The 136,421-nt window shown below is 55.2% G+C and overlaps 10 protein-coding genes and 1 long non-coding RNA gene across 23 annotated transcripts in view; 4 read left to right on the top strand and 7 right to left on the bottom strand.

Moving 5' to 3' along the window:
• The window catches only part of daxx (death domain associated protein), a 21,346-nt gene extending 7,785 nt beyond the window's left edge, over positions 1-13,561 (bottom strand). Inside the window, exons 1-6 of the mRNA XM_088908183.1 lie at positions 13,466-13,561; positions 11,804-12,022; positions 2,574-2,933; positions 1,976-2,107; positions 1,400-1,516; positions 1-201 (exon numbers count right to left, since the gene is read on the bottom strand). The exon at positions 1-201 is cut by the window's left edge and continues 31 nt beyond it. Of these exons, the coding sequence (XP_088764309.1) occupies positions 1-201; positions 1,400-1,516; positions 1,976-2,107; positions 2,574-2,933; positions 11,804-11,995 (1,002 nt within the window). The 5' untranslated portion in view covers positions 11,996-12,022; positions 13,466-13,561. The remainder of the gene's footprint in view (positions 202-1,399; positions 1,517-1,975; positions 2,108-2,573; positions 2,934-11,803; positions 12,023-13,465) is intronic.
• A 543-nt stretch (positions 13,562-14,104) lies between these two features.
• Positions 14,105-25,942, bottom strand: tapbp.1 (TAP binding protein (tapasin), tandem duplicate 1). 3 transcript variants are annotated; one of them, XR_016086230.1, is made up of 9 exons: positions 24,832-25,942; positions 23,002-23,190; positions 21,753-22,001; positions 20,940-21,296; positions 19,714-20,142; positions 17,653-17,754; positions 16,702-16,730; positions 16,364-16,403; positions 14,105-15,025 (listed from the first exon to the last, which is right to left on the bottom strand). XR_016086230.1 is itself a non-coding variant. In XM_088908292.1 (9 exons), exons 1-8 carry the CDS (start codon positions 24,890-24,892, stop codon positions 16,392-16,394), a joined length of 1,326 nt encoding a protein of 441 aa, XP_088764418.1. In that variant the 5' UTR covers positions 24,893-25,942; the 3' UTR covers positions 14,105-15,025; positions 16,364-16,391. The 3 variants fall into 3 exon arrangements, 2 of the variants coding, with proteins under 2 accessions (XP_088764418.1, XP_088764419.1); XM_088908292.1 differs by having other exon boundaries at positions 19,816-20,142; XM_088908293.1 differs by having other exon boundaries at positions 14,105-14,547; positions 19,816-20,142.
• Positions 25,943-31,698: 5,756 nt separating this feature from the next.
• On the bottom strand, positions 31,699-41,732 carry notchl (notch receptor, like). The gene is made up of 11 exons (XM_088908214.1): positions 41,659-41,732; positions 39,185-39,341; positions 38,307-38,636; positions 36,833-37,005; positions 36,451-36,727; positions 35,586-35,743; positions 35,151-35,194; positions 34,336-34,465; positions 33,568-33,665; positions 33,255-33,490; positions 31,699-32,320 (listed from the first exon to the last, which is right to left on the bottom strand). Exons 1-11 carry the CDS (start codon positions 41,714-41,716, stop codon positions 31,813-31,815), a joined length of 2,169 nt encoding a protein of 722 aa, XP_088764340.1. The 5' UTR covers positions 41,717-41,732; the 3' UTR covers positions 31,699-31,812.
• Positions 41,733-46,577: 4,845 nt separating this feature from the next.
• LOC148813644 (class I histocompatibility antigen, F10 alpha chain-like) lies at positions 46,578-117,698 on the top strand. Of its 5 annotated transcripts, XM_088908275.1 has the most exons (11): positions 46,590-46,756; positions 50,730-50,945; positions 52,046-52,294; positions 52,878-52,910; positions 58,081-58,341; positions 68,113-68,391; positions 69,700-69,978; positions 70,378-70,482; positions 70,846-70,863; positions 71,409-71,471; positions 72,214-75,098. In XM_088908275.1, the coding sequence occupies exons 1-10, from the start codon at positions 46,702-46,704 to the stop codon at positions 71,456-71,458; spliced, it is 1,545 nt and encodes a 514-aa protein (XP_088764401.1). In that variant the 5' UTR covers positions 46,590-46,701; the 3' UTR covers positions 71,459-71,471; positions 72,214-75,098. The 5 variants fall into 5 exon arrangements, with proteins under 5 accessions (XP_088764403.1, XP_088764399.1, XP_088764402.1 ...); XM_088908273.1 differs by lacking the exons at positions 68,113-68,391; positions 69,700-69,978; positions 70,378-70,482; ... (1 more) ...; positions 71,409-71,471; positions 72,214-75,098 and adding exons at positions 116,009-116,290; positions 116,537-116,647; positions 117,061-117,698 and having other exon boundaries at positions 46,586-46,756; XM_088908276.1 differs by lacking the exons at positions 68,113-68,391; positions 69,700-69,978; positions 70,378-70,482; ... (1 more) ...; positions 71,409-71,471; positions 72,214-75,098 and adding exons at positions 116,009-116,290; positions 116,542-116,647; positions 117,061-117,349 and having other exon boundaries at positions 46,587-46,756.
• On the bottom strand, positions 78,004-82,391 carry psmb8a (proteasome 20S subunit beta 8A). The gene is made up of 6 exons (XM_088908289.1): positions 81,865-82,391; positions 80,321-80,465; positions 79,975-80,086; positions 78,741-78,870; positions 78,458-78,662; positions 78,004-78,228 (listed from the first exon to the last, which is right to left on the bottom strand). Exons 1-6 carry the CDS (start codon positions 82,009-82,011, stop codon positions 78,140-78,142), a joined length of 828 nt encoding a protein of 275 aa, XP_088764415.1. The 5' UTR covers positions 82,012-82,391; the 3' UTR covers positions 78,004-78,139.
• On the bottom strand, positions 82,940-89,583 carry psmb13a (proteasome 20S subunit beta 13a). The gene is made up of 8 exons (XM_088908287.1): positions 89,457-89,583; positions 86,828-86,921; positions 86,654-86,751; positions 86,417-86,557; positions 85,210-85,325; positions 84,948-85,006; positions 84,287-84,438; positions 82,940-83,320 (listed from the first exon to the last, which is right to left on the bottom strand). Exons 1-8 carry the CDS (start codon positions 89,516-89,518, stop codon positions 83,209-83,211), a joined length of 834 nt encoding a protein of 277 aa, XP_088764413.1. The 5' UTR covers positions 89,519-89,583; the 3' UTR covers positions 82,940-83,208.
• psmb12 (proteasome 20S subunit beta 12) lies at positions 89,590-95,205 on the top strand. Its single transcript, XM_088908291.1, has 6 exons — positions 89,590-89,995; positions 90,726-90,796; positions 91,567-91,698; positions 92,007-92,136; positions 94,691-94,835; positions 94,937-95,205. Exons 1-6 carry the CDS (start codon positions 89,963-89,965, stop codon positions 95,062-95,064), a joined length of 639 nt encoding a protein of 212 aa, XP_088764417.1. The 5' UTR covers positions 89,590-89,962; the 3' UTR covers positions 95,065-95,205.
• On the top strand, positions 96,462-104,338 carry psmb9a (proteasome 20S subunit beta 9a). Its single transcript, XM_088908290.1, has 6 exons — positions 96,462-96,725; positions 97,439-97,506; positions 97,617-97,748; positions 100,330-100,459; positions 101,685-101,826; positions 104,130-104,338. The coding sequence occupies exons 1-6, from the start codon at positions 96,678-96,680 to the stop codon at positions 104,255-104,257; spliced, it is 648 nt and encodes a 215-aa protein (XP_088764416.1). The 5' UTR covers positions 96,462-96,677; the 3' UTR covers positions 104,258-104,338.
• Positions 112,418-124,076, bottom strand: LOC148813642 (uncharacterized). The gene is made up of 3 exons (XR_016086229.1): positions 123,833-124,076; positions 116,526-120,164; positions 112,418-116,285 (listed from the first exon to the last, which is right to left on the bottom strand). It is a non-coding gene; the product is annotated as an uncharacterized LOC148813642 (long non-coding RNA).
• On the top strand, positions 118,094-123,052 carry LOC148813643 (class I histocompatibility antigen, Gogo-C*0101/C*0102 alpha chain-like). Of its 3 annotated transcripts, none has more exons than XM_088908284.1 (7): positions 118,094-118,308; positions 118,445-118,684; positions 119,521-119,802; positions 119,888-120,169; positions 121,037-121,147; positions 121,458-121,520; positions 121,902-123,052. In XM_088908284.1, the coding sequence occupies exons 1-7, from the start codon at positions 118,242-118,244 to the stop codon at positions 121,946-121,948; spliced, it is 1,092 nt and encodes a 363-aa protein (XP_088764410.1). In that variant the 5' UTR covers positions 118,094-118,241; the 3' UTR covers positions 121,949-123,052. The 3 variants fall into 3 exon arrangements, with proteins under 3 accessions (XP_088764410.1, XP_088764411.1, XP_088764412.1); XM_088908285.1 differs by having other exon boundaries at positions 118,121-118,308; positions 119,527-119,802; XM_088908286.1 differs by lacking the exon at positions 121,458-121,520 and having other exon boundaries at positions 118,150-118,308.
• Positions 124,077-124,938: 862 nt separating the features above from the next.
• LOC148813641 (class I histocompatibility antigen, F10 alpha chain-like) lies at positions 124,939-135,243 on the bottom strand. Of its 5 annotated transcripts, XM_088908279.1 has the most exons (11): positions 135,064-135,243; positions 134,618-134,878; positions 133,741-134,019; positions 130,105-130,386; positions 129,601-129,705; positions 129,443-129,475; positions 129,309-129,341; positions 129,184-129,216; positions 129,059-129,091; positions 128,454-128,532; positions 124,939-126,237 (listed from the first exon to the last, which is right to left on the bottom strand). In XM_088908279.1, the coding sequence occupies exons 1-11, from the start codon at positions 135,116-135,118 to the stop codon at positions 126,120-126,122; spliced, it is 1,311 nt and encodes a 436-aa protein (XP_088764405.1). In that variant the 5' UTR covers positions 135,119-135,243; the 3' UTR covers positions 124,939-126,119. The 5 variants fall into 5 exon arrangements, with proteins under 5 accessions (XP_088764405.1, XP_088764406.1, XP_088764407.1 ...); XM_088908280.1 differs by lacking the exon at positions 129,184-129,216; XM_088908281.1 differs by lacking the exon at positions 129,443-129,475.
• Between the last annotated feature and the right edge of the window lie 1,178 nt (positions 135,244-136,421).

The raw sequence follows: 136,421 nt of genomic DNA, 5'->3' as shown, positions 1-136,421 counted from the left end.
GAAGTTGTAGACCATGTCCAGGTGGCGGCGCTCCTGCAGGCTGTTGCCGGTGTCGCGGAAGGCGTCCTGCGCGATCTGGGTCAGCTGGCGCCGGCTCAGGCCCAGGCCGTGGCGCTCGTCCGCCCGCCTCACCACCCGCAGGATGTCGCTGTAGTCCGGGGGGCACAGCCGGGACTCCTGGGAGTTAATGAACTTGTCGATCTGAGCGGGAGGGAGAGGGGAGAGAGGAGTCTGTTACCATGGCATCGGTATGATGCGGTAGTCCCGTCGGTTACCATGGCGCCCATGTGATGAGGCAGTACAGTCGGTTACCATGGCGCCCATGTGATGTGGTAGTACAGTCGGTTACCATGGCGCCCATGTGATGAGGCAGTACAGTCGTTTATCATGGCGCCAGTGTGATACAGTAGTACAGTCGGTTACCATGGCGCTGGTGTGATGCGGTAGTATAGTCTGTTACCATGGCGCTGGTGTGATACAGTAGTACAGTCTGTTACCATGGCGCTGGTGTGATGCGGTAGTATAGTCTGTTACCATGGTGCTGGTGTGATGCGGTAGTACAGTCTGTTACCATGGCGCCAGTGTGCTACAGTAGTACAGTCTGTTACCATGGCGCCGGTGTGATACAGTAGTACAGTCAGTTACCACAGCGCCGGTGTGATACAGTAGTACAGTCAGTTACCACAGCGCTGCTGTGATGCGGTAGTACAGTCAGTTACCATGGCGTTGGTGTGATACAGTAGTACAGTCAGTTACCACGAGGGCTCTCTCTGTGATGCGGTAGTACAGTCAGTTACCACGAGGGCTCTCTCTGTGATACAGTAGTACAGTCAGTTACCACGAGGGCTCTCTCTGTGATGCGGTAGTACAGTCAGTTACCACGAGGGCTCTCTCTGTGATACAGTAGTACAGTCAGTTACCACGAGGGCTCTCTCTGCGATGCGGTAGTACAGTCAGTTACCACGAGGGCTCTCTCTGTGATACAGTAGTACAGTCAGTTACCACAGCGCCGGTGTGATACAGTAGTACAGTCAGTTACCACAGCGCCGGTGTGATACAGTAGTACAGTCAGTTACCACGAGGGCTCTCTCTGTGATACAGTAGTACAGTCAGTTACCACGAGGGCTCTCTCTGCGATGCGGTAGTACAGTCAGTTACCACAGCGCCGGTGTGATACAGTAGTACAGTCAGTTACCACGAGGGCTCTCTCTGTGATACAGTAGTACAGTCAGTTACCACGAGGGCTCTCTCTGCGATGCGGTAGTACAGTCAGTTACCACGAGGGCTCTCTCTGTGATACAGTAGTACAGTCAGTTACCACGAGGGCTCTCTCTGCGATGCGGTAGTACAGTAGTACTTCTTATTAAGGTGAGAGAACAGTGTTATTCTGGGGCGTCACCTTGCGGTTGATCTCAGGGTAGCGCGTGCCGTTGTAGGGGATTCTCTGCTCAATCACTCTGCCCGTCAGGTTGCTGCAGCCCTTAATGTCACAGAGCTTATCGTAGATCTTCATCATCTGAAACAGACAAGACCACTCTCCTCTTCATCCCCTCAACAACAACACTGCAGCGGAGAGCCGTAAAAGCACAGTAACGACAACCCAACTCGCCATCAAGATTGCTACTTAAAAATAAGTTACTGCCATAAAACCAACCTCTCTCTCAGTGCAGTGTTCATGTACTGGAGTGTCCAGTCAGTGTGTGTGTATGAACCCCTCTCTCTCTCAGTGCAGTGTTCATGTACTGGAGTGTCCAGTCAGTGTGTGTGTATGAACCCCTCTCTCTCTCAGTGCAGTGTTCATGTACTGGAGTGTCCAGTCAGTGTGTGTGTATGAACCCCTCTCTCTCTCAGTGCAGTGTTCATGTACTGGAGTGTCCAGTCAGTGTGTCTGTATGAACCCCTCTCTCTCTCAGTGCAGTGTTCATGTACTGGAGTGTCCAGTCAGTGTGTCTGTATGAACCCCTCTCTCTCTCACCTTGCGTTTCAGACGATGCTCCTGGATGTAGCTTGAGTCCTCATCCTCCAGCTCCTCCAGACTCAGGTCTTTCTCCTGCAGTCGTCGGATCTCCTCGTCATACACCTTCAACAGGTTCTCCAGATACCTGATCTGTAACACAGTCACACCTTGAGCAGGTTCTCTAGATACCCGTCTCTCTCTCGGAGCTCACCCCTCTCCCTCTCCCCTCTCTCTCTCTCGGAGCTCACCCCTCTCCCTCTCCCCTCTCTCTCTCTCGGAGCTCACCCCTCTCCCTCTCCCCTCTCTCTCGGCGCTCACCCGTCTCTCCCTCTCTCTGGGCTCACCCGTCTCCCTCTCCCCTGTCTCTCTCTCTGAGCTCACCTGTCTCTCTCTCTCAGAGCTCACCTGTCTCTCTCGCTCTCGGAGCTCACCTGTCTCTCTCGCTCTCGGAGCTCACCTGTCTCCCTCTCCCCTCTCTCTCTCTCGGCGCTCACCTGTCTCTCTCGCTCTCGGAGCTCACCTATCTCTCTCTCAGAGCTCACCCGTCTCCCTCTCTCTCTGCAATCACCTGTCTCCCTCTCTCTCTGCGCTCACCTGTCTCCCTCTCGGCGCTCACCTGTCTCCTGGAAGCCCTGGGCCGGGCCGGCTGCTCCGGGGGCTCTGGCTGCTCCAGCGGCGCTCCCTCTCCGCGCTCCTCGGCGGGCGTCTCCGCGGGCGTCTGTGCGGCTGGCGGCCGGGGCCGCAGCAGGGCCAGGCGCCTGCGGGAGGCGCTGTGCTGCTTCAGGACGGTGCACAGCTCGTTGATGTACACGTAGGTCTTGGCCCGCTTGCTCTGGACCCGGGTCAGGCAGCGGCCCAGCCGGTTCCGGAACTCGACCGAGCCCAGGAAGTCCGGGCTGGCCTTGGAGTGCTTGGACAACAGGTAGGGGATCACTTCCGGGTTGTCTCGGGTCAGACTGGAGCAGTACTCTACAAACTGAGAGAGAGAGAGGGGGGCTCATACAGACTCACTGACTGGACACTCCAGTACATGAACACTGCACTGAGAGAGAGAGGGGTTCATACAGACACACTGACTGGACACTCCAGTACATGAACACTGCACTGAGAGAGAGAGGGGTTCATACACACACTGACTGGACACTCCAGTACATTAACACTGCACTGAGAGAGAGGGGTTAATACAGACACACTGACTGGACACTCCAGTACATTAACACTGCACTGAGAGAGAGGGGTTAATACAGACACACTGACTGGACACTCCAGTACAGGAACACTGCACTGAGAGAGAGAGGGGTTCATACAGACACACTGACTGGACACTCCAGTACATGAACACTGCACTGAGAGAGAGGGGGGTTCATACAGACACACTGACTGGACACTCCAGTACATGAACACTGCACTGAGAGAGAGAGGGGCTCATACACACACACTGACTGGACACTCCAGTACATGAACACTGCACTGAGAGAGAGAGGGGTTCATACAGACACACTGACTGGACACTCCAGTACATGAACACTGCACTGAGAGAGAGAGGGGCTCATACACACACACTGACTGGACACTCCAGTACATGAACACTGCACTGAGAGAGAGAGGGGTTCATACAGACACACTGACTGGACACTCCAGTACATGAACACTGCACTGAGAGAGAGGGGGGTTCATACACACACTGACTGGACACTCCAGTACATGAACACTGCACTGAGAGAGAGAGGGGTTCATACACACACACTGACTGGACACTCCAGTACATGAACACTGCACTGAGAGAGAGAGGGGTTCATACAGACACACTGACTGGACACTCCAGTACATGAACACTGCACTGAGAGAGAGAGGGGTTCATACAGACACACTGACTGGACACTCCAGTACATGAACACTGCACTGAGAGAGAGGGGGGTTCATACACACACTGACTGGACACTCCAGTACATGAACACTGCACTGAGAGAGAGAGAGGGGTTCATACAGACACACTGACTGGACACTCCAGTACACGAACACTGCACTGAGAGAGAGAGGGGTTCATACAGACACACTGACTGGACACTCCAGTACATGAACACTGCACTGAGAGAGAGAGGGGTTCATACACACACACTGACTGGACACTCCAGGACACTAACACTGCACTGAGAGAGAGAGGGGCTCATACACACACACTGACTGGACACTCCAGTACATGAACACTGCACTGAGAGAGAGAGGGGCTCATACACACACACTGACTGGACACTCCAGTACATGAACACTGCACTGAGAGAGAGAGGGGTTCATACACACACAATGACTGGACACTCCAGTACATGAACACTGACCTGAGAGAGAGAGGGGTTCATACACACACTGACTGGACACTCCAGTACATGAACACTGCACTGAGAGAGAGAGGGGTTCATACACACACACTGACTGGACACTCCAGTACATGAACACTGCACTGAGAGAGAGAGGGGTTCATACACACACCCTGACTGGACACTCCAGTACATGAACACTGCACTGAGAGAGAGAGGGGTTCATACACACACACTGACTGGACACTCCAGTACATGAACACTGCACTGAGAGAGAGAGAGGGGTTCATACACACACACTGACTGGACACTCCAGTACATGAACACTTCACTGAGAGAGAGAGAGGGGTTCATACAGACACACTGACTGGACACTCCAGTACATGAACACTGCACTGAGAGAGAGAGGGGTTCATACACACACACTGACTGGACACTCCAGTACATGAACACTGCACTGAGAGAGAGAGGGGTTAATACACACACACTGACTGGACACTCCAGTACATGAACACTGCACTGAGAGAGAGAGGGGTTCATACACACACACTGACTGGACACTCCAGTACATGAACACTTCACTGAGAGAGAGAGGGGTTCATACAGACTCACTGACTGGACACTCCAGTACATGAACACTGCACTGAGAGAGAGAGGGGTTCATACAGACTCACTGACTGGACACTCCAGTACATGAACACTGCACTGAGAGAGAGAGGGGTTCATACACACACACTGACTGGACACTCCAGTACATGAACACTGACCTGAGAGAGAGAGGGGTTCATACAGACACACTGACTGGACACTCCAGTACATGAACACTGCACTGAGAGAGAGAGGGGTTCATACACACACACTGACTGGACACTCCAGTACATGAACACTGCACTGAGAGAGAGAGGGGTTCATACACACACCCTGACTGGACACTCCAGTACATGAACACTGCACTGAGAGAGAGAGGGGTTCATACACACACACTGACTGGACACTCCAGTACATGAACACTGCACTGAGAGAGAGAGAGGGGTTCATACACACACACTGACTGGACACTCCAGTACATGAACACTTCACTGAGAGAGAGAGAGGGGTTCATACAGACACACTGACTGGACACTCCAGTACATGAACACTGCACTGAGAGAGAGAGGGGTTCATACACACACACTGACTGGACACTCCAGTACATGAACACTGCACTGAGAGAGAGAGGGGTTCATACACACACACTGACTGGACACTCCAGTACATGAACACTGCACTGAGAGAGAGAGGGGTTCATACACACACACTGACTGGACACTCCAGTACATGAACACTGCACTGAGAGAGAGAGGGGTTCATACACACACACTGACTGGACACTCCAGTACATGAACACTGACCTGAGAGAGAGAGGGGTTCATACACACACACTGACTGGACACTCCAGTACATGAACACTGCACTGAGAGAGAGAGGGGTTCATACACACACACTGACTGGACACTCCAGTACATGAACACTGCACTGAGAGAGAGAGGGGTTCAGACACACACACTGACTGGACACTCCAGTACATGAACACTGCACTGAGAGAGAGAGGGGTTCATACAGACACACTGACTGGACACTCCAGTACATGAACACTGCACTGAGAGAGAGAGGGGTTCATACACACACTGACTGGACACTCCAGTACATGAACACTGCACTGAGAGAGAGGGGGGCTCATACACACACCCTGACTGGACACTCCAGTACATGAACACTGCACTGAGAGAGAGAGGGGCTCATACACACACCCTGACTGGACACTCCAGTACATGAACACTGCACTGAGAGAGAGAGAGGGGTTCATACAGACACACTGACTGGACACTCCAGTACATGAACACTGCACTGAGAGAGAGAGGGGTTCATACAGACACACTGACTGGACACTCCAGTACATGAACACTGCACTGAGAGAGAGAGGGGTTCATACAGACACACTGACTGGACACTCCAGTACATGAACACTGCACTGAGAGAGAGAGGGGTTCATACACACACACTGACTGGACACTCCAGTACATGAACACTGCACTGAGAGAGAGAGGGGTTCATACAGACACACTGACTGGACACTCCAGTACATGAACACTGCACTGAGAGAGAGAGGGGTTCATACAGACACACTGACTGGACACTCCAGTACATGAACACTGCACTGAGAGAGAGGGGGGTTCATACAGACACACTGACTGGACACTCCAGTACATGAACACTGCACTGAGAGAGAGAGGGGTTCATACAGACACACTGACTGGACACTTCAGTACATGAACACTGCACTGAGAGAGAGAGGGGTTCATACAGACACACTGACTGGACACTCCAGTACATGAACACTGCACTGAGAGAGAGAGGGGTTCATACAGACACACTGACTGGACACTCCAGTACATGAACACTGCACTGAGAGAGAGAGGGGTTCATACAGACACTGACTGGACACTCCAGTACATGAACACTGCACTGAGAGAGAGAGGGGTTCATACAGACACTGACTGGACACTCCAGTACATGAACACTGCACTGAGAGAGAGAGGGGTTCATACACACACACTGACTGGACACTCCAGTACATGAACACTGCACTGAGAGAGAGAGGGGTTAATACAGACACACTGACTGGACACTCCAGTACATGAACACTGCACTGAGAGAGAGAGGGGTTCATACACACACACTGACTGGACACTCCAGTACATGAACACTGCACTGAGAGAGAGAGGGGTTCATACAGACACACTGACTGGACACTCCAGTACATGAACACTGCACTGAGAGAGAGAGGGGTTCATACACACACACTGACTGGACACTCCAGTACATGAACACTGCACTGAGAGAGAGAGGGGTTCATACAGACACACTGACTGGACACTCCAGTACATGAACACTGCACTGAGAGAGAGAGGGGTTCGTACAGACACACTGACTGGACACTCCAGTACATGAACACTGCACTGAGAGAGAGAGGGGTTAATACAGACACACTGACTGGACACTCCAGTACATGAACACTGCACTGAGAGAGAGAGGGGTTCATACACACACACTGACTGGACACTCCAGTACATGAACACTGCACTGAGAGAGAGAGGGGTTCATACAGACACACTGACTGGACACTCCAGTACATGAACACTGCACTGAGAGAGAGAGGGGTTCATACACACACACTGACTGGACACTCCAGTACATGAACACTGCACTGAGAGAGAGAGGGGTTCATACAGACACACTGACTGGACACTCCAGTACATGAACACTGCACTGAGAGAGAGAGGGGTTCATACAGACACACTGACTGGACACTCCAGTACATGAACACTGCACTGAGAGAGAGAGGGGTTCACACAGACACACTGACTGGACACTCCAGTACATGAACACTGCACTGAGAGAGAGAGGGGTTCACACAGACACACTGACTGGACACTCCAGTACATGAACACTGCACTGGGAGAGAGAGGGGTTAATACACACACACTGACTGGACACTTCAGTACATGAACACTGCACTGAGAGAGAGAAGGGTTCATACAGACACACTGACTGGACACTCCAGTACATGAACACTGCACTGAGAGAGAGAGGGGTTCATACACACACACTGACTGGACACTCCACTACATGAACACTGCACTGAGAGAGAGAGGGGTTCATACACACACCCTGACTGGACACTCCAGTACATGAACACTGCACTGAGAGAGAGAGGGGTTCATACACACACACACTGACTGGACACTCCAGTACATGAACACTGCACTGAGAGAGAGAGGGGTTCATACACACACACTGACTGGACACTCCAGTACATGAACACTGCACTGAGAGAGAGAGGGGTTCATACAGACACACTGACTGGACACTCCAGTACATGAACACTGCACTGGGAGAGAGAGGGGTTCATACACACACACTGACTGGACACTCCACTACATGAACACTGCACTGAGAGAGAGAGGGGTTCATACAGACACACTGACTGGACACTCCAGTACATGAACACTGCACTGGGAGAGAGAGGGGTTCATACAGACACACTGACTGGACACTCCAGTACATGAACACTGCACTGAGAGAGAGAGGGGTTCATACAGACACACTGACTGGACACTCCAGTACATGAACACTGCACTGAGAGAGAGAGGGGTTCATACACACACACTGACTGGACACTCCACTACATGAACACTGCACTGAGAGAGAGAGGGGTTCATACAGACACACTGACTGGACACTCCAGTACATGAACACTGCACTGGGAGAGAGAGGGGTTCATACAGACACACTGACTGGACACTCCAGTACATGAACACTGCACTGAGAGAGAGAGGGGTTCATACACACACACTGACTGGACACTCCAGTACATGAACACTGCACTGAGAGAGAGAGGGGTTCATACAGACACACTGACTGGACACTCCAGGACATGAACACTGCACTGAGAGAGAGAGGGGTTCATACAGACACACTGACTGGACACTCCAGTACATGAACACTGCACTGAGAGAGAGAGAGGGGTTCATACAGACACACTGACTGGACACTCCAGTACATGAACACTGCACTGAGAGAGAGAGGGGTTCATACACACACACTGACTGGACACTCCAGTACATGAACACTGCACTGAGAGAGAGAGAGGGGTTCATACAGACACACTGACTGGACACTCCAGTACATGAACACTGCACTGAGAGAGAGAGGGGTTCATACACACACACTGACTGGACACTCCAGTACATGAACACTGCACTGGGAGAGAGAGGGGTTCATACAGACACACTGACTGGACACTCCAGTACATGAACACTGCACTGAGAGAGAGAGGGGTTCATACAGACACACTGACTGGACACTCCAGTACATGAACACTGCACTGAGAGAGAGAGGGGTTCATACACACACTGACTGGACACTCCAGTACATGAACACTGCACTGAGAGAGAGAGAGGGGTTCAGACACAGACACTGACTGGACACTCCAGTACATGAACACTGCACTGAGAGAGAGAGGGGTTCATACAGACACACTGACTGGACACTTCAGTACATGAACACTGCACTGAGAGAGAGAGGGGTTCATACAGACACACTGACTGGACACTCCAGTACATGAACACTGCACTGAGAGAGAGAGGGGTTCATACACACACTGACTGGACACTCCAGTACATGAACACTGCACTGAGAGAGAGAGAGGGGTTCAGACACACACACTGACTGGACACTCCAGTACATGAACACTGCACTGAGAGAGAGAGGGGTTCATACACAGACACTGACTGGACACTCCAGTACATGAACACTGCACTGAGAGAGAGAGGGGTTCATACACACACACTGACTGGACACTCCAGTACATGAACACTGCACTGAGAGAGAGAGGGGTTCATACACACACTGACTGGACACTCCAGTACATGAACACTGCACTGAGAGAGAGAGAGGGGTTCAGACACAGACACTGACTGGACACTCCAGTACATGAACACTGCACTGAGAGAGAGAGGGGTTCATACAGACACACTGACTGGACACTCCAGTACATGAACACTGCACTGAGAGAGAGAGGGGTTCATACAGACACACTGACTGGACACTCCAGTACATGAACACTGCACTGAGAGAGAGAGGGGTTCATACACACACTGACTGGACACTCCAGTACATGAACACTGCACTGAGAGAGAGAGAGGGGTTCAGACACACACACTGACTGGACACTCCAGTACATGAACACTGCACTGAGAGAGAGAGGGGTTCATACACAGACACTGACTGGACACTCCAGTACATGAACACTGCACTGAGAGAGAGAGGGGTTCATACACACACACTGACTGGACACTCCAGTACATGAACACTGCACTGAGAGAGAGAGGGGTTCATACAGACACACTGACTGGACACTCCAGTACATGAACACTGCACTGAGAGAGAGAGGGGTTCATACACACACTGACTGGACACTCCAGTACATGAACACTGCACTGAGAGAGAGAGAGGGGTTCAGACACACACACTGACTGGACACTCCAGTACATGAACACTGCACTGAGAGAGAGGGGTTAATACACACACACTGACTGGACACTCCAGTACATGAACACTGCACTGAGAGAGAGGGGTTCATACACACACACTGACTGGACACTCCAGTACATGAACACTGCACTGAGAGAGAGAGGGGTTCATACAGACTCACTGACTGGACACTCCAGTACATGAACACTGCACTGAGAGAGAGAGGGGTTCATACACACACACTGACTGGACACTCCAGTACATGAACACTGCACTGAGAGAGAGAGGGGTTCATACACACACACTGACTGGACACTCCAGTACATGAACACTGCACTGAGAGAGAGAGGGGTTCATACACACACACTGACTGGACACTCCAGTACATGAACACTGCACTGAGAGAGAGAGGGGTTCATACACACACTGACTGGACACTCCAGTACATGAACACTGCACTGAGAGAGAGGGGTTCATACACACACACTGACTGGACACTCCAGTACATGAACACTGCACTGAGAGAGAGAGGGGTTCATACAGACACACTGACTGGACACTCCAGTACATGAACACTGCACTGAGAGAGAGAGGGGTTCATACAGACACACTGACTGGACACTCCAGTACATGAACACTGCACTGAGAGAGAGAGGGGTTCATACACACACACTGACTGGACACTCCAGTACATGAACACTGCACTGAGAGAGAGAGGGGTTCATACACACACACTGACTGGACACTCCAGTACATGAACACTGCACTGAGAGAGAGAGGGGTTCATACACACACACTGACTGGACACTCCAGTACATGAACACTGCACTGAGAGAGAGAGGGGTTCATACACACACTGACTGGACACTCCAGTACATGAACACTGCACTGAGAGAGAGGGGTTCATACACACACACTGACTGGACACTCCAGTACATGAACACTGCACTGAGAGAGAGAGGGGTTCATACAGACACACTGACTGGACACTCCAGTACATGAACACTGCACTGAGAGAGAGAGGGGTTCATACAGACACACTGACTGGACACTCCAGTACATGAACACTGCACTGAGAGAGAGAGGGGTTCATACACACACACTGACTGGACACTCCAGTACATGAACACTGCACTGAGAGAGAGGGGTTCATACACACACACTGACTGGACACTCCAGTACATGAACACTGCACTGAGAGAGAGAGGGGTTCATACACACACTGACTGGACACTCCAGTACATGAACACTGCACTGAGAGAGAGGGGTTCATACACACACACTGACTGGACACTCCAGTACATGAACACTGCACTGAGAGAGAGAGGGGTTCATACAGACACACTGACTGGACACTCCAGTACATGAACACTGCACTGAGAGAGAGAGGGGTTCATACAGACACACTGACTGGACACTGCACTGAGAGAGGGAGGGGGGGTGGACAGTCTCTGACCTCAGAGAAGAGCTGGTTGTTCTCCAGGCGTGTGGTGTTGCTGCCTCTCTCTCGGGCGTCGAAGGGCGAGTGCGTGATGTGGGAGGGCCCGGGTTCGAGGGGCGCCGAGGGGGCGGGGCGCTGAGGCCGCTCCTGCTCTTCCTCCTCCTCCTCGTCGTCATCCAGGATCACGATGCTGTCCACCGTCGCCATGGCGATCTGGACCGGTCCGGACGGGGGCTGGAGAGAGGGAGGAGACAGGTCCTGGGTCAGAGCCCCATCTGGGAGAGATGAGTAACTGCTGAGATCAGAACCGGTCCTGACCCGCGGCTGACCACCCTCCTGGTACAGCCCGGCGCCGGACTGGGGGCGCTAACTGAGCCCCCCGCTCCCTGACACTGAGAACACACAGGGGACCCCAGAGACACCCCAGAATCACACCCTCTTCTCTCCCCCCGACACTGAGAACACACACAGGGAACCTCAGAGACACCCCGGAATCACACCCTCCTCTCTTCCCCCGACACTGAGAACACACACAGGGGACCCCAGAGACACCCCAGAATCACACCCTCCTCTCTCTCCCCCCGACACTGAGAACACACACAGGGGACCCCAGAGACACCCCAGAATCACACCCTCCTCTCTTCCCCCGACACTGAGAACACACACAGGGGACCCGAGACACCCCAGAATCACACCCTCCTCTCTCTCCCCCCGACACTGAGAACACACACAGGGGACCCCAGAGACACCCCAGAATCACACCCTCCTCTCTTCCCCCGACACTGAGAACACACACAGGGGACCCCAGAGACATCCCAGAATCACACCCTCCTCTCTCTCCCCCCGACACTGAGAACACACACAGGGGACCCCAGAGACACCCCAGAATCACACCCTCCTCTCTCTCCCCGACACTGAGAACACACACAGGGGATCCCAGAGACACCCCAGAATCACACCCTCCGATCTGCCCTCCTCTCTCCTGGACCAGGAGCAGCAGTCCGGTCCTGACAGTGTACCCCCAACAGGGAGAACACACACAGGGGACCCCAGAGACACCCCAGGACTCAGTCCGGTTCCGTCTGTCATCAGCACCCACGACCCGAACTCCCCTCCCTCCACCAGCCTGGAGCGCAGTGGAGCAGAACCGGGACCGGCAGAGGGCCCAGCTACTCCCGAGACAGGCGAGCGGGCAGGACCGGGCCGGGGACCGGGGGATGGATCAGCGCCTGGCGGGACCCCCGGGCCAGAACCGGGCTGGGACTGTCCCACCCGGGGTCACCGGACCGACGGCCGAGCTTCACTTTCTATCGCCACCTGGTTCCCCAACACACCTCTCAATTCAGTTCAATTCAGTTCGAGGGGCTTTATTAGCATGACCGATGGGTACAATCAGTGTTGCCAAAGCAAATGAAAGTAATGATATTTACATGAAACAAAACAAAAAACAGAAGTAAAATAAAATCTACAGACAAAATCTCTCTCTCTCTCGCTCACGGGTCTCAGTGTCAGTTTTATTATTTTATAAAAGCAGAAACCCAGAGCGGCCGCCCCCTGCGCCGCGGGCCGAGCCCGTCTCCTCTCCGAACCGAGCCGCGGCGAGACCCGGGGGGGCGGCAGAATAAAGAATGAAAAAATAAAAACAGAGCCACACGGACTCCCAGGAAAACTACTTACCCGCTTCGTCTCCGGCCTCTGAACTCCGCCGCCCCGCAGCACGGCGCGATGCCATTGGCCGCGCCGCAGTAACGCCGCCGCTGATTGGTGGGCAGGAAGGAGGAAGGGAGGGGGGGGAGGCGGAGGCTGGAGGCACAAAGGATGACGGCGCAGGAGCAACGTCGCCGGAGCGGGTCAGAGGTCACGCCGTGCCGTAACCGGACATGGCGGCTCCCCTTGCCGTACGGCCGCGCCGCCCTCCCCCGCCACCCTTGCCGTAGAGATTCGGGAGCTGTCTGATTTCAGGTCCGTGGTGGATCTTAAAATTAATTTTTTTAAAAAAAAATATGTTCCCGTTTTTCAGTCTTCCTGAATTCCAGGCACGCCCATCGTGCATCAGAGAGAGTTCGGAGACGCCAGGTTTACCCACTCAGCGTGTCCAGCGAATCAGGGACCCTTTCGAGGGGAACGCGCAGACTCCACGGGGGAGGTCTCCCGTTCCAGAATCGAGCCCGCCGGCCCAAACCAGGCAGGCCGCTTGACGCCTGTGGGCCCCTCAGGCCCGTGTGATTAATCTGGGCTCGGCCGGCGCCAGTACAGCAGGAACAGCCCCTGTGAATAGGACTCCAAACCGCACAGACAGAGGGCGCGGGACTCGGATCAAAGAACAAAACCTTTATTAGACCACTCGCTCGGCAAGCAACACTAAAATCCCGTGACATTCCGAAGCCAAGGACACAGCAGGAAGGGTTAATTACACTGGGCCTCTGATGAGAGAGAGAGAGCGCGCGCGTCGCCTCAGCCCTGTCCCCCCGACAACCGGCCGCCGGGAATTACGGTCCCCCCCTTGTGACGCACGGTCTCGATCGGAGGGGACAGCTGCAGGCCGGAGATCACCACCGACTCAGGCCGGAGCCGAGCCGAGCTGAGCTGAGCTGAGCTGAGCTGAGCTGAGCTGGGGCGCGCCGGCGGACCTGCCCACGACCGCCAGAGCAGGAGGGATGTTCACAGTCTAGTGCAGCACAGGAGCGGTGCGGGTGAGGGGCGTTTCTCAGCGTGAAACCGTGATCTTGCCTTGATTGTCTAGAGAGCATGTTGAGAGGCTGGAGAGATACAGCGATTGTTTTCATGAACATCCCTGCCTGCTGTCACAGTACAGCTCCCTCCCCCCACGCACACAAGAAATGGAAGAGTCCGTTCTGCGTATACTGTCATACCGAAACAAAACGATTCACTCTCTCACACACTGTACACACTCTCACTCTCTCACACTGTACACACACTCACTCTCTCACACACTGTACACACTCTCACTCTCTCACACTGTACACACACTCACTCTCACACACTGTACACACACTCACTCTCTCACACACTGTACACACTCTCACTCTCTCACACTGTACACACACTCACTCTCTCACACACTGTACACACTCTCACTCTCACACACTGTACACACACTCACTCTCTCTCACACTGTACACACTCTCACTCTCTCACACTGTACACACACTCCAGTCAGTGTGAGACACACTCTCCCGGAGAGTGAGACGAGCCTGGCGTTCTCCTCTGGAAGGTCTGGAAGGAGAGAGACCGAGAGAGACGGGGCAGGTGAGGGGACACCGGGCCAGCTGTGTGGTGACGATGACGATGGTGACGACGGCTGTGCTCGTGTGATCAGGTGGTGTGTGAGGAGTGTGTGTGTGTGTGTGTGTGAGGAGTGTGTGTGTGAGTGTGAGGAGTGTGTGTGTGAGGAGTGTGAGTGTGAGGAGTGTGTGTGTTTTAAGGCAGTGTGTGTGTGTGTGAGGAGTGTGTGTGTTTTAAAGCAGTGTGTGTGTGTGTGTAAGGAGTGTGTGTGTTTTAAGGCAGTGTGAGTGTGTGTGTGAGGAGTGTGTGTGTTTTAAAGCAGTGTGTATGTGTGAGGAGTGTGTGTGTTTTAAAGCAGTGTGTGTGTGTGAGGAGTGTGTGTGTGTGAGGAGTGTGTGTGTTTTATGGCAGTGTGAGTGCGAGGAGTGTGTGTGTTTTAAGGCAGTGTGTATGTGTGAGGAGTGTGTGTGTTTTAAGGCAGTGTGAGTGTGTGTGTGAGGAGTGTGTGTGTTTTAAGGCAGTGTGAGTGTGTGTGCGAGGAGTGTGTGTGTTTTAAGGCAGTGTGAGTGTGAGGAGTGTGTGTGTTTTAAGGCAGTGTGAGTGTGTGAGGAGTGTGTGTGTTTTAAAGCAGTGTGTATGTGTGAGGAGTGTGTGTGTGTGTTTTAAAGCAGTGTGTATGTGTGAGGAGTGTGTGTGTTTTAAGGCAGTGTATGTGTGAGGAGTGTGTGTGTTTTAAGGCAGTGTGAGTGTGTGTGTGAGGAGTGTGTGTGTTTTAAGGCAGTGTGAGTGTGTGTGCGAGGAGTGTGTGTGTTTTAAGGCAGTGTGAGTGTGAGGAGTGTGTGTGTTTTAAAGCAGTGTGTATGTGTGAGGAGTGTGTGTGTTTTAAGGCAGTGTGAGTGTGTGAGGAGTGTGTGTGTTTTAAAGCAGTGTGTATGTGTGAGGAGTGTGTGTGTGTGTTTTAAAGCAGTGTGTATGTGTGAGGAGTGTGTGTGTTTTAAGGCAGTGTGAGTGTGTGAGGAGTGTGTGTGTTTTAAAGCAGTGTGTATGTGTGAGGAGTGTGTGTGTGTGTTTTAAAGCAGTGTGTATGTGTGAGGAGTGTGTGTGTGTGTTTTAAAGCAGTGTGTATGTGTGAGGAGTGTGTGTGTTTTAAGGCAGTGTATGTGTGAGAAGTGTGTGTGTTTTAAGGCAGTGTGAGTGTGTGTGTGAGGAGTGTGTGTGTTTTAAGGCAGTATGAGTGTGAAGAGTGTGTGTGTTGTAAGGCAGTGTGAGTGTGTGTGTGAGGAGTGTGTGTGTTTTAAAGCAGTGTGAGTGTGTGTGTGACTCACTCACCTGGAGAGAGGAGTCTGTCCGCCTGCGATCACTCCTGCTTCTGAGAGAGAGTGAGACAGAGGTGAGGAGACACTGAGGCTTGACAGGAGTGAGAGGGTGAGAGAGGGGGTGAGAGGAGAGAGGAGAGTGAGAGAGAGGGGTGAGAGAGAGGGGGGAGAGGAGAGAGGAGAGTGAGAGAGAGGGGGAGTGAGAGAGAGGGGTGAGAGGAGAGAGGAGAGTGAGAGAGAGGGGTGAGAGGAGAGAGAAGAGTGAGAGAGAGGGGTGAGAGGAGAGTGAGAGAGAGGGGTGAAAGGAGAGGTGAGAGAGGGAGTGAGCGAGCGTGTGAGGGTCAGTCTTACCTTCTCCGGCTCCTCCGGGACACTGGAGTCTGTGGACAGACAGACACACAGTCAGCGCCAGCAGAGACACAGGGCAGCCCTGAGGCTCACCACTGCCCAGACACCTCTGACATCACACACACACTGGGACAGTATTAATGATGTCACACACACTCATACTGGGACAGTGTTAATGAGGTCACACACACTGGGACAGTATTAATGATGTCACACACACTCATACTGGGACAGTGTTAATGAGGTCACACACACTGGGACAGTATTAATGATGTCACACACACTCATACTGGGAGAGTGTTAATGATGTCACACACACTAATATTGGGACAGTGTTAATGAGGTCACACACACTGGGACAGTGTTAATGATGTCACACACACTAATACTGGGACAGTGTGAATGAGGTCACACACACTGGGACAGTGTTAATGATGTCACACACACTGGGACAGTGTGAATGAGGTCACACACACTCATACTGGGACAGTGTGAATGAGGTCACACACACACACACTGGGACAGTGTGAATGAGGTCACACACACACTGGGACAGTGTTAATGATGTCACACACACTCATACTGGGACAGTGCGAATGAGGTCACACACACTGGGACAGTGTGAATGAGGTCACACACACACACACACACACTGGGACAGTGCGAATGAGGTCACACACACACACTGGGACAGTGTGAATGAGGTTACACACACACACACTGGGACAGTGTGAATGAGGTCACACACACACTGGGACAGTGTGAATGAGGTTACACACACACACACTGGGACAGTGTGAATGAGGTCACACACACACACACTGGGACAGTGTTAATGATGTCACACACACTCATACTGGGACAGTGTGAATGAGGTCACACACACTGGGACAGTGTGAATGAGGTCACACACACTGGGAATGACAAGGCGATGGACAACGAGCCGATAAAGACCTGTGGTCTTCAGGGTCCAGCTGACGATCTTGATGAGGCCGTACAGCAGCAGGGCCACAGCGACCATGGCCATGGAGTCCTCCACTGTGGGGCCGCCGACGCCTGCGGAGACAGGCAGGGGGCGCTGTGAGGGCCGCTCGCACCCCAGCACTCACTCACTGACTCACACCGACAGGCAGGGGGCGCTGTGAGGGCCGCTCGCACCCCAGCACTCACTCACTGACTCACACCGACAGGCAGGGGGCGCTGTGAGGGCCGCTCGCACCCCAGCACTCACTCACTGACTCACACCGACAGGCAGGGGGCGCTGTGAGGGCCGATCGCACCCCAGCACTCACTCACTGACTCACACTGACAGGCAGGGGGCGCTGTGAGGGCCACTCGCACCCCAGCACTCACTCACTGACTCACACCGACAGGCAGGGAGCGCTGTGAGGACCGCTCGCACCCCAGCACTCACTCACTGACTCACACCGACAGGCAGGGGGCGCTGTGAGGGCCGCTCGCACCCCAGCACTCACTCACTGACTCACACCGACAGGCAGGGGGCGCTGTGAGGGCCGCTCGCACCCCAGCACTCACTCACTGACTCACACCGACAGGCAGGGGGCGCTGTGAGGGCCGCTCGCACCCCAGCACTCACTCACTGACTTACTGACTCACACCGACAGGCAGGGGGCGCTGTGAGGGCCGCTCGCACCCCAGCACTCACTCACTGACTCACTGACTCACACCGACAGGCAGGGGGCGCTGTGAGGGCCGCTTGCACCCCACCACTCACTCACTGACTCACACTGACAGGCAGGGGGCGCTGTGAGGGCTGCTCGCACCCCAACACTCACTCACTGACTCACACCGACAGGCAGGGGGCGCTGTGAGGGCCGCTCGCACCCCAGCACTCACTCACTGACTCACTGACTCACACTGACAGGCAGGGGGCGCTGTGAGGGCCGCTCGCACCCCAGCACTCACTCACTGACTCACACCGACAGGCAGGGGGCGCTGTGAGGGCCGCTCGCACCCCAGCACTCACTCACTGACTCACACCGACAGGCAGGGGGCGCTGTGAGGGCCGCTCGCACCCCAGCACTCACTCACTGACTTACTGACTCACACCGACAGGCAGGGGTCGCTGTGAGGGCCGCTCGCACCCCAGCACTCACTCACTGACTCACTGACTCACACCGACAGGCAGGGGGCGCTGTGAGGGCCGCTCGCACCCCAGCACTCACTCACTGACTCACACTGACAGGCAGGGGGCGCTGTGAGGGCTGCTCGCACCCCAACACTCACTCACTGACTCACACCGACAGGCAGGGGGCGCTGTGAGGGCCGCTCGCACCCCAGCACTCACTCACTGACTCACACCGACAGGCAGGGGGCGCTGTGAGGGCCGCTCGCACCCCAGCACTCACTCACTGACTCACTGACTCACACCGACAGGCAGGGGGCGCTGTGAGGGCCGCTCGCACCCCAGCACTCACTCACTGACTCACACCGACAGGCAGGGGGCGCTGTGAGGGCCGCTCGCACCCCAGCACTCACTCACTGACTCACTGACTCACACCGACAGGCAGGGGGCGCTGTGAGGGCCGCTCGCACCCCAGCACTCACTCACTGACTCACTGACTCACACCGACAGGCAGGGGGCGCTGTGAGGGTGTGACTTGCTCACAGAGTGGGCAGTTAACCACAGCAGGAACAAGGACATTCAGGGTCGCACTGGCTCGTTAAGGAGGTGTTAATCGGTACCTGCGATGTTCAGGGGCACACTGGCTCGTTAAGGAAGGGTGTTAATCAGTACCTGCGACGTTCAGGGTCGCACTGGCTCGTTAAGGAGGGTGTTAATCAGTACCTGCGATGTTCAGGGTCGCACTGACTCGTTAAGGAGGGTGTTAATCAGTACCTGCGATGTTCAGGGGGCACACTGGCTCATTAAGGAGGGTGTTAATCGGTACCTGCGACGTTCAGGGGCACACTGGCTCGTTAAGGAAGGGTGTTAATTGGTACCTGCGATGTTCAGGGTCATGCTGGCTCGTTAAGGAGGGTGTTAATTGGTACCTGCGATGTTCAGGGTCACGCTGGCTCGTTAAGGAGGCTGTTAATTGGGACCTGCGATGTTCAGGGTCACGCTGGCTCATTAAGGAGGGTGTTAATCGGTACCTGCGATGTTCAGGGTCACGCTGGCCCGGCGTGTGCCCCCCTCATGTTTGGCCACGCACACCAGCTGCCCGCCGTGCTCCAGGCCGAGTCTGCCCAGGTCGAGCTCCAGCCGGCTGGTCTGGGTGAAGGTGCCGGCCCGGCCCTGCCTGTGCCCCGACACCGTGGCCCCCGACAGCGCCAGCGCCTCTCTGGCGCCCCCCGCGGGCCGGAACTCCCACTGCAGCTCCAGCGACAGAGGGAAGAAGCCGCTGGCCTCACACTGGACCGGCGCCAAGTGGCCCGGGAGAGCCCAGAGAGGAGAGGGGGAGAGGAGCAGGGCGGGGGGCTCTGAGGGAGAGAGAGAGAGACGGGCAGGGGTGAGACAGGCTGTCTGAGAGACAGGGAGAGAGACAGAGAGACAGGGAGACAGACAGACACACAGAGAGAGAGACAAACAGGGAGACAGACAGACACACACACAAAGACACACAGTCAGACAGACACACACACACACAGTCAGTCAGTCAGACACACACACACAGACACACACAGACACACACACAGTCAGTCAGACACACAGACAGACACACACACAGTCAGTCAGACAGACACACACACACAGTCAGTCAGTCAGACACACACACAGACACACACACAGACACAACACACACACAGACACACACACAGTCAGACAGACACACACACACACAAACACAGACACACACACACAGTCAGTCAGACACACAGACAGACACACAGTCAGACAGACAGACACACAGTCAGTCAGACACACACACTCTCACACACACACAGACACACACACACAGTCAGACAGACACACACACAGTCAGTCAGACACACACACTCTCACACACACACAGACACACACACACAGTCAGACAGACACACAGACACACACACAGTCAGTCAGACAGACACACACACACAGTCAGTCAGACAGACACACACACACAGTCAGTCAGACACACACACACACACAGACACACACACAGTCAGTCAGACACACACACACACACACAGACACAGACACACATACAGTCAGTCAGACAGACAGACAGACACACACACAGTCAGTCAGACAGACAGACAGACACACACAGTCAGACAGTCAGACCGGCTCGTACCCAGGACCTCCAGCTCCATGGCCACCTGGGCCAGCAGGTAGGGCAGGTAGACGGTGCAGATGTAGGTGCCGGCGTGCCGGACCTCGGCGCCGCCCAGACGCAGGGACACGTTGCCGGTCCGGTGGGCCTCGGCCGCGTCCAGCTCGGCGCCGCGCTCCGCCTCCTCCAGCCGGTCGCCCCGCCCGTCGTACGCCAGCACCAGCCGGCCCTCGCCGCGGAACTGGTACCGCCACTCCACCGCGAAGCCCGCGCCCCACAGCGGCGAGCCGGGCCGCGCCCAGAACCCGCAGTCCAGCAGCGCCGGCGCGCCCAGCCGGGTCCGCACCACCGGGCTGCGGCTGTACACGCTGAGCACCACTGGGGGGGGAGAGAGGGCACTGAGCACCGAGAGGGGCGGGGGCAGGGAACAAGCTGACACCCCGGCTCCTCTCCAGACACAGTTAGGACAGGAGGCTCTACTGTACACAGAGGGGGGCGGGGGTGGGGAACAAGCTGCCCAGCCCTGTGGTTGAAGACGATACCCTGGCTTCTCTCCAGACACAGCTGGGAGAGCTCCTCCAGTCAGGACAGGAGGCTCTACTGTACACAGAGGGGGGTGGGGGTGGGGAACAGGCTGGATGAGCTCCTTCAGTCAGGACAGGAGCCTCTACTGTACACTGAGGGGGGCGGGGATGGGGAACAAGCTGGGTGAGCTCCTCCAGCCAGGACAGGAGGCAGTCCTGTACACAGAGAGTAGTGGGGGTGGGGAACAGGCCGCCCCGCTGTGCTGCGGAAGCCGGGGGCAGAGCAGGGGCTCACGGCGGCGGCTCTCACCGGAGGCCTGGTCGCTGGCGGAGGGGGCCCGCAGCAGGCTGGACAGCACCAGCTGGCCCTGGAGGCCCCGCAGGGCGGCGGACAGCCAGTCGGCCCGCAGGTGGGCGGGGCTGGAGCCCGCGGCCGTCAGGGGGGCCGCCCAGCGCACCAGGGCGGGCTGGGGCAGGAACGGGCTGACCTCACACTGCGGCTTCTCCACAGCGCCCTCCGCAGCCCGCAGAGAGGGGCTGCACAGAGAGGCGCTGGCGTCTGGAGACAGGAGAGAGGAGAGAGAGGAGAGAGAGGGGATAGAGGGGGGAGAGGGGAGAGAGAGGAGAGAGAGACAGGAGAAAGAGGAGAGAGGAGAGACAGGAGAGAGAGGGGAAAGAGAGGAGAGAGAGGGGAGAGAGAGGAGAGAGAGGGGAGAGACGAGAGAGACAGGAGAGAGAGGGGAGAGAGACAGGAGAGAGAGGGGAGAGAGAGGAGAGAGAGAGGGGGGAGAGGGGGGAGAGGGGATAGAGAGAGAGGAGAGAGAGGGAGAGAGGAGAGAGAGACAGGAGAAAGAGGAGAGAGAAGAGACAGGAGAGAGAGGGGAGAAAGAGGAGAGAGAGACAGGAGAAAGAGGAGAGAGACAGAGGAGAGAGAGGAGAGAGAGACAGGAGAGACAGGAGAGAGAGGAGAGAGAGACAGGAGAGAGAGGGGAGAGACAAGAGAGACAGGAGAGAGAGGAGAGAGAGGAGAGAGACAGGAGAGACGAGAGAGACAGGAGAGAGAGGGAAGAGAGAGGGGAGAGAGACAGGAGAGAGAGGAGAGAGACAGAGGAGAGAGAGGAGAGAGAGACAGGAGAGACAGGAGAGAGAGGAGAGAGAGACAGGAGAGAGAGGGGAGAGACAAGAGAGACAGGAGAGAGAGGAGAGAGACAGGAGAGAGAGGAGAGAGAGGGGATAGAGGGGATAGAGGGGGGAGAGGGGAGAAAGGGGAGAGGAGAGAGAGGGAGAGAGAGGAGAGAGGGGAGAGAGGAGAGAGAGACAGGAGAAAGAGGAGAGAGGAGAGACAGGAGAGAGAGGGGAGAGAGAGGAGAGAGAGGGGAGAGAGACAGGAGAGAGGAGACAGGAGACATGTCAGTCAGTCAGGGTTCACCAGCAGACTGGGACAGGGGCTCAGCAGCTGCTATTGATCGGCTGATCCGCAGGTCCAGCTGGGCCCGGTTCTGTCCCTGCAGACCCCTCTCAGCCCTCCCCCTCAGGCCCGGTTCTGCCTCGGTACTGACCTGTGACGTAGTAGATTCTCTTGGGGTCGATGTCAGAGGGGGGGTTCTGCTGTGGTCCGACCGGGTCGGGCTCGGTCCTGACGTACAGCAGAGATTTCTCCTGGGTCATGGCAGCAGGGAACCCCCCACCTCGACCCGCTTTCTCCTGGACATACCAGCACTCCAGAACCGGACATCTGGACCCACACACTGAGGGAGAGAGAGAGGGGTTAATACACACTGAGAGAGAGAGAGAGAGGGGTTAGTACACACTGAGAGAGAGAGAGAGGGGTTAATCCACACTGAGAGGGGTTAATCCACACTGAGAGAGAGAGGGGTTAATCCACACTGAGAGCGGTTAATCCACACTGAGAGAGAGAGGGGTTAATACACACTGAGAGGGGTTAATACACACTGAGAGAGAGAGGGGTTAATACACACTGAGAGGCGTTAATCCACACTGAGAGAGAAAGGGGTTAATACACACTGAGAGAGAAAGGGGTTAATCCACACTGAGAGAGAGAGGGGTTAATACACACTGAGAGGCGTTAATCCACACTGAGAGAGAGAGGGGTTTATACACACTGAGAGAGAGAGGGGTTAATACACACTGAGAGGGGTTAATCCACACTGAGAGAGAGAGGGGTTAATACACACTGAGAGGGGTTAATCCACACTGAGAGAGAGAGGGGTTAATACACACTGAGAGGGGTTTATACACACTGAGAGAGAGAGAGAGGGGTTAATACACACTGAGAGGGGTTAATACACACTGAGAGAGAGAGGGGTTAATACACACTGAGAGGCGTTAATCCACACTGAGAGAGAGAGGGGTTAATCCACACTGAGAGAGAGAGGGGTTAATACACACTGAGAGGCGTTAATCCACACTGAGAGAGAGAGGGGTTAATCCACACTGAGAGAGAGAGGGGTTAATATACACTGAGAGGCGTTAATCCACACTGAGAGAGAGAGGGGGGTTAATACACACTGAGAGAGAGAGAGGGGTTAATACACACTGAGAGGGGTTAATACACACTGAGAGAGAGAGGGGTTAATCCACACTGAGAGAGAGAGGGGTTAATACACACTGAGAGGCGTTAATCCACACTGAGAGAGAGAGGGGTTAATACACACTGAGAGGCGTTAATCCACACTGAGAGAGAGAGAGGGGTTAATACACACTGAGAGAGAGAGGGGGGTTAATACACACTGAGAGAGAGAGGGGTTAATACACACTGAGAGGGGTTTATACACACTGAGAGAGAGAGGGGTTAATACACACTGAGAGGCGTTAATCCACACTGAGAGAGAGAGGGGTGATGTTACTTTCGCTTTTCTGTTGTGCTGAAACACTGCCGGACAGCAGGGTACTTTCCCAGATCTCACACACACGCTACACAGAGCAAAACACCCTCTACACAAGCACACACACGCTACACAAAGCAAAACACACTCTACACAAGCACACACACGCTACACACAGCACAACACCCTCTACACAAGCACACACACGCTACACACAGCACAACACACACTACCCAATCGCGCACAGGACACAGTGCAATCACACTGCACACTTCCTGCAGTCACACTCACGATACAAGACACACACTGTACACAGTCGCTCGCAGGATACAGCACTCGCTACACACTTCCGGGAGTCGCACACGCAGTAAAACGAACACACACACTCGCTACACAATCGCACACCCTCGCTAACGAGCGGCGCGCCGGGCCCGGGAGCTGCCCCCCTGTCTCCTGCCCCTCTGCCCCCCTGTCTCCTGCCCCTCTGCCCCTCTGCCCCCCTGTCTCTCTGCCCCGGACGGGCGGGGTGACTCTCCAGCTCACCGGCGGCCAGGCCCCACAGCGCGAGCAGGGTCAGCCTGTAGATCGTGGCGGGGTCCGACATGGCCGGCGCGTCGCGAGCGGTTTCGGGGTGCGCTGCTCCGAGGAGAGAGATGGGGCTCCGTGCGTCTCTGCTCGCGGGCGTCCCCGTCGATACTGATCCGGGTCGCCTGCTCCGGCGCTGCGCGGGAGACTGGTTTCGCTTTCGGTTTGTCTGAGAACCTGTGTGTCTCTCAGAGAGAGAGAGAGCGGGGTAAAACCACAGTACAGCCCAGTGAGAGCGGGGTAAAAACACAGTACAGCCCAGTGAGAGCGGGGTAAAAACACAGTACAGCCCAGTGAGAGCAGGGTAAAAACACAGTACAGCCCACTGAGAGCGGGGTAAAAACACAGTACAGCCCAGTGAGAGCAGGGTAAAAACACAGCACAGCCCAGTGAGAGCAGGGTAAAAACACAGTACAGCCCAGTGAGAGCAGGGTAAAAACACAGTACAGCCCAGTGAGAGCAGGGTAAAAACACAGCACAGCCCAGTGAGAGCAGGGTAAAAACACAGTACAGCCCAGTGAGAGCGGGGTAAAAACACAATACAGCCCAGAGAGTCTAGGGTAAAAACACAGTACAGCCCAGAGAGAGCGGGGTAAAAACACAGTACAGCCCAGAGAGTCTAGGGTAAAAACACAGTACAGCCCAGAGAGTCTAGGGTAAAAACACAGTACAGCCCAGAGAGAGCGGGGTAAAAACACAGTACAGCCCAGTGAGATCAGGGTAAAAACACAGTACAGCGCAGTACAGTGCAGTGAGATCAGGGTAAAAACACAGTACAGCGCAGTACAGCCCAGTGAGATCAGGGTAAAAACACAGTAGAGCCCAGTGAGATCAGGGTAAAAACACAGTCCAGTGCAGTAGAGCCCAGTGAGATCAGGGTAAAAACACAGTACAGCCCAGTGAGATCAGAGTAAAAACACAGTAGAGCCCAGTGAGATGAGGGTAAAAACACAGTACAGCTCAGAGAGATCAGAGTAAAAACACAGTACAGCCCAGTGAGATCAGGGTAAAAATACAGCACCGCGATTCTCCCCCAGACCGCGGCTCTCGGCGCAGGCTGTCCTGACTCACAGTGTCCACAGGAGGGCGCTCCAGCACCGCGGCTCACGGCGCAGGCTGTCCTGACTCACAGTGTCCACAGGAGGGCGCTCCAGCACCGCGGCTCTCGGCGCAGGCTGTCCTGACTCACAGTGTCCACAGGAGGGCGCTCCAGCACCGCGGCTCACGGCGCAGGCTGTCCTGACTCACAGTGTCCACAGGAGGGCGCTCCAGCACCGCGGCTCTCGGCGCAGGCTGTCCTGACTCACAGTGTCCACAGGAGGGCGCTCCAGCACCGCGGCTCACGGCGCAGGCTGTCCTGACTCACAGTGTCCACAGGAGGGCGCTCCAGCACCGCGGCTCTCGGCGCAGGCTGTCCTGACTCACAGTGTCCACAGGAGGGCGCTCCAGCACCGCGGCTCTCGGCGCAGGCTGTCCTGACTCACAGTGTCCACAGGAGGGCGCTCCAGCACCGCGGCTCACGGCGCAGGCTGTCCTGACTCACAGTGTCCACAGGAGGGCGCTCCAGCACCGCGGCTCTCGGCGCAGGCTGTCCTGACTCACAGTGTCCACAGGAGGGCGCTCCAGCACCGCGGCTCTCGGCGCAGGCTGTCCTGACTCACAGTGTCCACAGGAGGGCGCTCCAGCACCGCGGCTCACGGCGCAGGCTGTCCTGACTCACAGTGTCCACAGGAGGGCGCTCCAGCACCGCCTGGCCGCAGAGAGGCTGCAGTTCTAGCGGATGGACAGCAGAGGGCAGCCTGAGTCCCCATAGTAACAGAAACCACCTGATTTCCCGGAGTCGGTCCAGAGGAGGGAGCGCGTCTGTTGAGAGAGCCGGTTACAGGAGGACAGGACGGCAGAGACATGTCCCCTTGATCCGAAAGCCTGCAGAGTCTCAGACTGCTGTGTCACGGTAAAAACACAGTACAGCGCAGTAGAGCCCAGTGAGATCAGAAAAAACACAGTACAGCCCAGTGAGATCAGGGTAAAAACACAGTACAGCGCAGTACAGTGCAGTGAGATCAGGGTAAAAACACAGTACAGCCCAGTGAGATCGGGGTAAAAACACAGTACAGCGCAGTACAGTGCAGTGAGATCAGGGTAAAAACACAGTACAGCCCAGTGAGATCAGGGTAAAGACACAGTACAGCGCAGTACAGCCCAGTGAGATCAGGGTAAAAACACAGTAGAGCCCAGTGAGATCAGGGTAAAAACACAGTCCAGTGCAGTAGAGCCCAGTGAGATCAGGGTAAAAACACAGTACAGCCCAGTGAGATCAGAGTAAAAACACAGTAGAGCCCAGTGAGATGAGGGTAAAAACACAGTACAGCTCAGAGAAATCAGAGTAAAAACACAGTACAGCCCAGTGAGAGCAGGGTAAAAACACAGTACAGTGCAATACAGCCCAGTGAGATCAGGGTAAAAATACAGCACCGCGATTCTCCCCCAGACCGCGGCTCCCGGCGCAGGCTGTCCTGACTCACAGTGTCCACAGGAGGGCGCTCCAGCACCGCGGCTCTCGGCGCAGGCTGTCCTGACTCACAGTGTCCACAGGAGGGCGCTCCAGCACCGCGCCTCTCGGCGCAGGCTGTCCTGACTCACAGTGTCCACAGGAGGGCGCTCCAGCACCGCCTGGCCGCAGAGAGGCTGCAGTTCCAGCGGATGGACAGCAGAGGGCAGCCTGAGTCCCCATAGTAACAGAAACCACCTGATTTCCCGGAGTCGGTCCAGAGGAGGGAGCGCGTCTGTCGAGAGAGCCGGTTACAGGAGGACAGGACGGCAGAGACATGTCCCCTTGATCCGAAAGCCTGCAGAGTCTCAGACTGCTGTGTCACGGTAAAAACACAGTACAGCGCAGTACAGCCCAGTGAGATCAGGGTAAAAACACAGTACAGCTCAGAGAGATCAGAGTAAAAACACAGTACAGCCCAGTGAGAGCAGGGTAAAAACACAGTACAGTGCAATACAGCCCAGCGAGATCAGGGTAAAAACACAGTACAGCCCAGTGAGATCAGGGTAAAAACACAGTACAGCGCAGTACATCCCAGTGAGATCAGGGTAAAAACACAGTACAGCGCAGTAGAGCCCAGTGAGATCAGGGTAAAAACACAGTACAGCCCAGTGAGATCAGGGTAAAAACACAGTACAGCGCAGTACAGCCCAGTGAGATCAGGGTAAAAACACAGTACAGCGCAGTAAAGCCCAGTGAGAGAGGGGTAAAAACACAGTACAGTGCAGTAGAGCCCAGTGAGAGCAGGGTAAAAACACAGTACAGCCCAGTGAGATCAGAGTAAAAACACAGTACAGTGCAGTACAGCCCAGTGAGATCAGAGTAAAAACACAGTATAGCGCAGAACAGCTCAGTGAGATCAGGGTAAAAACACAGTACAGTGCAGTAAAGCCCAGTGAGATCAGGGTAAAAACACAGTACAGTGCAGTAGAGCCCAGTGAGATCAGGGTAAAAACACAGTACAGTGCAGTAGAGCCCAGTGAGATCAGGGTAAAAACACAGTACAGTGCAGTAAAGCCCAGTGAGATCAGAGTAAAAACACAGTACAGTGCAGTAGAGCCCAGTGAGATCAGGGTAAAAACACAGTACAGTGCAGTACAGCCCAGTGAGATCAGGGTAAAAACACAGTACAGCACAGTACAGCTCAGTGAGATCAGGGTAAAAACACAGTACAGTGCAGTAGAGCCCAGTGAGATCAGGGTAAAAACACAGTACAGTGCAGTAGAGCCCAGTGAGATCAGGGTAAAAATACAGCACCGCGATTCTCCCCCAGACCGCGGCTCTCGGCGCAGGCTGTCCTGACTCACAGTGTCCACAGGAGGGCGCTCCAGCACCGCGGCTCACGGCGCAGGCTGTCCTGACTCACAGTGTCCACAGGAGGGCGCTCCAGCACCGCGGCTCTCGGCGCAGGCTGTCCTGACTCACAGTGTCCACAGCACCGCTCCAGGACCGCCTGGCCGCAGAGAGGCTGCAGTTCTAGCGGATGGACAGCAGAGGGCAGCCTGAGTCCCCATAGTACCAGAAACCACCTGATTTCCCGGAGTCGGTCCAGAGGAGGGAGCGCGTCTGTCGAGAGAGCCGGTTACAGGAGGACAGGACGGCAGAGACATGTCCCCTTGATCCGAAAGCCTGCAGTGTCGCAGGCTGCTCTGTCGGTGTCAGTGGAGTCTGATTATAATCCCAGTTAACCTTCTTGATGACTGTATGTCTTTGAAACTCTGAACAATTCAGAAATCAACCAGGGAACACAGAGATCGCTTTTAGAAGTGGTTTTTAATGATATTTTACTGATGAACAGATAATGGTAAAAAATAACAATAAATAAGCTATTTATACTGTGATTAATTAATTACCTTTTGTGTTCAATGCCTGTATGAACCACTAATTTAATATCTCTTTTAACACAGTCAGTGTGTCTGTATGAACCCCTCTCTCTCTCTCAGTGCAGTGTTCATGTACTGGAGTGTCCAGTCAGTGTGTGTGTATGAACCCCTCTCTCTCTCAGTGCAGTGTTCATGTACTGGAGTGTCCAGTCAGTGTGTCTGTATGAACCCCTCTCTCTCTCAGTGCAGTGTTCATGTACTGGAGTGTCCAGTCAGTGTGTCTGTATGAACCCCTCTCTCTCTCAGTGCAGTGTTCATGTACTGGAGTGTCCAGTCAGTGTGTGTGTATGAACCCCTCTCTCTCTCAGTGCAGTGTTCATGTACTGGAGTGTCCAGTCAGTGTGTGTGTATGAACCCCTCTCTCTCTCAGTGCAGTGTTCATGTACTGGAGTGTCCAGTCAGTGTGTGTGTATGAACCCCTCTCTCTCTCAGTGCAGTGTTCATGTACTGGAGTGTCCAGTCAGTGTGTGTGTATGAACCCCCCTCTCTCTCAGTGCAGTGTTCATGTACTGGAGTGTCCAGTCAGTGTGTGTGTATGAACCCCTCTCTCTCTCAGTGCAGTGTTCATGTACTGGAGTGTCCAGTCAGTGTGTCTGTATGAACCCCTCTCTCTCTCTCAGTGCAGTGTTCATGTACTGGAGTGTCCAGTCAGTGTGTCTGTATGAACCCCTCTCTCTCTCAGTGCAGTGTTCATGTACTGGAGTGTCCAGTCAGTGTGTGTGTATGAACCCCTCTCTCACTCAGTGCAGTGTTCATGTACTGGAGTGTCCAGTCAGTGTGTGTGTATGAACCCCTCTCTCTCTCAGTGCAGTGTTCATGTACTGGAGTGTCCAGTCAGTGTGTGTGTATGAACCCCTCTCTCTCTCAGTGCAGTGTTCATGTACTGGAGTGTCCAGTCAGTTTGTGTATGAACCCCTCTCTCTCTCAGTGCAGTGTTCATGTACTGGAGTGTCCAGTCAGTGTGTGTGTATGAACCCCTCTCTCTCTCAGTGCAGTGTTCATGTACTGGAGTGTCCAGTCAGTGTGTCTATATGAACCCCTCTCTCTCTCAGTGCAGTGTTCATGTACTGGAGTGTCCAGTCAGTGTGTGTGTATGAACCCCTCTCTCTCTCAGTGCAGTGTTCATGTACTGGAGTGTCCAGTCAGTGTGTGTGTATGAACCCCTCTCTCTCTCAGTGCAGTGTTCATGTACTGGAGTGTCCAGTCAGTGTGTCTGTATGAACCCCTCTCTCTCAGTGCAGTGTTCATGTACTGGAGTGTCCAGTCAGTGTGTGTGTATGAACCCCTCTCTCTCTCAGTGCAGTGTTCATGTACTGGAGTGTCCAGTCAGTGTGTCTGTATGAACCCCTCTCTCTCTCAGTGCAGTGTTCATGTACTGGAGTGTCCAGTCAGTGTGTGTATGAACCCCTCTCTCTCTCAGTGCAGTGTTCATGTACTGGAGTGTCCAGTCAGTGTGTCTGTATGAACCCCTCTCTTTCTCAGTGCAGTGTTCATGTACTGGAGTGTCCAGTCAGTGTGTGTGTATGAACCCCTCTCTCTCTCAGTGCAGTGTTCATGTACTGGAGTGTCCAGTCAGTGTGTCTGTATGAACCCCTCTCTCTCTCAGTGCAGTGTTCATGTACTGGAGTGTCCAGTCAGTGTGTCTGTATGAACCCCTCTCTCTCTCTCAGTGCAGTGTTCATGTACTGGAGTGTCCAGTCAGTGTGTGTGTATGAACCCCTCTCTCTCTCAGTGCAGTGTTCATGTACTGGAGTGTCCAGTCAGTGTGTCTGTATGAACCCCTCTCTCTCTCAGTGCAGTGTTCATGTACTGGAGTGTCCAGTCAGTGTGTGTATGAACCCCTCTCTCTCTCAGTGCAGTGTTCATGTACTGGAGTGTCCAGTCAGTGTGTCTGTATGAACCCCTCTCTTTCTCAGTGCAGTGTTCATGTACTGGAGTGTCCAGTCAGTGTGTGTGTATGAACCCCTCTCTCTCTCAGTGCAGTGTTCATGTACTGGAGTGTCCAGTCAGTGTGTCTGTATGAACCCCTCTCTCTCTCAGTGCAGTGTTCATGTACTGGAGTGTCCAGTCAGTGTGTCTGTATGAACCCCTCTCTCTCTCTCAGTGCAGTGTTCATGTACTGGAGTGTCCAGTCAGTGTGTGTGTATGAACCCCTCTCTCTCTCAGTGCAGTGTTCATGTACTGGAGTGTCCAGTCAGTGTGTGTATGAACCCCTCTCTCTCTCAGTGCAGTGTTCATGTACTGGAGTGTCCAGTCAGTGTGTGTATGAACCCCTCTCTCTCTCAGTGCAGTGTTCATGTACTGGAGTGTCCAGTCAGTGTGTCTGTATGAACCCCTCTCTCTCTCAGTGCAGTGTTCATGTACTGGAGTGTCCAGTCAGTGTGTGTGTATGAACCCCTCTCTCTCTCAGTGCAGTGTTCATGTACTGGAGTGTCCAGTCAGTGTGTGTGTGTGAACCCCTCTCTCTCTCAGTGCAGTGTTCATGTACTGGAGTCTCTCTCTCTATCACAGTGCTGTATTAGTTGCTCCCACAGACACACTGAGATCCTGTTTCATTTTCTCGCTCTGCGGTTTGGGTCTACAGCTCCTGTCCTTCTCTGTCCTGGAGTCTGATTGGCCCTTTCCTGGGCAGTCTGGAGCTGAGCCGAACTCTGATTGGCTGAGGTGCTGTGGGGCGGGGCCTGAGGCGGCTCTCCCCGCGGCCTCATTGGCTCCCTTCCCCGCGGGGGCGGGCTCCGCGGGGTCCGGAGGGGCGGCGCTGGGCCGGCGCAGTGCATGCTGGGTGCAGGAGAACGACCTCTGCCGGGGGGCGGGCTGGGGGGGGGGCCCGGCGTGAGGCTCCTCCTCCTCCGCCTCTGCCTCCGAGGTCACTTCCTGCAGCGTGCTGATTGGCCGGGAGGGGCGGCCGAGGATCCGGGGAGACACCAGGGCGGTGGTGGACTGGAAGGGCGGGGGGGGACCCCAGGGCTGCGGGGGGGACCACCCCCCTCGCGCGGCCGCCGCCGGCCAGTCGCTGGAGAGAGGAGGAAGAGGGAGAGGCTCTGTCAGAGAGGGAGGGAGACGCCTGTTCCCCACCCCCACCCCCCTCTGTGTACAGCAGAGCCTCCTGTCCTGACTGGAGGAGCTCACCCAGCTGTGTCTGGAGAGAAGCCAGGGTATCGGCTTCAACCACAGGGCTGGGCAGCTTGTTCCCCACCCCCACTCCCCTCTGTGTACAGTAGAGCCTCCTGTCCTGACTGGAGGAGCTCACCCAGCTGTGTCTGGAGAGAAGCCAGGGTATCGGCTTCAACCACAGGGCTGGGCAGCTTGTTCCCCACCCCCACCCCCCTCTGTGTACAGAAGAGCCTCCTGTCCTGACTGGAGGAGCTCACCCAGCTGTGTCTGGAGAGAAGCCAGGGTATCGGCTTGTTCCCCCCTCCCACCCCCCTCTGTGTACAGTAGAGCCTCCTGTCTTGACTGGAGGAGCTCACCCAGCTGTGTCTGGAGAGAAGCCAGGGTATCGGCTTCAACCACAGGGCTGGGCAGCTTGTTCCCCACCCCCACCCCCCTCTGTGTACAGTAGAGCCTCCTGTCCTGACTGGAGGAGCTCACCCAGCTGTGTCTGGAGAGAAGCCAGGGTATCGGCTTCAACCACAGGGCTGGGCAGCTTGTTCCCCACCCCCACCCCCCTCTGTGTACAGAAGAGCCTCCTGTCCTGACTGGAGGAGCTCACCCAGCTGTGTCTGGAGAGAAGCCAGGGTATCGGCTTCAACCACAGGGCTGGGCAGCTTGTTCCCCACCCCCGCCCCCCTCTGTGTACAGTAGAGCCTCCTGTCCTGACTGGAGGAGCTCACCCAGCTGTGTCTGGAGAGGAGCCAGGGTATCGGCTTCAACCACAGGGCTGGGCAGCCTGTTCCCCACCCCCACCCCCCTCTGCGTACAGAAGAGCCCCCTGTCCCTCACTGTACCTGGGGTGGAGGGGGGACCCCCGGTGACCTATGACCCCCGAGAAGGAGGCGCTCCTCCCCGGCAGGCCCTGTGGGAAGGCGTGGTCCTCGCGGGGCGCGGCGGGGTGCGCCAGCAGCAGGTCCAGGGCGCTCCGTCCGCGGCGGTCTGTCAGCTCCGGGTCGGCGCCGTGCAGGAGCAGCAGCCGGGCGGCGTCATGGCAGCCGAGCTGGGCGGAGAGCAGGAGGGGCGTCTCGCCCTGCGGGGGGACAGCGGGCCGGTCACACCCTGCCGGGGGGGGGGCGGGGGGGCGGGGGTCCGGGTCGGCGCAGTTACCTTGAAGTCCTGCAGGTCGATCGCAGCCCCGTAGCGGATCAGGGTCTGAGCCAGGGAGAGGTTGTTGACTGAGCATGCCCAGTGAAGAGCCGACCTGCCTGAGAGAGAGGGAGGGGTTAATACACTTAGAGGTCAGGGGTGAGGGTGAGGGGTGAGGGGTTAGAGGTCAGGGGTGAGGGTGAGGGGTGAGGGGTTAGAGGTTAGGGGTGAGGGGTTAGAGGTTAGAGGAGAGGGGTGAAGGGTGAGGTTGAGTTTTAGGGGTTAGCGGTTAGGGGTGAGGGGTGAGGGGTTAGAGGTTAGGGGTGAGGGGTGAGGGGTTAGAGGTTAGAGGAGAGGGGTGAAGGGTGAGGTTGAGTTTTAGGGGTTAGCGGTTAGGGGTGAGGGGTGAGGGGTTAGGGTGAGTTTTAGGGGTTAGAGGTTAGGAGTGAGTTTTAGGGGATAGATTTTAGGGGTTAGGGATTAGAGGTTAGGGGTGAGGGCTGAGGGGTTAGGGGATAGAGGTTAGGGGTGAGGGGTGAGGGCTGAGGGGTGAAGGTGAGTTTTAGGGGATAGAGGTTAGGGGTTAGAGGTGAGGGGTGAGGGGTGAGTGGTTAGGGTGAGTTTTAGGGGTTAGAGGTTAGGAGTGAGTTTTAGGGGATAGAGGTTAGGGGTTAGGGATTAGAGGTTAGGGGTGAGGGCTGAGGGGTTAGGGGATAGAGGTTAGGGGTGAGGGATGAGGGGCGAGGGTGGGGTGAAGGTTAGGGCAGGCAGGAGCTCAGGGTTCGGTACCAGTGTGGTCCGTGTTGTTGACTGGCACCCCTGCCCTGAGCAGCTCCAGTACCACTCGGTCCAGCCCACTCTTCACTGCCCGGATCAGAACCACGGTGCCATCCGGACCGCACCACTGCACCGGGGCTGACTGAAACACAAATAAGCACGCTCCCAGATCAGTGTGACAACAGAGCAGAGCTGGTCCGGTGGTTCAGGTCCAGTCCTGTTACACCAGGAGGACAGCCGGACCGGTGATCAGGGTATCGGCTTCAACCACAGGGCTGGGCAGCTTGTTCCCCACCCCCACCCCCCTCTGTGTACAGTAGAGCCTCCTGTCCTGACTGGAGGAGCTCACCCAGCTGTGTCTGGAGAGAAGCCAGGGTATCGGCTTCAACAACAGGGCTGGGCAGCCTGTTCCCCACCCCCGCCCCCCTCTGTGTACAGTAGAGCCTCCTGTCCTGACTGGAGGAGCTCACCCAGCTGTGTCTGGAGAGAAGCCAGGGTATCGGCTTCAACCACAGGGCTGGGCAGGTTGTTCCCCACTCCCGCCCCCCTCTGTGTACAGAAGAGCCTCCTGTCTTGACTGGAGGAGCTCATCCAGCCTGTTCCCCACCCCCACCCCCCTCTGTGTACAGAAGAGCCTCCTGTCCTGACTGGAGGAGCTCACCCAGCTGTGTCTGGAGAGAAGCCAGGGTATCGGCTTCAGCCGCAGGGCTGGGCTGTCTGACGCCAGTGACTGCGCCTCCTTGCGCTGAGCGGTCGGTCTGAGGTCCCAGTGTTCTAGCAGCAGACCTGTGAACGTGTGTGGGCAGCAGCTCGGCCTGCAGACTCACCTGCCCCAGAGTCCTGAGAGGAGAGCTGCAGTTCCCGTCCCAGCCTGTAGGGGGAGCAGGAGGTCAAAGGTCAGGGTCGGGCGGCAGCATGGCACTGCTCAGCTCAGGGGTCCCCAGGGGCCCACAGCTCAGCGGTTTCCAGAGCAACGGGGCTGGAGCAGAGCGAGTCTTCACTGGACCTGTTACCTAACCCCTCCAGTCTTTAATCGTTCATTAAGACTTAATTAGCTCATTTATCTCCCCCCCTCCAGCCTTTAATCGTTCATTAAGACTTAATTAGCTCATTTATCTCCCCTCCTGAGTCTTTAATCGTTCATTAAGAGATAACGGATCTAATGTAGTTCATTCAGTCTTGGCCCAGTGTCTCTCTCCCACCAGGCAGCCCGTCAGACGGGGCTCCGGGTTCGAGCGTGACGGAGAGCCGGGCTCTCGTACCCGAGGCCTGGAAGTGCGTGTGCTCCTGGGGTCGGTGGTCCCGGATCGACTCGTCTTCCTGCCTGCAGACCCACTTCCTGCCGGCCGGCCCCGCCTCCTGCAGGGAACTGTGGGAACCGTCGGCGTCGCCGCCGCAGTCCGCGTCCTGGGTCAGAGGCCTGCAAGCACGGGCACCCCTGAACTCACGCACCCCTGCGCACAGGGGCACCCCTGAACTCACGCACCCCTGCGCACAGGGGCACCCCTGAACTCACGCACCCCTGCACACAGGGGCACCCCTGCACACAGGGGCACCCCTGAACTCACGCACCTCTGCACACAGGGGCACCCCTGCACACAGGGGCACCCCTGAACTCACACACCCCTGAACACAGGGGCACCCCTGAACTCATGCACCCCTGAACTCACGCACCCCTGCACACAGGGGCACCCCTGAACTCATGCAACCCTGAACTCACGCACCCCTGCACACAGGGGAACCCCTGAACTCATGCACACCCCTGAACTCACGCACCCCTGAACACAGGGGCACCCCTGAACTCATGCACCCCTGAACTCACGCACCCCTGCACACACGGGCACCCCTGAACTCACGCACCCCTGAACACAGGGGCACCCCTGAACTCATGCACCCCTGAACTCACGCACCCCTGCACACACGGGCACCCCTGCACACACGGGCACCCCTGAACTCACGCACCCCACTGAGAGTCACCATGGTGAAGAGCACAAAGACAGGCAAAAGGCGGAAGATGAACATGAGGATGACGATGAAGATGAAGATGATGAATACAATGCGGATGGTGAAAGTGAAGGTGACGAAGACTAAGAGGATGACGATGAAGATGAGGAGGCTCTTCCTCACCGCAGACGGATGGCGTCTTCTCCCAGCGGCTCCCTCCTCCTCTTCCCGGCCTCCTGCCCCCTCTTCCTCCTCTCCCTCTCGGGGCGCAGGGGCTGGGCCTGGCAGCGGGGCGCCCAGGGCTCCCCCTGCTGCTCGCTGTCCGCCGCCGCCGCCGCGCCCCTCCGGAGCCCGCGCCGCGCCCTCGCCCTCATCGCCACGGCGACCGCCGCCACGCCGACCGCCACTGCCGCCACGCCGACCGCCGCCCACAGCCAGGGCGGGGAGGCGGGGGGGGGATCTGGGGAGACGGGGGGGGGACACTCGTAACCCAGCGTTCCCCAGCTCGGCCCAGGGGGTCGTGACGGACGCAGCCCCCCCACCCTCTCACCCGGGGCCAGGCTACCTCTCTCTCCCAGCTCCTCCGGCACGCCCCGCACTGCGACCACGCACCCCGGCAGCCGCGGCGCCACCCGCTGCGCGGCCCGCAGGAAGCTGGCGGCCAGCAGGGCCGAGGGCAGGCAGGACGAGGGGCGCACAGAGCACGGCCGGTTGTCCACCTGCAGGAGCAGGACCGACCTGAGGGCGAGAGGGACAGAGACACAGAGACGAGTCCAGACCCCAGAGGCACTCCTCACACAGAGAGAGGAGTCCAGACCCTCACACAGGCCCCAGAGGCACTCCTCACACAGAGAGAGGAGTCCAGACCCTCACACAGACCCCAGAGACACTCCTCACACAGAGAGAGGAGCCCAGACCCTCACACAGACCCCAGAGACACTCCTCACACAGAGAGAGGAGCCCAGACCCTCCCACAGACCCCAGAGACACTCCTCACACAGAGAGAGGAGTCCAGACCCTCACACAGACCCCAGAGACACTCCTCACACAGAGAGAGGAGTCCAGACCCTCACACAGACCCCAGAGACACTCCTCACACAGAGAGAGGAGTCCAGACCCTCACACAGACCCCAGAGACACTCCTCACACAGAGAGAGGAGTCCAGACCCTCACACAGACCCCAGAGACACTCCTCACACAGAGAGAGGAGTCCAGCCCCTCACACAGACCCCAGAGACACTCCTCACACAGAGAGAGGAGTCCAGACCCTCACACAGACCCCAGAGACACTCCTCACACAGAGAGAGGAGTCCAGACCCTCACACAGACCCCAGAGACACTCCTCACACAGATCGAGGCACACAGACCCTCACACAGACCCCAGAGACACTCCTTACACAGAGAGAGGAGTCCAGACCCTCACACAGACCCCAGAGGCACTCCTCACACAGAGAGAGGAGTCCAGACCCTCACACAGACCCCAGAGACACTCCTCACTCAGATCGAGGCACACAGACCCTCACACAGACCCCAGAGACACTCCTCACACAGATCGAGGCACACAGACCCTCACACAGACCCCAGAGACACTCCTCACACAGAGAGAGGAGTCCAGACCCTCACACAGAGAGAGGAGCACAGACCCTCACACAGACCCCAGAGACACTCCTCACACAGAGAGAGGAGTCCAGACCCTCACACAGACCCCAGAGACACTCCTCACACAGAGAGAGGAGCACAGACCCTCACACAGACCCCAGAGACACTCCTCACACAGAGAGAGGAGTCCAGACCCTCACACAGACCCCAGAGACACTCCTCACACAGAGAGAGGAGTCCAGACCCTCACACAGACCCCAGAGACACTCCTCACACAGAGAGAGGAGTCCAGACCCTCACACAGACCCCAGAGACACTCCCCACACAGGGTGATGAGTACAGACCCTAACAGAGAATTTACAGTCTGTTACAAGAATGGAATAACTCATCTACCCCACAGGCGATAAGATGTAACAGCGATGGCCATGTCAGAACGTTACCCTTGAACTGTGTTATCAGCGTGAGGAGAGAGATCAGCCAGCTCCTTGGACTTCACCAAGAAGAGGTCCTGCTCAGGGTCAAAGGGCACGACCCCTCGCAGTCTGAGGGGGGCTCTGAGGATGGTGCTGAGATTCCAGAGCAGGGTGGTGTTTTCCCATGGGATTTTCCAGGTGGGAATAGTGGTCTGCAGGAGTAAGGTTCCTTCCGCCCAGACTGGCTGCTGCCCCGAGACGCAGTCACTGCCATCCCAGCCACAGGGGGCGCTGTTACATCCCTGCTCACAGTGAGAGTTGCTGTAGTGATCCTGACAGTAATTCTTGTACTTAGGACTGGAGGAGGAAGAGAGAGCAGGAGCAAAAGATATGAACACAGAACCTCTTATTCACCTTAGATACCAGTCAAATGGAAACTATTGAACACCAAGACACTCCTCACACAGAGAGAGGAGTCCAGACCCTCACACAGACCCCAGAGACACTCCTCACACAGAGAGAGGAGTCCAGACCCTCACACAGACCCCAGAGACACTCCTCACACAGAGAGAGGAGTACAGACCCTCACACAGACCCCAGAGACACTCCTCACACAGAGAGACGAGTACAGACCCTCACACAGACCCCAGAGACACTCCTCACACAGAGAGAGGAGTACAGACCCTCACACAGACCCCAGAGACACTCCTCACACAGAGAGACGAGTACAGACCCTCACACAGACCCCAGAGACACTCCTCACACAGAGAGAGGAGTCCAGACCCTCACACAGACCCCAGAGACACTCCTCACACAGAGAGAGGAGTCCAGACCCTCACACAGACCCCAGAGGCACTCCTCACACAGAGAGATGAATAGAGACAGGAATGTATGGAGTGTCTTACTCGCAGGCTCCCCCTATGTCTGGCAAACAGTCAAAGCCGTCTCTCAGGCACTCTGGGTCTGTGCACTCTCTGTTACATGAGCCATCGGCGAACTTTGACTTGCAGTCCACAGAGCGGTGACAATACGCCCAGGGGTCAACCAGAGGGTGGCCATGGTCTGTACAGACAGAGGAAGACACAAGAACATCATTTGTGCTCCAGTACATGAACACTGCACTGAGAGAGAGAGGGGTTCATACAGACACACTGACTGGACACTCCAGTACATGAACACTGCACTGAGAGAGAGGGGTTCATACAGACACACTGACTGGACACTCCAGTACATGAACACTGCACTGAGAGAGAGAGGGGTTCATACAGACACACTGACTGGACACTCCAGTACATGAACACTGCACTGAGAGAGAGGGGGGTTCATACACACACACTGACTGGACACTCCAGTACATGAACACTGCACTGAGAGAGAGAGGGGTTCATACAGACACACTGACTGGACACTCCAGTACACTAACACTGCACTGAGAGAGAGAGGGGTTCATACACACACACTGACTGGACACTCCAGTACATGAACACTGCACTGAGAGAGAGAGGGGTTCATACAGACACACTGACTGGACACTCCAGTACATGAACACTGCACTGAGAGAGAGAGGGGCTCATACAGACACACTGATGGGATGATGTGTGTAGTGTATAATTTTTTGGATGAGTCTGAGAGTCTGCGATATGATTTATTTTTCTCTTCCTCTCTCTGGTTTGGGAGGGTGTGTCCCTGGCGCGAGCCGAGCAGGAAACAGGAAGTGAGCAGCCCCACACAAACAGGAAGTTTGCGGGACATTCAAACAGCGACAGGAAACAGGGGAAACAGGGAGGTTGAAGGTCGTTGCTGTGGCGACACGGCGAGCGAGACAATGGGTCTGAGCAGGTGTGCTCACACAAGGTTTAACTGCAGTAGAGCATGGTACATTGTGTGGTGCAGCAGCTGACCGGAGACATCTTTCTATACAATAAGTATACTGTAGCACAGAGCAGCACTGTGACAGCCCAGAGCGCTAGTTTCTGCAGTGTACTGTAGCACAGAGCAGCACTGTGAGAGCCCAGAGCCCTAGTTTCTGCAGTGTACTGCAGCACAGTGCAGCACTGTGACAGTGCAAGTGTGTTCAATCCTAGATCTGACACTGAAAACACACCAGTGTGATCAACCCCAGCTCTGACACACCAGTGTGATCAATCCCAGCTCTGACACTGAAACACACCAGTGTGATCAATCCCAGCTCTGACACTGAAACACACCAGAGTGATCAATCCCAGCTCTGACACTGAAACACCCCAGCGTGATCAACTCCAGCTCTGACACACCAGAGTGATCAATCCCAGCTCTGACACTGAAACACACCAGCGTGATCAATCCCAGCTCTGACACTGAAAACACACCAGTGTGATCAACCCCAGCACTGACACACCAGCGTGATCAATCCCAGCTCTGACACACCAGCATGATCAAATCTAGCTCTGACACACCAGCGTGATCAACTCCAGCTCTGACACACCAGAGTGATCAACTCCAGCTCTGACACACCAGAGTGATCAATCCCAGCTCTGACACTGAAAAACACACCAGCGTGATCAATCCCAGCTCTGACACACCAGCATGATCAACTCTAGCTCTGACACACCAGCGTGATCAACCCCAGCTCTGACACACCAGAGTGATCAATCCCAGCTCTGACACTGAAAAACACACCAGCGTGATCAATCCCAGCTCTGACACACCAGCGTGATCAACTCTAGCTCTGACACACCAGCGTGATCAATCCCAGCTCTGACACTGAAAACACACCAGGATGATCAATCCCAGCTCTGACACTGAAACACACCAGTGTGATCAATCCCAGCTCTGACACACCAGCATGATCAACTCCAGCTCTGACACACCAGCGTGATCAACTCTAGCTCTGACACACCAGCGTGATCAATCCCAGCTCTGACACTGAAAACACACCAGGATGATCAATCCCAGCTCTGACACTGAAACACACCAGAGTGATCAATCCCAGCTCTGACACTGAAAACACACCAGGATGATCAATCCCAGCTCTGACACTGAAACACACCAGCGTGATCAATCCCAGCTCTGACACACCAGTGTGATCAACTCCAGCTCTGACACACCAGAGTGATCAATCCCAGCTCTGACACTGAAAACACACCAGGATGATCAATCCCAGCTCTGACACTGAAACACACCAGCGTGATCAATCCCAGCTCTGACACACCAGCGTGATCAACTCCAGCTCTGACACACCAGAGTGATCAATCCCAGCTCTGACACTGAAAACAAACCAGCGTGATCAATCCCAGCTCTGACACTGAAAACACACCAGGATGATCAATCCCAGCTCTGACACACCAGGATGATCAACCCCAGCTCTGACGCTGAAACATGCTTCAATCCCAGCTCTTACCTCGACACAGAGCAAGAGGCCTCCACACCAGCACCAGCAGCCCCAGAGCCAGCAGCATGGCTTCTGTACTGGGAGAGAGACTCCGAGTACTGCCGTCACACTGCCCGTGGACCCCTCCCTCCCCCTCTCTCCCAGTCCCCCCTTCGGAAGCACTAGAGGATTTCTGGAGTTTCCTGCCACTGTGTGTGAAAGAATGGGACAGGGTGTGTGTGCGAGTGTGTGTGCGTCTCTGCTCGATGTGCGTGAAATCATGTGTCTCTCCGTGTGTGTACACAGGTGTGTCACAACATGAGGAAGAGTACGAGCGGTACTGCTGAATTATGACACTGTGCAGGTATCGGAGTTGATGTGAATTATCACACTGCGCAGGTATCAGAGTTGATGTGAATGATGACACTGCGCAGGTATCAGAGTTGATGTGAATGATGACACTGTGCAGGTATTGGAGTTGATGTGAATAATGACACTGCGCAGGTATCAGAGTTGATAAGAATGATGACACTGTGCAGGTATTGGAGTTGATGTGAATAATGACACTGCGCAGGTATCAGAGTTGATAAGAATGATGACACTGTGCAGGTATCAGAGTTGATGTGAATGATGACACTGTGCAGGTATTGGAGTTGATGTGAATGATGACACTGCACAGGTATCAGAGTTGATGTGAATGATGACACTGTGCAGGTATTGATGCAGAGTTGATGTGAATAAGGACACTGCAGGTATCAGAGTTGATGTGAATAAGGACACTGCAGGTATCAGAGTTGATGTGAATGATGACACTGTGCAGGTATCAGAGTTGATGTGAATGATAACACTGTGCAGGTATCAGAGTTGATGTGAATAAAGACACTGCGCAGGTATCAGAGTTGATGTGAATAATGACACTGCAGGTATCAGAGCTGGAATGAATAATGACACTGTGCAGGTATTGATGCAGAGTTGATGTGAATAAGGACACTGCAGGTATCAGAGTTGATGTGAATGATGACACTGTGCAGGCATCAGAGTTGATGTGAATGATAACACTGTGCAGGTATCAGAGTTGATGTGAATAAAGACACTGCGCAGGTATCAGAGTTGATGTGAATGATGACACTGTGTAGGTATCAGAGTTGCACAGTGTCAGTAACAGGAGTTTCTCTGACTCTGTGCTCCAGTCCTCTGAGTCTCTGCGCAGTGTCAGTAATAGGAGTCTCTCTGACTCTGCGCTCCAGTCCTCTGAGTCTCTGCGCAGTGTCAGTAACAGGAGTCTCTCTGACTCTGCGCTCCAGTCCTCTGAGTTTCTGCCCAGTGTCAGTACCAGGACTCTCTCTGACTCTGCGCTCCAGTCCTCTGAGTCTCTGCCCAGTGTCAGTACAAGGAGTCTCTCTGACTCTGCGCTCCAGTCCTCTGACTCTCTCTGAGTCCCTGTGCAGTGTCAGTAACAGGAGTCTCTCTGACTCTGTGCTCCATTCCTCTGACTCTCTCTGAGTCTCTGCGCAGTGTCAGTAACAGGAGTCTCTCTGACTCTGCGCTCCAGTCCTGAGTCTCTGCGCAGTGTCAGTAACAGGAGTCTCTCCGACTCTGCACTCCAGTCCTGAGTCCCTGCTCAGTGTCAGTAACAGGAGTCTCTCTGACCTTGCGCTCCAGTCCTCTGACTCTCTCTGAGTCCCTGCTCAGTGTCAGTAACAGGAGTCTCTCTGACTCTGCGCTTCAGTCCTCTGAGTCCCTGCGCAGTGTCAGTAACAGGAGTCTCTCTGACTCTGCGCTCCAGTCCTCTGATTCTCTCTGAGTCCCTGCTCAGTGTCAGTAACAGGAGTCTCTCTGACTCTGCGCTCCAGTCCTCTGAGTCTCTGTGCAGTGTCAGTAACAGGAGTCTCTCTGACTCTGCGCTCCACTCCTGAGTCTCTGTGCAGTGTCAGTAACAGGAGTCTCTCTGACTCTGCGCTCCAGTCCTCTGAGTCTCTGCGCAGTGTCAGTAACAGGAGTCTCTCTGACCCTGCGCTCCAGTCCTCTGAGTCTCTGCGCAGTGTCAGTAACAGGAGTCTCTCTGACCCTGCGCTCCAGTCCTCTGAGTCTCTGTGCAGTGTCAGTAACAGGAGTCTCTCTGACTCTGCGCTCCAGTCCTCTGAGTCTCTGCGCAGTGTCAGTAACAGGAGTCTCTCTGACCCTGCGCTCCAGTCCTCTGAGTCTCTGCGCAGTGTCAGTAACAGGAGTCTCTCTGACCCTGCGCTCCAGTCCTCTGAGTCTCTGCGCAGTGTCAGTAACAGGAGTCTCTCTGACCCTGCGCTCCAGTCCTCTGAGTTCCTGCAGCGTCCTGCTTGTTTCTGCAGACACACAGAGGCAGCGTGACTCAGCTCAGACTCGCTGCTCCGGCTGCAGCTGGGCACGGCGCCCAGAGTCTGGAAGAGGCGTGATTTCCCCGAAACGGGGAGAGGGGAGAGGGGCGCCGGGCTGCCTGCAGAGGGCAGTGTGGCGCCGGAGAACAGCTCAGCTCTTCCTCCTCCTGAGCCTGTCTCTGCTCCGCCTGCTGCACAGGGGCTTTCCAGCGAGTCCCTCCTCACCATCACCCCCCCCAACACACACACACACCCCACCCCACCCCGGACACGTAACGGGCCACGCGCTGCCTGGGAGCTCCGGAAAATTCCACCGCGCCGCCGAGTGCGGTTTAGGGTTCGAGCGGGTGACGCTTGGGCTGCCCCGGGCTTTACTGTCCTGTGTGTGTGTCTGTGTGTGTATCGGAGTCCAGGTGTGTGTGTAGCAGTGTGTGTTTCTGTCTGTGTGTGTCCACGTGTGTATCGGTGTGTTTGTGTGTGTGATCTTCTGAACTGGACAGTCTGAGCAGAGAGCAGTGAGTGACCACAGAGAAGCACTGCCGGGCTGTGTCAAACGCACTGACCACCGAGACGTGCCGCTGGACTGTGTCAAACGCACTGACCACCGAGACGTGCTGCTGGACTGTGTCAAACGCACTGACCACCGAGACGTGCCGCTGGACTGTGTCAAACGCACTGACCGCAGCCCGAGGACTGTCCAGTAAAGTCCAGTAACGACACAGGGGCCAGTAAGATGCCAGACCGTGTGAAGGGTGATAAAGTGAAGCACAGTCCACAGTCAGAGTGGGGCTCCTAGCGAGAGTGCGATTAGGTGTGTGTGTGTGTCCGCCATCTTAGAGCTCCTGCCCTCGCAACATGGCGGCTCTGTGTGTGTCTGTCCGCCATCTTAGAGGAGTCTCGCTGCTGCCCTGACAACATGGCGGCTCTGTGTGTGTCTGTCCGCCATCTTAGAGGAGTCTCGCTTCTGCCCTGACAACATGGCGGCCCTCCAAGCGCCGCGGGGGAGCTGGGAGGCTGAGCTCTGGCGCCCTGCCTCTCTCCTCCCTGTCCTCTCTCTCCTCTCTCTCGTCTCTCCTCTCCCCTCTCTGCTCCGGGACTTTCCTGAGCTGCAGGCCCTGCGCTTTCGGTCTCGTGTGTCATCAGTGACTTTTCACCACGGTGTGTGTCCGTGTCAGTGTGAGAGTGTGTCAGTGTGTGCGAGTGTGAGTTAGTGTGTCAATGTGTGTGTGTGAGTTAGTGTGTTAGTGCGAGAGTGTGTCAACGTGTGCGAGTGTGAGTTAGTGTGTCAGTGTGAAAGTGTCAATGTGTGCGAGTGTGAGTTAGTGTGTCAGTGTGAAAGTGTCAATGTGTGCGAGTGTGAGTTAGTGTGTCAGTGTGAGAGTGTGAGTTAGTGTGTCAGTGTGAAAGTGTCAATGTGTGCGAGTGTGAGTTAGTGTGTCAGTGTGTGTGAGTGTGAGTTAGTTTGTCAGTGCGAGAGTGTGAGAGTGTGTCAATGTGTGTTAGTGTTTCAGTGTGTTTGAGTGTGAGTTATTGTGAGTGGGTGTTAGTGTGAGTGTGTGTGTTAGTGTTTCAATTGAGTGTGTTGTCAAATCAGTCTGTATTGTGTAATAATGACCGGTCAGTGCTGTTGGTCTCGTGAACTGTCTGAGGACCTGTCGCAGTGTCAGTGTCCAGCACACAGAGACTGACCACCCTGTCTGAGTACATCAGTGTCCAGCACAGAGACTGACCACCCTGTCTGAGTACATCAGTGTTCAGCACAGAGAGACTGACCACCCTGTCTGAGTACATCAGTGCCCAGCACAGAGACTGACCACAGTCTGAGGACCTGTCTCAGTGTCAGAGCCCAGCACACAGAGACTGGCCACCCTGTCTGAGCACATCAGTGTCCAGCACAGAGACTGACCACAGTCTGAGGACCTGTCTCAGTGTCAGAGCCCAGCACACAGAGACTGGCCACCCTGTCTGAGCACATCAGTGTCCAGCACAGAGACTGACCACAGTCTGAGGACCTGTCTCAGTGTCAGAGCCCAGCACAGAGATTGACCACCCTGTCTGAGTACATCAGAGTCCAGCACAGGGACTGACCACAGTCTGAGGACCTGTCTCAGTGTCAGAGCCCAGCACAGAGATTGACCACCCTGTCTGAGTACATCAGTGTTCAGCACAGAGAGACTGACCACCCTGTCTGAGTACATCAGTGTCCAGCACACAGAGACCGACCACTATACTTGACCAGTAGTGACCACCCCTATGTAGCGATATGTGTAACGATATGATAATATAACACATGTATATGATATATATATATAATCTGTATGAAGAATGTGAGATATGAGAGTCGCTGACGCAGCGTGGCGCGCTAGTCCAGCACGGCTGTTGTTCCCTCACAGGAGGCGTGTGGATTAGTCATTAATCCAGCCCAGGACAGCAACAGCGCGCCCCTCCAACCGGTCCACACCCCGGGCCGTTTCGGTTTCGGTTTCGGTTCGCAAGCTGCGGCTCCGTCGTCTGCCCGGAGTCTGCTGACGGAGCCGGCCGCCATTGGCCGGGCGGGCCCGGGAGCCAATCCGATAATTGAGGGATTATTATAGGGGAGGACAAGCAGCTCCCAGCCGGGCAGGACCGCGGCTCAGTTCGGCACCGCACAGCGTCGAGGTCGGTCGTGTTGGCAGGCAGCTGAGACTGAATTCTGACACAAAGTTGGGTCTTTTTTGGCGGAATGATGTTGCGAGTCCTGGTTCTGATTATCTGTGGGGTCCAGGCTGCGTCTGCAGGTGAGTTTGGATCGGATTTTTAAATTATCCAGATTCTAGAAAATACGGGCGACGCGTCAATCCAGACGGAGTGGGGTCCAGGGTGGGACAGACGGGCGTGAAAGTGTCCGTTTCTGGGTCGTTGTTGAAAGTTGTTGAAAGTGATTATAATTGCGATCCCTGGAGATCTGTAGCCGCCGAGTCAGGAGGCGTGAGAAAGTCGTGTTTTTCTGTGTCGCGGTACGGTGTGAAGTGAATATCCGCAGCCCGGCCGGGTGGAGCGCGGGTGTTTTATCGGGGAAAGTGCGGGTGTCGTCGGTGAATGAAGTGTTTTACTGTAGAAACGCGTGGAAATGTCGAGGGGTTTCTAACTGGCAGGCGGTGACGCAGCTGCTAACGGCAGAGATTTACTGACTGCGCGCTCGGGCGCGGTGAGTGTGTGTGTGTGTTCATCTCTGTGTGAGAGTCTGTTTGTGTGTGTGTGTGTTCATCTCTGTGTGTGTGTGTTCATCTCTGTGTGAGAGTGTGTTTGTGTGTGTGTGTGTTCATCTCTGTGTGTGTGTGTTCATCTCTGTGTGTGTGTGTTCATCTCTGTGTGAGAGTCTGTTTGTGTGTGTGTGTGTTCATCTCTGTGTGTGTGTGTTCATCTCTGTGTGAGAGTGTGTTTGTGTGTGAGAGTGTGTGTGTGTGTTCATCTCTGTGTGTGTGAGAGTGTGTTTGTGTGTGAGAGTGTGTGTGTGTGTGTTCATCTCTGAGTGTGTGTGAGAGTGTGTGTGTGTTCATCTCTGTGTGTGTGTGTGAGAGTGTGTGTTTGTGAGAGTGTGTGTGTGTGTTCATCTCTGTGTGTGTGAGAGTGCGTGTTTGTGTTCATCTCTGTGTGTGTGAGAGTGCGTGTTTGTATGTGTTTATCTCTGTGTTTAGTTGTAAGAGTGCGTGTTTGTATGTGTTTATCTCTGTGTTTAGTTGTAAGAGTGCGTGTTTGTATGTGTTTATCTCTGTGTTTAGTTGTAAGAGTGTGTGTTTGTATGTGTTTATCTCTGTGTTTGTCTGAGAGTGTGTGTTTGTGAGTGTTTACGTGTGAGAGTGTGTGTTTGTGTGTGAGAGTGTGTTTGTGTTCATCTCTGTGTTTGTGAGTGTGTTTGTGTGTGAGAGTGCGTGTTTGTGTTCACCTCTGTGTTTGTGTGTGAGAGTGCGTGTTTTTGTTCACCTCTGTGTTTGTGAGAGTGTGTGTTTGTATGTGTTTATCTCTTGTGTTTGTGTGAGAGTGTGTTTGTGTTCATCTCTGTGTTTGTGAGAGTGTGTTTGTGTGTGTTCATTTGTATCCGCGTGTGTTTGTGTGCTTTAGTGGGCTGGTGTGTGTGATTGTATTATTGTGTGATAGTTTGCTGGAGAGGAGGGTCATTTCTGTGAAGCTGGATATGTGTGTTATTGTGTTGTGTGCTAGTGTGTGAGATTTGAATTATTGTGTGATAGTTTGCGGGAGAGGGGAGGAGGGTGATCTCTGTGTTGTTGTGTTGTGTGTTGCTGAAGAGGAGGGGCGATTTCTGGGAATCTAGAGAATCGAGTTTCTTTTCCTCTTGAGGTGACACAGATCTGTGCTGAAGCTGTTTTACTTTCTGATTCGCACCCTCACACGGGCCTGCCTGGACTGCAGATACCCCCTCACAGAGACCCTCAGACACAGCCCCCCTGCCTGGACTGCAGATACTGACCCACAGAGACCCTCAGACACAGCCCCCCTGCCTGGACTGCAGATACCCCCCCACAGAGACCCTCAGACACAGCCCCCCTGCCTGGACTGCAGATACCCCCTCACAGAGACCCTCAGACACAGCCCCCTGCCTGGACTGCAGATACCCCCCCACAGAGACCCTCAGACACAGCCCCCCTGCCTGGACTGCAGATACTGACCCACAGAGACCCTCAGACACAGCCCCCCTGCCTGGACTGCAGATACCCCCTCACAGAGACCCTCAGACACAGCCCCCCTGCCTGGACTGCAGATACCCCCTCACAGAGACCCTCAGACACAGCCCCCCTGCCTGGACTGCAGATACTGACCCACAGAGACCCTCAGACACAGCCCCCCTGCCTGGACTGCAGATACCCCCTCACAGAGACCCTCAGACACAGCCCCCCTGCCTGGACTGCAGATACCCCCTCACAGAGACCCTCAGACACAGCCCCCCTGCCTGGACTGCAGATACCCCCTCACAGAGACCCTCAGACACAGCCCCCCTGCCTGGACTGCAGATACCCCCTCACAGAGACCCTCAGACACAGCCCCCCTGCCTGGACTGCAGATACCCCCTCACAGAGACCCTCAGACACAGCCCCCCTGCCTGGACTGCAGATACCCCCCCACAGAGACCCTCAGACACAGCCCCCCTGCCTGGACTGCAGATACTGACCCACAGAGACCCTCAGACACAGCCCCCCTGCCTGGACTGCAGATACTGACCCACAGAGACCCTCAGACACAGCCCCCCTGCCTGGACTGCAGATACTGACCCACAGAGACCCTCAGACATAGCCCCCCTGCCTGGAGTGCAGATACCCCCCCACAGAGACCCTCAGACACAGCCCCCCTGCCTGGACTGCAGATACCCCCCCACAGAGACCCTCAGACACAGCCCCCCTGCCTGGACTGCAGATACCCCCCCACAGAGACCCTCAGACACAGCCAACCTGCGCACAGAGCTCCTACACCCCTGGGGTGTGTCCAGAAGATCAGATCCGATCTGAGCACCGCGCCACAGACAAACTGTGTCTCAGCTGTGTTCAGCTCTGATGGCCTGGACACTCTGACAGGGAAGAGTTGAGGTGTGACGCCTGTATTGGAGTGGGGTGTCAGATCTGGAACCCTTCTCTCTGAGGCTGGAGGAGAGGAGCAGGGTGTCAGTGTGTCAGGACTGGAGCAGAGCGGGGTGTCAGATGTGAAACCCTTCTCTCTGAGGCTGGAGGAGAGGAGCAGGGTGTCAGTGTGTCAGGACTGCAGCAGAGCGGGGTGTCAGATGTGAAACCCTTCTCTCTGAGGCTGGAGGAGATGAGCAGGGTGTCAGTGTGTCAGGACTGGAGCAGAGTGGGGTGTCAGATGTGAAACCCTTCTCTCTGAGGCTGGAGGAGAGGAGCAGGGTGTCAGTGTGTCAGGACTGGAGCAGAGCGGGGTGTCAGATGTGAAACCCTTCTCTCTGAGGCTGGAGGAGATGAGCAGGGTGTCAGTGTGTCAGGACTGGAGCAGAGCGGGGTGTCAGATGTGAAACCCTTCTCTCTGAGGCTGGAGGAGATGAGCAGGGTGTCAGTGTGTCAGGACTGGAGCAGAGCAGGGTGTCAGATGTGAAACCCTTCTCTCTGAGGCTGGAGGAGATGAGCAGGGTGTCAGTGTGTCAGGACTGGAGCAGAGCGGGGTTTTAGATGTGAAACCCTTCTCTCTGAGGCTGGAGGAGATGAGCAGGGTGTCAGTGTGTCAGGACTGGAGCAGAGTGGGGTGTCAGATGTGAAACCCTTCTCTCTGAGGCTGGAGGAGAGGAGCAGGGTGTCAGTGTGTCAGGACTGTGATTATCAGCGCACAGTGTTCATCCGACACTCCCAGACCACGACCCGCACGGACAGCAGTGTTCATGAGCCTGTTCCTGTCCTGCTCCAGGAGAGCAGGAGAGATCGAACACGGATCACGGGGATCCAGTAGATCACAGATCTGATGTCCCAGCAGGACTGGAGTGTGTTGTTGTTGTTGTTGTGACAGACTGGTTGTGACGCAGTCACTGTGGGAGAGGTGATGTGTAGCTACAGCCTGTCCACTAGATGGCTCTGTTCTCTCATTAATCCCCATCAGTGATCAGTACCGGTGAAGGACGTTGTTCAGCTGATTGTGTTGGCCTTGGCAGCACTGTTATTCGCTGTGTTATGAGGTTTTCGTATTCTCCATAACACTCGTGCAGTCTCTGTGCACATTGTGCTGTGAGACCCTGAGCTGTGTGCGTCTGTGTTGCAGTGACTCACACCCTGATCCACGATGGCACGGTGAGCTCACACTCCCCAGACATCACTGTGAGAGCCAAGCTGGATGACGAGGAGATCGGCTACTACGACAGCGATAAAGGAGCGACACCTGAGCAGGACTGGGTGAAGGAGGAAAAGTACTGGGACATGAGCATCCGATCAGCCGTTCCAGTCCTCAAGACCTGCAAAGACGCTGTGAGACCAGAGGGTAAGAGCAGACACCAGTACAACACCAGTACAGTCACTCTGACTGTAGTTATTATTCACAGTCACTCTGTGTGAAATTACAGAGCTGACATTACTGAGAGCAGCACTGAGCTCACAGAGCTGAACGCTACAGGTTAGTACAGAGCTGACATTACTACAGAGCTGAACGCTACAGGTTAGTACAGAGCTGACATTACTACAGGAGAGCTTAACACTATAGGTTAGTACAGAGCTGACATTACTACAGGAGAGCTGAACACTATAGGTTAGTACAGAGCTGACATTACTGAGAGCAGCACTGAGCTCACAGAGCTGAACGCTACAGGTTAGTACAGAGCTGACATTACTACAGGAGAGCTTAACACTATAGGTTAGTACAGAGCTGACATTACCGAGAGCAGCACTGAGCTCACAGAGCTGAACGCTACAGGTTATTACAGAGCTGACATTACCACAGGAGAGCTGAACACTACAGGTTAGTACAGAGCTGACATTACTGCAGGAGAGCTGAACACTACAGGTTAGTACAGAGCTGACATTACTGAGAGCAGCACTGAGCTCACAGAGCTGAACGCTACAGGTTAGTACAGAGCTGACATTACTACAGGAGAGCTGAACACTACAAGTTAGTACAGAGCTGACATTACTACAGGAGAGCTGAACACTACAGGTTAGTACAGAGCTGACATTACTGCAGGAGAGCTGAACACTACAGGTTAGTACAGAGCTGACATTACTGCAGGAGAGCTGAACACTACAGGTTAGTACAGAGCTGACATTACTGCAGGAGAGCTGAACAGTGAGTTCATACTGACAGGAGATCAGACACAGCTCTCAGAGCTGTCGCTTGGCTCAGACAGGATCAGAAGAGCCGTCCACACTGGGAAGGGACAGGTGTCCTGAAAGCACACAGGGTCACTGCGGTCCAGTACAGGCAGTGACCTGCTCCCTTCCTCCTGGACTGACACAGGCCGGACATGAGAGCAGAGCTGGCCAGGGAGCACTCTCCTGAGCACGGGGAGTTCCAGACTGTCCTGCAGAGACAGGACTGTGACAGTGTGCCCACAGGGTACTTACCCTGCCTTCTCGCTGTCTCTGCAGCTGAAATCCGCCAGCAGTTTGGCTGTGGGCAGAGCGATGATGGGAAAACCAGCTCATTCTGGAACATGACCTACAAGGGGCAGGATTTCACCCTGGACAGGGACTCCTGGAGCTGGACCTCCGAGGGCCGGATTCCCAGCGATCTGCCCCCAGAACCGAACAGAAGGCGCGCGGAGCAGGTTCTGGACCAGGTCTGTCCCGAGTGCCTGAAGACGCTGACCAGACGCAGGAGGGCGGCTGTGGACAATGGTGAGTTAGACCAGTAGGACATAGCTGACCTCAAGACACCAGCCTGTCTCTCCGTGTTGCTGTACCGTAATACCAGCCTGTCTCTCTTGGTGTTACTGTACTGTAATAACACCAGCCTGTCTCTCTTGGTGTTACTGTACTGTAATAACACCAGCCTGTCTCTCTTGTTGTTACTGTAGTGTAATAACACCAGCCTGTCTCTCTCAATATTACTGTACTGTAATAACACCAGCCTGTCTCTCTCAATGTTACTGTAGTGCAGGAACAGAGTCTCTCTTTCAGTATCAGTTGGATTCTGAGATACAGAATTAAGAGAGGAGTGTTCCCAGACAGAGAGAGGCTGTGACATCAATCTCTGTTATCTATCTCTCTGTCTGTGTGATCACATGACTGTATATCTCCCTCAGTGTTGCTGTACTATAGTAATATCAGCCTGTCTCTCTCTGGGTGTGAACGTATTCTGAGAAGGAGAGGTGTTCTCAGGCAGAGAGGCCGAGACAGTCAGTGTTAGTAAGAGCTGGTGAGTTCGATAGGCGTGTGTCTGTGACGCTGCTGAGCGATTCACTCCTCTGTCTCTCCGCAGGTGAAGTGGCATATCAGAGATCTCATTCCCCAGGTGAGTGAGGCAGCAGAGGAACTGCAAATCGGGATGTTGCAGAAGTTGTGACCGTTTCTTGCTCATGATATTTAGTTTGGGGTGAACACGATTTTATCACAAGAAGTTGCCCCAGCTTGGCAAACTTAGCTGAGCGCATGGGACCTTCGAGCAAAGTGGCAAAACGTTTCTAGCATCTTTTCGGCTTTATCAAAAGGCTTTTAGTTACAAGCCCTTAAAGTTTCAAGTTCAAGTTTCAAGTTTCCAGTTTATTGTCATTACACTCATAAACATGGTATATGGTATAACGAAATGCTATTTAGCTAGCTCTCGGCCATAAGTAGTACAAGGGAAAAACAACAACAACAACAAGAATACAATTGTGTAGCAAAAGAAAGACAGAGACAACAGGCAGTGTGCAAAAAACAACAACAGGCAATGTGCAAAACAACAAAAAGGTAACAGGTTATGTGCAAAAATATGCATCAACAGAATAAAATAAAGGGATAGAAATTATGGGGAGTGAGCTTTTGACATGTATGGTAGAGGTAGATTTTCAATGTGTGTTTGGGTTTTCGGTGAGAAAGAAAGAAAGGAAGAAGGCACTGTGAGGTTCAGATCATAGGTGAGAGGTGAGAGTGAGAGTGAGAAAGGCTGGGAGTTTAACAGTTTGATAACTGTCTCTGAGTCTGGTAGTCCGGCCTGAACGCTCCGGTACCGTTTTCCAGATGGTAGCAGATCATAAAGTCTGTAGCTGGGGTGTGTGGGGTCTTTGATGATGCTTAGAGCTTTCCTCAAGCACCGTCTGTCATAAATGTCCTGGATAGATGAGAGGGTAACCCCAGTGATGGACTGGGCAGTCTTCACCACCCGCTGTAGGGCTTTGCGGTCAGCAGCACTGCAGTTGCCATACCACACTGTGATGCAGCCTGTCAGTGTGCTTTCTGTAGTGCCTCTGTAAAAGTTAGTGAGGATCTGGGGACATATCTTAGCCTTCTTCAACCGTCTTAGGAAGTACAGGCGCTGTTGCGCTTTCTTGATCAGACAGGTGGTGTTGAGAGACCACGTGAGGTCCTCGGTGATATGGACACCAAGGAATTTAAAGTTACTGACCCTTTCCACTTCAGTCCCCTTGATGTGGATAGGGGCATGTCCGGTTTGCAGCTTCCTGAAATCAACGATCAGCTCCTTGGTTTTGCTGACGTCGAGGGTGAGGTTGTTGTCATCACACCACGTTGTAAGGAGATTGACCTCCTCCCTGTAGGCCCTCTCATCATTGTCTGTGATCAGACCTACAACTGTGGTGTCATCGGCAAACTTGATGATGGAGTTGGTGTTGTGTTTGGCCTTACAGTAGGTTTACAAAATGTCTTCAGGATTTGGGCCTGCGTCTTCAGTATTATTGTATAACCTAGATTTGTGAGGTCTTGGGGTCAGGGCTGTGCTTCACTCTGACTGGGCGGTCTTGGTGGTGCTGTGTTTCCTTGATTACAAAGAAAAGAACCAGTTTAATTAATAAATAAATGAGGCAGAGGAGCTCTACATAGAACCAAAAAGAGAAGAAAACTGAGAGAGACAGTAAGTGAAATAAGTGTCTGTTCTGTGGTGAAGGCAGTTCCTCCAGCCTGCACACAGACTGAGGGCCTGCACTCGGGCCTGGTTTCAGCTGGAGAGCCTGACGGGCTCCACCTGTGGACACCACTTCGAAGCGTTACCTGGAAATGCTATACAGGTGTTCAAACAGGATCCGGACCACCATTGCGTGACGAAGAACAGCACCCCAGAATGACGTGTACTGAAAGTGTTCGGCGTGAGATATCATTTAACCAGTTTGGGGTAGCTAAGGCGAGAGTGAACTTGGCTTAGGTGAAGAAATAATCCCCAGTTTTTGTGCAGAACACGTGAAATGTGCTTGTTTTCAAGTAAAAGAGCTGGAGTTAATTTGATAGTCGTTGATAGTCACTGTCTGTGTGGAGTCTGCACCTGTGTTTCCTCCAGGAGCTCCAGTTTCCTCCCACAGTCCACAGACTGGCTTCTGTGGAAAACTGGCCCTGGAGCAAGTATGTGTGTGTCCAGTGAGGGTTTGGTGTCCTGTCCAGGGTGTGTGAGTGTGTGTGTGTCCTGTGAGGGGCTGGTGTCCTGTCCAGGGTGTTATTTCTGTGTGTGTGTCCTGTCCAGGGTGTGTGAGTGTGTGTGTGTCCTGTGAGGGGCTGGTGTCCTGTCCAGGGTGTGTGAGTGAGTGTGTGTGTGTCCTGTGAGGGGCTGGTGTCCTGTCCAGGGTGTGTGAGTGTGTGTGTGTGTCCTGTGAGGGGCTGGTGTCCTGTCCAGGGTGTGTGAGTGTATGTGTGTGTCCTGTGAGGGGCTGGTGTCCTGTCCAGGGTGTGTGAGTGTGTGTGTGTCCTGTGAGGGGCTGGTGTCCTGTCCAGGGTGTGTGAGTGTGTGTGTGTCCTGTGAGGGGCTGGTGTCCTGTCCAGGGTGTGTGAGTGTGTGTGTGTGTCCTGTGAGGGGCTGGTGTCCTGTCCAGGGTGTGTGAGTGTGTGTGTGTGTCCAGTGAGGGTTTGGTGTCCTGTCCAGGGTGTGTGTGTGTGTCCAGTGAGGGGCTGGTGTCCTGTCCAGGGTGTGTGAGTGTGTGTGTGTGTCCAGTGAGGGTTTGGTGTCCTGTCCAGGGTGTGTGTGTGTGTCCAGTGAGGGGCTGGTGTCCTGTCCAGGGTGTGTGAGTGTGTGTGTGTGTCCTGTGAGGGGCTGGTGTCCTGTCCAGGGTGTGTGAGTGTGTGTGTGTCCTGTGAGGAGCTGGTGTCCTGTCCAGGGTGTGTGAGTGTGTGTGTCCTGTGAGGGGCTGGTGTCCTGTCAAGGGTGTGTGAGTGTGTGTGTGTGTGTGTCCTGTGAGGGGCTGGTGTCCTGTCCAGGGTGTGTGAGTGTGTGTGTGTGTCCTGTGAGGAGCTGGTGTCCTGTCCAGGGTGTGTGAGTGTATGTGTGTGTGTCCTGTGAGGGGCTGGTGTCCTGTCCAGGCTGTACCCTGCCTTGTGCCTGTTGCATGCTGGGATAGCAGACTGTGTAAGTTTGTGTGTGTTTGCATCTGTTTTTGCATGTGCATGTGTTTTTATGTCTGTGTATTGTTGTGTTTGTGCTGGTTTGCATCGTTATATTGTGTGATAGTTTGCAGGAGAGGAGGGGGTGATCTCTGTGTTGTGTGTTGTTGGAGAGGAGAGGTTATTTCTGTGTATTGTGTGCTGGTGTGTGATTGTTATATTGTGTGGTAGTTTGCAGGAGAGGAGTGGGTGAGTTTTGTGAAGCTGGATAATATCAGGACACTCCGACAGGGAAGAGTTGAGGTGTGACACCTGGAGCAGAGCGGGGTGTCAGATGTGAAACCCTTCTCTCTGAGGCTGGAGGAGAGGAGCAGGGTGTCAGTGTGTCAGGACTGGAGCAGAGTGGGGTGTCAGATGTGAAACCCTTCTCTCTGAGGCTGGAGGAGAGGAGCAGGGTGTCAGTGTGTCAGGACTGGAGCAGAGTGGGGTGTCAGATGTGAAACCCTTCTCTCTGAGGCTGGAGGAGATGAGCAGGGTGTCAGTGTGTCAGGACTGGAGCAGAGTGGGGTGTCAGGTGTGAAACCCTTCTCTCTGAGGCTGGAGGAGAGGAGCAGGGTGTCAGTGTGTCAGGACTGGAGCAGAGCAGGGTGTCAGATGTGAAACCCTTCTCTCTGAGGCTGGAGGAGAGGAGCAGGGTGTCAGTGTGTCAGGACTGGAGCAGAGTGGGGTGTCAGATGTGAAATCCTTCTCTCTGAGGCTGGAGGAGAGGAGCAGGGTGTCAGTGTGTCAGGACTGGAGCAGAGTGGGGTGTCAGATGTGAAACCCTTCTCTCTGAGGCTGGAGGAGAGGAGCAGGGTGTCAGTGTGATTGTGTGACTGTGATTATCAGCGCACAGTGTTCATCCGACACTCCCAGACCACGACCCACCCAGACAGCAGTGTTCATGAGCCTGCTCCTGTCCTGCTCCAGGAGAGCAGGAGAGATCGAACACGGATCACGGGGATCCAGTAGATCACAGATCTGATGTTGTGGGAATCCCAGCAGGACCGGAGTGTGTTGTGTTGTTGTTGTTACAGACTGGTTGTGACGCAGTCACTGTGGGAGAGGTGAAGTGTAGCTACAGCCTGTCCACTAGATGGGGCTGTTCTCTCATTAATCCCCATCAGGGATCAGTACCGGTGAAGGACGTCGTTCAGCTGATTGTGTTGGCCTTGGCAGCACTCCTATTCGCTGATCATGCCAATAAAGCTTTTGGATTTTGAAATATGACCTCTTGAGCATCTCCAGTGAAGGAGGATGAGATGTGAGCCGCAGTGCTTGTGTTTAATTCCCCCCCCCCGCTGTAAGAGCACACCAGTGTTCCCAGTACACCAGAAACCGTGAGAGAGCGTGGCGTCAGTCAGGCTCACAGTGACAAGTGACAGTGTCTCTCCCCAGCCCGTCAGTGTGCTCCTTGTTGTGTCACTGGATCGTCGCAGACACACAGTGGCAGAGCACTGCAGCGCTTTAGCATGGCAGAACCAAGACTCTGGAGCTGGTGCTGGTTCTGTGTGGAGTCCAGGCTGGCTCCGCCAGTGAGTTTGACAGGAAATGATTCAGATTAGTGTATTTTTATATAGCACTTTTTACAACAAGGTTATTAAGTACTCAGAAGGTTGTATGAGTATGGTTACTAACATGCATCATATTTTGTTAGAAGCTGGAAAGGCTTGTTCCACTTTCCCAGCGCCCTGTGTGTAAAGAAGTGCCTGCTGTCCTGAGTTATAAAAACGTTGCTGGGTTGAGTTTATCATTCATGTCTTCAGCGAATTTTGTAAATTAGTAATAGCTTTAATGTTAATAGTGGTGGTGTAGTGTGATCTTAGATCTATAAAGTAAAATCATTTGAATTCTACAGACTTTTGTTATACACTTTTTAGCAATTGTTTCAAATTTTGTGTGTTGAGTTTAAAATTTGAATTATTACTCTTATTTAGTAATGTATTGTTTGTGTCTTGCTTAAAAAGCTGAATATTTTTCAAAATTAGTAGCAGAGGATAGCTCTTGAAAATCAAAGTGTTATTATAATCTGGATTGTTTAAAAATAATTTTTAAAACTAGATTATTTACTCAATTAAAATGAGTGTTTTCTTACCTGGTGTCCTGTTCTTCTCTGCCCACAGTCACCCACTCCCTGCGCTACTTCTACACCGGGGTCGGTGGGGTCAGTGGGTTCCCCGAGTTCACCATCGTGGGCCTGGTGGACGGGCAGGAGTTTGTCCACTACGACAGCGACATCAAGAGGATGATTCCCAAGACGGAGTGGATAGAGAGGAACGAGGGGAAGGACTACTGGGACACAGAGACTCAGAACATGATTGGTGAAACACAGACCTTCAAAGCCAACATCCAAACTGCGATGCAGCGCTTCAACCAGACTGGGGGTGAGTACACACACAGATGTGTTCACTTCACACAAATACACACCTGGCAGTTTCACAAGCCAGGTGTACTCAGAGCTGAAGACCTGTTCACCTGCAATAGTAACACTGACACGATGTCAGGAGCGCTCTGCAGGAAGTTCTCAGGGGTTTTTCAGTTCAGTCTTTCTTATCCCTGGCGGAAATTTGTTTTACAACCGAGTCCAACACAACAAATACTACATAACAGACAGACACCACCAGCTGTGAAAACAGTACTGCAGTGGGTCAGGAGAAGAGAGCTGTCTTGCGTTGTCTGACAGAGAGTTTGCAGAACAGATGGACGATTTCCTGAATCTGTTATCTGGTGATTTTGCTGCTTATCATAGCTGGTTTCTGCATCCCATTACAAACAGAATGAGCCCATGATGAGTTTCTGGGTCCTTTCAGAAGGTGACCAGGGTTGTGTCATCAGATGTCTGTGTGTTTGCTCTGTTACGATCCCTGCCTCTCGGCAACGCAAGAGGCAGAAGAAGGCGTAGCCTTAGTTCATCAGTCCACCTATCACGGTACGCGTTCACCACCACACCTCCGTCTCATCTGCTATTTAAGCATTAGTCTTTCCCTACCTCCTCGCTCAGTATTGGTTTCCCTTTCGAGCTTCTTAGTTGCGCTACGCCTTCAACCTCCTCGTACTGTTCTGGTTCCGACTTTGGTTTTTTCCCTTTTACTACGTCTATTGGATTACGGCTCTGCTTCGGTTGCTTTCTCCTAGTTTGGTTCTCTGGCTTCCCTTGGATTCTCGGCTCTCCCCTTCGTCTACGGTTTTGGATTACGGTCTGGCTTTGGCTACTCTCTCCCTGTTTGGATCACTGGCTTCCCCTGGACTCTCGGCTCTCTCCTTCGGCTACGGTATTAGGATCACGACTCGTCTCTGTCGGCTCCCGCAAGTGGGTTCACTACTTGGTTTCGGTTTCACTGGCCGAATCCGTAACAGCTCTTCCAGTGGGTGTTGTAAGAAATGTTGCAGTAGGGGGCTGAAGACACAGCCCGGTGGTGATCCAGTTTAAGCGTAGCAGTTGTCAGAGGAGCGCTTCCCCAGTGAGCCCTGTTTAAGTCTGGGACCCATCTTGTCGAGTTAATGTTTAAACTGAAGGTCTGTGAGTTTCCGTGCACCTCTGTTGTGTCGATACTCGGAGATCAGGAATAGCACTGTTAGCTGAGGTGGTGGTGGTTTGTAATTCAAATGCATTTAAATGTTATTTGTCGGGTGTTACTCAGCCATGCCGTTTAACAGAGAAACGGTTCTACAATCACCTTTCGTAGAGATACTAGCCATGGTCTGCCCGAACGTTTCCCTGTGCTGATCCTCAGCTTTCCTGATCTCCCCTCCCGCCTCTCCTGCACTGCGCTCAGCGTCCCCCTGGGAAAAAGCAAGTGTCCCGTGGAGGGTGCAGTTAAGACCAGTGCGTGATGGTGTAATCCGGAAGAGGCTGGAGACGGACAGCGGGGTTTATCCGGGTCGACAGACCGCGGTGATCCGGTGTGCAGGGGGAAACCAAGGGCAACCAGGTCCAAAAGGGGGTAGTCAGGGCGCAGACCGTAATCCAAGAGCCGGGAGATCCATCCGAGACCAAGACCGTTAAAATCCAGGGAACACGGAGGATAAAACCGTAACGGGACCAGGCGCGCCGAGCCCCGGGCTCAGAGGTCAGGACGCCGGGATCTCCACGCCTGGTGCTGGCCGGGCTTTGGGAAAGCTGAGCCAGGAGCTGCGGAGGCGCTGGGCTTGTACAACGCAGAAGGGGCAAGACACAGCTGACAGCACTAAAACTACAATCAATACCGAAAAGTAGGAGCGCCCCCTGGAGGAGGGATGAGGGCCGTGACAGCGCGTTTGTGTCGAAGACTCTTAGTTGCCCAGGATTTGTTCCGGGCGCCTGTGCTCTGGAGCTGAACTCAGGAGCTCCAGAACACCTGAGCCTGGAGAGCCTGTGTTTGACTCCGTGACGTCTCTGTGTTCACTGTGGCAGTCTGAGAGAGGAGCTCAGAGACAGGAGTGTGTCTCAGCCCCAGACTGGACAGTCTCACTCACTCACCCGGAGACCCTCAACCTGGGCTCCCCATGAGCTGAGTTGAGCAGACTTCTCCCCCTGAGTCAGTGGAGGCTGGTCTGGTCTCTGTCCCCTGAGTCAGTGGAGGCTGGTCTGGTCTCTGTCCCCCTGAGTCAGTAGAGGCTGGTCTGGTCTGTGTCCCCCTGAGTCAGTGGAGGCTGGTCTGGTCTCTGTCCCCTGAGTCAGTGGAGGCTGGATCTCTGTCCCCTGAGTCAGTGGAGGCTGGTCTGGTCTCTGTCCCCTGAGTCAGTGGAGGCTGGTCTGGTCTCTGTCCCCCTGAGTCAGTGGAGGCTGGTCTGGTCTCTGTCCCCTGAGTCAGTGGAGGCTGGTCTGGTCTCTGTCCCTCTGAGTCAGTGGAGGCTGGTCTGGTCTCTGTCCCCCTGAGTCAGTGCAGGCTGGGTCTCTGTCCCCTGAGTCAGCGGAGGCTGGTCTGGTCTCTGTCCCCCTGAGTCAGTGGAGGCTGGTCTGGTCTCTGTCCCCCTGAGTCAGCGGAGGCTGGTCTGGTCTCTGCCCCTCTGAGTCAGTGGAGGCTGGTCTGGTCTCTGTCCCCCTGAGTCAGTGCAGGCTGGGTCTCTGTCCCCTGAGTCAGCGGAGGCTGGTCTGGTCTCTGCCCCTCTGAGTCAGTGGAGGCTGGTCTGGTCTCTGTCCCCCTGAGTCAGTGCAGGCTGGGTCTCTGTCCCCTGAGTCAGCGGAGGCTGGTCTGGTCTCTGCCCCTCTGAGTCAGTGGAGGCTGGTCTGGTCTCTGTCCCCTGAGTCAGTGGAGGCTGGTCTGGTCTGTGTCCCTCTGAGTCAGTGGAGGCTGGTCTGGTCTCTGTCCCCCTGAGTCAGCGGAGGCTGGTCTGGTCTCTGCCCCTCTGAGTCAGTGGAGGCTGGTCTGGTCTCTGTCCCCCTGAGTCAGTGGAGGCTGGTCTGGTCTCTGTCCCCTGAGTTAGCGGAGGCTGGATCTCTGTCCCCCTGAGTCAGTGGAGGCTGGTCTGGTCTCTGCCCCCTGAGTTAGCGGAGGCTGGTCTGGTCTCTGCCCCCCAGCTGCAGAAGCCCTGCTCCAGTCTTCCTCTGTGTGGAGAGTCTGGGGGTGTCTCAGCGACGCCCCCCTGCTTCACTGGCAGGAGTTCTCTGGTGAAGGCCGCGAGAGAGGAGAAACTGGAGGGCGTGTGACTGGGGGAAGCTGGAGGCTGCAGGTTCTGTTCAGACGGCCGGGGTCCAGTGTCTCTGAGGAGCGCGGCTCTCCTGGCGCTGACCCGGAGAGGCCCGGGGGCCTGGGGCTGTCCTCACGGCGCTGTGATGTTATGTCGCAGGTCGCCTGCGGAGGCGGACAGGGGCCTGGTGGTCGCCCTGCCTGTCTACTAGCGGCTATAAAGCCCAGTGTATATAGTTGATTGTTTCTTCTCACTACAAGAAAATCGATGGCAACTATAGGGGAAAGTGAAGCAGCTGCAGGGGAGGTGGAAAGAGAGCTGGAGAGTGAGTGAGACTCCGGAGGAGGAGCTGGAGTCCTGCCCGGCAGCCAGGAGAGGAAGGGGCGAGCTGACGCCGGAGGAGCTCCAGACCGACATCTGCAACATGATGGCACAGGGCCTGGCTGAGCTGCCGGACATGATTCCGTTTAACACAGTCGGAACCGAAGGGCTTGGGAAGTCCATGGACTGTGCGTTCAAAGAGGTTGAGGACTCCAAGAGCGAAGTAAAAGCTCTTAAACAAGTAAATACCGAACGAGATAAACTTCTTAAGGAACTTGAATTGAAAGTGAACGATGTAGATGGATACCGTCGACGATGGCCAGTCTCGCCCCCGGAGAGAGCGGTCGCCCTCCAGCCTCAGTGGTGACCTCAGCGGTGGTCCTGGAGACCCGTCGTGTGTCTCAGCAGCTCTGACTCCACTGGAGCAGCAGTAGGGAGAGACTCTGGCCCGGCTGTCCTTGTGCTGTGACGAGCGGCAGGACAGATGCTGGTGTCTTCTGTAAGAGCTGACAAACTCCACCCTGACTGGCCTGAGACAGATAGGGGATCGGCTTCAACCACAGGGCTGGGCAGCCTGTTCCACACCCCCGCCCCCCTCTGTGTACAGTAGAGCCTCCTGTCCTGACTGGAGGAGCTCACCCAGCTGTGTCTGGAGAGAAGCCAGGGTATCAGCTTCAACCACAGGGCTGAGCAGCTTGTTCCCCACCCCCACCCCCCTCTGTGTACAGTAGAGCCTCCTGTCCTGACTGGAGGAGCTCACCCAGCTGTGTCTGGAGAGAAGCCAGGGGATCGGCTTCAACCACAGGGCTGGGCAGCCTGTTCCACACCCCCACCCCCCTCTGTGTACAGTAGAGCCTCCTGTCCTGACTGGAGGAGCTCACCCAGCTGTGTCTGGAGAGGAGCCAGGGGATCGGCTTCAACCACAGGGCTGGGCAGCTTGTTCCCCACCCCCACCCCCCTTTGTGTACAGAAGAGCCTCCTGTCCTGACTGGAGGAGCTCACCCAGCTGTGTCTGGAGAGAAGCCAGGGTATCGGCTTCAACCACAGGGCTGGGCAGCTTGTTCCCCACCCCCACCCCCCTCTGTGTACAGTAGAGCCTCCTGTTCTCTGTTTTAAGTGCACTTTCCTGTACTGTTCACCACTGAATGTTGGCGAAAGGGAGCGTTAACCTTTCCACACGGGGACAGCTGGTGTGGGGTGACGTCTATGAGGAAGTAAATGAGCGAGCAGCAGACCCACGAGCAGCTCTGACCGCAGTCCGGGCGGTGAGCCCCCGCTCGGGGCTGGCGTGTGGGGGGGTGATGCAGGAGCAGCTGCAGTTGGGATGTGATGTCAGGGGTGCGGTGGGCCGTGTTGTCGTTCTGGGGGCGGGCTGCGGTGGTGCCGGCGTGCTCCTGGCGCCAGCGGACGCCGGCCTGCCCGCCTGTGCTGCTCTCGAGCGGCCTGGCCCCCTCTCCTCTCCTCTGAGCCCCCCAGCCTCCGGGCTCCCAGCTCGTCCCGCCAGGGCCCGGCGTCGCTCCTTCTCCAGCCCTCTGGCCCGCCGTCGCGTTCCTCACCCCTCCTCCGGGGGGCGCCCCTGCCCCTCCCGCTCTGATGGGTGGGATTATTTCCGGGCTCAGTTCTGGGAGACGGACGCCGCAGGGCTGGCCTATTTTCCGGGTTGTCCGAAGGCAGGCCGCCTGGTCCGGGATTCGGAGCTCCTGGTCCCGTCATGTTCTTGGCTCCTGTTCCTGTACCGGTTCCGACCCGGTTCCCCTTTCTAACCGTTTGTCTTGGATGGGTCTCCCGGCTCCTGGACTACGGACTGCGCCCCAACTTCCCTTGTGGATTTCCTTGGACTTGTCTGCTTCTGCGTGTCCCCACCCCCGAGCGCCTGCTCCTACAGTCTTGTAACCCTTCCCAACCCCGCTGTACCGCCATCGTCTGCGCGGGGTCTTTAAGAACGCGCTCCACAGGAGTCCGAACCGGCTCTTCCACAGCGCTGACCGGCTGGACCGCCCGCACACTGGTGTCTGCTGCTCCAGCCGACGTGCCAGCGCCCAGCTCCCCGCTCCCCGCTCCCAGCACCCAGCTCCCAGCTCCCAGCTCCCAGCACCCAGCTCCCAGCGCCCAGCTCCCAGCACCCAGCTCCCAGCACCCAGCTCCCAGCTCCCAGCACCCAGCACCCAGCTCCCAGCTCCCAGCTCCCCGCTCCCCGCTCCCAGCACCCAGCGCCCAGCGCCCAGCGCCCAGCGCCCCGCTCCCAGCACCCAGCTCCCAGCACCCAGCTCCCCGCTCCCCGCTCCCCGCTCCCAACACCCAGCTCCCAGCTCCCAGCTCCCAGCTCCCAGCACCCAGCTCCCAGCTCCCCGCTCCCCGCTCCCCGCTCCCCGCTCCCCGCTCCCAGCACCCAGCTCCCAGCTCCCAGCACCCAGCTCCCAGCACCCAGCACCCAGCTCCCAGCTCCCAGCTCCCAGCACCCAGCTCCCAGCTCCCAGCTCCCAGCTCCCAGCACCTAGCTCCCAGCACCTAGCTCCCAGCACCCAGCTCCCAGCTCCCAGCACCCAGCTCCAAGCTCCCAGCTCCCAGCCCCCAGCCCCCAGCTCCCAGCTCCCAGCTCCCAGCTCCCAGCACCCAGCTCCCAGAGCCCAGCGCCCAGCACCCAGCACCCTGCGGCCAGCACCCTGTCCTCCAGGCCAGACGGTCCTCCCCAGCGCCCAGCGCCCTGTCCTCCAGTCCTCCCCAGCGCCCAGCGCCCTGTCCTCCAGTCCTCCCCAGCACCCTGTCCTCCAGTTCTCCCCCGCGCCCAGCGCCCTGTCCTCCAGTCTTCCCCAGCGCCCTGTCCTCCAGTTCCCCAGCGCCCAGCGCCCAGCGCCCTGTCCTCCAGTCCTCCCCAGTGCCCTGTCCTCCAGTCCTCCCCCACGCCCTGTCCTCCAGTCCTCCCCAGCGCCCTGTCCTCCAGTCCTCCCCCACGCCCCGTCCTCCAGTCCTCCCCAGCGCCCTGTCCTCCAGTCCTCCCCAGCGCCCAGCACCCTGTCCTCCAGTCCTCCCCAGTGCCCAGCGCCCTGTCCTCCAGTCCTCCCCAGTGCCCTGTCCTCCAGTCCTCCCCAGCGCCCTGTCCTCCAGTCCTCCCCCACGCCCCGTCCTCCAGTCCTCCCCAGCGCCCTGTCCTCCAGTCCTCCCCAGTGCCCAGCGCCCTGTCCTCCAGTCCTCCCCAGCGCCCTGTCCTCCAGTCCTCCCCCACGCCCTGTCCTCCAGTCCTCCCCAGCGCCCTGTCCTCCAGTCCTCCCCCACGCCCCGTCCTCCAGTCCTCCCCAGCGCCCTGTCCTCCAGTCCTCCCCAGTGCCCAGCGCCCTGTCCTCCAGTCCTCCCCAGCGCCCAGTGCCCTGTCCTCCAGTCCTCCCCAGTGCCCAGTGCCCTGTCCTCCAGTCCTCCCCCACGCCCCGTCCTCCAGTCCTCCCCAGCGCCCTGTCCTCCAGTCCTCCCCAGCGCCCAGCACCCTGTCCTCCAGTCCTCCCCAGCGCCCTGTCCTCCAGTCCTCCCCCACGCCCCGTCCTCCAGTCCTCCCCAGCGCCCTGTCCTCCAGTCCTCCCCAGTGCCCAGCACCCTGTCCTCCAGTCCTCCCCAGTGCCCTGTCCTCCAGTCCTCCCCCACGCCCCGTCCTCCAGTCCTCCCCAGCGCCCTGTCCTCCAGTCCTCCCCAGCGCCCAGCACCCTGTCCTCCAGTCCTCCCCAGCGCCCAGCGCCCTGTCCTCCAGTCCTCCCCAGTGCCCTGTCCTCCAGTCCTCCCCAGTGCCCAGCGCCCTGTCCTCCAGTCCTCCCCAGCGCCCCTTCCTCCAGTCCTCCCCAGCGCCCAGTGCCCTGTCCTCCAGTCCTCCCCAGTGCCCAGCGCCCTGTCCTCCAGTCCTCCCCAGCGCCCTGTCCTCCAGTCCTCCCCAGCGCCCAGCGCCCTGTCCTCCAGTCCTCCCCAGCGCCCTGTCCTCCAGTCCTCCCCAGCGCCCAGCGCCCTGTCCTCCAGTCCTCCCCAGCGCCCTGTCCTCCAGTCCTCCCCAGCGCCCAGCGCCCTGTCCTCCAGTCCTGCCCAGCGCCCTGTCCTCCAGTCCTCCCCCACGCCCCGTCCTCCAGTCCTCCCCAGCGCCCTGTCCTCCAGTCCTCCCCAGCGCCCAGCACCCTGTCCTCCAGTCCTCCCCAGTGCCCTGTCCTCCAGTCCTCCCCAGTGCCCAGCGCCCTGTCCTCCAGTCCTCCCCAGCACCCTGTCCTCCAGTCCTCCCCAGCGCCCAGTGCCCTGTCCTCCAGTCCTCCCCAGTGCCCAGCGCCCTGTCCTCCAGTCCTCCCCAGTGCCCTGTCCTCCAGTCCTCCCCAGCGCCCAGCGCCCTGTCCTCCAGTCCTCCCCAGTGCCCTGTCCTCTAGTCCTCCCCAGCGCCCAGTGCCCTGTCCTCCAGTCCTCCCCAGTGCCCAGCGCCCTGTCCTCCAGTCCTCCCCAGCGCCCTGTCCTCCAGTCCTCCCCCACGCCCCGTCCTCCAGTCCTCCCCAGCGCCCAGCACCCTGTCCTCCAGTCCTCCCCAGTGCCCTGTCCTCCAGTCCTCCCCCACGCCCTGTCCTCCAGTCCTCCCCAGCACCCTGTCCTCCAGTCCTCCCCAGCGCCCAGCGCCCTGTCCTCCAGTCCTGCCCAGCGCCCTGTCCTCCAGTCCTCCCCCACGCCCCGTCCTCCAGTCCTCCCCAGCGCCCTGTCCTCCAGTCCTCCCCAGCGCCCAGCACCCTGTCCTCCAGTCCTCCCCAGTGCCCTGTCCTCCAGTCCTCCCCAGCGCCCAGCGCCCTGTCCTCCAGTCCTGCCCAGTGCCCTGTCCTCCAGTCCTCCCCAGCGCCCAGTGCCCTGTCCTCCAGTCCTCCCCAGTGCCCAGCGCCCTGTCCTCCAGTCCTCCCCAGCGCCCTGTCCTCCAGTCCTCCCCAGCGCCCAGCGCCCTGTCCTCCAGTCCTCCCCAGCACCCTGTCCTCCAGTTCTCCCCCGCACCCAGCGCCCTGTCCTCCAGTCCTCCCCAGCACCCTGTCCTCCAGTTCTCCCCCGCACCCAGCGCCCTGTCCTCCAGTCCTGCCCAGCGCCCTGTCCTCCAGTCCTCCCCCACGCCCCGTCCTCCAGTCCTCCCCAGCGCCCTGTCCTCCAGTCCTCCCCAGCGCCCAGCGCCCTGTCCTCCAGTCCTCCCCAGCACCCTGTCCTCCAGTTCTCCCCAGCTCCCAGTGCCCTGTCCTCCAGTCCTCCCCAGCGCCCTGTCCTCCAGTCCTCCCCAGCGCCCAGTGCCCTGTCCTCCAGTCCTCCCCAGCGCCCAGTGCCCTGTCCTCCAGTCCTCCCCAGTGTCCCCGCTCCCGCAGCTCCAGCCCGCAGTCTGGGACACGCCTCGATCCCGGGACCGCAGGGGCGCCCCCTCTGCCTCTCCCGCCGGGTGCGCGAGGAGAGCGCCTCCCCAGCAGGGCAGGAGCCGGACCCTAACCCCACCGGGCCCCGTCCCTGCCCCTCTCCCTGTCCACCCAGACGCAGATCGCTGGGCTCGACTTCATCGGTCCCCCCTCTTCCCCCTCTTCCTCGCGGGCGAGAACAGCGGCTCCGGAGCTGCTCACTTCTCCGCCCACTCTTCCAGCGCTCCGGCCCGACCCCGCTCGCGCGGGACCGGGCAGCACTTGGGAATCCTGCAGCGGTGATTTCTGGGGGCACTCCGGGGGTTCGGGAAGCCTGTCCGCCCTCAGACAGGAGAGCTCCGCCAGATACCTCCTGCGCGTCCTTCACCCCCTCACGCTCACTGGTGGCACTGGGGCTGTTGCGTTCCCAGTCGCGCTCTGTGTCTGGCTGCGAGGAGGGACAGAGACAGCCGTGACCGAGGTGATCTGTAGATGTCCCTCTCCCTCACACACTCGCACCTCCTGCCTCCCCCCTCCCCCCCTGCTCGGGGTTCGAGACTCCTGGCCCACAGCCGCTGTGTCCTGACCTCAGCCAAGAGGGCTGTCCAGACTAGCCATCCTGCAGTAGTCGCTCGCAAGCGCCTGGTGTCGCTCAGGACCCGTCTCGTCTCGTTGGGGTCCGTCACCCGTCACGGTACCAGACCTCTCCGGGTTCCGTCCCGGAGTTTATTCCCTCTTCCACGCCGGGGTGTGGATCCCATGTTTCCCAGCGGATGTGTGATGTGGCCGGGTCTGACGAGTGGTGAGTGCACTGACACTCTTGTCTCTTCGTGTCCTGGTCTGTCCACTCTGCAGGTGTCCACACTAACCAGAGGATGTACGGCTGTGAGTGGGACGAGGAGACCGGAGCCACAGAGGGGTTCGAGCAGCACGGATACGATGGGAGAGACTGGCTTGTGTTCGACCTGAAGACACTGACCTGGACAGCCCCAGTGCCACAGGCCTTCCAGACCAAACAGAAGTGGGACGCTGACAGAGCTTTCAATGAGGGAAATAAAAACTACCTGACCCAGGAGTGTATCGAGTGGCTGAAGAAGTATGTGAACTACGGCAGAGAGACTCTGAACAGGAGAGGTACTGTCACTGACCAGGACAGGCAGTGTTGATTGTTCTGTATATATGACAAAGCCCAGGATGAGTCTAGACCTGTGTCCAGTACTGAAGAAGTGTGTGGACTACAGGAGAGACTCTGGACAGGAGAGGGACTGTCACTGACCAGGACAGGCAGTGTGGATTGTTCTTTATATATGACAAAGCCCAGGATGAGTCTAGACCTGTGTCCAGTACTGAAGAAGTGTGTGGACTACAGGAGAGACTCTGGACAGGAGAGGGACTGTCACTGACCAGGACAGGCAGTGTGGATTGTTCTGTATATATGACAAAGCCCAGGATGAGTCTAGACCTGTGTCCAGTACTGAAGAAGTGTGTGGACTACAGGAGAGACTCTGGACAGGAGAGGCACTGTCACTGACCAGGACAGGCAGTGTTGATTGTTCTGTATATATGACAAAGCCCAGGATGAGTCTAGACCTGTGTCCAGTACTGAAGAAGTGTGTGGACTACAGGAGAGACTCTGGACAGGAGAGGGACTGTCACTGACCAGGACAGGCAGTGTGGATTGTTCTGTATATATGACAAAGCCCAGGATGAGTCTAGACCTGTGTCCAGTACTGAAGAAGTGTGTGGACTACAGGAGAGACTCTGGACAGGAGAGGTACTGTCACTGACCAGGACAGGCAGTGTGGATTGTTCTGTATATATGACAAAGCCCAGGATGAGTCTAGACCTGTGTCCAGTACTGAAGAAGTGTGTGGACTACAGGAGAGACTCTGGACAGGAGAGGTACTGTCACTGACCAGGACAGGCAGTGTGGATTGTTCTGTATATATGACAAAGCCCAGGATGAGTCTAGACCTATGTCCAGTACTGAAGAAGTGTGTGGACTACAGGAGAGACTCTGGACAGGAGAGGGACTGTCACTGACCAGGACAGGCAGTGTTGATTGTTCTGTATATATGACAAAGCCCAGGATGAGTCTAGACCTGTGTCCAGTACTGAAGAAGTGTGTGGACTACAGGAGAGACTCTGGACAGGAGAGGGACTGTCACTGACCAGGACAGGCAGTGTGGATTGTTCTGTATATATGACAAAGCCCAGGATGAGTCTAGACCTGTGTCCAGTACTGAAGAAGTGTGTGGACTACAGGAGAGACTCTGGACAGGAGAGGGACTGTCACTGACCAGGACAGGCAGTGTGGATTGTTCTGTATATATGACAAAGCCCAGGATGAGTCTAGAAGACCTGTGTCAGAGTCTGTCAGCTCTGTGATGTGTCTCTCCATGTCTCAGTGTTAAACTCCTCTGTCTCTCTCTCTCTCTCCAGAGCGCCCCCAGGTGTCTGTGTTCCACAAGGACTCCAGATCTGGCAGTACTGAGCTCACCTGCCTGGCCACGGGCTTCTTCCCCAGAGACATCGTGGTGTCCTGGTGGAGAGACGGACAGGAGCTGCACGAGGATGTGGACAGTGGGGAGGTGCTGCCCAACGGAGACGGGAGCTTCCAGGTCAGGAAGAGTCTGAGAGTGAGAGCAGGAGAGGAGGACAAGTACTCCTGCAGAGTGGATCACAGCAGCAGTCCAGGAGAGGACATCGTCAGGACCTGGGGTGAGAGAGAGTGTGTGTGTGTTCGAGACACGTTAGTATCGGGTCATTCATTCCTCTCACCTCTTCAGTCTTGCGCCCAGAGCAGACGATAGTCCAGTCTGCAAGAGGAATGGCTGTGATTCTAACTGGTCTTCAGCCGTGTGGCTGGAGAGCCACAGTCTCAGCTGTGCTGGTCCAGGGTCTAGTCTTCACTGTGACTGTGGCCACCGACAGTGTGAATGAAACACGAGCACAAGGACCTACAGACAGGAGAGCAGCTGATTGATCCCAGGAGCTCATCCAGCCAGAGCCAAGACTGAGAGTGATCCTCTCTTTGGGGTGACACTGGGGTGTCTTTGAGTGACTCTAGACTGATGGCGGGGTGACACTAAGGTGATGGGGGTCTGTGTGTGATTACAGAGCCCAAGGGTGGTTTTCCCATTGGGATCATCGTTGGAGTTGTAGTTGGAGTCCTGGTTCTCATCGCTGTCGTTGGGATTGTCATCTGGAGGAAGAGACAGACTGGTGAGTGAGGGGAACTGGACTACACACACACTGTACTATACACACACACACTGCTATACACATTGGACTACACACACACACCGCTATATACACACACACTGGACTACACACACACTGTTGTACACACTGGACTACACACACACTGTACTACACACACTGCTATACACACTGTACCACACACACACTACTATACACCCTGTACTACACACACACTGGACTAAACACACACACTTGCTATACACACTGGACTACACAATGTAATACACACGCACACTGTACTACACACAAACACTACTATACACACTGTACTACACACACAACCACACTGTACTCAGCACTAACTGTCTCTCTCTTGTGTTTCAGGATATGGCAAAGCTTCAAGTGAGTATAGATCACCTCTCTCTCTGAATTACTGTGTGAAATAACAGAACTGTGAGTATAAACTCACCTGTAGACACAGTCATTAGTGTTTCAGGATATGGAGACTCTCAGTGAGTATAGATCACCTCTCTCTCTGAATTACTGTGTGAAATAACAGAACTGTGAGTATAAACTCACCTGTAGACACAGTCATTAGTGTTTCAGGATATGGAGACTCAGTGAGTATAGATCACCTCTGTCTCTGAATTACTGTGTGAAATAACAGGACTGTGAGTATAAACTCACCTGTAGACACAGTCATTAGTGTTTCAGGATATGGAGACTCTCAGTGAGTATAGATCACCTCTCTCTCTGAATTACTGTGTGAAATAACAGGACTGTGAGTATAAACTCACCTGTAGACACAGTGATGATGTCCAGGCTGTTGGGGTGAGAGAGTGGAGAGTCATCAGGACTCACACACTCCTCAGTGTTACAGTGACACACTGTGAGTGTTGGTGTGTTGTGGAGTGTGTGTCCTAACAGGATGTGTTGTGTCATTGTAGCTTCTGACAGCGACTCCAACTCCTCCAACAACCCCCCAGCTAAAGCATGAAGATCCATCTGAGGTACCTGCTCTCACCTCTGTACATAATCTGTATTCACACACACACACCTGTGTGAGACACCTGTACCATACACTACTGACACACACCTGTCTGAGACACCTGTACACACACTCTAATCACACACACACCTGTACACACACTCTAGTCACACACACACACCTGTCAGAGACACCTGTACACACTACTCACACACACACACACCTGTACACACACTGTAGTCACACACACCTGTCAGAGACACCTGTACACACACTCTAGTCACGCACACACACACATGCACACCTGTCTGAGAAACCTGTACACACACTCTACTCACACACACCTGTCAGAGACACCTGTACACACTACTCGCACACACACACCTGTACACACACTCTAGTCACACACACACACTTGTCAGAGACACCTGTACACACTACTCGCACACACACACACACACCTGTACACACAATCTAGTCACACACACACCTGTCAGAGACACCTGTACACACTACTCGCGCACACACACACACACACCTGTACACACACTCTAGTCACACACACACACCTGTCTGAGACACCTGTACACACTCCTCAGACACACACCTGTACCTGTACCTGTGCCTGTCCCGGGTCTGTGTCATCAGTCCTGCAGTGTGTCAGTCACTGTGATTGGGGTCTTGAAGGAATCAGGTGTGTGGGGGTTGTGACTGACCTGTGTGTCCTTGTTTGTACTGACCCCAGTGTCCGGTTGTCTTCCCAGGTCTGAACAGGGCAGAGGGTGAAGGCCTCAGCTGATCTACCGATTCCTCTGACACAGTCTCCCTCACACTGCTCAATACTGATTGATTATAGAGGTCCCCTCGACCCACAGACACTGGGGCTCACCCCTGACCCCCGAAACAACAGGCTCTCTCAACTGTAACTCCATCTGGCTTCACGTCCGGCTCCTCACACAAGTAAAACTCAGCTGTTCTGTTGCTCTTCACTGAGCTCTGGGCAGAACTCCTCCAGGGCCATGAGGAGAGACTGACTGCTGGGGGTCACAGTTCACTGATCTCCCCTGGGGGCCTGATACCGCAGACACCCCAGTTTAACACAAAGTCTCCCCACTGTTGGCACTGTGATGAAGTGAGAGAGTGCAGTTCACTGATCTCCCCTGGGGTCCTGACACCACAGACACCCCAGTTTAACACAGAGTCTCCCCACTGTTGGCACTGTGATGAAGGAGAGAGTGCAGTTCACTGATCTCCCCTGGGGTCCTGACACCACAGACACCCCAGTTTAACACAGAGTCTCCCCACTGTTGGCACTGTGATGAAGGAGAGAGTGCAGTTCACTGATCTCCCCTGAGGTCCTGACACCACAGACACCCCAGTTTAACACAGAGTCTCCCCACTGTTGGCACTGTGATGAAGGAGAGAGAGTGCAGTTTACTGATCTCCCCTGGGGTCCTGACACCACAGATACCCCAGTTTAATTCAGAGTCTCCCCACTGTTGGCAATGTGATGAAGGAGAGAGTGCAGTTCACTGATCTCCCCTGAGGTCCTGACACCACAGACACCCCAGTTTAATCCAGAGTCTCCCCACTGTTGGCACTGTGATGAAGGAGAGAGTGCAGTTTACTGATCTCCCCTGGGGTCCTGACACCACAGACACCCCAGTTTAATCCAGAGTCTCCCCACTGTTGGCACTGTGATGAAGGAGAGAGTGCAGTTCACTGATCTCCCCTGGGGTCCTGACACCACAGACACCCCAGTTTAACACAGAGTCTCCCCACTGTTGGCACTGTGATGAAGGAGAGAGAGTGCAGTTTACTGATCTCCCCTGGGGTCCTGACACCACAGACACCCCAGTTTAATCCAGAGTCTGAGTCTCCCCACTGTTGGCACTGTGATGAAGGAGAGAGTGCAGTTCACTGATCTCCCCTGGGGTCCTGACACCACAGACACCCCAGTTTAACACAGAGTCTCCCCACTGTTGGCACTGTGATGAAGGAGAGAGTGCAGTTCACTGATCTCCCCTGGGGTCCTGACACCACAGACACCCCAGTTTAACACAGAGTCTCCCCACTGTTGGCACTGTGATGAAGGAGAGAGTGCAGTTCACTGATCTCCCCTGAGGTCCTGACACCACAGACACCCCAGTTTAACACAGAGTCTCCCCACTGTTGGCACTGTGATGAAGGAGAGAGTGCAGTTCACTGATCTCCCCTGGGGTCCTGACACCACAGACACCCCAGTTTAACACAGAGTCTCCCCACTGTTGGCACTGTGATGAAGGAGAGAGTGCAGTTCACTGATCTCCCCTGAGGTCCTGACACCACAGACACCCCAGTTTAACACAGAGTCTCCCCACTGTTGGCACTGTGATGAAGGAGAGAGAGTGCAGTTTACTGATCTCCCCTGGGGTCCTGACACCACAGATACCCCAGTTTAATTCAGAGTCTCCCCACTGTTGGCAATGTGATGAAGGAGAGAGTGCAGTTCACTGATCTCCCCTGAGGTCCTGACACCACAGACACCCCAGTTTAATCCAGAGTCTCCCCACTGTTGGCACTGTGATGAAGGAGAGAGTGCAGTTTACTGATCTCCCCTGGGGTCCTGACACCACAGACACCCCAGTTTAATCCAGAGTCTCCCCACTGTTGGCACTGTGATGAAGGAGAGAGTGCAGTTCACTGATCTCCCCTGGGGTCCTGACACCACAGACACCCCAGTTTAACACAGAGTCTCCCCACTGTTGGCACTGTGATGAAGGAGAGTACTGGGGGTCTCAGCTCAGCTCCTGGTAGACAGGACGATGATCTGAGCCCCCCCGGTTTGGGAGAGGGCCTCCTGCGTACCCCTGTGTGCTGTAGGGGAAGGCGGGGTGTCTGAGGGGCCCCTCCTGCTCCGGTATTGTAAGGGGGGACCTCGCCTGACCCCCCAGTGTCTGTTGGTTTCTTTAATTGCAATTTTACACTTTAGATCTGCTCTGCTTCGTCTTCACCTGCTTCCAATAAAACTGTAGAGAGCCAGTGGGCGCCCAGGTGTTCCCCCACCTGCCCCTCTACAGGGTTGTGGAGGTGTTCCCCTCTGTAGAGAGCCCCGACACATCAGAATGAGCAGCCCGGCCCGTGGCACAACACCAGGCTCGGACAGGAGCAGCTCCAACACGGCGGTGTCGTGCGGGGGCCTGACTCAGACGATCACGCAGAAGGCTGGTGTTGGTTTTGGCTCTTCAGAGCTGCTCACTTTCCTGTGACGGGGCCCTGTCACAGACTGGACCCCGGGCGCCCCACTTCGTGTGTATATAAGGACGACAAGGCCTGCTGATGATCTCTGCTGCAGTGTGCCGAAATATCATTTTCTTACCTTAAGGGCTGGTGAAGGGTTTTTCCTGCTGTGGGTTTAAATGGGGGGGAGGGGGGTAGTTTTAAATTAGACTGTAGAAGAGTTTTAAGTTAAAAGAATATATGCCTTATCTTTTGTTTTCTTGGGATAATGATTTTTGCTTTCAGAATGGTTGGCTGTCACTAGACCTGTTTTTTAAGATTAATTTCATTGTTTAACTTTTTTTAAAGGAAAGAAGTGACATGCACTTTTGGTATGCTGTGATTATCTTGTAACTAAACAAAGTTTTCAAATAAAGAGGATTTAAACTGGGCTTCATGCTTGACTGTTTCTCTACACTTGTAGTGACTGTTAGTGTCATGAGCTCAGGTCTTCCTGGGCCCAGAACACACTCAACAAGGTACAGACTGCTCCCCTTGGGGTGACCCTGGCTGGACCCCAAGCCGGCTGTGACTGGAGACAGTGTGAACTCCACACAGACACCCCAAAACACAGAGCCTGCAAGGGTGACCTGGCGTCGGCCTGACCTCTGCTGCAGTGAAGTGGCCAATCACGGGCCCTGGTCCCGGGCAGTGGGCGGGGTCTCCTGCCTGATTGGACAGGTGGGGTTTGATTGACAGGAGGCCATGTTCTCACAGAGATACAGGTAGAGACACAGAGTCTAGAGAAAGACGGGGACAGTATTATCTACTCGCTCAGAAGAGAATGTGTAACTGGGTAAGAGCACAGTGAAGACGTTTTTATTTAAGATATTAGGTTATTCGGGTGCTAATCCTTCACTAGAAGGAGGTGTTCATGTGCCTTGTTTCTCTGTGCTGGGCTATAAAACAGCACTTAAAAGTGACTTAGACACGTGTGTGACGGGACGTGTTGGACAGTCTGTCCTCCTCAGAGCTCCTCCTGATCCACCGGCTGCGCAAACAACACGACGCGCGAGTATGTTCACATTTCCAGCTCATTGCGTCAGAGGTCAGAGGTCAGGGTCCTGCTCATGCAGCTCCTCTCAGAGCGGGGACATCCAGGGACGTTTCCGCTGTCGGACAGCAGGGTGTCCCGCAGAGCCGGTGTAGTTTACTGTAGGAAACAGCCCTGAGGCTGCGAGCAGACCCGCAGCTCTTTCACACGGCCCGGGCAGCGGCAGGAGAGGACGAGGCGCCTGGATCAGCGGGGTTCAGGGTTACTGTACAATAACACGGGCGACGACCCTGGGAAACCGGTCATTAGTGCACTTGTTAATTAGAGTTGTTTTTGCCCGTGACTGCAGTGTGCTTTGTTTCTGAAGCCCTAAACGGAGCGCCCAGCCAGGCGTGCGGTTTCCGACACCCTCGCTGCGGGGAGTCGTCTTGTTTTTCCTCCTTTTTGAGGAACCTGAAGGACGCTGCTTCTCCACCTGCGGAACTGTAAGACCCGGGCGAGAGCCGCTGATGCGTTTTGGGGGTGCGGGGTTTGTCCGCGCTGGGCGGCCGCGTCTCGTCTCTCTTCGCCTGCTGGCGTGAAACCCCCGTTTCTTCGGCGAGTGTCGGGGAGCTTTCTAGATCTCACGGGGGACAGAAACATCCAGGGAGTGAATATGCAGTGAGTGTTTGGATTACCCCGCTTGGTGAAGGGGGAACACGATCACAGCGCATCTCCTAGCACTGCCGTCAAGCCCTCTTCGTGCCGTAACGCGGTATCCCAAGCATTGGCACGACAGTGTCGTAACCACCCAGCTCGCATAGCTGTGCTGATCTGACAGACCCGGGGTCACAGGTCACAGGTACTTCAACCCCACTCAGAGAGGGAAGACCGGGGGGGTCACAGGTCACAGAGACTTGAACCCCACTCAGAGAGGGGAGACAGGGGTCACAGGGACTTCAACCCCACTCAGAGAGGGGAGACTGAAGGGCCACAGGTCACAGGTACTTCAACTCCACTCAGAGAGGGGAGACTGAAGGGCCACAGGTCACAGGTACTTCAACCCCACTCAGAGAGGGAAGACCGGGGGGGTCACAGGTCACAGAGACTTGAACCCCACTCAGAGAGAGGGGAGACTGGGGTCAGAGGTCACAGGGACTTGAACCCCACTCGGAGAGATAAGGTGTTGGAGTTCAGTACTGGAGGCTGATTCAGTTGTGATGGTGGGGAGGAGCAGCTCTGTGTGGGACCTGTCCTGGTTCTCCTCTCCAGCTTCAGGTAATAACTGTGTTCACAGTGAGCCATTTCTCTGATATACTGTGTGTGAGTTCTTCACCATGTCTCTGAGACTGATGTTCTCTGTAGCCTTCTGCTTCAGTGTCATGATTAGTGTTACTGTTCTTTTCTTGTCAGCATTGTGTCTCAGTTCTGTTGTACAGATATCATTAAGAAGTGCTGTTATTGCTCTCACCCGAAGAAGGCTCCACAGCCGAGACATTGTGTTTTCTTTCTTCTCTTTTCAGCAGGAATAAACCCGTTACCTGTTCCTTGTTATAAAGTGTGTTATTACCCAGGACGCTGTGTGCTGTGTCACTGTCGATCAGTCCTGCTGTCCTCACTGATTATATGTAAATAATAATTTATTTAATTTACTTAATTATTCCATTGTAGGAAACTTAAGTGTTGATAGTTATAACCTGATCATTGTAAATCTGAGGACAGTGTTTTACACAGAGGGGGGTGGGGGTGGGGAACAAGCTGCCCAGCCCTGTGGTTGAAGCCGATACCCTGGCTTCTCTACAGACACAGCTGGGTGAGCTCCTCCAGTCAGGACAGGAGGCTCTACTGTACACAGAGGGGGGTGGGGGTGGGGAACAAGCTGCCCAGCCCTGTGGTTGAAGCCGATACCCTGGCTTCTCTCCAGACACAGCTGGGTGAGCTCCTCCAGTCAGGACAGGAGGCTCTACTGTACACAGAGAGGGGCGGGAGGGGGGAACAAGCCGATACCCCGGCTTCTCTCCAGACACAGCTGGGTGAGCTCCTCCAGTCAGGACAGGAGGCTCTACTGTACACAGAGAGGGGTGGGAGGGGGGAACAAGCTGCCCAGCCCTGTGGTTGAAGCCGATACCCTGGCTTCTCTCCAGACACAGCTGGGTGAGCTCCTCCAGTCAGGACAGGAGGCTCTACTGTACACAGAGGGGGGTGGGGGTGGGGGACAAGCTGGATGAGCTCCTCAGGTTGAGCTGATCGTCAGGTCCTGTCTGAGAGAGGGGGGGCAGGGGGGGTGTCTGCAGGAGGTGAAGGAACAGGCCACAGCCGCAGGTGCGAGGAAGAGCTTTATTGTACAGCAGTGATACAGGTGTGGTGACACAGACAGCACAGCTCGCTCAAACCCCTCTGCCTCTCCTTCACCGTGAAGACGTGCACCAGTGAACCCCCACTTCTGGTCTGCTGATCCCTCAAAACATGCCCTTCCGGTACCGGTGGATCAGCTCGGACACGTCCTCCTGACACACCTTGACCCAGCCGTCCTGCTTCATGTGGTACACTGAGCAAACACAAGATCGTTAAGATCGTTAACTCCGCTGACACACCGGGCACGGGCTTTACACTGTCTGTCTCATGGACTGGAGTGTCCAGTCAGTGTGTGTGTATGAACCCCTCTCTCTCTCAGTGCAGTGTTCATGTACTGGAGTGTCCAGTCAGTGTGTGTGTATGAACCCCTCTCTCTCTCCGTGCAGTGTTCAGTGGAGTGTCCAGTTGGTCAGTGTACTCACTGTTGACCACTCCTCCAGAGTAGGCGTCCCTGTGCGTGGCGTGGGCGATGGCGCGGCGGCCCAGCTCGTAGGCCTCCTCGTCGGTCAGGTCCTCTCGATAGCCACTGTCCACCACCCCGTAGGCGTAGCCGTTTCCGCAGCCCGTGGAGAAGAGGTGACCAGAGAGACGGGTGCCATCGTCGTCCACGTAGTACAGTCCTGGGCCCTGGAGACACACACTGTGTTGGCACACCGAACACTCGCACTGTATTAGCACACCGATCACTAATACACAGAACTATACCTTCTTATCCCACCCAATGATCATGCTGCCTATGGAGAGACCCATCCCCCGGTATCCACACATCATGTTGGACAGCAGCTTGGAGGCAGCAGAGACTGAGATTCTCTCCTTGTTGCGCAGCTTGTAGAGTCTGACAGAGAGTAAGGGGTTAATAAAGACACTGACTGGACACTCCAGTACATGAACACTGCACTGAGAGAGAGAGGGGTTCATACAGACACACTGACTGGACACTCCAGTACATGAACACTGCACTGAGAGAGAGAGGGGTTCATACAGACACACTGACTGGACACTCCAGTACATGAACACTGCACTGAGAGAGAGAGGGGTTCACACACACACACCGACTGGACACTCCAGTACATGAATACTGCACTGAGAGAGAGAGGGGTTCACACACACACACCGACTGGACACTCCAGTACATGAACACTGCACTGAGAGAGAGAGGGGTTCATACACACACACTGACTGGACACTCCAGTACATGAACACTGCACTGAGAGAGAGAGGGGTTCATACACACACACTGACTGGACACTCCAGTACATGAACACTGCACTGAGAGAGAGAGGGGTTCATACAGACACACCGACTGGACACTCCAGTACATGAACACTGCACTGAGAGAGAAGGGTTAATACAGACACACTGACTGGACACTCCAGTACATGAACACTGCACTGAGAGAGAGAGGGGTTCATACAGACACACTGACTGGACACTCCAGTACATGAACACTGCACTGAGAGAGAGAGGGGTTCATACACACACACTGACTGGACACTCCAGTACATGAACACTGCACTGAGAGAGAGAGGGGTTCATACACACACACTGACTGGACACTCCAGTACATGAACACTGCACTGAGAGAGAGAGGGGTTCATACACACACACTGACTGGACACTCCAGTACATGAACACTGCACTGAGAGAGAGAGAGGGGTTCATACAGACACACTGACTGAACACTCCAGTACATGAACACTGCACTGAGAGAGAGAGGGGTTCATACAGACACACTGACTGGACACTCCAGTACATGAACACTGCACTGAGAGAGAGAGGGGTTCATACACACACACTGACTGGACACTCCAGTACATGAACACTGCACTGAGAGAGAGAGGGGTTCATACAGACACACTGACTGGACACTCCAGTACATGAACACTGCACTGAGAGAGAGAGGGGTTCATACAGACACACTGACTGGACAGTAACTGACCGGCACTCCTTGGCCAGCAGTCTCTCCCAGTACTGGCAGTCGGCTGCGCTCCCTGACATGGTGCCCAGCAGGTAGGGGTTGATCTCTATCACCTTGTTGGTGTCCTTGGAAGCTGCAGAGAACAGACAGGGTGTCACACTGCTGTCCCATCCTGTAAACCAGGACGCAGTCTGGGCAGCTCTGTCCTGTGTGACGGTGAGAAATGTGAGTTTGGCTGTAAACCAGGACGCAGTCTGGGCAGCTCTGTCCTGTGTGACGGTGAGAAATGTGAGTTTGGCTGTAAACCAGGACGCAGTCTGGGCAGCTCTGTCCTGTGCGCCCGTGAAGATCTCGTCGCGGCGCTCACCGATGTACCTCCCCGCCGAGGCCCGCGAGTCCACGGCCACCACCACGCCCCCCCGGAACTTGAAGGCCAGCGTGGTCGTGCCGTGCTCGAGCTCGATGGACACGCCGCCCCTGTCCGCCGAGCAGGACTGCAGGAACACGGCCGGCTGGGGGGAGAGAGGGGATCGGCCATCAGTCAGGTGACAGCCAATCAACACCCAATTAACAGCCACTCGCCTCCGTCAGGCTGCGGTCTGTTCCAGCTGTGCAGGAAGAGCTCATCTGTCTGTCTGCCTGTCTCTGTGCCTGTCTCTCTCTCTGCCTGCCTGCCTGTCTCTCTCTCTCTGCCTGCCTGCCTGCCTGTCTCTCTCTCTCCCTGCCTGTCTCTCTCTCTGTGCCTGCCTGTCTCTCTCTCTGTGCCTGTCTGTCTCTCTCTCTGTGCCTGTCTGTCTCTCTCTCTGCCTGCCTGTCTGCCCCCTCATTCTCAGCTCCAGACCTGGGGAGCAGCTCTGCACTCTTCCTCTGCAGACGGCTGGTCTGTGTTGTGTGGAAGGAGACCAGTCTCACATCTGCTCTCGGCTCCTGACAGCTGGACTGGGGGGTCGGCTGTCACAGCTGTGTGTCTGACACAGGGTCTCTCTCTCTGTCCTGTGTGTCTGTGTGTCTGACACAGGGTCTCTCTCTCTGTCCTGTGTGTCTGACACAGGGTCTCTCTCTGTCCTGTGTGTCTGTGTGTCTGACACAGGGTCTCTCTCTCTGTCCTGTGTGTCTGACACAGGGTCTCTCTCTGTCCTGTGTGTCTGTGTGTCTGACACAGGGTCTCTCTCTCTCTGTCCTGTGTGTCTGACACAGGGTCTCTCTCTCTGTCCTGTGTGTCTGACACAGGGGGTCTCTCTCTGTCCTGTGTGTCTGTGTGTCTGACACAGGGTCTCGCTCTCTGTCCTGTGTGTCTGACACAGGGGGTCTCTCTCTCTCTGTCCTGTGTGTCTGACACAGGGGGTCTCTCTCTGTCCTGTGTGTCTGTGTGTCTGACACAGGGTCTCTCTCTCTGTCCTGTGTGTCTGTGTGTCTGACACAGGGTCTCTCTCTCTCTGTCCTGTGTGTCTGACACAGGGGGTCTCTCTCTCTCTGTCCTGTGTGTCTGACACAGGGGGTCTCTCTCTCTGTCCTGTGAGAGTGATGCAGTTGTACTGGTATGAGCAGAGACTCAGTGCTCTTGAATGACAGGGCTGAAGCACTCAGCAGTGTCAACAGCCAGCAGAGCAGTCAGTCATCACCGGTGTTATCAGCTGCTGATCTGTGCGATCAGCCCCCGGGAGCTTAATGTGTTTTTGGGGTAAAAGCGTCATTAACACCGCTGCAGCGCATGCGCTGCCCGCGTGTCCCCGGTCTCGCCCCACACCGCACGTGGAAGCCAGACCCCAGACCCCACGGGTGCGGGAACACGCGTGTTTCACCTGGACACGGGTCCGAGCCGAGAGGCGCGCTCGGGGCCGCGGGTTCCGTCCCGGCACCCGGGGGAGGGCCGGCCCGGTTCGGCGGCTCGGCGGTTCGGCTGCGACTCACGTCCACTCCCAGCGGCACCGCGAACTCCTGCCGCTCGGTTCCGAAGCTGTAGTGGCTGGTCCGGTCCAAGGCAGCCCGGCCGGTTCCGGAGAGCTGCTCTCCGAGTCCGGCTCGGAAGTTGTAGCCGCAGACGTCGGTTAAAGCCATAGTCCGGGCGGGCGGACGGTTCGGGACGGGCGGTTCGGGTAATATCGATCCGGTATCGATCAGCTTGACCGAGCTGTGAGGGTACGGGACGGCCGACTGCCTGAGAGGGGAGCGAGCTCGTGTCTCCGCGCAGCTTCCTGGACCTGAACCGAAACCGAAAGCGGTTCGGGGGCGGAACCCTTTGGTTTCGGTTTCCACTGCAGAGCGGGGCCGAGGCCGAGACTGGCGGGCCCCGTGCTCCGCTCGGAACCGGCGGTCCAGCTCCCGGTCCGGGGCGGGAGGGGGCCGTGTCTGGCGGAGGCCGCAGGTCAGCGGCGGTCTCCGGGTCCGGGGTCCGGTCTCCGGGTCCGGGGTCCAGTCCCCGGGGTCCGGCGCTGTCCGCCAGGGGGCGCAGCGGGCGGCCGCAGGGAAATCAGAGCGGGCGGCCCCGCCCCCCCGGGGCCGGCGGGCCAATGGGGAGAGCGAGCGGCGCCACGTCACCGCCTGCCAGGCAGAACCGTGCGGGACAGGTTACTGGGACAGGAAACACCGACAGGGTACTGGGACAGCTTACTAGGAGAGGAAACACCGACAGGGTACTGGGACAGCTTACTGGGAGAGGAAACACCGACAGGGTACTGGGACAGCTTACAGGACCGGTTGACCCTGACAGGTTGCTGGGGCAGGTTACAGAGGCACAGTAACCTCGTGACACAGTGACTACACACAGAGTAACGCAGTAATACCACACATGGAGTAACACAGTCAGATACAGTGACTCCACACACAGAGTAACGCAGTCAGACACAGTGACTCCACACACAGAGTAACACAGTCAGACACAAGTGACTCCACACAGAGTAACGCAGTCAGACACAGTGACTCTACACACAGAGTAACGCAGTCAGACACAGTGACTCTACACACAGAGTAACACAGCTGGGCGTAGTTCAGAACTGAGTCTTTATTAACCAGGAATCACAGGTATACAGTAAACAGTGGTTCATTCTGAAGACACACAAATACAACAGTGTCGCCCTCCTCTGCTCACACACACCCCAGTGCTGTTTCTCTAATATGGCGTTGCATTGTTGTGCAATTCCACACACGTCTGGAGAGTGACTGTGTAACCTGTTCTGTTGTGTTGCTGTGGAAGTCCCGTGCGGTTGTGTGATTGTGATATCGTTCTGCTGCTGTGTTGCGGGGTTGTCGTGTTGCTCAGTGTGTGTCCATGAGCTGCACTGTCTCCTGGACCAGCTCCACCTCCAGAGGAGAAACTGTCTCACGGAGAACCGGAGTCGTCCCAGGACAGTACTTATACCTCCTCTGTCTGAGAGAGAGACGGGTTAATACACTCCAGTACATGAACACTGCACTGAGAGAGAGAGGGGTTCATACAGACACACTGACTGGACACTCCAGTACATGAACACTGCACTGAGAGAGAGAGGGGTTCATACACACACACTGACTGGACACTCCAGTACACTAACACTTCACTGAGAGAGAGAGGGGTTCATACAGACACACTGACTGGACACTCCAGTACATGAACACTGCACTGAGAGAGAGAGGGGTTCATACACACACACTGACTGGACACTCCAGTACATGAACACTGCACTGAGAGAGAGAGGGGTTCATACAGACACACTGACTGGACACTCCAGTACATGAACACTGCACTGAGAGAGAGAGAGGGGTTCATACAGACACACTGACTGGACACTCCAGTACATGAACACTGCACTGAGAGAGAGAGGGGTTCATACAGACACACTGACTGGACACTCCAGTACATGAACACTGCACTGAGAGAGAGAGGGGTTCATACACACACACTGACTGGACACTCCAGGACATGAACACTGCACTGAGAGAGAGAGGGGTTCATACAGACACACTGACTGGACACTCCAGTACATGAACACTGCACTGAGAGAGAGAGGGGTTCATACAGACACCCTGACTGGACACTCCAGTACATGAACACTGCACTGAGAGAGAGAGGGGTTCATACACACACCCTGACTGGACACTCCAGTACATGAACACTGCACTGAGAGAGAGAGGGGTTCATACACACACACTGACTGGACACTCCAGTACATGAACACTGCACTGAGAGAGAGAGGGGTTCATACAGACACACTGACTGGACACTCCAGTACATGAACACTGCACTGAGAGAGAGAGGGGTTCATACAGACACACTGAGAGAGAGAGAGAGAGGGGTTCATACAGACACACTGAGAGAGAGAGAGGGGTTCATACAGACACTGCTCTGAGCCAGTACCTGGTGTCCTTGTACTGGGACTCCTCGTAGGGCCTCAGGTACTCCACTCCTGCCCGGGTGATGACACACAGGTCGATGTTGCTGCCCGAGCCCAGGTCACTCATGACCCCTGCGTGGACGGCGTCTCTGACCAGGCGCTTGGCATCGTCCAGCTGCAGAGAGCAGCAGTCTTACTGACGGCCGACACGTCTGACCTCCATCTGCATCTGATCTCACTGGGCTCTGCTGCGCTGGACTGTGTTTTTACCCTGATCTCACTGGGCTCTGCTGTGTTTTTACCCTGATCTCACTGGGCTGTCCTGTGTTTTTACCCTGATCTCACTGGGCTGTTCTGCGCTGTACTGTGTTTTTACCCTGATTTCTCTGGGCTGTACTGTGTTTTTACCCTGATCTCACTGGGCTCTACTGCGCTGTACTGTGTTTTTACCCTGATCTCACTGGGCTCTACTGCGCTGGACTGTGTTTTTATTCTGATCTCACTGGGCTCTACTGCACTGTACTGTGTTTTTACCCTGCTCTCACTGGGCTGTACTGTGTTTTTACTCTGCTCTCACTGGGCTGGACTGTAGGCTGGGGATGGACTCTCTAGCTGGCTGCTGCACTGAGACCGGTGCGGTCGGGTTCTGGGGTTCTGTCTCACAGGCCCGGTCCTCAAACTCACCTCCATGTCGGTCCTGAAGCCGTCCTCCAGCACCCCCATCGCGGGCAGGTCCCCCGAGCCTGTGGACAGCACCGAGTGGTCAGCCAGTCTGTATGTCTGGGGCGGTCAGTCAGGAGTGGTCAGTATGTCAGAAGCGGTCAGTTCTCCCTGTCACCCTCTGGGCCTCGTTCATCTCTGCAGCACAGCTGAGTCCAAGTCAGGAGGAGTCCTGCAGGCACGCACGCACACACGCACGCACAGAGCCGGCTGACCGGATGCTCACCCATGGCCTGGAAGGGCATGTTGTCGACACTGCCGTACGGCCCCACTGTGTACAGGTGAGCTCCAGTGACGTCCACTCCACCCAGCAGCAGGTACGCCCCGATCTGACCGCGGTACCTGGACACACAGACACACCCTGACTCAGATCGTCCACTCCACCCAGCAGCAGGTACGCCCCGATCTGACCGCGGTACCTGGACACACAGACACACACACTGACTCAGATCGTCCACTCCGCCCAGCGGCAGGTACGCCCCGATCTGACCACGGTACCTGGACACACAGACACACACACTGACTCAGATCGTCCACTCCACCCAGCAGCAGGTACGCCCCGATCTGACCACGGTACCTGGACACACATAGACACACAGCAGGACACTGACTCAGGTACACACACTGACTCAGATCGTCCACTCCACCCAGCAGCAGGTACGCCCCGATCTGACCACGGTACCTGGACACACAGACACACTGACTCAGGTACACACACTGACACAGATTGTCCACTCCGCCCAGCAGCAGGTACGCCCCGATCTGACCACGGTACCTGGACACACAGACACACACACTGACTCAGATCGTCCACTCCACCCAGCAGCAGGTACGCCCCGATCTGACCACGGTACCTGGACACACATAGACACACAGCAGGACACTGACTCAGGTACACACACTGACTCAGATCGTCCACTCCACCCAGCAGCAGGTACGCCCCGATCTGACCACGGTACCTGGACACACAGACACACTGACTCAGGTACACACACTGACACAGATTGTCCACTCCGCCCAGCAGCAGGTACGCCCCGATCTGACCACGGTACCTGGACACACAGACACACACTGACTCAGGTACACACACTGATTCAGATCGTCCACCCTGAGTCACCCTGGGGTTCACACACACACACACACACACTGACCTGAAGAGCATGTCCTGCAGGATGCTGATGACCATGACCACCCTGGGGTTCACACACACACACACACACACACACACACACCTGACCTGAAGAGCATGTCCTGCAGGATGCTGGTGGCCATGACCACCCTGGGGTTCACACACACACACACACACTGACCTGAAGAGCATGTCCTGCAGGATGCTGGTGGCCATGACCACCCTGGGGTTCACACACACACACACACACACACACACACACACACACTGACCCTGGGGTTCACACACACACACACACACTGACCTGAAGAGCATGTCCTGCAGGATGCTGGTGGCCATGACGACCCTGGGGTTGCGGCCGCTGTTCAGGGAGAAGATGGACAGGTTGGAGGACAGCAGCTCGGTGGTCTTCTCGGTGTCGGCCGCCGTCCCGGCGCCGCAGCAGCTGGACACAGACAGGGTGGGGGACCCGTTAGTCCGGACCGGACCGGACTGGACCCCCGCCTCGCGGCCCGGCGTCGCCGTGGTGACAGGTACTCACTAGATGTTGGGCGCGATGTAGTGGATCTTGGAACAGACCTTATCAGCAACGACGTCACTGGAGGTGGCCCTGGTGTCGGCGCCCAGCACAACGCCATCCTGAGAGACACAGGGACGTTAATACACACACACCTGACACCGGAGTACCAAGAGACACGGGGCTATACAGCTGTACCTTGAACACCAGGCCTGCTATAGTGGTTCCAGTCTTCATGGGTGTGGGGCGTCTCGACCTGACACCCCCCAGGGCCTGCTCGAATGCCGCATTTCTGGAAAACAGGGAAAAAGATGTTATTCCTTCAGCTCTGTGCACACAGATACAGTAAAGTCACACTGTGTGGATACTGTTACAGGTTTCACTGCTGTAACAGAACTGTCACTGTAATGATATTATTCCTACAGCTCTGTGCACACAGATACAGTAAAGTCACACTGTGTGGATACTGTTACAGGTGTCACTGCTGTAACAGAACTCTCACTGTAATGATATTATTCCTGCAGCTCTGTGCACACAGATACAGTAAAGTCACACTGTGTGGATACTGTTACAGGTGTCACTGCTGTAACAGAACTGTCACTGTAATGATATTATTCCTACAGCTCTGTGCACACAGATACAGTAAAGTCACACTGTGTGGATACTGTTACAGGTGTCACTGCTGTAACAGAACTGTCACTGTAATGATATTATTCCTACAGCTCTGTGCACACAGATACAGTAAAGTCACACTGTGTGGATACTATTACAGGTGTCACTGCTGTAACAGAACTGTCACTGTAATGATATTCCTACAGCTCTGTGCACACAGATACAGTAAAGTCACACTGTGTGGATACTGTTACAGGTTTCACTGCTGTAACAGAACTGTCACTGTAATGATATTATTCCTACAGCTCTGTGCACACAGATACAGTAAAGTCACACTGTGTGGATACTGTTACAGGTTTCACTGCTGTAACAGAACTGTCACTGTAATGATATTATTCCTACAGCTCTGTGCACACAGATACAGTAAAGTCACGCTGTGTGGATACTGTTACAGGTGTCACTGCTGTAACAGAACTGTCACTGTAATGATATTATTCCTACAGCTCTGTGCACACAGATACAGTAAAGTCACACTGTGTGGATACTGTTACAGGTGTCACTACTGTAACAGAACTGTCACTGTAATGATATTATTCCTACAGCTCTGTGCACACAGGTACAATAAAGTCACACTGTGTGGATACTGTTACAGGTTTCACTGCTGTAACAGAACTCTCACTGTAATGATATTCCTACAGCTCTGTGCACACAGATACAGTAAAGTCATGGTGTGTGGATACTATTACAGGTTTCACTGCTGTAACAGAACTGTCACTGTAATGAAATTATTCCTACAGCTCTGTGCACACAGATACAGTAAAGTCACACTGTGTGGATACTGTTACAGGTTTCACTGCTGTAACAGAACTGTCACTGTAATGAAATTATTCCTATAGCTCTGTGCACACAGATACAGTAAAGTCACACTGTGTGGATACTGTTACAGGTGTCACTGCAGTAACAGAACTGTCACTGTAATGAAATTATTTCTAATAGTCTTATTTCTGAGTTAGAACAAATACTAGAGAATAATTATTTCAGATTTGGTAAGAACACTTTCAGAAGAATAATAGTGTGTTAGTTTGGAGTTAGTAAGAATATTTACAGAAGGATTTCAGGGTTATTCAAGGATTTACAGCAGTAATAATGTGTTATTTGTGTGTTAGAGTACTGAGGAACAGCCTCTTCTTTCAGAACACTTACAGAAGAACAGGCTGGTGTTTCTGAGTGTGTGAGAATACTCACAGCAGTAATAATGTGTTATTTGTGTGTCAGAGTACTGAAGAACGGCCTCTTCTTTCAGAACACTTACAGAAGAACAGGCTGGTGTTTCTGAGTGTGTGAGAATACTCACAGCAGTAATAATGTGTTATTTGTGTGTCAGAGTACTGAAGAAAGGCCTCTTCTTTCAGAACACTTACAGAAGAACAGGCTGGTGTTTCTGAGTGTGTGAGAATACTCACAGCAGTAATAATGTGTTAATTCAGAGTAAGTCAGAGCGCTGTCAGAAGAATGATGCGAGTCAGTGAGAACAGTTACTACAGTAATAATGATAACCAGCTCTTTCCCAGATCTGGACATCAACACTCTCTCACTCTCTCCCAGTCTCGATCACTGTCTCACTCTCTTTCTCTCTCACTCTGTCAATGTCTCACTCTCTCACTGTCTCCCAGTCTCTCTCACTGTATCACTCTCTGTCTCTCCCAGTCTCGATCACTCTCTCAGTCTCTGTCTCTCTCCCAGTCTCGATCACTGTCTCACTCTCTTTCTCTCTCACTCTGTCAATGTCTCACTCTCTCACTGTCTCCCAGTCTCTCTCACTGTATCACTCTCTGTCTCTCCCAGTCTCGATCACTCTCTCAGTCTCTGTCTCTCTCCCAGTCTCGATCACTGTCTCACTCTCTTTCTCTCTCACTCTGTCAATGTCTCACTCTCTCACTGTCTCCCAGTCTCGATCACTGTCTCACTCTCTGTCTCTCCCAGTCTCGATCACTCTCTCACTCTCTGTCTCTCTCCCAGTCTCACTCAGTCTCTGTCTCTGTCACTCTCTCCCTGTCTCACTCTCTGTCTCTCTCCCAGTGTCTCACTCTCTCAGTCTCGGGGTTCCTGCACTCGTCCCCGATCATCACTTTCACTTTCAGGAGTATCGCCCGGGCGCGCTCGGGGTGACCCCGGGGAGAGAGGGGGGTCACCCCGGGGTCACGCCGGTCCTCACCTGCCGGAGTTCTGGAAGCTGAACCCGCTCGCGGGCGCCTCGAGCACGAAGGGCGAAGCCATGGTCCGGTCGCGAGCGCTGGGTTGCCGGAGAGCGAGACGGGCCGGTCACGTGTCCCTGCAGACCCCGCCCGCGTGCGCAGGTTATTGCCCGCTGTGAAACACCGGAAGATCGTTCCTGTTATTATTATTAAAAAAAAGGTTCAAGTTCAGGTTCGGTTACTTGCGCAAGTTTTGTAAACGGTGACCTATTGCAAGAAACAAAAATCACCGTCTTGGTAAATAATATCTTCTTTAAATGTATTTTTAAATGCGAAAGTGAGTTAATTCCGCTCAGCTTTCGGTTTCGGGAGAGCCGGGGGGGGTGGGGGTGCAGTTCCGCCGCCGGCCGCCGGGCGCCGCTGTTTCCCCGCTGGCCGCCAGCTCCGGCAGCGCAGACACCCCGTCTCTCCCGCACCCAGCACCCAGCACCCAGCACTGCTCGGCTCGGCTCGGCTCGGCTCGGCGATGGACGACAGGGTCAAGGGCGTCAGCACCGGGGTAAGAGCGAGCGAGGGAGACCCCTGCAGTCGGGGGGGAGGTGGGCCGGGGCAGGGGGAGGAGAGGGGAGGGGAGGCGGCGCGGAGCTCCCTCAGAAACGGCCCGGAGTTTGGGCTCTTGAGTGCTCCCCCGGGTCGGGCCGGGCCGGGCCGGACCGGACTCTCCGCGCCTCAGCCGGGCGGTTTGAGATGGCGGCCGGGCCGGGAGAGCGGGCCCGGTCTCTGTCGGAGGAGCAAGAGTTTACTTTCACTTTCTGTCCGGCGGGGGAGTCGCGGAACAACGTGGCCTGGCGGGGTACCCGGGTCTGGTCTGGGGTCCCCCCTGGGCTGTGACACTGGTCACTCTGGTCTGGGGTCAGTGCTGGGCTGTGGCCCTGGTCTGCTGGCCTCAGTGGTCTCTGGTCACTCTGGTCTGGTCTGGGGTCAGTGCTGGGCTGTGGCCCTGGTCTGCTGGCCTCAGTGGTCTCTGGTCACTCTGGTCTGGGGTCAGTGCTGGGCTGTGACACTGGTCTGCTGGCCTCAGTGGTCTCTGGTCACTCTGGTCTGGGGTCAGTGCTGGGCAGCTCCTGTGGACAGGGGTCAGCAGACCAGGGTCAGCCCAGAGTCCAGCTCCTGCTGCTACACTAGAAAGGGCTCAGGGGTGGACAGAGGGGGGCAGAGTCCAGCACAGGGTCTCTAGCTTGTCTCTGGACTGACCGCTGACCGCACTGACCGCTGCCCCTGTTTTCCAGACCACCATCCTGGCGGTGAAGTTCAACGGGGGAGTACTGATCGGCTCCGATTCGCGGGCGTCTATCGGCGGGTGAGAGGCCGCTGTGTGTTCACACTGTGCCTGTGTCAGTCCGGAGTCACTCCTCTCTCTCTCTCTCTGTGTGTGTGCTCCAGCTCCTGTGTCAGTAACAGGGTGTTCACACTGTGCCTGTGTCAGTCCGGAGTCACTCCTCTCTCTCTCTCTCTCTCTCTGTGTGTGTGCTCCAGCTCCTGTGTCAGTAACAGGGTGTTCACACTGTGCCTGTGTCAGTCCGGAGTGACTCCTCTCTGTGTGTGTGTGTGTGCTTCAGCTCCTGTGTCAGTAACAGGGTGTTCACACTGTGCCTGTGTCAGTCCAGAGTCACTCCTCTCTCTCTGTGTGTGTGTGTGTGTGCTCCAGCTCCTGTGTCAGTAACAGGGTGTTCACACTGTGCCTGTGTCAGTCTGGAGTCACTCCTCTCTCAATTCAATTCAATTCAAGGTGCTTTATTAGCATGACCGATGGGTACAATCAGTGTTGCCACTGATTAAAAAATAAATAAAAATAATATTAACGTGGAACAAAATGTAAAATAGAAGTAAAATAAAATCTACAGACGTATTACAGACATTTACAACAAAGACATATTATAAAATATTGACATATACTGTAGACAGAAGGAGCATTATTGGGAGACAGACTTACTGGTCCTCAGGCTGTGACAGGAGATCACACACTGGGCTGCCAGATCAACTGAGTTCCCTCCTCCCTCTCCCAGTAGGATCGGGACCCGTTGGGATTCTGGCAGGTGTGGGAACTCTCTCTCTCTCTCTGTGTTCCAGCTCCTATGTTTCCTCCAAGATGATTAACAAGCTGATCCAGGTTCATGATCGGATCTTCTGCTGCATCTCCGGCTCCCTGGCTGATGCCCAGGCCATCACACGGGCTGCCAAGTTCCAGATCTCCTTCCACAGGTATCCTCCTTTCCCTCCTCCCTCCTCTCCTGTCTCTCCAGGGTATTGTGTCTTGTCAATGAGATGAGTGTAGCTGAAACTGAATCAGCACATGATACAACAGAATAACTCTCCTCTCTCTCTTCTCTCTCCCCTCTCTTCTCTCTCCCCTCTCTCTCCCCTCTCCCCTCTCCTCTCTCTCCCCTCTCCTCCCTCCCCCTCTCTCTCCTCTCTTCTCTCTCCCCTCTCTCTCCCCTCTCCTCCCTCCCTCCGCTCTCTCCTCTCCCTCTCTCCTCCCTCTCTGCGGCTGTACCCCTGGGGTACCCCAGTGTCCAGATGGGGGAGCCCCCCCTGGTCAAGGCCGCAGCCTCAGTCATGAGGGAGCTGTGCTACAAGAACAAGGAGGACCTGCAGGCCGGCTTCATCACTGCTGGCTGGGACAGGAGGAAGGGCCCGCAGGTGTGCCTCCCGTCTCCGGCCGCTCTCGCTGGGCGACGGCTGCTCAGTGTGTCTCCTCTCTCTCAGGGGTCTCAGTGTGTCTCCTTTCTCTTGGGGGGCTCAGTGTGTCTCGTCTCTCTGGATGGGAAGCTGCTCAGTGTGTCTCCTCTCTCTCAGGGTGCTCAGTGTGTCTCCTCTCTCTCTCAGGTGTACTCGGTCTCTCTGGGCGGGATGCTGCTCAGTGTGTCTCCTCTCTCTCAGGGGTCTCAGTGTGTCTCCTCTCTCTCAGGTGTACTCGGTCTCTCTGGGCGGGATGCTGCTCAGTGTGTCTCCTCTCTCTCAGGGTGCTCAGTGTGTCTCCTCTCTCTCCAGGTGTACTCGGTCTCTCTGGGCGGGATGCTGCTCAGTGTGTCTCATCTCTCAGGGTGCTCAGTGTGTCTCCTCTCTCTCAGGGGTCTCAGTGTGTCTCCTCTCTCTCAGGTGTACTCGGTCTCTCTGGGCGGGATGCTGCTCAGTGTGTCTCCTCTCTCTCAGGGGGGCTCAGTGTGTCTCCTCTCTCTCAGGTGTACTCGGCCTCTCTGGGCGGGATGCTGCTCAGTGTGTCTCCTCTCTCTCAGGTGTACTCGGTCTCTCTGGGCGGGATGCTGCTCAGTGTGTCTCCTCTCTCTCAGGGGTCTCAGTGTGTCTCCTCTCTCTCAGGTGTACTCGGTCTCTCTGGGCGGGATGCTGCTCAGTGTGTCTCCTCTCTCTCAGGGTGCTCAGTGTGTCTCCTCTCTCTCAGGGTCCTCAGTGTGTCTCCTCTCTCTCAGGTGTACTCGGTCTCTCTGGGCGGGATGCTGCTCAGTGTGTCTCCTCTCTCTCAGGGTGCTCAGTGTGTCTCCTCTCTCTCAGGTGTACTCGGTCTCTCTGGGCGGGATGCTGCTCAGTGTGTCTCCTCTCTCTCAGGGGTCTCAGTGTGTCTCCTCTCTCTCAGGTGTACTCGGTCTCTCTGGGCGGGATGCTGCTCAGTGTGTCTCATCTCTCAGGGTGCTCAGTGTGTCTCCTTTCTCTCAGGGGTCTCAGTGTGTCTCCTCTCTCTCAGGTGTACTCGGTCTCTCTGGGCGGGATGCTGCTCAGTGTGTCTCCTCTCTCTCAGGGGGGCTCAGTGTGTCTCCTCTCTCAGGGTGCTCAGTGTGTCTCCTCTCTCTCAGGTGTACTCGGCCTCTCTGGGCGGGATGCTGCTCAGTGTGTCTCCTCTCTCTCAGGTGTACTCGGTCTCTCTGGGCGGGATGCTGCTCAGTGTGTCTCCTCTCTCTCAGGGGTCTCAGTGTGTCTCCTCTCTCAGGGTGCTCAGTGTGTCTCCTCTCTCTCAGGTGTACTCGGTCTCTCTGGGCGGGATGCTGCTCAGTGTGTCTCCTCTCTCTCAGGGTGCTCAGTGTGTCTCCTCTCTCTCCAGGGGTCTCAGTGTGTCTCCTCTCTCTCAGGTGTACTCGGTCTCTCTGGGCGGGATGCTGCTCAGTGTGTCTAATCTCTCAGGGGTCTCAGTGTGTCTCCTCTCTCTCAGGGTCCTCAGTGTGTCTCCTCTCTCTCAGGGGTCTCAGTGTGTCTCCTCTCTCTCAGGTGTACTCGGTCTCTCTGGGTGGGATGCTGCTCAGTGTGTCTCCTCTCTCAGGGTCCTCAGTGTGTCTCCTCTCTCTCAGGTGTACTCGGTCTCTCTGGGCGGGATGCTGCTCAGTGTGTCTCCTCTCTCTCAGGGGTCTCAGTGTGTCTCCTCTCTCTCAGGTGTACTCGGTCTCTCTGGGCGGGATGCTGCTCAGTGTGTCTCCTCTCTCTCAGGGTGCTCAGTGTGTCTCCTCTCTCTCCAGGGGTCTCAGTGTGTCTCCTCTCTCTCAGGTGTACTCGGTCTCTCTGGGCGGGATGCTGCTCAGTGTGTCTCATCTCTCAGGGGTCTCAGTGTGTCTCCTCTCTCTCAGGGTGCTCAGTGTGTCTCCTCTCTCTCAGGTGTACTCGGTCTCTCTGGGCGGGATGCTGCTCAGTGTGTCTCATCTCTCAGGGTGCTCAGTGTGTCTCCTCTCTCTCAGGTGTACTCGGTCTCTCTGGGCGGGATGCTGCTCAGTGTGTCTCATCTCTCAGGGTGCTCAGTGTGTCTCCTCTCTCTCCAGGGGTCTCAGTGTGTCTCCTCTCTCTCAGGTGTACTTGGTCTCTCTGGGCGGGATGCTGCTCTGTGTCTCCTCTCTCTCAGGGTCCTCAGTGTGTCTCCTCTCTCTCAGGTGTACTCGGTCTCTCTGGGCGGGATGCTGCTCAGTGTGTCTCCTCTCTCTCAGGGGTCTCAGTGTGTCTCCTCTCTCTCAGGTGTACTCGGTCTCTCTGGGTGGGATGCTGCTCAGTGTGTCTCCTCTCTCTCAGGGTGCTCAGTGTGTCTCCTCTCTCTCAGGTGTACTCGGTCTCTCTGGGTGGGATGCTGCTCAGTGTGTCTCCTCTCTCAGGGTCCTCAGTGTGTCTCCTCTCTCTCAGGTGTACTCGGTCTCTCTGGGTGGGATGCTGCTCAGTGTGTCTCCTCTCTCTCAGGGTCCTCAGTGTGTCTCCTCTCTCTCAGGTGTACTCGGTCTCTCTGGGTGGGATGCTGCTCAGACAGCCCTTCACCATCGGGGGCTCAGGCAGCACCTACATCTACGGCTACGTTGACTCCAAATTCAGACCCGACATGACGAAGGACGAGTGCGTCACCTTTGCCACTAACGGTAGGGCCCGGTTTCTCTGTGATCGTATTGATTTCCCTGCGAGCAGCGGACAGGAGCTGCCTGACCTCTGACCTCTGACCTCTGACCTGTCTCCTATCCAGCTCTGGCCCTGGCGATGGGCAGGGATAATGTCAGTGGGGGTGTGGTTCACCTGGCTGTGATCACAGAGAAGGGGGTGGAGCACATCGTCGTCCCGGGAGACAAGCTGCCCACATTCCACGACGAGTAGGCGGACCGGCGCCCCCCCCCCTGCCCGTCGGACCGCCCAGATCTCCGAGACCCGGACAGCCTGCTGGGCCGGTGTTGTAGATGCTGTGTGTGTGTGTCTGTGTGTCCGGTCACTGTCAATAAAGGGAATATTGAAGCTGAAGTCCACTGTGTCCCTGTGTCCAGCCTGCTGCACCACACCGCCGCGCACACTGACCGCGACGCAGCTGTACACAGAGGGGGGTGGGGGTGTGGAACAAGCTGCCCAGCCCTGTGGTTGAAGCCGATACCCTGGCTTCTCTCCAGACACAGCTGGGTGAGCTCCTCCAGTCAGGACAGGAGGCTCTACTGTACACAGAGGGGGGTGGGGGTGGGGAACAGGCTGCCCAGCCCTGTTGTTGAAGCCGATACCCTGGCTTCTCTCCAGACACAGCTGGGTGAGCTCCTCCAGTCAGGACAGGAGGCTCTACTGTACACAGAGGGGGGTGGGGGTGGGGAACAGGCTGCCCAGCCCTGTTGTTGAAGCCGATACCCTGGCTTCTCTACAGACACAGCTGGATGAGCTCCTCCAGTCAGGACAGGAGGCTCTACTGTACACAGAGGGGGGTGGGGGTGGGGAACAAGCTGCCCAGCCCTGTGGTTGAAGCCGATACCCTGGCTTCTCTCCAGACACAGCTGGGTGAGCTCCTCCAGTCAGGACAGGAGGCTCTTCTGTACACAGAGGGGGGTGGGGGTGGGGAACAAGCTGCCCAGCCCTGTGGTTGAAGACGATACCCTGGCTTCTCTCCACACACAGCTGGACGATCTCCTGGGATCAATTAACTCCCAGCTGCCAAACAGCCCAGATGCCTCCTGTCGTCAGTGACCTGTCTCCAGGGCAGGCCAGCTTGCTGCAGACACCCACAACCCTTTGTGTAAAGATGTGCCTTGTATCAGAGCACTCTCATGCTCTCTGGGCTCTGAAGCTCCACGGTAAAAAAAGTTCTTGGAAAGAGAGAGGGAGAAGGGTGAAGCTGTGTGCCCCGGTGTGTCCCTGCTGTATTTCAATTTAACTTCAGTTTACACTCTCTGACGCGCTCATTCTGCGCCACCGCCCGGCCGTCGCGCCGGTGACGCGGTTTGAAGGCGACCAAGCTCTCGAATTCCTCCCGCGGCTTTTCCCTGAGGCCGCGGACACAAACACGGCGCTTTAATGATGGCGGCTCCCGTGGGTGTGAGCTGGGTTGCGTGGACTGCGACTCCGGTGGGCAGCGAGAGATATAACGTGTGTAATATATATATATATTTAAAAGTATCACCCCCCCCCTCCCCACACACACCATAGGAAACAAGAGGGGTTTTAATTGAATTTCGTTGTTGTCGTCGTCTCATTGGCGGAATCGGCCCTGCCCTCTCTGTCTCCCTCTCGTGTTCACAGACACGCAAGACTTCACTTTCACTTTCACTCCGGAGAGGAGCCGCGCCGCTCAGCCCGGTCCCGTCCCGTCCCGTCCGCTCGACAGGAGCTGCGCGTCCCGCCCAGGTGTTAGGTGACCGCTTGGCGTGGCGTGGCGTGTCCGCGTCGGACCCAGGAAGCGCCTGACCTATAAAAGCAGGAGCCCTTCTCCCACTCGGACCCACGGCCGTCAGGAGAGCATGGAGGGCGCGGCGCCCGGCTGGCAGTCGGGGGAGGTGAAGACAGGGGTGAGTCCGGGACACGGGCGTGGGCGAGACGGGGGTGAGGGTGAGGATGGTGAAGATGAAGTGTGTGTGTGTGTGTGTGAGCACCTGTGCGTGTCGAACCGTGACGCGAACACGGGACCAGGCGCCTGCCTCGGCCTGCTCTCCGGCAAGGGGGCTCCACGCCGCGACACGCGTGTTAGCGGAGCGTCGTGGGGGTGGGTGACGGGGCTTCTCCTGGTGCCCCCCAGAGCTCAGGAGCTGTACCCCCCAGGTGAGTGTAAAGATGAGTGTGAGTGTGAGTGAAGATTAGTGTGTGTGTGTGAAGATATCCAGTCCACAGTGTATGTGAAGGTGTGTGTGAGTGAAGATTAGTGTGTGTGTGTGTGAGTGAAGATTAGCGTGTGTGTGTGTGAAGGTGTGTGTGTGAGTGAAGATTAGCGTGTGTGTGTGTGAAGGTGTGTGTGTGAGTGAAGATTAGTGTGTGTGTGTGTGTGAAGGTGTGTGTGAGTGAAGTTTAGCGTGTGTGTGAAGATGTGTGTGTGAAGATGTGTGTGTGAAGATTAGTGTGTGTGAGTGTGAGTGAAGATTAGTGTGTGAGTGAAGGTGTGTGTGAGTGAAGGTGTGTGTGTGTGTGTGAAGGTGTGTGTGAGTGTGAGTGAAGATTAGTGTGTGTGTGTGTGAGAGTGAAGGTGTGTGTGTGTCTGACGATGTGTAATGGTCGGTTCTTTTTCTAGACGACCATCATTGCTATCGAGTTTGATGGAGGGGTCGTCCTGGGGTCAGACTCTCGTGTGTCCGCAGGGTGAGTCTCCCTTTACTGTCCACACACACACACACACACAGCCCGGTCAGCTCTGTTGCTGTCCACACACTGGAGGGTGGGCTCAGAGCTGTGCCCTGCGTGTCTCTCAGGGAGACAGTGGTGAACAGGGTGATGAACAAGCTGTCTCCGCTGCACGACAAGATCTACTGCGCTCTGTCCGGCTCTGCGGCCGACGCCCAGACCATCGCCGAGATCGTCAACTACCAGCTGGACGTCCACAGGTCAGTCACTTCCTGAGCTGGTGTCCGTACTGGAGTGTCCAGTCAGGGTGTGTGTGTGAACCCCTCTCTCTCTCAGTGCAGTGTTAATGTACTGGAGTGTCCAGTCAGTGTGTGTGTATGAACCCCTCTCTCTCTCAGTGCAGTGTTCATGTACTGGAGTGTCCAGTCAGGGTGTCTGTATGAACCCCCTCTCTCTCTCAGTGCAGTGTTCATGTACTGGAGTGTCCAGTCAGTGTGTGTGTATGAACCCCTCTCTCTCTCAGTGCAGTGTTCATGTACTGGAGTGTCCAGTCAGTGTGTGTGTATGAACCCCTCTCTCTCTCAGTGCAGTGTTCATGTACTGGAGTGTCCAGTCAGTGTGTCTGTATGAACCCCTCTCTCTCTCAGTGCAGTGTTCATGTACTGGAGTGTCCAGTCAGTGTGTGTGTATGAACCCCTCTCTCTCTCAGTGCAGTGTTCATGTACTGGAGTGTCCAGTCAGTGTGTCTGTATGAACCCCTCTCTCTCTCAGTGCAGTGTTCATGTACTGGAGTGTCCAGTCAGTGTGTCTGTATGAACCCCTCTCTCTCAGTGCAGTGTTCATGTACTGGAGTGTCCAGTCAGGGTGTGTGTATGAACCCCTCTCTCTCTCAGTGCAGTGTTCATGTACTGGAGTGTCCAGTCAGTGTGTCTGTATGAACCCCTCTCTCTCTCAGTGCAGTGTTCATGTACTGGAGTGTCCAGTCAGTGTGTGTGTATGAACCCCTCTCTCTCTCAGTGCAGTGTTCATGTACTGGAGTGTCCAGTCAGTGTGTCTGTATGAACCCCTCTCTCTCTCAGTGCAGTGTTCATGTACTGGAGTGTCCAGTCAGTGTGTCTGTATGAACCCCTCTCTCTCTCAGTGCAGTGTTCATGTACTGGAGTGTCCAGTCAGTGTGTGTGTATGAACCCCTCTCTCTCTCAGTGCAGTGTTCATGTACTGGAGTGTCCAGTCAGTGTGTCTGTATGAACCCCTCTCTCTCTCAGTGCAGTGTTCATGTACTGGAGTGTCCAGTCAGTGTGTGTGTATGAACCCCTCTCTCTCTCAGTGCAGTGTTAATGTACTGGAGTGTCCAGTCAGTGTGTGTGTATGACCCCCTCTCTCTCTCAGTGCAGTGTTCATGTACTGGAGTGTCCAGTCAGTGTGTGTGTATGAACCCCTCTCTCTCTCAGTGCAGTGTTCATGTACTGGAGTGTCCAGTCAGTGTGTGTATGAACCCCTCTCTCTCTCAGTGCAGTGTTCATGTACTGGAGTGTCCAGTCAGTGTGTGTGTATGAACCCCTCTCTCTCTCAGTGCAGTGTTCATGTACTGGAGTGTCCAGTCAGGGTGTGTGTATGAACCCCTCTCTCTCTCAGTGCAGTGTTCATGTACTGGAGTGTCCAGTCAGGGTGTGTGTATGAACCCCTCTCTCTCTCAGTGCAGTGTTCATGTACTGGAGTGTCCAGTCAGTGTGTCTGTATGAACCCCTCTCTCTCTCAGTGCAGTGTTCATGTACTGGAGTGTCCAGTCAGTGTGTCTGTATGAACCCCTCTCTCTCTCAGTGCAGTGTTCATGTACTGGAGTGTCCAGTCAGTGTGTGTGTATGAACCCCTCTCTCTCTCAGTGCAGTGTTCATGTACTGGAGTGTCCAGTCAGTGTGTCTGTATGAACCCCTCTCTCTCTCAGTGCAGTGTTCATGTACTGGAGTGTCCAGTCAGTGTGTCTGTATGAACCCCTCTCTCTCTCAGTGCAGTGTTCATGTACTGGAGTGTCCAGTCAGTGTGTGTGTATGAACCCCTCTCTCTCTCAGTGCAGTGTTCATGTACTGGAGTGTCCAGTCAGTGTGTGTGTATGAACCCCTCTCTCTCTCAGTGCAGTGTTCATGTACTGGAGTGTCCAGTCAGGGTGTCTGTATGAACCCCTCTCTCTCTCAGTGCAGTGTTCATGTACTGGAGTGTCCAGTCAGTGTGTCTGTATGAACCCCTCTCTCTCTCAGTGCAGTGTTCATGTACTGGAGTGTCCAGTCAGTGTGTGTGTATGAACCCCTCTCTCTCTCAGTATGGAGACAGGGTTGTTGTTATTAACCCGTCTCTCTCTCTCTCAGTATGGAGACGGGGTTGTTGTTATTAACCCGTCTCTCTCTCTCTCAGTATGGAGACGGGGTTGTTGTTATTAACCCGTCTCTCTCTCAGTATGGAGACGGGGTTGTTGTTATTAACCCGTCTCTCTCTCAGTATGGAGACGGGGTTGGGGTTATTAACCCGTCTCTCTCTCTCAGTATGGAGACGGGGTTGTTGTTATTAACCCGTCTCTCTCTCAGTATGGAGATAGGGTTAGTGTTATTAACCTGTCTCTCTCTCAGTATGGAGACGGGGTTGTTGTTATTAACCCGTCTCTCTCTCTCAGTATGGAGATAGGGTTAGTGTTATTAACCTGTCTCTCTCTCAGTATGGAGATAGGGTTGTTGTTATTAACCCGTCTCTCTCTCTCAGTATGGAGATAGGGTTAGTGTTATTAACCTGTCTCTCTCTCTCAGTATGGAGACGGGGTTGTTGTTATTAACCCGTCTCTCTCTCTCTCAGTATGGAGATAGGGGAGGAGCCCCTGGTCCGCGCTGCAGCCAGTCTGGTGAAGAACATCTCCTACAAGTACAAGGAGGAGCTGTCAGCTCACCTGATCGTGGCCGGCTGGGACCGCAGGGCCGGGGGGCAGGTCAGTGGGGTGGACAGCGGACAGTGCCAGTGTCAGTCAGTGGGAGTGGTCAGTGGACAGTGGGAGTGTCAGTCAGTCAGTGGGAGTGGTCAGTGGACAGTGGGAGTGGACAGTGGGAGTGTCAGTGGTCAGTCAGTGGGAGTGTCAGTCAGTCAGTGGTCAGTGGACAGTGGGAGTGGACAGTGGACAGTGGGAGTGTCAGTGGTCAGTCAGTGGGAGTGTCAGTCAGTCAGTGGGAGTGGTCAGTGGTCAGTCAGTGGGAGTGGTCAGTGGACAGTGGGAGTGTCAGTGGTCAGTCAGTGGGAGTGTCAGTCAGTCTGTGGTCAGTGGTCAGTGGGAGTGTCAGTGGTCAGTGATCAGTGGGAGTGGACAGTGGGAGTGTCAGTGGTCAGTGATCAGTGGGAGTGTCAGTCAGTCAGTGGGAGTGTCAGTGGTCAGTGGACAGTGGGAGTGTCTGTGGTCAGTGGTCAGTGGGAGTGGTCAGTGGACAGTGGGAGTGGACAGTGGGAGTGTCAGTGGTCAGTCAGTGGGAGTGTCAGTCAGTCAGTGGGAGTGTCAGTGGTCAGTGATCAGTGGGAGTGGACAGTGGGAGTGTCAGTGGTCAGTCAGTGGGAGTGTCAGTGGTCAGTCAGTGGGAGTGTCAGTCAGTCAGTGGGAGTGTCAGTCAGTGGGAGTGGACAGTGGGAGTGTCAGTGGTCAGTCAGTGGGAGTGTCAGTCAGTCAGTGGGAGTGGTCAGTGATCAGTGGGAGTGGACAGTGGGAGTGTCAGTGGTCAGTGATCAGTGGGAGTGGTCAGTGGACAGTGGGAGTGGACAGTGGGAGTGGACAGTGGGAGTGTCAGTGGTCAGTCAGTGGGAGTGTCAGTCAGTCAGTGGGAGTGTCAGTGGTCAGTGATCAGTGGGAGTGGACAGTGGGAGTGTCAGTGGTCAGTCAGTGGGAGTGTCAGTGGTCAGTCAGTGGGAGTGTCAGTCAGTCAGTGGGAGTGTCAGTCAGTGGGAGTGGACAGTGGGAGTGTCAGTGGTCAGTCAGTGGGAGTGTCAGTCAGTCAGTGGGAGTGGTCAGTGATCAGTGGGAGTGGACAGTGGGAGTGTCAGTGGTCAGTGATCAGTGGGAGTGTCAGTCAGTCAGTGGGAGTGTCTGTGGTCAGTGGACAGTGGGAGTGGACAGTGGGAGTGTCTGTGGTCAGTGGACAGTGGACAGTGGACGCCGTGCCCGTCTCCCCCAGGTCTTCGTGACGCTGGACGGACTGCTGGCCAGACAGCCCTTCGCCGTGGGCGGCTCTGGAAGTTTCTATGTGTACGGCTTCGTGGACGCGGAGTTCCGGAGGGGGATGAGCCGAGAGGAGAGTCAGCGCTTCGTGGTCAACAGTGAGCTTCCTCCTCCTCCTCCTCCTCACCTCGTCCCCTCGCTGTCCTTCCTCCTCCTCCTCCTCCTCCTCACCTCGTCCCCTCGCTGTCCTTCCTCCTCCTCCTCCTCCTCCTCACATCATCCCCTCGCTGTCCTTCCTCCTCCTCCTCCTCCTCACCTCATCCGCTCACTGTCCTTCCTCCTGCTCCTCCTCCTCCTCACCTCGTCCCCTCGCTGCCCTTCCTCCTCCTCCTCCTCCTCCTCTTCCCCACATCATCCGCTCACTGTCCTTCCTCCTCCTCCTCCTCCTCACCTCATCCCCTCGCTGTCCTTCCTCCTCCTCCTCCTCCTCCTCACATCATCCCCTCGCTGTCCTTCCTCCTCCTCCTCCTCCTCACCTCATCCGCTCACTGTCCTTCCTCCTGCTCCTCCTCCTCCTCACCTCGTCCCCTCGCTGCCCTTCCTCCTCCTCCTCCTCCTCCTCTTCCCCACATCATCCGCTCACTGTCCTTCCTCCTCCTCCTCCTCCTCACATCATCCGCTCACTGCCCTTCCTCCTCCTCCTCCTCACATCATCCGCTCGCTGTCCTTCCTCCTCCTCCTCCTCCTCCTCACCTCGTCCCCTCGCTGTCCTTCCTCCTCCTCCTCCTCCTCACATCATCCGCTCACTGTCCTTCCTCCTGCTCCTCCTCCTCCTCACATCATCCCCTCGCTGTCCTTCCTCCTCCTCCTCCTCCTCACATCATCCGCTCACTGTCCTTCCTCCTCCTCCTCCTCCTCCTCACATCATCCGCTCGCTGTCCTTCCTCCTCCTCCTCACATCATCCGCTCGCTGCCCTTCCTCCTGCTCCTCACCCTCCTCACATCATCCGCTCACTGTCCTTCCTCCTGCTCCTCCTCCTCCTCACCTCGTCCCCTCGCTGTCCTTCCTCCTCCTCCTCCTCCTCACATCATCCGCTCGCTGTCCTTCCTCCTGCTCCTCACCCTCCTCACATCATCCGCTCACTGTCCTTCCTCCTGCTCCTCCTCCTCCTCACCTCGTCCCCTCGCTGTCCTTCCTCCTCCTCCTCCTCCTCACCTCATCCCCTCGCTGTCCTTCCTCCTGCTCCTCACCCTCCTCACATCATCCGCTCACTGTCCTTCCTCCTGCTCCTCCTCCTCCTCACCTCGTCCCCTCGCTGTCCTTCCTCCTCCTCCTCCTCCTCACATCATCCGCTCGCTGTCCTTCCTCCTGCTCCTCCTCCTCCTCACCTCGTCCCCTCGCTGTCCTTCCTCCTCCTCCTCCTCCTCCTCACATCATCCGCTCACTGTCCTTCCTCCTCCTCCTCCTCCTCACCTCGTCCCCTCGCTGTCCTTCCTCCTCCTCCTCCTCCTCACATCATCCGCTCACTGTCCTTCCTCCTCCTCCTCCTCCTCCTCACATCATCCCCTCGCTGTCCTTCCTCCTCCTCCTCCTCCTCACCTCGTCCCCTCGCTGCCCTTCCTCCTGCTCCTCCTCCTCACCTCGTCCCCTCGCTGTCCTTCCTCCTCCTCCTCCTCCTCACATCATCCGCTCACTGTCCTTCCTCCTCCTCCTCCTCCTCACATCATCCGCTCACTGTCCTTCCTCCTGCTCCTCCTCCTCCTCACCTCGTCCCCTCACTGTCCTTCCTCCTGCTCCTCCTCCTCACCTCGTCCCCTCGCTGTCCTTCCTCCTCCTCCTCCTCCTCACATCATCCCCTCGCTGTCCTTCCTCCTCCTCCTCCTCCTCACATCATCCGCTCGCTGCCCTTCCTCCTGCTCCTCCTCCTCCTCACCTCGTCCCCTCGCTGCCCTTCCTCTTCGTGTCTCTCCTCAGCGCTGTGTGTCTCTGGCCAGGTGTGTTTGTGTCCTGAGTGCATCACTGTGTCAGTGTGTTGTGTTATTGTACACTCTCTCTCTCTCTCCCCAGCCCTGTCTCTGGCCAGGTGTGTCAGTGTGTTGGTGTGTGGTGTTATGTTACCAGTGTTGTTGTTCTCTCTCTCCCCAGCCCTGTCTCTGGCCAGGTGTGTCAGTGTGTTGTGTGTCAGTGTGTGGTGTTGTGTTACCAGTGTTGTTGTTCTCTCTCCCCAGCCCTGTCTCTGGCCAGGTGTGTCAGTGTGTGGTGTTGTGTTAAGTGTTGTTGTTCTCTCTCCCCAGCCCTGTCTCTGGCCAGGTGTGTCAGTGTGTTGTGTGTCAGTGTGTGGTGTTGTGTTACCAGTGTTGTTGTTCTCTCTCTCCCCAGCCCTGTCTCTGGCCAGGTGTGTCAGTGTGTGGTGTGTCAGTGTGTGGTGTTGTGTTAAGTGTTGTTGTTCTCTCTCCCCAGCCCTGTCTCTGGCCATGGCGCGAGACGGCTCCAGTGGGGGCGTGGCCTACCTGGTCACCATCGACGCCCACGGGGCCGAGGAGCAGTGCATCCTGGGAAATGAGCTGCCCACCTTCTTCACCCAATGAGGGGGAGGGGGCGGGGACAGCGACTGGGGCGGCGTTGTGCTCGTGTCGTGTTTGCAGAAATAAAAACGATTTTTCACAAAACTGTTTCTCTACCCACCCCTTCGCTCCCTGTGATCGACTGCCATACCGCAGTAATCAGAGTAAAACCACAGGACAGTGCGGTAAATAAGTTTAATATAAAGTGTAAAACAACGCCTTGAGCTGAGTCCCAACCTGGACCACATTCCCCAGAATGCAGAGGGGCAGCTGGTCAGGTGACCGGGATCACGTTCCCCATAATGCAGAGGGGCACCTGGTCAGGTGACCGGGACCACATTCCCCAGAATGCAGAGGGGCAGCTGGTCAGGTGACCGGGACCACATTCCCCAGAATGCAGAGGGGCAGCTGGTCAGGTGACCAGGATCACGTTCCCCAGAATGCAGAGGGGCAGCTGGTCAGGTGACCAGGATCACGTTCCCCAGAATGCAGAGGGGCAGCTGGTCAGGTGACCAGGACCACATTCCCCAGAATGCAGAGGGGCAGCGGGTCAGGTGACCGGTGCGGAAGCAGGAAGTGGGGCTGCAGGTGTGCATGTCTGGGGTCCGAGGGAGGGAGACGAGCCCCGCAGCAGCGAGTCTGGAGACTCGGGGAGAGTTTCGTGTGGCGTCTCGGAGCGACCGACAGTTGAGGAAAACCGGTCGGCAGCTCGTGGGCGGGCGGGAGCTGAGGAAGAGCCGTGTGTAGCTCTGTGGTGTTGTGTGGTCTTGTGTTGGTCGGGTACGAGCTCAGGGAAACACAGGCAGAGACGATCAGAGATTGTTTTTCTCACACTGGCCAGTCAGGAAGGGCTGGGTCTCTGGTGTCACCCCTGCTGCAGCCAGCAAAGAGCAGACTCCCATCCTTCACTGCAAAACCTGGAGCGGATCAGACTGCTGCACACTGGGAGTCTGACTGACAGCACTGTCACACCTGGAGCGGATCAGACTGCTGCACACTGGGAGTCTGACAGCACTGTCACACCTGGAGCGGATCAGACTGCTGCACACTGTGAGTCTGACAGCACTGACACACCTGGAGCGGATCAGACTGCTGCACACTGGGAGTCTGACTGACAGCACTGTCACCCCTGGAGCGGATCAGACTGCTGCGCACTGGGAGTCTGACTGACAGCACTGTCACACCTGGAGCGGATCAGACTGCTGCGCACTGGGAGTCTGACTGACAGCACTGACACACCTGGAGCGGATCAGACTGCTGCGCACTGGGAGTCTGACAGCACTGTCACACCTGGAGCGGATCAGACTGCTGCGCACTGGGAGTCTGACTGACAGCACTGTCACACCTGGAGCGGATCAGACTGCTGCACACTGGGAGTCTGACAGCACTGTCACACCTGGAGCAGATCAGACTGCTGCAGACTGGGAGTCTGACTGACAGCACTGTCACACCTGGAGCGGATCAGACTGCTGCACACTGGGAGTCTGACTGACAGCACTGTCACACCTGGAGCGGATCAGACTGCTGCACTGTCACACCTGGAGCGGATCAGACTGCTGCGCACTGGGAGTCTGACTGACAGCACAGAGCTGGAGTAGCTCACTAATAAGGATCAGCTGTTCTGATCCCCAGTCAGCAGAGTCCCTGGCTGACCAGAAGCTGAACCCAGCAGTGTTTCAGCTCAGAGAGGACAGCAGGCCTGTCCTGTCCCTGTGTCCAGCAGATCTGGGCCTAGTTGACAACCCCAACCCCACTCTGCAGCTCTCAGGACAGACTCACTCACAGACACAAGGTAAGGAAACACAGGGCTCTTTATTCACAGTGCAGCACACAACACTCCAGAAACCACAAGACAAACCCCTAGTTCGTACCTGAGCTCTAGCTGGACGTGCAGCCAGCTTCACCAGACCTCCTCCCCCTGACACAGCTCAGCTCTGCAGCTCTTCCCTCCTGCTCTGCTCAGCACAACTGCTCTCTGTCCCCAGCAGCACCAGACTGAAGGCCTCCCCTCCTGCCTTTTAACTGTCTCCCCACCAATCGTCTTCAAGCAGTGAGGCAGGTGATTGTGGGGGCAGACTGCTCCGCTCGGCCTTCTGGGGAATGTAGTTCAGACAAGAGCCGCTGTCTCGCCTGGACCTGCGGCCCTCTTACAGTGTGGACAGGGAGTGGTGCAGGAGAGCTGTGAGACCAGATTGTTGAGCTGTTTTGTGGTCTTTCTGACTTGAGATGAAAAGCAGAGGGGTAATGGATTAATCTTCCTGGATGGCAAGACAAATCAATGTACTTATTGATGAGTGAAGAGATTGGGGCTGTGTGGTCCTGTAGTTCAGAGGATCTGGCTACAGGCTTGTATGTTTGTGGTTGTGGGTTCAAATCTGAATGAATCAGTAGTTCTGTTCTTTTGAAGACAGTGTTAGTATCAGTGATAGATTGATCAGTGAAGAACTGGGAGCTGGTTGCTGTGTGTCCTGTAGTGTGAAGGTTAATGCTGTGGACTCTGAGCTGTGTGGCTGTGGGTTCAGTTCTCAATGAGAGTAAGACTTTTACTGTACTTGAATGGCAGGGAGAGGGAGATGCATTTGGCTTCACTCATCCACAGTAACAGGGTGATAAGTGTAGAGGTGGGGTCTGTGTTTGTGTGGCTCTGCAGTGAAGAGGTCAGGGCTGTGGGCTCACAGCTGTGTGGTTGTGGGTTCAAGTCCTGCTGAGACCTACAGCTTGTTTTGGGTTTAATTCTTCCCCACAGTAAGAGGTTGATAAGTACAGAGACTGGGGCTGTGTCTGTGTGGATCTATAGAGCAGAGGGCTAAGGCTCTAGACTCATGAACACCCGGTTGTGGGTTCAAGTCTGAGAGAGACCTGTTGCTTATTTAAGTTTAATTCTTCCCCACAGTAAGAGGTTGATAAGTACAGAGACTGGGGCTGTGAGGTGTGTGTCCCTGTGGTCTAGAGGATAACGCTGAGGACTCACAGCTCTCTGGTTGTGGGTTCAGATCCCAGTAAGACCTCAGGTTTGTTTTCAGTTTCTTACCCACAGTAAGAGGTTGATAAGTACAGAGACTGGGGCTGTGAGGTGTGTGTCCCTGTGGTCTGGAGGATAAAGCTGAGGACTCACAGCTCTCTGGTTGTGGGTTCAAATCCCAGTAAGACCTCAGGTTTGTTTTCAGTCTCTTACCCACAGAAACAGGTTGATAAGTGAAGAGATTGAGCCTGCAGTGCATGTGGCTCTGTGGAGTGGAGCCTAAGGCTGTGGACTCACAGCTCTGTGGTTGCAGGTTCAAGTCCTCCTGAGACCTACAGCTTGTTTTGGGTTTAATTCTTCCCCACAGAAACAGGTTGATAACTACAGAGAGTGGGGCTGTGTCTCTGTGGGTCTGTAGAGCAGAGGGATAAGGCTCTAGACTCATGGACACCTGGCTGTGGGTTCAAGTCTGAGGGAGACCTGTTGCTTATTTAAGTTTAATTCTTACCAACAGTAAGAGGTTGATAAGTACAGAGACTGGGGCTGTGAGGTGTGTGTCCCTGTGGTCTGGAGAATAAAGCTGAGGACTCACAGCTCTCTGGTTGTGGGTTCAAATCCCAGTAAGATCTCAGGTTTGTTTTCAGTCTCTTACCCACAGAAACAGGTTGATAAGTGAAGAGATTGATCCTGCAGTGTGTGTGGCTCTGTGGAGTGGAGCCTAAGGCTGTGGACTCACAGCTCTGTGGTTGTAGGTTCAAGTCCTGCTGAGACTGGCCTGCTTTGTCTTTAATTCTTTGTGACAGAAACGTGTTGATAAGCTGGGGGAGTTGTAAGGGTGGGTGGGAGGCCCAATAGAGGAGAGGGTAAGACACTAGCCTCCTGACTGTGAGGTCCTGGGTTCAAGCCCAGGCAGGAAGGTGGGTGAGAGAGAGATGCAGGGGGTCAGTGGCAGGGACAAGTAACTAGATGAGTAAGAGAGAAGGGGTCTGGGATTTACCTTTTACTGAAACGTTTGACACTGTTGGAATTTTTCAGTAAAAGGTAAATCCCAGACCCCTTCTCTCTTACTCATCTAGTTACTTGTCCCTGCCACTGACCCCCTGCATCTCTCTCTCTCACACCTTGCTGCCTGGGCTTGAACCCAGGACCTTGCAGTCAGGAGGCCAGTGTCTTACCCTCTCCTCTATTGGTCCCACCACCCACCCTTACAACTCCCCCAGCTTATCAACACGTTTCTGTCGAGACGAATTAAAGACAAAGCAGGCCAGTCTCAGCAGGACTTGAACCTGCGACCACAGAGCTGTGAGTCCACAGCCTTAAGCTCCACTCCACAGAGCCACACACACTGCAGGATCAATCTCTTCACTTATCAACCTGTTTCTGTGGGTAAGAGACTGAAAACAAACCTGAGGGCTTACTGGGATTTGAACCCACAACCAGAGAGCTGTGAGTTCTTAGCTTTATCCTCCAGACCACAGGGACACACACCTCACAGCCCCAGTCTCTGTACTTATCAACCTCTTACTGTGGGCAAGAATTAAACTTAAATAAGCAACAGGTCTCTCTCAGACTTGAACCCACAGCCAGATGTCCATGAGTCTAGAGCCTTAGCCCTCTGCTCTATAGATCCACACAGACACAGCCCCAGTCTCTGTACTTATCAACCTCTTACTGTGGGGAAGAATTAAACCCAAAACACACTCTAGGTCTCAGCAGGACTTGAACCCACAGCCAGGTGTCCATGAGTCTAGAGCCTTAGCCCTCTGCTCTATAGATCCACACGGACACAGCCCCAGTCTCTGTACTTATCAACCTCTTACTGTGGGGAAGAATTAAACCCAAAACAAGCTGTAGGTCTCAGCAGGACTTGAACCTGCAACCACAGAGCTGTGAGTCCACAGCCTTAAGCTCCACTCCACAGAGCCACACAGACTGCAGGCTCAATCTCTTCACTTATCAACCTGTTTCTGTGGGTAAGAGACTGAAAACAAACCTGAGAACTTACTGGGATTTGAACCCACAACCAGAGAGCTGTGAGTCTTCAGCTTTATCCTCCAGACCACAGGGACACACACCTCACAGCCCCAGTCTCTGTACTTATCAACCTCTTACTGTGGGGAAGAATTAAACTTAAATCAGCAACAGGTCTCTTTCAGACTTGAACCCACAGCCAGGTGTCTATGAGTCTAGAGCCTTAGCCCTCTGCTCTATAGATCCACACCAACACAGCTCCAGTCTCTGTACTTATCAACCTCTTACTGTGGGGAAGAATTAAACCCAAAACAAGCTGTAGGTCTCAGCAGGACTTGAACCCACAACCACTCAGCTCTGAGCCCCCAGCCCTGACCTCTTCACTACAGAGCCACACAAACACAGACCCCACCTCTACACTTATCACCCTGTTACTGTGGATGAGTGAAGCCAAATGCATCTCCCTCATCCTGCCATTCAAGTACAATAAAAGTCTCACTCTCAACAGGAACTGAACCCACAGCCACACAGCTCAGAGTCCACAGCATTAACCTTCACACTACAGGACACACAGCAACCAGCTCCCAGTTCTTCACTGATCAATCTATCACTGATACTAACACTGTCTTAAAAAAGAAAACTGATTCTTTCAGATTTGAACCCACAACCACAGACATACAAGCCTGTAGCCAGATCCTCTGAACTACAGGACCACACAGCCCCAATCCCTTCACTCATCAATAAGTACATTGATTTGTCTTGCCATCCAGGAAGATTAATCCATTACCCCTCTGCTTTTCATCTCAAGTCAGAAAGACCACAAAACAGCTCAACAATCTGGTCTCACGGCTCTCCTGCACCACTCCCTGTCCACACTGTAAGAGGGCCGCAGGTCCAGGCGAGACACCGGCTCTTGTCTGAACTACATTCCCCAGAAGGCCGAGCGGAACAGTCTGCCCCCACAATCACCTGCCTCACTGCTGGAAGACGATTGGTGGGGAGACAGTTAAAAGGCAGGAGGGGAGGCCTTCAGTCTGGTGCTGCTGGGGACAGAGAGCAGTTGTGCTGAGCAGAGCAGGAGGGAAGAGCTGCAGAGCTGAGCTGTGTCAGGGGGAGGAGGTCTGGTGAAGCTGGCTGCACGTCCAGCTAGAGCTCGGGTACGAACTAGGGGTTTGTCTTGTGGTTTCTGGAGTCTTGTGTGCTGCACTGTGAATAAAGAGCCCTGTGTTTCCTTACCTTGTGGCTGTGAGTGAGTCTGTCCTGAGAGCTGCAGAGGGGGGTTGGGGTTGTCAACTAGGCCCAGATCTGCTTGACACAGGGACAGGACAGGCCTGCTGTCCTCTCTGAGCTGAAACACTGCTGGGTTCAGCTTCTGGTCAGCCAGGGACTCTGCTGCCTGGGGATCAGAACAGCTGATCCTTATTAGTGAGCTACTCCAGCACTGCCTTCTGGGTAATGTAGTTCTGACAGGAACTGTCACAGAGACACCAAAGATTCACACTATGAACTGAAAAAGACACAGAATGTATGGGATTGCAGGTGGGAGGGTGTGTAATGAGAGGCTTTAAATTCTTAAAATGGAGTCCTGAGGTGGCAGGATTGTTCCTGTTTTATTAAAAGCAGCTTCTTCATGTCTTCCTTCATAACAGCTTCTATGCAACTAGGACTTCTTTTCTTCTCCCAAGCAGAACGACTGAGCTCCGACATCCCCCTCTCATTCTCCAAACTGGCTGCAGGCTTGAACTGACAGCACCTGTCCCTCCTCAACCCAGGGGAAGCTGTCCGTTGGCCACCCTTCTCCCCCCCATGGCCTGCTGGGAAATGTAGTTGATGAGGGTCCGCAGCAGGACAGTCCCAGTAGGAAAGGTGCAGATGGTGGAAGCTTTAACCCTCCCTTACACCAGTATACTCACCCTCTGCCTTACTCTATATTGTATCACACTGTCGTATAACTGAATACAAGCTGGAGTGGATCAGTAACTCTGCTCGACAACCAGATTGAATGTGGCACAGCAGGGCGGAGAAGCTGGAGGGGAGGATCTGCGCAGTAGGCTTCTGCTCCCAGACGCACACTGTCCTCCGGTGGAGAAGTGCTGTTACTGCACCTCGGCTCCCTCTCTGGGAGAGACTCATGAGCAAGAGAAACATGATTCCGTGTTTTAAAACTGAAACAGTGTCTTTTCCAACAGGGGAAAAGGGGGGGGAAAACCTCGGATTCATCAAACCGACGGGAGCTGGTGGCAGGCTCTCCTGTCAGCCTCTCCAGTGGGCCTGATCGCTCCAGGCTGGCTCTTTGCTCATTGATTATTAAGAGCTCCTGCCCGTGACTGGGGCTGCCTGGTGGGTTACTGTTCTGTCTTGGCGTCCTGCCTGACTGCACTCCAGACCCCTGTGTGTTTGTACAGAGCTCCTGATCCCCACAGGCTGCGTCTCAGACAAGGAATCCTGCAAATATCGTTTTCCACAAATGAAATTAAGGCCTCCATGGAGATTCTACACAAGCTAACACAGCAAGTTGTACAATTTCAGTTATGTACAGCAAGTTATGTCCAAAATTCAGCAGCCAGAATCCTGACCAGGTCTAGTGCAAGTGTTCACATTACTCCTATCCTGGAGTCCTTGCACTGGCTTCCAGTCAAATTCCACGTAGATTTAAATCCTCATGCTCACCTATGAGGCTCTGCATGGCTCGGCACCTCAGTACCTGTCTGAACTATTATCCCCACCTCGCAACCTCCGCTCTTCAAATTCTGCCCTCCTTACTGTCCCCCAAGCCCGTCTACATTCTATGGGTGACAGGGCCTTCTCCTGTTATGCCACAAGCTCTGGAACTCTCTGCCCAAGGATCTCAGAGAGTCACCATCTCTAACCTCCTTCAAATCCAGACTCAAAACCTTCTTCAGAAAAGCCTTTACTGAACTGTTCCATTCTTCACCCCTCTGCTCTTCTCAGTACCACCTTCCACGGCCTCCTCTGTTGGTATTGTTGTAATTATAATTGTGTCCTATCTTGTGTATTCTTCTTATTTATTGTTGTATTCTTCTTATTTATTGTTGTTGTCATCCTGTAAAGCGCTTTGAGAAGCCACCTTTAAAGGTGCTATATAAAATAAAGTTTATTATTATTATTATTATTATTACAAGACTCACAGGCAGGTGCTCGTGGGAGGGGTCAAATCGTGAATAAACATCAAAAACCCTTTTTCAAACACACAGCCCACCACAGAAAAACCACTCCCCAGCCGACTCAGTGCATGAATTGATCACTCTTTTATTTGAACTTGATTTATGTTTAGTGATGACAGAGTTACTTAAGTCACATCTTCCTGTAACAAATTAAATCTTACAGAGGTAAATAACTTCTCTCTACAAGTCTGCAATTTGAGGTAAAGAAGCACAATTTTCTTTATTAACACTTTTACTGATGAAACCTAAACCTGTTTCTCACAGAGAAAAAAATACAGACCGAATGGACACTCGAGCACATGAACACTGACCTGAGAGGTTAATACGCACGGAGACTTTGTAACACGGGGTCTGTTATCACTATAATTAGTATTATCAGCCCATTAACTGCAGAAACTGACCTCAGTCCTCAGCCTGCGGGCTCTTGGGGTCCCGGGCTGTCTCTCCACAAGCCTGGCGAGGGCTCTGTAAGTCGATGAGGAGTAACCGGAGTGATCTCCGATCGCGGCCCGTCAGGATACAAGCCTGCAGGGCGCCGCCATGACAGTCCGCAGCGCCCTGATGACGTCATCACCCGCCGCCCGCCTGGAAAGCGCAAATCTCGCCAATAAAATGTAGATCAAGGTGTTCCTGCTAACTTTAAAATACAGATACAATTAAAAATATATATATATTAAACGCCAAACATAAAAGAAAACGCAGCTACGAACAATATTCTTTTTCTTACCATCATCTTCGGGGCAGGTTCACAAAGCGAAACTAAACAGTTAACGTGAAAACATTTGTAAACATGTTGACAAAACTGAGGATTTTCGGTTTCACGATTGATTTTTTTTTACTAGTGACTTAATTTGAATGACGAGATTCAGGCCTAAATATTTACAACTACAAAAATACATCTTTAATAGCATCCAATACACATATGTTTATATTTTTTCTCTGCTTGCACAGAAACCCGGGTACTCTGGTATGTTTATGATCAAAACCCGGAGGAAGGGCGCTGTGTAGGAGGTCTGATGGAGTTTCTCAGCAAGTTCAATTCCTCAGGGCTGTGCCACTGTCTCAATGGACAGTTCTAAAGAACACTCAAGACGTCACTCGCAGTGTTGCGAGAAGGCATATGATTTCACCTAGAACAAAGATTTATTAAAGAATTTATTAAAAATTCAGGTCACCAGTCCAACACTAGACACCAGCCCCTCACTGGACACCAGTCCAACACACCAGCCCCTCACTGGACATCAGTCCAACACAGGACACTAGACCCTCACTGGACACCAGTCCAACACACCAGCCCCTCACTGGACATCAGTCCAACACAGGACAACAGTCCCTCACTGGACACCAGCCCCCCACAGGACACCAGTCCAACACTGGACACCAGCCACTCACAGGACACCAGTCCAACACTAGATACCAGCCCCTCACAGGACACCAGTCCCTCACTGGACATCAGTCCAACACAGGACACCAGTCCCCCACTGGACACCAGCCCAACACACCAGCCCCTCACTGGACACCAGTCCAACACTGGACACCAGCCCCCCACAGGACACCAGTCCCTCACTGGACACCAGCCCCCCACAGGACACCAGTCCAACACTGGACACCAGCCCCCCACAGGATACCAGTCCCTCACTGGACACCAGCCCCCCACAGGACACCAGTCCCTCACTGGACATCAGTCCAACACAGGACACCAGTCCCCCACTGGACATCAGTCCAACACAGGACACCAGTCCCCCACAGGACACCAGTCCAACACTGGACACCAGCCACTCACAGGACACCAGTCCAACACTAGATACCAGCTCCTCACAGGACACCAGCCCACCACAGGACACCAGTCCCCCACTGGACACCAGCCCAACACAGCAGTCCAACACAGGACACACAAATGCTCATGCATGTCTTTGGACTGTGGGGAAAACCCACACCAACAAGGGAGAACATGCAGACTCCACACAGACAGCAGCCCAGCGCCGTGAGGCCCCTGCACCACTGTGCCACCGCACGAGAAAGCCCTTGTTTGATTGTGCCACAACATTACTAAATCCAAATACTGTCTGAGGGGAAGTAGATATATTTACTCCGTATACAACAGCTCCGACAATAATCTTCTGTGGGAAAAAAAACATCTGAACACTCGAAGGCAATGATGCACACGTTCTGTAAGAGCCCCGCAGGCAAGCTCGCAGCAACTCGACCTGTTCAATCTGGAAATTAGAGTCGGCAAAAACCCCTGTACAGGACGCGTTCCTGCAGCTTCACATCAGAAGTCACACGTTTGGAAAACTGTGTCCTTTCTACCTAGCCCAGAAGCGTCTAAAACAGGGCGCCTTTAACCCAGGAGTGCTCACTGACACCGTGCTCACTTCATGTGGAGCCCAGAGCCCCAGCTCCCTAATTTTCACAACAAGAGGAGTGTGACGATATTCCTCTGTTCAAGTCAGGGCCACTGTGGACAGGACAACATGATTGCGTATATAATGCAAGATATTCCTATAGCAGGCAACACTCTTCACAGATTAGCTTGCTTTTAAACTCAATAATTGTCTGGTATAAAGCGATACCATCTCGTATAAACAAGATCAATTTTTTTTCCTCTTTGACGCTACTGAAGCGGAACTCGAGTTTGACCCTGGTTTTAAACAGCCCTTGAGAATCCCAGGGAAGGAGCTGACAGTCCCGTTACAGGGGGGTTTCTGGAGCCGAGCGGAGCAGACCGGCGCAGACACGCTTCCTGCCTGCCGCGCGAGTCAGCGGCGTTGCTCAATGTCGGCAGACCCACGAGACTCTGGGGTTCCTGCGGGGCTCAATATAGACCTGCTGATTTCACTTCTCTACCCAGCCTGCTCCTGGCCACGGGGAGCTAACGATCCGAGGAGCTCCTCCAGCTGCAGCCCCCAGAGGAGCCAGGGTCCGGGCTCCGAGCGGCTTGTTCCCCACCCCCACCCCTCTCTGTGTACGGGGGAGACTCCTACTAAGTAGATCCCAGGGCTGCTGGTGCCCAGTTCCCATGGTGCACTAGATCATCGACCCGGAACGTGACGACAATGGCGAGCCATCTGGGACTGATCCTGCTTTTCCAGAGAGCCTGCGCTCTGACAGCTTCAGTGGGTAAGACTCTCACCCTGTGTGCGTGTGTGTGTGTGTGTGTGCGCATGTCCGAGGGTGTGTGTGTGTGTGTGTGTGTGTGTGTCCGAGGGGGTGTGTGTGTGTGTGTGTGTGTGTGTCTGTGTGCGTCTGTGTGTGCATGTCCGAGGGTGTGTGTGTGTAGTTGCTTGTCTGTGTGCGACTGTGTGAGCCCGTTGTCTGAGCCTGCAGGAGTAGCCCTGAGGTTTCAGGTTACTGAGAGACTCGGGAACTCTGCCCCTCCTGAGACGACAGGGGAGCCTGCCTGCGCAGACAGCAGGGCAGACAGTCAGCGCATCGCTTCATGCTTGACACCCGTCCCCTCGCTGGGACACGGGCTCCACCCAGCCCAGAGACCAGCAGCGCCGTTCCTCCTGACGCCCAGCTGGAGACGGTCACACACCCACGTCTCTCTGGGTCCGGCCCCCTACTGCGGGACGAGACCCCGTTACCCTCCGAGACCTGCTCTGTCAGGTAAGGGGCCAATCGGACTGTCTCGGTGCTGTCTCTCTCCCTCTCCAGAGCGCCCCCTGGTGTCTCTGTCACACAAGGACTCCGGACCTGGCGGTACTGAGCTCACCTGCCTGGCCACGGGCTTCTTCCCCAGAGACATCCTGGTGTCCTGGTGGAGAGACGGGCAGGAGCTGCACGAGGATGTGGAGAGTGGGGAGGTGCTGCCCAACGGAGACGGGAGCTTCCAGGTCAGGAAGAGGCTGAGAGTGAGAGCAGGAGAGGAGGACAAGTACCAGTACTCCTGCAGAGTGGATCACAGCAGCCTGGAAGAGGAGATCATCAGGATCTGGGGTGAGAGAGAGACAGGAGATCATGGGGATCTGGGATGAGAGAGAGAGGAGATCATGGGGATCTGTGGCGAGAGAGGAGATCAGGGGGATCTGGGGTAAGAGAGAGGAGATCAGGGGGATCTGGGCTGAGAGAGAGGGGAGATCATGGGGATCTGGGGTGAGAGACTGTGGACAGAGAGTCCAACACAGACCAGACGAGCTGGAGTGTAGAACTGGACTACAGGTCCGTACTGTACCTGTGTTTCAGAGCAGCCCGGCGCGTCTTCAGCCCTGAGCGCTCTGGCCCTGCTGCCTCTGGCTGTGCTGGTCCCAGTCATCGCACTGGGAGTCATGCTGCTTCTCCAGCTGATGAAGACAGGTGAGACAGACGGACGGACAGAGGCGTGTCCGGTCCGTGTGTGTGTGTGTGTGTGTGTGTGTGTGTGTGTGTGTGCGCGCGCGTGCGTGTGTCCGGTCCGTGTGTGTGTGTGCGTGCGTGTGCGCGTGTGTGTGTCCGGTCCGTGTGTGTGTGCTCGTGTGTGTGCGTGTGTGTGTGTGCGTGCATGTGTGCGTGTGTGTGTGTGTGTGTGTGTCCGGTCCGTGTGTGCGCGTGTGTGTGTGTGTGTGTGTGTGTGTGTGTGTCCGGTCCGTGTGTGTGTGCGCGTGCGTGTGTGTGTGTGCGCGTGTGTGTGTGTGTCTGTGTCTGTGTGTGTGTGCGCGTGTGTCCGGTCCGTGTGTGTGTGTGTGCGCGTGTGTCAGGGGAGAAGGGCTCAGGACTCCCTGTGGTTCCAGGGTCCCGGGTGCTGCTGACCACAGCCGTCCTGACTGCCCCCCCCGCCGAGCGGCTCAGCCGCAGCAGGGAGTGCGTCACCAACTTCGCCCCGGAGAGCCGCGCCCGGGGCCCGGGACCCTCCTGCGCCAGGGGCCCGGCTCCAGGAGACACGGGAGAGCGCGCAGGCTCCACCCAGAGGGTGTCCCCGGACAAGCCCGGGACCGAACCCGGGACCGGAGAGACATGCAGAAGCAGCACTGCTGGGGAGAGAAGTCACACTGGGGTTACTGGTCACACTGGGGAGAGTAGTCACACTGGGGAGAGTAGTCACACTGCAGTTACTGGTTATACTGGGGGGACTGGTCACACTGGGGAGACAGGTCACACTGCGGTTACTGGTTATACTGGGGAGACTGGTCACACTGGGGAGACTGGTTATACTGGGGAGAGAAGTCACACTGGGGTTACTGGTCACAGTGTGGAGACTGGTCACACTGCGGTTACTGGTTATACTGGGGAGACCAGAGCGCTGAGCTGGGCGACTGCACTGGGACACACAAGCAGCAGCTCGCAGGACGGGAACCCCACCCTGTCCACTCCGGACAGCGGTCAAGCCAGAGGACCCCCCCCCCCCCCCAGGAACACGAGCCACAGCTGAGCCCTGCGCTCTGTGATCGCCTTGTCATTTCGAAATAAACACCTTGAAAATAAAAGCCATTTGCGTGGGTTTTTTTCCACATCTCGTCTTGTAGCAACAGCCCCAGGACATGCAGCTTGTTCCCCACCCCCACCTCCCTCTGTGTACAGTAGAGCCTCCTGTCCTGACTGGAGGAGCTCATCCAGCCTGTTCCCCACCCCCACCCCTCTCTGTGTACAGAAGAGCGAAGAAGCCGGACCCGAACCGAACTCCGCGGCGCGAACTTTACTTTTCAGACTTTCATTTCTCGGCCCAAATGTTTCATTTTTTTTACCGATCTCTAAAAGTTTTCGGGTTTTTACCACGCCCCTCCCCACACTGCCGGATTTCGCCACACCGGACGCCGGGCTCGGCTCAGTTCCGGTTTCGTGCTGAGTGAGCGAGGCCACGTCACGCACCGCCATCAGAGCCCAGCTGTTCAGAGCAGAGAGAAGAAAAACGACATAATCTGAACCCCCCCCCCAACCGCTGCCCGAACCTTTGCCTCGGGTGTCCCGGCGCACGATGAGACGCTGGCCCCGGGTCCTGGTTCCGGCGCTGCTGCTGTGCGGAGCCCAGCCGGTCCCAGCCGGTGAGTCTGCTGGAGCTCAGCCGGGCGTCACGGCTCTTCTTCAGCTCCTGGACGGGAGAAACCGCGAGTGTCGTGTGTGTCAGTGCTCTGTGTGTCAGTGACCAGTGTGAGAGTGACCAGTGTGTGTGTGTTACAGTTGTCTGCTCGCTGTACTACTACGGCTGTGTGAGGCCTGGCGCTCTGGAGCAGCCGGAGGTCACTGTGGTGGGGAGGCTGGATGGGGAGGAGTTCAGTTACTATGACAGCACTCAGAGGAACGTGACCCCCAGGCAGGGCTGGGTGAGGCAGCTGGAGGACCCGGAGGGCTGGAAAACGAACACGCATGTGCTGGAAGCTTCCCTGCAGATCTACCGAACAGCGGTGAGGGAGAGACAAGGTGAGGAGGCTGCTGAGAGGGCCTGCTCTTTCTGTGCTGCTGTGTCTCTGAGCTCTGTGCTCCTCTGTGTCTCTGAGCTCCGTGGTCTCACACTGTGCTGCTGTGTCTCTGAGCTCTGTGCTCCTCTGTGTCTCTGAGCTCCAGGCTCTCACACTGTGCTGCTGTGTCTCTGAGCTCCGGGCTCTCACGCTGTGCTACTGTGTCTCTGAGCTCTGTGCTCCTCTGTGTCTCTGAGCTCTGTGCTCTGACACTGTGCTGCTGTGTCTCTGAGCTCTGTGCTCCTCTGTGTCTCTGAGCTCCGGGCTCTCACACTGTGCAGCTGTGTCTCTGAGCTCTGTGCTCATCTGTGCTCTCACACTGTGCTGCTGTGTCTCTGAGCTCTGTGCTCCTCTGTGTCTCTGAGCTCCAGGCTCTCACACTGTGCTGCTGTGTCTCTGAGCTCTGTGCTCCTCTGTGTCTCTGAGCTCTGTGCTCTGACACTGTGCTGCTGTGTCTCTGAGCTCTGTGCTCATCTGTGCTCTCACACTGTGCTGCTGTGTCTCTGAGCTCTGTGCTCCTCTGTGTCTCTGAGCTCCAGGCTCTCACACTGTGCTGCTGTGTCTCTGAGCTCTGTGCTCCTCTGTGTCTCTGAGCTCTGTGCTCTGACACTGTGCTGCTGTGTCTCTGAGCTCTGTGCTCATCTGTGCTCTCACACTGTGCTGCTGTGTCTCTGAGCTCTGTGCTCCTCTGTGTCTCTGAGCTCCAGGCTCTCACACTGTGCTGCTGTGTCTCTGAGCTCTGTGCTCTGACACTGTGCTGCTGTGTCTCTGAGCTCTGTGCTCTTCTGTGTCTCTGAGCTCCAGGCCCTCACACTGTGCTGCTGCTCTGCGGCTGTGAGCTGGAGGAGGATGGCGGGGGCACCAGTAGAGGGCGCTGTGCTTTGGGCCACGAGGGGAAGGTGTATCTCCGACTGGACACCCGAACAAGGACCTGGACCCAGGTCAGCCGCGCCCCTGGCGCTGAGCAGGGCTGGGAGCCTGATCGCTCCTTCACTCGGACCGTGCTGACCTTCCTGGAGCAGTACTGCTCCCAGTGGCTCAAGATCTTCATCAAACACGCGAGGAAGACTCTGTGCAGAGGTGAGTCCAGACCCGAGGCTGGCGGCTCCTTCGTGCCAGAGAGCAGCCTGGGCTCTGAGACCGTCCCCCCCTCTCTCCTGTCCAGCCCCGGCCCCCGAGGCCCCAGGGCTCCAGAGGGGCTGGGAGCCGAACTCTCCTGTGACCTGCAGCGTGGTCAGCCTCTTCCCCGGGGATGTGGCTGTGTCCTGGCGGAGGGACGGACAGGAGCTGACCGAGGGGGTGGACCCTGCGGTGGTGCTGCCCAACGGAGACGGGAGCTTCCAGGTCAGGAGGAGTCTGACTGTGAGCGAGGAGGAGCTGGAGAGACACAGCTTCACCTGCTTTGTGAATGGCACCAGCCTGGGAGAGGAGCTCGTCATCCCCTGGAGTAAGAGAGAGAAGGAGTCAGGACCTGGGCTTAACACAGGACAGCCACTTCATTCTATAGGCGATGTCGGCTGTAGGGCTCTGCTGGGCTCCGCCCCTCTGTACCTGTCTGAGCTCCTATCATCCTCCTCCCCCTCCGCTGGTCCGACTCTGGTCCCTCACTCCTGTCCTGGAGTCCCTGCACTGGCTTCCAGTTGACTCCAGAGTCCTCCTGCTCTCCTGTTGGGCTCTGCTGGGCTCCGCCCCTCTGTACCTGTCTGAGCTCCTATCATCCTCCTCCCCCTCCGCTGGTCCGACTCTGCTCCCTCACTCCTGTCCTGGAGTCCCTGCACTGGCTTCCAGTTGACTCCAGAGTCCTCCTGCTCTCCTGTTGGGCTCTGCTGGGCTCCGCCCCTCTGTACCTGTCTGAGCTCCTATCATCCTCCTCCCCCTCCGCTGGTCTGACTCTGCTCTCCTGTCTGTCCCCCCCAGCCCCTCTACACTCTGGGGGTGACGGGGCTTCTTCTCCTGCTGCGCCCCAGAGCTCTGGAGCTGCAGCCCCCAGGATCTCAGAGTCTCCCCCCCCCCCCCACCGATCTCTTTCAGATCCAGAGTCCACACCTTCTTTGGGGGGTTGCTTTTATCTGGCTGGCTCTTTGTGCTCCCTGGCTTTCTTACTGTAAAAATGACAACGCCCGCAGCCTGCTCTCAGTGAGAGCTGGTTTCCTCACTGTAAAGTGCCTCGAGAACAGCACTGTGTTCAAATAAAAGTTTCTCATGATGAATGGTCCGACACTCTGTACTGTGTCACTGTAACAACACACTGCACACCCAATGCTCTAACACTTCATGCTCTAGATCCCTGACACCTGTTTGTGATTCATTACAGAGCCCTCCTCGCAAAACGTTTGGATGGCGGATAAGAATACGATTTTCATGATATGCACGACGGCCTTCTACGTTCTGATAGCAGCCCTTGTAATCTGCTGTGTGAAATGTGGTGAGTACTGAGTGAGCTTAGAGAAAGAGACACTGCATTTCTCTGCTCCAGTGGGAATCCGGTAGATTCCCAGCTCCTGCTGTTTCAGCTGCGGTAGTGATCTGGGTACGGTCCAGGTGAGAGACACTGGATTCCTCCACTCCAGTGGGAATCCGGTAGATTCCCAGCTCCTGCTGTGTCAGCTGCGGTAGTGATCTGGGTACGGTCCAGGTGAGAGACACTGGATTCCTCCACTCCAGTGGGGATCCAGTAGATCCCCAGCACACAGTCTGACAGAGCCTGGGACTTTCCTTTCTCCTCTTCATGACAGAATCCGGGTTCTTCAAGAAGAGCACCAGGCACCAGCCTTCAGCAGCCCGGCAGGAAGGACACGGTAACTCTTTCCTTTTCTCGTGGAAATAGAGTGGTTGGATCCTGAGTGGGCACTTTATCAAGTGCACCCAGTGTTGCCAGCGGACAGAGCCCACTGCCCACAGGTAAGCCTGAGAGACTGCCCAGTCCACTCTCTCTGAGCTCGAGGGGAGATCGCCTGAGCCGAGCTCCCTCCACCAGTCGGCAGTCCTGAGTCGGCTTTTCCTCACGTGCGCACAGTGTAGGCAGTGGACAGAGCCCACTGCCCACAGGTCAGCCTGAGAGACTGCCCAGTCCACTCTCTCTGAGCTCGGGGGGAGAGGTCAGCCTGTGCCTGTGTCCTGTGCCCAGCCCACACCCTCTGTGATCTGTAATGTCCGGTCTCTCTCTCCCCGTGTTGCAGAACTGGAGCCCCTGCAGAACAGCAGGAATTCTGCGATGGAGGTCTAGGCTGGGTGGCAGGAGAGGAGCCAGCCTCGGAAGAGGCTCCCCTTGTATCCCGACTCCGGTGTAGCGGGCGAGACCCGGAGAGAAACGGAAAAGTCCTTCGGGAGGGGACAGACTCCGGTCCCCAGGGGAGGATCTGTGCCTCAGTGCTGATCGATCGGGACACTGCAGGCGGGTTTCGGGGTCGCTGTGCAGGGAAACACCCCCTCCCCGGGCTGTTTCTCACCGGAGAGACTGGTTATACTGGGGAGGCCGCCGAGCTGTGCCTGGCAGACAGGACCAGTCACTGTACATAAAACGTGAAATTAAAAATGTCACGAGGAAACATACCCCGGACAAGCCCGGGACCGAACCCGGGACGGGAGAGACATGCGGAAGCAGCACTGCTGGGGAGAGAAGTCACACTGGGGTTACTGGTTATACTGGGGAGACTGGTCACACTGGGGAGAGTAGTCACACTGCAGTTACTGGTTATACTGGGGGGACTGGTCACACTGGAGAGACAGGTCACACTGGGGTTACTGGTTATACTGGGGGGACTGGTCACACTGGGGAGAGTAGTCACACTGCAGTTACTGGTTATACTGGGGGGACTGGTCACACTGGGGAGAGTAGTCACACTGCAGTTACTGGTTATACTGGGGGGACTGGTCACACTGGAGAGACAGGTCACACTGGGGTTACTGGTTATACTGGGGAGACTGGTCACACTGGGGAGAGTAGTCACACTGGGGTTACTGGTTATACTGGGGGGACTGGTCACACTGGAGAGACAGGTCACACTGCGGTTACTGGTTATACTGGGGAGACTGGTCACACTGTGGAGACTGGTTATACTGGGGAGAGAAGTCACACTGGGGTTACTGGTCACAGTGTGGAGACTGGTCACACTGCGGTTACTGGTTATACTGGGGAGACCAGAGCCCTGAGCTGGGCGACTGGACTGGGACACACAAGCAGCAGCTCGCAGGACGGGAACCCCACCCTGTCCACTCCGGACAGCGGTCAAGCCAGAGGACCCCCCCCCCCCCAGGAACACGAGCCACAGCTGAGCCCTGCGCTCTGTGATCGCCTTGTCATTTCGAAATAAACACCTTGAAAATAAAAGCCATTTGCGTGGGTTTTTTTTTCCACATCTCGTCTTGTAGCAACAGCCCCAGAACATGCAGCTTGTTCCCCACCCCCACCTCCCTCTGTGTACAGTAGAGCCTCCTGTCCTGACTGGAGGAGCTCATCCAGCCTGTTCCCCACCCCCACCCCCCTCTGTGTACAGTAGAGCCTCCTGTCCTGACTGGAGGAGCTCATCCAGCCTGTTCCCCACCCCCACCCCCCTCTGTGTACAGTAGAGCCTCCTGTCCTGACTGGAGGAGCTCACCCAGCTGTGTCTGGAGAGAAGCCAGGGTATCGGCTTCAACCACAGGGCTGGGCAGCTTGTTCCCCACCCCCACCCCCCTCTGTGTACAGAAGAGCCTCCTGTCCTGACTGGAGGAGCTCACCCAGCTGTGTCTGGAGAGAAGCCAGGGTATCGGCTTCAACCACAGGGCTGGGCAGCCTGTTCCCCACCCCCACCCCCCTCCGTGTACAGAAGAGCGAGGAAGCCGGGACCAGAACTGAACTCCGCGGCGCGAACTTTACTTTTCAGACTTTCATTTCTCAGCCCAAATGTTTCATTTTTTTTGTTACCGATCTCTAAAAGTTTTCGGGTTTTTACCACGCCCCTCTCCCCAGTGCCGGATTTCGGCCCACCGGACGCCGGGCTCGGCTCAGTTCCGGTTTCGTGCTGAGTGAGCGAGGCCACGTCACGCACCGCCATCAGAGCCCAGCTGTTCAGAGCAGAGAGAAGAAAAACGACATAATCTGAACCCCCCCCCCAACCGCTGCCCGAACCTTTCGCCTCGGGTGTCCCGGCGCACGATGAGACGCTGGACCCGGGTCCTGGTTCCGGCGCTGCTGCTGTGCGGAGCCCAGCTGGTCCCAGCCGGTGAGTCTGCTGGAGCTCAGCCGGGCGCCACCTCACGGCTCTTCTTCAGCTCCCGGACGGGAGAAACCGCGAGTGTCGGGGCGCCTGCAGGCATTCCTGCTGCGGACCCCTTCCCAGAGCCGCGCCCCTGGTTATACTTTCGGGGTGCGCATGTGCGCTGGAACCCCTCGCGAGGAAACGCGCGACTCTGCGCGTCAGTTCCAGGGCTGGGGTCTTCTGGGAAAACTGCCCCTGGTCCGCGAGTGTGTGTCTCTGTGTGTGTGTGTGACAAACACTCCACACCGGGGCTCTCGAGTTTACCCGTCCCTGGTGCACCGGTGCTCGGCGGGACATGCAGACTCCACGCAGAAGGTGCCGCGGGTCGCAGGCGCAGTGCGGGGCGCTCCCTGCAGGTGGCGCTGCGGGCGCGTATGACACATACACTGGACTCTTTTCAGACCGCGTCCACAAACCTCGAATCTTCACAGCACAGAGCAGAGCTGTTTTTATCAGTGTGCGCTTCCGATGTGGAAAACAACAAAATACCGGACGTCCTCTGTTCGTGCAGAGGCTGATCTCCCCCACAGCGGGCTCCACACGGGAGGTGCCCCAGGCCAGCCTCGTGCCCAGGGCCCAGGTGGGGGTGCGAGACACGTCAGCTGGGTGTTTGTGCACACAGCCCTGCCCCTGCTGAAAGAGGAGAGCTGTGCTGCGCTCTGCTGGCGCTGTAGGGTTGTTCTACTGGACAGGGCTGAGAAACTGGTTTCCCCCAGAGGACAACAAACCACCAACCGAACAGAACTGAACTGTAAAAAAAAACAGCTGAGTCGCAGAAACGAGAGAAGTAAGAACAGAGGCAGCTCAGGCTTGTTCCCCACCCCCACCCCCCTCTGTGTACAGAAGAGCCTCCTGTCCTGACTGGAGGAGCTCACCCAGCTGTGCCTGGAGAGAAGCCAGGGTATCGGCTTCAACCACAGGGCTGGGCAGCTTGTTCCCCACCCCCACCCCCCTCTGTGTACAGAAATAACAATAATAATTTAAAAACCTTTATTTTATATAGCACCTTTACAGTTTTAATGACAACAACAATATAAAAATACAGATATGCAGGATGAGAACACAGTGAGAGGTCTGTAACATAACATCATCACTTTATTAACCCTTTACAATTTCACAGACCCCAGCCTGCTCTCCGTGAGACACACAGACAGGGAGAGAGAAGCTGGGGGTCAGAGCGCAGGGTCAGCAGTTGTACAGCGCCCCTGGAGCAGTTGGGGTGAAGGGCCTTGCTCAGGGGCCCAATGCAGTAGGATTTCTCTGCCGGCCACTGGATACAAACCAGCAACCTCCCAGCCACAGGCGCAGACCCTGAGCCCCAGAGCCACTGCTCTGCAAGTAAGGTGGCTTTTTGAGAAGATGCATCTGGATCAGGGCCTGCGAGATCACATCGACTGCTACTCACTGCGTGCTAGGGCTGCTCATGACGGCTCAGGGAGGGTTGGTGGGCTCCAGGACTGTAGTAGTGGGCTTTGACAGGGTCACTGGAGCAGTCTGGTGAGTGCCACAGCCAATCCGTAGGCCGCAGCTGTGTTCCAGGGGACTGGTGAAACACACACTGTTTCAGTGTGTTTAGGGGATGGGAGAAAGATTATCGGAGAAAACCGCAGGCCGACAGCAGGGTCCAACACTGAATATGTTGACAAGACTCTGACGGCATTCTGACTATCCGTTTCGTTTCAGGAGCGGTGTTCCGCAAAGAAAGCAAAGTAGTTAATATTCATATTCATATGAATATAATCAGGATACAGTATTTGTAGCAGGAGCTGTGACAGCCACCTCAATCACCACCTGCGCAGACTCAGCCTCTAAACACACGTTCAGCTGCTGCCCTCTTGTTGTTTCTGACGCCTAAAAGTCTGAGATTCCAAGGGAAAGTGTTATTCAAAGTTGGTTTACAACCCCAAGGTCAGAGAGCATGGTTACTCATCCTCCACCTAGATCAGCCAACCCGAGGTTAGCACCAGCAGCAGGCCTCGTGGACAGGTCGGAACTGTGGACAGCTGGATCAGGATTCAGGACTAGCTCTTCATCAGGGACGAACCGGTCCTCTTCCTGACCCGCTGGGACCCACGGTCATCTTTTCTCCTGTGCACAAACTCCTGCTCGTTTCAGCCAGCACTAACTAGCTGGTCTTCAGAGAGCATCAGCAGCGCATCACGCCTGGAATGTCTCGCACCGTGTCGGATGCTGCAGCAGCACTGCCTGGCGCAGAGCCACAGAGAGCCGATGGGACAGCAACAAGCCTGCCTCTGCTTCTGTGCCTGCGGGAGATCTGAATCCACACAGATTGGATGAGTATTCAACATTCTGCATTACAGCTCGAGAATTCAATTATCCCAACCAGATGATATCAATTCAATTCCTATGACTGATGTACTTGCTTGCGAGTATCTAGTGTAGAAGTTGTAACCAAGTTCAATTACAAAACAGTCTAAATGAATGATATACTGAACGTATGTCCCTCTTGGTATTTGTAAATCTTCGTGACTGAATATATGCCTTCTGTATTCTGCTAACCCTCACGATAAGATCTGTTATGTTTATATGCACATTTTATGTATTAATAAATGTATCTCGTGTATTGAATCCGCACGTGTGTGTGTGCGTGTGTGTGGTGTTGGTTGTTCTGACGATTGATTGTCTAAAAGCCATAACAAACCACCTCGTGATTACTGCCACAATTATTAATGGGCTCACTAAAATCACAAAACCCCTACACCTCCTTATAACGGACCGACGCAGAAGTCCAGCTAGCTGTGGTCAATCCTGCTCTCCTGCTTTAGTGTCAACACGGAACGGAGCAGCTGTTTAGCTCTGTAGAGTAACGTACTGTACTGAAAGCTGGGTATCGTACAGTACATTACTCGGCGTATAAGACCGAGCCGCTATTCAAATACAAGAATAAGATGATTGCTGAAACTACACTTACACTACACTCTGCTTACACGGAAAAAAGGCGTCTGTCTTTTACGTTTCAGGTAATTTAAGTCTGGAATATTAAAGCCACTAAAACATTTTCAGATTGCGTCTTTGCTTTTATAATGTCTCCAGATTGGACAGTTAGAGACTGCATTTTGTTAAGAAATACTGTGTGTGTGTGAAAGTGGCTGGCTGGAACATTTCTGCTGTAAGAATTCCCTCGTGCATCACATTACCTTAGTCATTACAGTGAGCAGTGAGCAGGAAGGGCTACTTCACACTACGATTCTCGCCAATTGCTCTTGCCCAGGTCGAGACCAGGGGTCTGCGACAACATGGTGGCTATCCAGTACTTTCACAGAGTTCGCGAGTGAGAGAGTGTGAGGGAGTGAGAGAGTGAGTGTGAGAGTCTGAGTGCGGGAGAGAGTGTGGATGGGAGTGTGTGAGAGTGTGAGGGAGTGAGAGAGTGAGTGTGAGAGTCTGAGTGCGGGAGAGAGTGTGGATGGGAGTGTGTGAGAGTGTGAGGGAGTGAGAGAGTGAGTGTGAGAGTCTGAGTGCGGGAGAGAGTGTGGATGGGAGTGTGTGAGAGTGTGAGGGAGTGAGAGAGTGAGTGTGAGAGTCTGAGTGCGGGAGAGAGTGTGGATGGGAGTGTGTGAGAGTGTGAGGGAGTGAGAGAGTGAGTGTGAGAGTCTGAGTGCGGGAGAGAGTGTGGATGGGAGTGTGTGAGAGTGTGAGGGAGTGAGAGAGTGAGTGTGGGAGTCTGAGTGCGGGAGAGAGTGTGGATGGGAGTGTGTGAGAGTGTGAGGGAGTGAGAGAGTGAGTGTGAGAGTCTGAGTGCGGGAGAGAGTGTGGATGGGAGTGTGTGAGACTGTGAGGGAGTGAGAGAGTGAGTGTGAGAGTCTGAGTGCGGGAGAGAGTGTGGATGGGAGTGTGTGAGAGTGTGAGGGAGTGAGAGAGTGAGTGTGAGAGTCTGAGTGCGGGAGAGAGTGTGGATGGGAGTGTGTGAGAGTGTGAGGGAGTGAGAGAGTGAGTGTGAGAGTCTGAGTGCGGGAGAGAGTGTGGATGGGAGTGTGTGAGACTGTGACCATCACGCTTGCTTGAGCACAGATGCTTCCCCCCCTGTACTTACCCCCAAATGGGGAATGTTTACCCAAATGGGGAACGTTTACACTAAACTCCTGATGAGAAAGGAAGGTTTAAGTGCTTCCTGAGTCCAGGAGATTCTTGTGAAAGCTACCTCACAGACAGGAGGGGCAGGGTGTAGAGAAAGGTAGATATAAGCTGTGTAGGGCCACATCCCCTTGAGAGCTATGATCGGTACTATAACTACTATGGTCCTTATTGTGGCTCCTTGTATGCATACAATAAAGCCTGGCTGGACGAACAAACACTCCAGGCTCGAATTTATTGGTTTCTAAACGAGTGTGAGAGTGGGCGTCTGTGCTCTGGCTCTGGTTATTATTACAATCCTGTTCCTATCCCTACTGTCCTGTGTGAGGGCAGAGTGGGGTTCTTGAGCAATGTGACTAAAGCTCCAACAATGCAGAATAAAAGTCGGGCAATACTTACTGGGAGCCATCAGAACCTTCAGAACCTGTGCTAGATTCTGAGGATGAATCAGATGCAGTCCTGTAAAGCTCCGTCTCGCCTTTAGATAAAACAAAACAAGACATCAGCAACAAGTGAGACAGCTCTCTTCTAAAACATGGCCAGCACTCACACAGCTTTGATCTGTGCTTATAGAAATCCCTTTTCCTTTCTGCTGTAAAAGTTCCTGACCACATCATCCCAGCCTGATGCGAATCGGGATCTTCCTGCTTCTGAAGGCAAGAGTGGTGTGAGGTTCTCCACAGTCCCACCACAAGGAGCCCACTCAGCTATATGGACAGCATGGCTCCACACGCAACTGAGCTGGAGGAGCGCTGTAACACACAGGAGCTCTCGAGAGAACCCAGGAACTGACTGTCCCGAGTCTGCAATCTCTGCGGAAAAGACATACCCTCCTCACCACACCTGAGACACCTGCACTGATCGAATGACACTGCTCACCCCTTTCTAACTCCAGGACACCAGCACACTGACTCACCAGGAGCAGGTCCACAGAAGCACACTACGAGATCCGTCAGCACACCTGACTGAATAACAGTGTGACAGACACAGGACAATCTGCTTACCTGGTGCAGGGTCACCGAGGGGCTCCCTCACCTCTGCAGAGAGGAAAGAGATCAATCAGCACACCTGACACACCTGACACACCTGACAGAATAACAGTGTGACAGACACAGGACAATCTGCTTACCTGGTGCAGGGTCACCGAGGGGCACCCTCACCTCTGCAGAGAGGAAAGAGATCAATCAGCACACCTGACACACCTGACACACCTGACAGAATAACAGTGTGACAGACACAGGACAATCTGCTTACCTGGTGCAGGGTCACCGAGGGGCTCCCTCACCTCTGCAGAGAGGAAAGAGATCAATCAGCACACCTGACCCACCTGACACACCTGATCCACCTGACTGAATAACAGTGCGACAGACACAGGACAATCTGCTTACCTGGTGCAGGGTCACCGAGGGGCTCCCTCACCTCTGCAGAGAGGAAACACAGTGAGACCATCACAACCTGAGGAGACCTGGAGTGACCGAACACACCTCAACACTGTAACTTTGTTGCTTAACACTAGACTGACCAGTACTACTTCCTCCTCACTCACCTGTCTGTCTCTTCTTCCAGATGACAATCCCAACGACAGCGATGAGAACCAGGACTCCGACTACAACTCCAACGATGATCCCAATGGGAAAACCACCCTTGGGCTCTGTAATCACACACAGACCCCCATCACCTTAGTGTCACCCCGCCATCAGTCTAGAGTCACTCAAAGACACCCCAGTGTCACCCCAAAGAGAGGATCACTCTCAGTCTTGGCTCTGGCTGGATGAGCTCCTGGGATCAATCAGCTGCTCTCCTGTCTGTAGGTCCTTGTGCTCGTGTTTCATTCACACTGTCGGTGGCCACAGTCACAGTGAAGACTAGACCCTGGACCAGCACAGCTGAGACTGTGGCTCTCCAGCCACACGGCTGAAGACCAGTTAGAATCACAGCCATTCCTCTTGCAGACTGGACTATCGTCTGCTCTGGGCGCAAGACTGAAGAGGTGAGAGGAATGAATGACCCGATACTAACATGTCTCGAACACACACACGCTCTCTCTCACCCCAGGTCCTGACGATGTCCTCTCCTGGACTCAGGCTCTTGTGATCCACTCTGCAGGAATACTTGTCCTCCTCTCCTGCTCTCACTCTCAGACTCTTCCTGACCTGGAAGCTCCCGTCTCCGTTGGGCAGCAACTCCCCACTGTCCACATCCTCCTGCACCTCCTGTCCGTCTCTCTGCCAGGACACCAGGATGTCTCTGGGGAAGAAGCCCGTGGCCAGGCAGGTGAGCTCAGTACCGCCAGGTCCGGAGTCCTTGTGGAACACAGACACCTGGGGGCGCTCTGGAGAGAGAGAGAGACAGAGGAGTTTAACACTGAGACACTGAGAGACACATCACAGAGCTGACGGACTCTGACACAGGTCTTCTAGACTCATCCTGGGCTTTGTCATATATACAGAACAATCCACACTGCCTGTCCTGGTCAGTGACAGTCCCTCTCCTGTCCAGGGTCTCTCCTGTAGTCCACACACTTCTTCAGTACTGGACACAGGTCTAGACTCATCCTGGGCTTTGTCATATATACAGAACAATCCACACTGCCTGTCCTGGTCAGTGACAGTCCCTCTCCTGTCCAGAGTCTCTCCTGTAGTCCACACACTTCTTCAGTACTGGACACAGGTCTAGACTCATCCTGGGCTTTGTCATATATACAGAACAATCCACACTGCCTGTCCTGGTCAGTGACAGTCCCTCTCCTGTCCAGAGTCTCTCCTGTAGTCCACACACTTCTTCAGTACTGGACACAGGTCTAGACTCATCCTGGGCTTTGTCATATATACAGAACAATCCACACTGCCTGTCCTGGTCAGTGACAGTACCTCTCCTGTCCAGAGTCTCTCCTGTAGTCCACACACTTCTTCAGTACTGGACACAGGTCTAGACTCATCCTGGGCTTTGTCATATATACAGAACAATCCACACTGCCTGTCCTGCTCAGTGACAGTCCCTCTCCTGTCCAGAGTCTCTCCTGTAGTCCACACACTTCTTCAGTACTGGACACAGGTCTAGACTCATCCTGGGCTTTGTCATATATACAGAACAATCCACACTGCCTGTCCTGGTCAGTGACAGTCCCTCTCCTGTCCAGAGTCTCTCCTGTAGTCCACACACTTCTTCAGTACTGGACACAGGTCTAGACTCATCCTGGGCTTTGTCATATATACAGAACAATCCACACTGCCTGTCCTGGTCAGTGACAGTCCCTCTCCTGTCCAGAGTCTCTCCTGTAGTCCACACACTTCTTCAGTACTGGACACAGGTCTAGACTCATCCTGGGCTTTGTCATATATACAGAACAATCAACACTGCCTGTCCTGGTCAGTGACAGTCCCTCTCCTGTCCAGAGTCTCTCCTGTAGTCCACACACTTCTTCAGTACTGGACACAGGTCTAGACTCATCCTGGGCTTTGTCATATATACAGAACAATCCACACTGCCTGTCCTGGTCAGTGACAGTCCCTCTCCTGTCCAGAGTCTCTCCTGTAGTCCACACACTTCTTCAGTACTGGACACAGGTCTAGACTCATCCTGGGCTTTGTCATATATACAGAACAATCCACACTGCCTGTCCTGGTCAGTGACTGGACCTCTCCTGTCCAGAGTCTCTCCTGTAGTCCACACACTTCTTCAGTACTGGACACAGGTCTAGACTCATCCTGGGCTTTGTCATATATACAGAACAATCCACACTGCCTGTCCTGGTCAGTGACAGTACCTCTCCTGTCCAGAGTCTCTCCTGTAGTCCACACACTTCTTCAGTACTGGACACAGGTCTAGACTCATCCTGGGCTTTGTCATATATACAGAACAATCAACACTGCCTGTCCTGGTCAGTGACAGTCCCTCTCCTGTCCAGAGTCTCTCCTGTAGTCCACACACTTCTTCAGTACTGGACACAGGTCTAGACTCATCCTGGGCTTTGTCATATATACAGAACAATCAACACTGCCTGTCCTGGTCAGTGACAGTACTTCTCCTGTCCAGAGTCTCTCCTGTAGTCCACACACTTCTTCAGTACTGGACACAGGTCTAGACTCATCCTGGGCTTTGTCATATATACAGAACAATCAACACTGCCTGTCCTGGTCAGTGACAGTCCCTCTCCTGTCCAGAGTCTCTCCTGGAGTCCACACACTTCTTCAGTACTGGACACAGGTCTAGACTCATCCTGGGCTTTGTCATATATACAGAACAATCCACACTGCCTGTCCTGCTCAGTGACAGTCCCTCTCCTGTCCAGAGTCTCTCCTGGAGTCCACACACTTCTTCAGTACTGGACACAGGTCTAGACTCATCCTGGGCTTTGTCATATATACAGAACAATCCACACTGCCTGTCCTGGTCAGTGACAGTCCCTCTCCTGTCCAGAGTCTCTCCTGGAGTCCACACACTTCTTCAGTACTGGACACAGGTCTAGACTCATCCTGGGCTTTGTCATATATACAGAACAATCCACACTGCCTGTCCTGGTCAGTGACAGTCCCTCTCCTGTCCAGAGTCTCTCCTGGAGTCCACACACTTCTTCAGTACTGGACACAGGTCTAGACTCATCCTGGGCTTTGTCATATATACAGAACAATCCACACTGCCTGTCCTGGTCAGTGACAGTCCCTCTCCTGTCCAGAGTCTCTCCTGGAGTCCACACACTTCTTCAGTACTGGACACAGGTCTAGACTCATCCTGGGCTTTGTCATATATACAGAACAATCCACACTGCCTGTCCTGGTCAGTGACAGTCCCTCTCCTGTCCAGAGTCTCTCCTGTAGTCCACACACTTCTTCAGTACTGGACACAGGTCTAGACTCATCCTGGGCTTTGTCATATATACAGAACAATCCACACTGCCTGTCCTGGTCAGTGACAGTCCCTCTCCTGTCCAGAGTCTCTCCTGTAGTCCACACACTTCTTCAGTACTGGACACAGGTCTAGACTCATCCTGGGCTTTGTCATATATACAGAACAATCCACACTGCCTGTCCTGGTCAGTGACAGTCCCTCTCCTGTCCAGAGTCTCTCCTGTAGTCCACACACTTCTTCAGTACTGGACACAGGTCTAGACTCATCCTGGGCTTTGTCATATATACAGAACAATCCACACTGCCTGTCCTGGTCAGTGACAGTCCCTCTCCTGTCCAGAGTCTCTCCTGTAGTCCACACACTTCTTCAGTACTGGACACAGGTCTAGACTCATCCTGGGCTTTGTCATATATACAGAACGATCCACACTGCCTGTCCTGGTCAGTGACAGTCCCTCTCCTGTCCAGAGTCTCTCCTGTAGTCCACACACTTCTTCAGTACTGGACACAGGTCTAGACTCATCCTGGGCTTTGTCATATATACAGAACGATCCACACTGCCTGTCCTGGTCAGTGACAGTCCCTCTCCTGTCCAGAGTCTCTCCTGTAGTCCACACACTTCTTCAGTACTGGACACAGGTCTAGACTCATCCTGGGCTTTGTCATATATACAGAACAATCCACACTGCCTGTCCTGGTCAGTGACAGTCCCTCTCCTGTCCAGAGTCTCTCCTGTAGTCCACACACTTCTTCAGTACTGGACACAGGTCTAGACTCATCCTGGGCTTTGTCATATATACAGAACAATCCACACTGCCTGTCCTGGTCAGTGACAGTACCTCTTCTGTTCAGAGTCTCTCTGCCGTACTCCACATACTTCTTCAGCCACTCGATACACTCCTGGGTCAGGTAGTTCTTTCTCCCCTCATTGAAAGCTCTGTCAGCGTTCCACTTCAGTTTGGTCTGGAAGGCCTGTGGCACTGGGGCCGTCCAGCTCAGTGTCTTCAGGTTGAACACGATGAAGTCTCTCCCGTCGTATCCGTACTGATCGAACCCCTGTGTGGCTCCGTCCTCCTCGTCCCACTCACAGCCGTACTTCTCCTGGAGCGTGTGGACACCTGCAGAGTGGACAAGTACAGAACAGACACGAATAGACCAGAATCCCCAGCTGAACTCAGAGTCACCCCAAGTCACCCTTCGAACTCCTGGCTTCGTTTCACACACACCCCTGAACCCCACTGGGAATGGGGTATTAACTGTAAAAAAACGTATTAAGTGTGCTTAATAATAATAATAACTCCTCACACGCCTGTAGCTCTTCTCTGGGCTCTCCCCTCGGAGCTCTGGACAGTAACGGGGATCCCCTCCTGCTCCACCAGTGTGTACCCCACCTGCATGATGCTCCAGTCCTCTCACACACAGCAGCTCTCAGGGGGAGGAGAGCAGAGGGATGAGGCCAGTTCAGAGAGGGGGGTGATCAGGGGGCCATGATGGGTCAAGACCTGGGGGGTATTTGACCAAGACACTGGGGTAACACCCCTACTCTTCTCCAGAGACACCCCGGGATTGTTAATGACCACAGAGAGTCAGGACCTCGGTTTGACGTCTCATCCGAAGGACGGCGCCTGTTTACAGTCCAGTGTCCCCGTCACTATACTGGGGCATCAGGACCCACACAGACCGCAGGGTGAGCGCCCAGAGTCCGAGTTTACTCACCGCCTGCTTGTCCGAGGCGCTCCTGCAGGGTCCCCAAGCTGTCCCTGAATATCCGCCAGGTTTCGTCCTGTATCTGAGTCTCTCTGTCCCAGTAGTCCTTCCCCTCGTTCCTCTCTATCCACTCCGTCTTGGGAATCATCCTCTTGATGTCGCTGTCGTAGTGGACAAACTCCTGCCCGTCCACCAGGCCCACGGCGGTGAACTCGGGGAACCCCCTGACCCCACCGACCCCGGTGTTGAAGTAGCGCAGGGAGTGGGTGACTGGAAGAGAACACACGGGAACCCCTTCGTGAAAAACGCGCAGTCGTGGGGTGAGACCTCCGGGGGGAGAAGCTGTCTGGAAACACGCGATTTCAGGCCCCGGCGCTCCCCACTCGGCCCCGTTTCCCACCCACGCTGCGCGACGTCCGTCCCCTCAGTTTCTGACCTGAGGGCTTTACACCCACCTGCCGAAGCTGCGTGGAGTCGACACCAGAGCCCCAAGACCACGGACAGCAGCATCTCGCCCACTCTCACGGGGGGCACCGGTAAGAGAAACGCGACACGTACATCTTCAGGGCTGCTGTTTTTTTGTTGCTTGCTCGGGCGTCTCGTCGAGGCTCAGAAGTTTCGGTTTCGGAAACACCGGAAGAACCGGAAGAGAACACAGCCCAACTGAGGTGTTCGTGAAAGAGGCGAGACAGGAATCACTCTTCGGCGGGGGCAACGGGGGTCGTGAATGCTCCGAACTAATGGGGCTCCGAAGACGGAGGAGACCATGATCCGGGTCCTGGTGCTGGTGCTGGTGCTGGTTCTGTGCGGCGTCCAGGCCGCCTCCGCCGGTGAGTTGGACCGGAATCGGACCCTCAAATTATTCCTCTTGGCTTCGACTTTTAACGGGTTTGTGATGTACAGGGGGCCTGAGTTATGGGCGTCCTCGGCGGAAAATTCGATTAAAAAAATAAACTTTTCAAACGCCGACGTGCGCGCCTGCCTTCGCTTTCCTTACTCCAATTAGAATAGATTGCCGTCCGGGCGCCCTGTTGTTCTCGGTTTCCGCTGCGAGAGATGCTTCTGCCCTGCCCGCCTGTGACCTGTACAGCGACATCGTTGGGATGGACTGTCTTGGAGACCGAAGGACGTGATACGAACTATTCGCCTGGCTGTAACTGCGTGAGATGTCATTCTGCCCATCCAGGCCGTTTGGATATGAAGTAGCCAGTTGATCCCAGGAGCTCACCCAGCTGTGTCTGGAGAGAAGCCAGGGTATCGGCTTCAACCACAGGGCTGGGCAGCTTGTTCCCCACCCCCACCCCCCTCTGTGTACAGAAGAGCCTCCTGTCCTGACTGGAGGAGCTCACCCAGCTGTGTCTGGAGAGAAGCCAGGGTATCGGCTTCAACCACAGGGCTGAGCAGCCTGTTCCCCACCCCCGCCCCCCTCTGTGTACAGTAGAGCCTCCTGTCCTGACTGGAGGAGCTCACCCAGCTGTGTCTGGAGAGAAGCCAGGGTATCGGCTTCAACCACAGGGCTGGGCAGCTTGTTCCCCACCCCCACCCCCCTCTGTGTACAGTAGAGCCTCCTGTCCTGACTGGAGGAGCTCACCCAGCTGTGTCTGGAGAGAAGCCGGGGTATCGGCTTCAACCACAGGGCTGGGCAGCTTGTTCCCCACGCCCACCCCCCTCTGTGTACAGAAGAGCCTCCTGTCCTGACTGGAGGAGCTCGTCCAGCTGTGTCTGGAGAGAAGCCAGGGTATTGGCTTCAACCACAGGGCTGGGCAGCTTGTTCCCCACCCCCACCCCCCTCTGTGTACAGTAGAGCCTCCTG

The sequence above is a fragment of the Atractosteus spatula genome (genome assembly GCF_055471065.1).
Source record: "Atractosteus spatula isolate fAtrSpa1 chromosome 10 unlocalized genomic scaffold, fAtrSpa1.hap1 SUPER_10_unloc_1, whole genome shotgun sequence".
Lineage (NCBI taxonomy): Eukaryota > Metazoa > Chordata > Actinopteri > Semionotiformes > Lepisosteidae > Atractosteus > Atractosteus spatula.
Note: the sequence above shows the minus strand (reverse complement) of the source record. Positions and strands in the feature narration are given on the sequence as shown.

Coding starts and splice junctions, on each gene's coding strand:
- tapbp.1 (XM_088908292.1), bottom strand. CDS start 24,892: ATGTCGGACCCCGCCACGATCTACAGGCTGACCCTGCTCGCGCTGTGG. Junction 22,002..23,001: donor GAGAATCTACTACGTCACAG/GTCAGTACCGAG, acceptor TCCTGTCTCCAG/ACGCCAGCGCCTCTCTGTGC. Junction 20,143..20,939: donor CATGGAGCTGGAGGTCCTGG/GTACGAGCCGGT, acceptor TCTCTCCCTCAG/AGCCCCCCGCCCTGCTCCTC.
- notchl (XM_088908214.1), bottom strand. CDS start 41,716: ATGCTGCTGGCTCTGGGGCTGCTGGTGCTGGTGTGGAGGCCTCTTGCT. Junction 38,637..39,184: donor GACATAGGGGGAGCCTGCGA/GTAAGACACTCC, acceptor TTCCTCCTCCAG/TCCTAAGTACAAGAATTACT. Junction 33,666..34,335: donor CAACAACACGGACCACACTG/GTACCGAACCCT, acceptor CCTCTCTCTCAG/GCAGGTCGGCTCTTCACTGG.
- LOC148813644 (XM_088908273.1), top strand. CDS start 46,702: ATGATGTTGCGAGTCCTGGTTCTGATTATCTGTGGGGTCCAGGCTGCG. Junction 58,342..116,008: donor GCGCTTCAACCAGACTGGGG/GTGAGTACACAC, acceptor CTCCCTCTCCAG/AGCGCCCCCTGGTGTCTCTG. Junction 116,648..117,060: donor TCTCCAGCTGATGAAGACAG/GTGAGACAGACG, acceptor CTGTGGTTCCAG/GGTCCCGGGTGCTGCTGACC.
- psmb8a (XM_088908289.1), bottom strand. CDS start 82,011: ATGGCTTTAACCGACGTCTGCGGCTACAACTTCCGAGCCGGACTCGGA. Junction 78,663..78,740: donor TCATTGGGTGGGATAAGAAG/GTATAGTTCTGT, acceptor GTGTGTCTCCAG/GGCCCAGGACTGTACTACGT. Junction 78,229..78,457: donor CTCTGGAGGAGTGGTCAACA/GTGAGTACACTG, acceptor GTGTTTGCTCAG/TGTACCACATGAAGCAGGAC.
- psmb13a (XM_088908287.1), bottom strand. CDS start 89,518: ATGGCTTCGCCCTTCGTGCTCGAGGCGCCCGCGAGCGGGTTCAGCTTC. Junction 86,752..86,827: donor TAGCAGGCCTGGTGTTCAAG/GTACAGCTGTAT, acceptor TGTGTCTCTCAG/GATGGCGTTGTGCTGGGCGC. Junction 83,321..84,286: donor TCCCAGTACAAGGACACCAG/GTACTGGCTCAG, acceptor TCTCTCTCTCAG/ACAGAGGAGGTATAAGTACT.
- psmb12 (XM_088908291.1), top strand. CDS start 89,963: ATGGACGACAGGGTCAAGGGCGTCAGCACCGGG. Junction 90,797..91,566: donor TCGCGGGCGTCTATCGGCGG/GTGAGAGGCCGC, acceptor TCTGTGTTCCAG/CTCCTATGTTTCCTCCAAGA. Junction 94,836..94,936: donor CGTCACCTTTGCCACTAACG/GTAGGGCCCGGT, acceptor TCTCCTATCCAG/CTCTGGCCCTGGCGATGGGC.
- psmb9a (XM_088908290.1), top strand. CDS start 96,678: ATGGAGGGCGCGGCGCCCGGCTGGCAGTCGGGGGAGGTGAAGACAGGG. Junction 96,726..97,438: donor CGGGGGAGGTGAAGACAGGG/GTGAGTCCGGGA, acceptor TTCTTTTTCTAG/ACGACCATCATTGCTATCGA. Junction 97,749..100,329: donor TACCAGCTGGACGTCCACAG/GTCAGTCACTTC, acceptor TCTCTCTCTCAG/TATGGAGATAGGGGAGGAGC.
- LOC148813643 (XM_088908284.1), top strand. CDS start 118,242: ATGAGACGCTGGCCCCGGGTCCTGGTTCCGGCGCTGCTGCTGTGCGGA. Junction 118,309..118,444: donor AGCCCAGCCGGTCCCAGCCG/GTGAGTCTGCTG, acceptor TGTGTGTTACAG/TTGTCTGCTCGCTGTACTAC. Junction 119,803..119,887: donor GAGGAAGACTCTGTGCAGAG/GTGAGTCCAGAC, acceptor TCTCCTGTCCAG/CCCCGGCCCCCGAGGCCCCA.
- LOC148813641 (XM_088908279.1), bottom strand. CDS start 135,118: ATGCTGCTGTCCGTGGTCTTGGGGCTCTGGTGTCGACTCCACGCAGCT. Junction 134,020..134,617: donor GCGCCTCGGACAAGCAGGCG/GTGAGTAAACTC, acceptor TCCACTCTGCAG/GTGTCCACACGCTCCAGGAG. Junction 129,217..129,308: donor CCTCGGTGACCCTGCACCAG/GTAAGCAGATTG, acceptor TCCTCTCTGCAG/AGGTGAGGGTGCCCCTCGGT.